At 36.9% G+C, this 132505-nt stretch overlaps 3 protein-coding genes across 4 annotated transcripts; 1 reads left to right on the forward strand and 2 right to left on the reverse strand.

Moving 5' to 3' along the window:
* Positions 1–25995: 25995 nt before the first annotated feature.
* LOC149079081 (uncharacterized) lies at positions 25996–40201 on the reverse strand. Its single transcript, XM_089241366.1, has 3 exons — positions 40023–40201; positions 28925–30815; positions 25996–26354 (listed from the first exon to the last, which is right to left on the reverse strand). Exon 2 carries the CDS (start codon positions 30751–30753, stop codon positions 28945–28947), a length of 1809 nt encoding a protein of 602 aa, XP_089097492.1. The 5' UTR covers positions 30754–30815; positions 40023–40201; the 3' UTR covers positions 25996–26354; positions 28925–28944.
* A 6916-nt stretch (positions 40202–47117) lies between these two features.
* LOC149079082 (uncharacterized) lies at positions 47118–110560 on the reverse strand. 2 transcript variants are annotated; one of them, XM_089241369.1, is made up of 4 exons: positions 110469–110554; positions 97483–97588; positions 53143–54808; positions 47118–53109 (listed from the first exon to the last, which is right to left on the reverse strand). In XM_089241369.1, the coding sequence occupies exons 3-4, from the start codon at positions 54806–54808 to the stop codon at positions 50072–50074; spliced, it is 4704 nt and encodes a 1567-aa protein (XP_089097495.1). In that variant the 5' UTR covers positions 97483–97588; positions 110469–110554; the 3' UTR covers positions 47118–50071. The 2 variants fall into 2 exon arrangements, with proteins under 2 accessions (XP_089097495.1, XP_089097494.1); XM_089241368.1 differs by having other exon boundaries at positions 47118–54808; positions 110469–110560.
* On the forward strand, positions 63475–68745 carry LOC149079083 (uncharacterized). The gene is made up of 2 exons (XM_089240485.1): positions 63475–63868; positions 64832–68745. The coding sequence occupies exons 1-2, from the start codon at positions 63475–63477 to the stop codon at positions 68743–68745; spliced, it is 4308 nt and encodes a 1435-aa protein (XP_089096611.1).
* Positions 110561–132505: the final 21945 nt, after the last annotated feature.

A 132505-nucleotide genomic window follows, 5' to 3' on the forward strand; every position in this document is an offset into this window, starting at 1 on the left:
TATGGCGACTATTAGGTCGTGTCTAACACTAGTTTCGTTAGGGGCCTCGTCGTCGTCACTACGTGCGTTCATATCATATTCAAGTAATGAAATATAAGCATTAGCTACCTTGTCCCATGCCGCACGATGGCTGGCAAAAGAAATCCCATGCAAAAAACACAGTTTCGACATACTCTTACTTCCCATTTTCAAGCGCACTGACTGCCCAACAAAAATGAAATCGGCATAATCAGAAGACTCACCCCTCACAGCAACCCACGGCGACGAATATTTTCCGACGACGAGGCTGAAGTGAAGTAAAAGTCAACCACACCAGTCCTTGAGCTGCGAAAACGTGAAGAACAATACCTTTTGAAGAACCGCGGCTCACATCACATCACTTAGCCAACCATATAAGCCCGAAACTCCCGGAAGTACGTATAATCGGCTATATACATTTTTCTTATTATAATTTTTTACAGCTCATATCTTATATTCCTTTTTTTAACAAGTGTCTTACACGTTATCTCAAGAAATTCATAAGTAGTTTAAATATTCTTAAAAAGTAGAAAAAAAAACAAGTAGTTTTTGAATGTTGTTTGCGAAAAAGTTATTTTTACGAGGGAGGATTTTTTTCGTACAGTAAAAAAGTTTAGTTCAGACAATTGCCGATAGAGGACGCTGCATTGCATCAAATCACTGAATTCCTTCGCAGAAATTTTCTTTAACCTGTTTTGTGTCTGAAAAATTCGTAAAGTTTCAGCCCATGACAAAGCCGCTTGAAAGGTCTTGAACTCTTAATGCAGCTTTGGCCCGTGACGAGGCTGAGGTGAAATAACTTCACTAATATTGCTTAGTGAAGTTATTATATATCAGTAATCAATATCATGTCACCAATATCAACATCACAGTGAAAACCTTATAAAAGTGTCAGTAGCAGGAAAATTCTGAAATGAGCTGTTAATCGTACACCCTACATTTTATGACTCCGATTTGCATATTTCCAGTAATTTTTTTTTTTGTGCGACGCTCTCTATCAACAAGCAATTCAACTAATTTCCCCCCCCCGTACCATAAAATATCCCCCTTCGTGAAAATAACCTTTTCGCTAACCATGCATTGAAAAATATACAGATTCCTTCAATTTTTTATGGAATTTTTAAACTATTTACTAATTTGTGGGACACAAATTAAAGTGTCAATACTCCATAAACGTTAAGATATCCAGTATATGGAGAATTTATATCCGGCAAAAATGAACGGAAAATGCACAATATCCAGGCGAAAATGATTTTCTCTCCGGAACATGACTTTTCCTCATTTTTCGTGCCTCGCCGTTTCTTCAAAAATTCCGATAAGCAGATTATCGATGCATCGATGTAATTTTTGTTTTTCCGTGGCTAAAGTAAAATTTCGAGCGGAAAAGAACGAAACACAGAAAGCACGTGAAACGGAAAGCATCAATACTTGTTATGAATAAAGTGAAGTGTCACTTGCAGGGATCCACACACAGAACACACCGCGCTCCATCTCCCAATTTTTACTTCTTTTGGAGTTCCCTTCACTTCCACCCTCCATTATAATCATAGTGGGGATTTATTCTGAAACTTCCAAGTGAGTTAATTAACTGAAGGCACAGTACTAATTATCCGGATTTCTGCATTTCCTACCACCGCCGGTAGCCTTCGAGAAACATGATCAGATATTCTCACTCGATAATTCCGAAATTACTTTCCTCTCTCCCTCTTTCTCTCGAATATGAAGCTTTTACTTGCCCTCCTTCAAGAAAACTTGTTCGAGAGAAACTTTTGGCCCTGATCTTTTAGGGCCGAGTATTAGTCGTGTTATAATACGACGACGACGATGAGACGTTGCACCGCACACAGATGCTCTCTTATAATATCTATATAATACTTTCTTTGTTACTTCTTGAAAAGAGTTCGGTTTAGTGAGGAGAGATATTTTTGCTTCTTTTTTTTAATCTTCTGGATGTATACAAACGCATTCCTGCATTCTATACTTCGAATGGTGAGGAATACGATATCGTGGAAGGTGGTAAATATTTCAAAAGCATGTTTATATCGGCTATTCCTCTAATCTCATCAGTGCGTTCTCCGATCGAAATTCCCGTTGGTTAACTGGATCGTTCTCTGAAGAGTTTTCGGTGTTGTGCGACCGATCTCTCTCAGGTTAAAAAGGGCGGAGAAAATCTCATTCTTTCCAATTGATAGCGATAAACTTCTTTTTGAAGTGGATATGGTGGAAAGACTCCTTCCTGGTAAAGTAAACCGGAGTGACTGACTTGGACACAGGTTTTGGAAATTTTTGGTATTATGTCCCTTATGAATTAGCATTTTTTTACTAAAAGTTGCACCACTAGAGACAGAGAGAAGTTTTTTTCATTTAGTTTTTGTACAATATAATTGTTTTGTAATTTATTATAATGGCGAAAATGAATGCCAAGTCATACCGCAGTCGTATTGAGACCTATGATTTTATATATTTCGAGAGGAAAACTTCAGCATTCAAAATGAAAATATAATCACCTAATTTACAGAAATGCTGAAAAATACCTTAATGAAAGAAATATGATTTATATATAGAATTATTCACAAAAATAATTTCGATGAAAATTTGTAATTAATGAAAAAATAATTTCAGAATTACTGAAAGATAGAGTAATTTTAGAATTATTGAGAATAATTTCGGAATTGTATAAGAAGTAATAATTAATGAAAAAAATCGGAATGGGTGAAAGCAATTATTCAAAAAAAATAAAAATTCAAATTTAATGGAAGAAATAATTTCAGAGTAAATAAAAATGTTAAATAATTTGGAGAACCCAGTTTAAAAACAGGGAATACCACTGTATGACTTGGTGGCCCGAGGACTTCGTGGAAAGTTTTAATTTGGTCCGCATTGTCCGAAGGGTTGAAGCCCCCACCCCCCAGGCCAGAGATACCGATTTTAAGCGCATAGATTAAAAAGAATTCCACAGAAGTAATAAATCGAGCGCCAATCATTACACTGAAGAATTTAGACAATATCACGTTATCACGGCCGCTGTTTGATGGCAATTTCAGTTTTATCTCCAGGAGAAATTATCGGTAAGACGGCACAGGTTGGAATCGAATCACGATATAGCATAATTAAAAAAGAAAAAGAAAAAAATACAAGCTTAAAAACTAATTAACTTCATTAATGTGTCATCAGTTTCAGAATCGCATCATCATCATCATCTTTTTATCGCATCGAGAAGACGACAGAGTCATCGACGAAGCCCCTGAGAGAAGATTATATTCTAAATCAATCATCGTTTGTTAAGAAGAAAAGTAAAAAGACTCGAGGCTATATTCACGGAAACTTCAATTATCGAGGTTAAAGAATCGACTATCATTTTGTGTTCACGTGATACTTCAAGACAAACAAATTTTTGCAGTAGAACCTAAGCTCACAAATGACTTTTTCGTTTATCGCATGTTAACATTGAATTATATCACTATGGCGCCAAAAAAAGGGGGAAAATTTTCTAAAGTAACCCTGGAAATGAGGGGGGATATTTTCCCCCACTTACTCACATAATACAGTACCATTAGGGGGGAAAGGACGATATTTTTTCCCTTACAATTGATGTGTTTGGAAGGAAGAAATCAGCTTGTTTCTCTTCATAATGTGAGCAAAGTTGCCATGTTTTGGTGACTTATGAAGTTGAGTAATGCACGTATCCCCCCGATAAGGCGATTGCGACCCTGGGATACTTTAGGAAACAAAATTTGTCTTGACTTGCACTATCTCTTTGATTTTGGCGGTAGATTACAGGACACCCCGTAACTTTCAAGAGTAACTTCACTCCTCTCCAAAACTTCAAGTGATAGTTTTATAAAAATAGAGGGGTATTTTTTTTTTTATGAAAAACAGAAACACAGCTCTATTAAAAAAAATTCCTAAAATTTAATGGAGTATTATTATGACTCCTCAGCGAAATTTGTAGGAGTGAAATTGAATTTTGATGCGTAAATCACGCATCTAGATCCGTATTGGCGAATACTGGGCGGTATCTAATCAGAGTACTATTACTAAAAAAACACCAACTAATTCAAACTAGTTTTTTACAGCGTTCCTTTTAAAGTTCTTTATTCATAATGTGGTATTTATTATGATTTTTCCGCAGATAGGAGGCACTGTTTGGATTGAGATGCTTAAAAATGATTGATATACGCATATGTATTGGGTTACCAGACGTCCTCATTTATTAGGACATGCCCTAATTTTTCATGTCCTTTCAAGTGTCCGAATACGTTTTTGAAATTTCTCCCTATCGTCCTCGTTTTAAATTTCCCAGAATCATTTTTATCTTTGTTTTCTAAGAAAAATAAATTGCACTACACGAAACACCTCTTTATCAGTGTGTTAATGTGTGTGTGTATTTTTTTTTTTTTTTTGCACAAACACATATTTCGATGCTTTGACCAATCAAATCATATTTCCACATTTTCGAAATTCGCAGGGAATGAGGGAGTCCAAGCTGCTTCCAAGAGAGCAGCACAAATACCATCCCGTACACGCAGGGCCGCAACTGCCGCCGGGAGCAGGCAGGTCTGGTGCCCCGGGAGCTGAATTTACCCTTTAACTGATACTTCTACATGGCAAGAGACGCCAAAATGCCAGTTTGCCCCGGGTGACAAAGTATCTAGTTGCAGCCCTGCATGCTTATTGTTTCGGTTGCAAACAATTGTTGAGCGACTTTGGTGTATTGATGGTTGCGCCGTCTGTTGCATTCATATTCAAGGCATTCAATGCGTGGTTCGCACGCATTTCTAAGGTCTGCATTTCTGTCCCTGTGCGGTCGTATAGGTATCGTGATGGATTCTATTGCCGTAGGTGGTGTAGGTCCACTGAAATTGGTTTTCTGTTGTTCCTAGTGTGGCCAGACGTCCCGGTTTCCAGTGAGAGTCTCGGTTTTTTTCTCCGATAATCGGAGATTCAATAAAATCAAATAATGTTTAGAAAGAAAAAATGGAGTGGGTGGTGGAAACATGGAGATGAGGTTAGGGAAGTATGCTTTTCAGTACCAGTAACTTCTGCACAAAAGAGGAACACGGGTGCTGGAATTGATTTTGTGACAAACTCAAAAACAAACATAGTGACCGATATTATAACGCGCAGAACAAAAGTAAAACGTTTATTTTTCCACACCACATGTTCATTTCCATGCTGCGCATCGGTCCGGTTTTTTTTTAATTATAACAGATAGTTTTGTTTTTATTCAACAGGTGACAGCAGTGGGTTTTAATTGAAAGCGGTTTCTCGTATTTATTTTATAGCAATGTGTAAATACGAAATATTATCAATCAGGATGTCAAGAGATTTTCTCCCTATATAAATAGCCGGTTCGAAAGTAATTTTTCTCATTTATGCCGGTTTGCGAAAAGTTTTACTTAATTTCAGCCATCTGCCACGACAAAAAGGTTGAAGAACACTGAACTAAACGGTACAAGGCCCAACGAGTAATTTTAAGTATTAGCTTGCAATTCGATACTACAATGCCCTCTAAAAAACTTTTGAACATGTCTCTGTTTTTATCAGTGAATTTGTATTACGTACCGGGAATTACTATCAGGATTTTTCACGGTTTGTCAGTCGCATCCCTGATGATCACCCTGATACTTCCTAATTTCGATACGCGATTACGAGCTGATCTCCCTAGTTAAGAAGTCTCACCACAGACAGCAACAGATCTTCAACAGCACAAATATTCAATCCGTACAATTCACTCACAGTTTGAAACATAGATGGCGGCACTAAAATACTTTCCGGATCTGGTAATCCTATATACAGAGTGTTCCATAACTCCTAGTTCGGCCTTTATTTCATCAACCGTTCGTCGTAGAGATACGGTTCTAGTTTAAGATATGCTGAAAATGTGTTCAGGAATAACTCTGTACCAGTTTTAAGAGTGAAAATACTGTATAAGGACGGGGAACCATGTAAAAATTCAGATTTTTTTTTTATTTTATGGTGCACTGCATTTTCATTCTTGAAACTGGTACAGAGTGATTCCTGAACACATTTTCAGCATTTTTTTCAAATTAGAACCATATCTCTACGACCATCGGTTGATGAAATAAAGGCCGAATTTGGACTTACAGGACACCCTGTGAAAATAGTATCCACAATACATTGTCATACGATATATACAGACATTGAAAAATGAAAACGACGACCAGTATGGTGGACAGAATGTGTAGTCTCAGCAATAATTAATAACATTGCTAATACAGTGATCTCCCAAGGGAAAAAAAGACGCATAAGTGAGAGAGGCGTATAAGTGAATAGCATCATTATTTTATATCTTTGACAGGGAGTGCAGAAATCTCATCTTATGACTGAGAGAAACGTATATATACATATAAGTGAGAGATCACTACACTTCCGTTTTCATCGCGCTTGTACTGGACATAAGCAGCATCTCTCACAATTGCCCAGCAGTAGTCAGCCAACATCGAAGTTGACGACCAATTTTTTCTTGGTAACGTTGTTCTATGACCCTCATCACTTATTCACCGTAGTAGAGACCTACACTTTTTAATTCTTAATGGGGGGGAGGGGATATCTCGAAAACAAGAGCCTGTAAAGCTTTTTCATGGTGATGTTCGTGTTCGGCAGGTCAAAATCATCCCGAATTCTATATTTTGTTGTCAGGCACCATTTATGTGTGTTGAGTTTTTTGCGTGGTGCAGCGTAATCTGTGCGTGAAATATTGATATATTTGCACTCCCTGTATACAGTATATGCCTACCATTTATTTTTCATCTGTTATACAGTCGAATCCCGTTTCAACGAATACCGTTATAGCGAAAAAATCCCGTTTTAACGAACACTTTTCTAATCTCCCATATAAGTTTACATACCAACGATGCAAAAACCTGGAATTCCTTAATAATGAAATTTCGCTATAACGAAGTGATTTCTCCGATCTCTTGGAGTTCGTTGTAAATGGATTAGACTGTATTATGCCAATACATTTTTCTTACAGATTTTTATGCACCGCTGAGAAAATTACTCAAATTATAAAAATCTTGACGGTGTATAAGTTAAAGATCACTGTATTTCAATAATGAGCATCTTGCACTGCAAACAATATCTCACAGTACGCAATACTACATAGATCATCTCATATTCGACTTAGTATGCACACCCACATATTGTTTATAACGGCAAGTGAACGCGCGCATTTAGTATGCGCGAGGCGGAGTTTTAAACAAACTTTTTTCCCCGAGAGCTACAAATTTCAAAATGTTATACTCTATACACACGCATAACATAGGGCTGGGGGGGGGGAGGAATGTGCAAACTCATCTCGCACGATTGGGAAACATCTCTGCTGCTTCGGGCACACATCTTCACATCAGAGAGTTTTGCAGCAGAGTAAGTACGTAAGTATGTGCGTACGCTTTATAGCAAGAGGAGGGGAAAAAGAAAATTATCGAAAAAATACGTTTGGTTCATGAATTTTTATGAAGCATGAGGGAGAAAATTTTCCGAAAAATTCTGAATGTTTAACAAGTTGCTGCCATTTTTTTCCCCTTCCTCTTGTTGTTTGTTTTGCTGGTCTTGTACTTAGTTGTTTGTTTATGCAACCGAGTGACGTTCTGGAGGGAAATACTCTCTGATGTTTCTGTTTCGCCCTTAAGAAAAAAGGTTTTTCTTTTATGTTTATGTATAAAATTGGAACCTTTAGGGTAGAAAGAAAAGAAATCTACTGTGATAGAAGCAGAAATAGAGCTTGAAGGATTTCTGGCATGAGCAATATCTATCGGATTTAACGTCATAATATCTCGACAAGAGTATGCTGCTGCTTTTTAAAAAAATATCCGTGAGATTGTTGATTCCATTCCGTTGGTACGGCAATGTTTACCGATTTTTCCCCTCAGCCACAAGGAAAATGCACATGTTCTGTAAGTCATAATTCGCCCTTTATCTCATCAACCGTTCGTCGTAGAGGTATGGTTCTACTGCTCAAAATGTGTTCAGTAATCAACCTGTACCAGTTTTGAGAGTAAGAATGCACTGTGTCGTAAACTAAAAGAATAAAATTTTTTATACGGGGGGGGGGGGGTCCCTCGTTCTCCAAATTCCAATTAGAAAGTTGTTGTCCTGTATCTCCTGATGCCAACAACATAAAAAATCCCACGTCTTTAAGTGCAATATTCACTAAGATATTTTGGAATTCGAAAATCGGAGAAAAATTGGAAAGAAACAGTGTAAATGAGGAAAAGAAGTGTCGTACATTAGTTTACGCTGTTCTTTCTCAACTATTCTCCAATTTTTCAATTAAAATATCTCAGCGAACATTGCACTTTGAAACAAAAAAAATTTTTTTTTTGTTCACCTCAGAAGAGACAGGGCAACAACTTTCTGATCGGAAGTTGGAGGATATGGGGGACCATATAAGAATTATTTCATGGCACACTATATTTTCGCTCTTGAAACTGGTACAGAGTGATTTCTAAACACATTTTGAGCATTTTTTTTAAGCTAGAGCCATACCTCCACGATGAACGGTTTTTGAGATAAAGGCCAAATTATGACTTTGAAGGAACTTGTGTGAATTAGTACAAAGATAATTAATATATAGTGTGAGCTGTGAATTCTCCTTACACTACGGTAGCCAATTAGTGGATGGTGGGAGCCAATTTAGTGACCTCTAAATGTTCTGCGGATCTTTTAAGTGATCCGTAATTATGCCGCGGAACACTTAAGCAATCTGGGAATGTGCCGCGGGTAATTCGAGTGATGTAGAACTGTACTGGAGGCTGCTTAAGTGCTCTAAAACTGCGTAACACATCACTCTAAGGATCTCTAAATGTGCCACGGACCATTTAAGTGTTCCCGAATTGCGTTGCTGGTCACTTAAATGCTCTGGAATTGTGACACGGGTCACTTATGCGCACTTTATAAATGTGCCGCTTAGTTCATCTTTACAAAATTAGGTTTGAGGTGGTGAGCCACATCAGATACACCCCAAGGGACATGGGGTTTAGCATATATGGCTTAGAGGGTGTGTTGCAATCAATTTCTTAAAGAGAAATTTTGAGTTGTTACCCTTCAAATAGCATTGAAATTAACATAAATTGATTACAATAACATAATATGTAAAGGTATTTCCTTACGAGAAATTTTAATTAAAAAAAATACTTTTTGCGTCAAAAAAATAAATTTTTGATCGTATAGGGGCACGATTCCCCTACCGCGTACGGCACTGATCCCAATACGCGTTAGGAAGGGGGGGGGCAGAGTTGACGAAATTTTTCTGACAGGTGGGGGGGGCGGGGGGTTAGAAATTGCCAAAATTCTGCTGACGTAATACTTGAACGGCCCCTAAGCAGAAAAATGCGGTAAATTTCTTCTTTCACCAAAATTATTTTATATGTTGTTCCCTCCTGAAACTTAAAAATCTCTGGCTAAAAAAATTAATTGACGAATCCATCTTATTCGATTTTCATGTAATTCTGCGTATGATGTCCAGGGTGGAGATCGAGAGGTGGTCTCGTCATCATCTATAAAGCGTTTAATAATATGGTCTCCAGAAAACACTGTTTCCTTTCTTCTCGTAACTTAAAATATTCACAAGCTGACACTTTGGCACCCGTCACTCTCATTACTCTCGTCGGTTCCATACCTTTATCTCATTCGGCCTGAAGTTGGCGGAATGCCCAGTTGGTCTCTCTCTATCGAATAATCCTCAGTCACAAAACTCGGTTTAATTATAGTCCTGATAAAAATCTGGTCATTTACGCTCACGCTGATCATTTGTCTTGATGATCCCTGTGTGTGTGTGAGCGAGAATTTTTTCGCCTGGTTTTCATAAATTTCTGCTATAAATGATTACTGTGTGCGGTTATTTTCTCGCCGCTTGCCATAGGCTCTTGCAATAATTTTCATCACACGCACGCACACAATACGACCCGTATTTTAATATTTCAATTCTTATCCCCCGCATTATACAGAAAATTTAATGAAGTTTCCTCCAGAGAAACGATTTTTTTCCCCTTGCCGATTCAATTAATTTCTTCTCTTTTCCTCGTTTTGAAAATTATGAACTGCCCTTAAGGGGTAAAGCGATGAAATGGTTGTGCCGAGATTCAGTTCAGAGAATAGAAATGATGAAGAAAGCGCATTAGTCCTTTAATTAAATTTCTGTATTTTCTGCTCTCTTTTTTCTCCCCACTTCTCTAAAATTCGTTCTTAAATATGCAATATACAAACAAAACTTGGTTACGTCTTATTCGGAAAAATTCACTATCGGTACGTCCGGGGTACCCAAACCCCGGCCCACGAAGGGGTTCCATACTACTCCCGAAAGTTGATCCGGTAGAAAAGTCTCAACATGCACAACGAGATAAATAAATACAGGATGGGCAAAAAGTCCGTAGAAAATTTAAAAATTCATAAAAACCGGAAAAATAACCGAAATAAAAAACGGTTTGCAGGGTTAGCATTGCTAGGCCACGGGAATTTCTTTACAGTAGGGAATTTCTTTACAGTATAGTAGGGAATTTCTTTTAGTATGCTGAAATTTGAACGATAGATTGAAAATTGTAGGTAAGTATAGAGAACTTACACACACACACACAGAAAAGCAATTTTATATGTATAGATTTCGTTCAATACCTTTGCTAGGACCATTTTAGTTAGGTACCCTTACACATACTTCAAGTCTTAACTTGAAAAAAAAACCATCAAAACCATTAAAAAGGTAAAAATGAAGCGAAAAAGGTGAAAACTGAAGTGACAAATTTTACAGTTTCACAGCACTAAATGTGCCATTCGAGAAATCGAATAAAACACGAAAATGTGTGACCCCGTGGACCCCCTACAAATACAGTACTACTGCTAGTTCTACTAAACCACACATGGCAATTCGTCCATATTTCTCTGCGTTACTACCAAGGCCTAATCCAGGATTTTTGCGCCCGGAGCAAACATTATTTTCCCGCCTCCCACAACTTTAAAATTCAATAATTTTATAACGTTCTTTTTCTTACAATGTTTTTGTTTTCATCTAAAATTTCTGCCCTTTAAATTTTGTCGACTGGGGCAGTTGCCCCCTCCGCCCCACCCCCCCCCCAGTCCCGGCTTGGGTACTACTAACGAATTCATACATGTCGGAATGTGTGTCCGTGCTATGAACCTAATGGGGTTTGTTACTGTGTAATACTTGTTGCAGTGCTGCCATCTGCCATCAATTTTTCTAACTACACTCACGTCCATAAATTAAGGATAATGCCAGCTCCGGCAAATAAAGGTTCAGAAACAAAACAAACGTTACTTATTCATAAAGAACATTTATTGAACAAAAGATAAAGAACAAAAACGATGGTGTATGTATGATACCATTCATAAAAACTACGATTTTTGCTCCCTGGAGCAATTGTAAAAAATATCTCCTTTACAAAAACTTGCTATTACATGGTTGGTATGATGGTTAATACATTGTATGTCTCCCATGCGATGAAATACAGTCCGTACAACGCCTAGGCATGCTGAGTATCAAATTATCGATCTGACCTTGGGGAAGATCACTCCACTCAGCAAGCAATGCTCTCCGAAGTTCCGGTACACATGTAGGAGGTGGTTGACGGGATGCAACTCGTTGGCCAAGCATGTCCCACACATGCTCTATCGGATTCAAGTCATCAAGTCAGGTGAGAATGCTGGCCATTCCATACGGGTTATATCCTCAGATTCAAGGCATCGTTTACGATGTTTGCTCGGTGAGGACGGGCGTTGTCATCCATAAACACAAATTCTGCGCCCATGGCACCCCTAAACAAACGTACATGTTGTTCCAGAATGATGTCCCGATAAATTTTGGCTTTCAGGGTTCCGGTTTGAACATGCAGATCTGCTCTGGAACCCAGTATAATTCCACCCCAAACGAGTAATGTTGCACCACCGTAACGGTGTCGTTCAATGATGTTTTCTTAGTGGTAACGGGTACCTGGCGTTCTCCATATGAAAGTCCGACGTGAATCAGACTGCAAGCTAAACCTGGACTCGTCGGAAAACATCACACAAGCCCACTGTGACGATGTTCACATTGCATGTTCTCTACTCCAGGCTAATCGCTGCCGACAGTGAGTTGCCGTGAGCGGAACACATCTGACAGGCCTGCGAGCATATAGACCACCAATATCTCCCAAACGTCTGTACACGGTTTGCCTTGAAACTGTGGTACCCGTGGCTGCAGATAGCTGACGAGACAGGTCGGATGCTGTGCTCCGTCTGCTTCTTTTGGCAGTTACTGCCAAATACCGGTCTTCATTCGGCGTTGTAACTCGGGGGCGACCTGTACTGTAACGTCTACTGACATTTCCGTTATCTTGGAATCGTTGCCAAAGCCTAGAGATGACACTTTGGGCAATTCCAAGTTCCTCGGATACTTCCATCTGAGTACGCCCACATTCCAGGCGGCCGATAATTCTACCACGTAAAAAATCATCCACATGCGTCCTCTGTGTCATAACTATTTGCATATCATTCTTGTAGATGTGTGTGATAATTCTACAGGTGAAATTTTTACTTTAGATTTCGATTTATGTGTGAATTGTCTGTATTATCCTTAATTTATGGACATGAGTGTATTAGTGAATTTTAATGATTGAATATTTGTGTCGTTGTAGGCCTGTTGCTCTCTATGGAGGAAGGAGGATCGAGAGAGGATACTTTTTAACTGGAAGATCGGCTCGCATTCACGCCTTGAAGTTTGGAACACCCCCCCCCCCCCCAAATACTGGAGGACCTCTCTCCAGAGGTCCAAGGACCACCAGTTGAAAAACGCTGTTCTAGAGGAGTAATGTTCCTCAACCTGTGAATGTGAATGTTCAAGTGCAAACTCATTGCTACTCATTGCTTCGAAAATTTTAGCTCTACCATTGGTTGAAAGCCAAAAAATACAAAAGAAAAAAAGAGTGAGAAATTAAAAAATTCGGGATTACTCGAAATTCGTAATTCTCTCTCTTCAAATGTTTCGAAAAAATAAGACAAAAATTTTCCTTTGTCCATGCTCTTATGCAAAAGCTACTCTTTACAGGAAAAGCATGCTTGTTTGGAAAAAATGATTTAAACGCAAAACCAAAGTTCAAAAAAATTTCAAGAAAATGAAAGAAGCAATGATTGGCCCATAATACCGTCAATGTATTCAATTATGTGAGATTTTAATTCAAATTTTGTATCTTTATTAAGAGACATATTATTTTAATATATTCATTTGATCTGAATTTAATGCTCAAATTACTTAAAAATGCGTTTCGTGTATGTCTTATTTTTCTTAAAAACGCATTACTCTTCAAGTAGGTACGGATGCAACGAAGTTCGAGTATAACGGAGATTTTCGCTGGTTTTTTTTTCCGACTGCGTTATAAACGGGTCAGACTTTACTTTCATTGCGTATCTCATTCGCGTACGTGTTTTTGTTCCTCGATAAACACATCCATCCCATAACATCATAAATTACTCGGGAAAAAAGAAGAAAATAATCCAATTAATTGTGTTTCCCCTTTCTCTTGTTTTAGATTAAATTCCTTTTTATTTTTGGCAACTGTTAAAACTGATAGTTCTCTGATTACACAGAATTTCACTTCTATTTGTTTCTCCTTCTCATTCTTTTTGCTCTCTCCTCGCTATTTTGCTTGATCCTTCCCTTCAATATTTTATCCATTGTCTTCATTTTTTTTTCGCTTCGTGATACTTGAACCACCACCAGTCTTATCCTATTTTTAGTCCTTTTACTTTACCTTTCTTCCTTTTTTTTTTTAAGCTGAAAAACGGATTGCGAATGATGAACCGAGAAACCTAATGATCCAATGAAACCCGAAAGGTTTTATCCATTTATTTCTGATCGCGATCGATGATGTGAGGGCAATGAAAACGTTGAGAAGAAAAAAGAAAATAGTTTGATCGGTAGTATTCAAGGATAACCTGCAGATTGATGATGGGAACCATCCTCTGGATAAAGGGAAGAGGAAGAAAGACTCTTTATACTCTGAAGTAACGAAACGTTTTTCTCAATGATTTCACCTGAAAGGCTGCTGGTCCGTATTTTCTTATAATGAAATCTATTCCTTACAATTATATGGGAGGTTTTTTCCAAAGTAAGGATCATTTGTGGCGATATATTTCCTGAACACGCGCGTTCAGTGTTTTTTTGCGCATGCGAAGCGTCTTCCAGCATGTTCTGCACAAGTAAAGAAGGTATTTTGAATCGTGTCGGTAGTGTGTCTTGTGATGGAAATGTGTTGTTTGATTTATTAAGCAGTGTATGTCTTAAGGTAAATGTGAAAAATCTCGTTATTATACATAATCGCAGAGTATTTTGATAAGTTCGATAAATTTCTCTAAATTTATCATTTTTACCGGTGATTAGGCATAGTATCTAAGCATCATTAGTAAATTTGATAAATTGATGAATTTCCCTTAATTAATCACTTTTGCTGACGATTATGCGTAATACCCAAGCGTCGCCTCGTTGCTAAATATAATAAATCGTACTATATGATATACAGTACCATACATGATAATTCAAATATGTATTGCATCATTATATCGGGGTACGTTCGTAAAATCTGTAATCATTATATCGGGCTCCGACTATATTTATCGCACATACTAGGCTCATTCGAATTTTTTTTTCATATTTATTTAATTCACCAATTACACTAGGATATTACACATGATGACAGATAAATGCAATAAATTTCAGGCATTTATCAAATTTACCTCTTCCTAACCAGATCATGGGTCGGCCGCTCTGTCTCAATGATTTATCAAATTTACCAACCACACTTAGTTATTATGCATAATTGCCAATAAAAGTAATAAATTTATCACACTTACCAAGACGATTGATACCTACGCATTTATCACAGTTATCACATTTACAGCAGCGTATACCTGTACACTAATTGTGGAATTAGATCCGTTATTTGCTTATTGATAGGGAGAAATATTACACCGAAAAAGATTTATTGCCAAATCTGTGACATGTCCGGTCTGAATGCTATAAATGATAGCAAGTTCGTAACTGGGTAAGACTGTTTTAGGAAGCCGGGGAGAACGTATATGATTAATCACAAGCCAGTCAGGCATCTGTAATTGTAGGTGCGGCAGGGCTAGTTGGAAAATAAATAACAAGGAAAGGATCCCAACGTGGCATCTTCAAAAAAGTTTTGAAAAAATTACCACTGATTCTACTCATTTAAATAGGCACAAAAATATATTTTTTTTTTAAATCTGGCGCAATTATTACAGTTCACTCAATTTTTTTTTCAAATATTAGTATTTTGAACGCCGATGTAGGCCAAGAATGAATTTAAAAATCCCTCAACTCTAATACATGATAAATTTAAGGGGCTCTAGATCAAGTATAATACAGACAAAAAAGGTAAAATGGAAATAACTAGTTCACACAGAACAGAGAAGCTGGAAGAAAGAAAGGAAAAGAAAGTGAATGAGAAGTTCTCTGTTGATATCACCAAGAAGCGCAAGAGGCGATGAGTATCCGACCATTCATTTTAATAATTTTTTACGGCTTCAATTATTTCATTCTACCGCTAATTTTTTTTTATGTGTTTCTAGATAAGATGAACGCACTTAAATATTTTCTCACAATTTTTCGAGGGCGACACCTTTGAACCCTTCCCTTGTAAGTTGGCAACACTAGTCTGTTGATGTCGGACGGAACACATCGCGCATGCGCAAAAACCCTGAATGCTTACATCTCAAAAAATATAATCCAGAGAGAGAGCCCTTACTTACAAAATTCGCATCGTTTCACGGTACACATAAATAGTTTTAAAATAAATAATAACGCGAGACACACAGACATAAAAAATAAACTTAAATAGAATAATACACATAATAACGTTCAGTCAAGTTGAATGCACACCATGTTTGAGACGATCACGCAACACGCTTTATAATGAAAGCCTCTTCCTTATTATATTAAAATATAATATTTACTTTTTAAGAACGCTCTCACGCACTACAATCCGGTATTCCCGGGGTAACAAAAAAAAGTACCCTGAGCCTAAAGAAAGCGGGACAAATAAAACAAGAACTAATATTTTTCCTCGGGCAAGGAAGAAGAAATAAGAAGCATGGAATATTAAAATCTCTCGAGCGAAAGTCTATCTTGTTCTGTTAAATTAAAATTTGAATTTATTTCTATCTTTTTTCAATGTTCTTCTTCAATGTGAAATTCATACACCGAAAATTCCATTAATCAAAGAAACAGACCTGAAAAAAGGAAGAAGAGACGGTACAAAGCAATGTCTCGCAAACTCTGAAATTACTGCGCTTTGTCCTGTGAAAATTCAATTTTTTTTAAAAAGAAATCGAGTCTGGGAGGGTTTAAAATATTTATATGTTTTTTTTTAAATAGAAGTAGTTTGAATATAACGTTTTTACTTTCGGTTTAGAAAGCGAAACGTTTTTGAATAAAGTAAGATTAGTCGCGCCATATTTCTACGTAATTCCCATTTTACTTTCCTTTTCTTAATTCTGTGTTGTTTTTCCTTTCTTTTTGTGATTTCTTGAATGAAAAGATTCAAAGTCCTATTTAAGTAAAAACGTGTTGCGTGATATTTACTGAATTAAGAGCGAGAAAATATTGCTGCTTCCATTGATTCTACAAACAAATAGTTTATTTTAATTTAGAAAATAAATTAAAACCTTGTAATCGTCGGTAATCGTGAGAAAACTACTGCAGTTATTTCACGGTAATTTTAATTGAATTTTAATTTCATTTTATTAATAAAAGGGAGGCATATTCATTTATAAGGGAGCCATATTTATAAGAGGGAGGTATAGTTATTTACATAAGACGGCCATATAACATTACCATTATGAATGAGGAGTTTATTTTCAAAAGAGAACGTTTCCCCCTTTTTTCCAAAATGCGCTTTTCAATAGTTTTTCAATCTTTGTGATGAGCTCTGTCGGATTATGCAACAGGGTTTATCCCAATGAAAAATAATATTTTTGGTAAAAATTTTGCAATGTAAAGTTAGTCGTTTCTACCAAAAGGGAAACATATCCATCACGTTCATTAACTTTGGTATTTTTTAGTGGAACCTCTTTTAAATGCTCACCCATGGGAGTGTCCGTTAATAGATGGTAAAATGCATCGAGTCCCGTCGACGTAATTCAAAACAGTATCCGTTTGTGGAGCTGTCTGTTATGGAAGGTCCCACGGTAGAATGATAGTGTTTCCTAGTGTATATATTGTTTATAATTTTTGTTAATTGCATTTTTAATTGGGTTGATGTATTTTTGAAATACGTGACATCCGTATTTTTATGGGCATCTTTTTCTCAGCCACTCGTTGAGCATTTTGCCTGTTGTGGCGTCGTATTTGTATTCCTATGTTAATGACGAGAGGGCAGTAAGGGTACCTTTCTTTGGTAGGTAAAACCTTCTGGAATCAGCAGATGACGTTGAAATTTCCAATTTTTCAGATTTGACCAGCTCCAGTTTTATTAAGGGTAACATTTCCATTACTTTTCTTTCGAAACGGAACATTTCCGAAACTCAAATGTAGATAACTCCCTTGAATTTTGATCAAGAAACATAGTAGTATTCAAATATTTTTATACCATTCCTATATGTTACCTGTTGGGCTATTTTCTACTTTTGTAAAGCAAACGTATTCAAGAGGAATGAATTTTTTTACTTCTACTGTAAGTTTAGCAAAAGTGGAAATGTTCTCTTTTGAAAATAAGCTCTTCAAATTAAAATAATCCAGTTCGATTCTTCAAGGTAAAAAGAAAGAAACATTTTCCTTTTTGAAGAATTTTTCGACGTTATATGGAAAGCTTCATAATTTTTAACTCGCTATAATCGAGTACTTCTTTTTCATCTTTAACAATCACTCGAAGAAGAATCGTTATATCGATATTCTTGTTATAAGCAGTACTCGTTATAAAAGAATTTTACTGTAATTTTAAACGCGAATCATAAAAAGTTTTGATGGAAGCTACTGCAATTTAGCATCAAAGGAAGACTCAGCTGAGGTTCAAGTACTCATTTCCTTGAAGTTCAAAGTTTAATATTATAATTTGAGGTTGGGGAAAAAATAATTATTATTGTAAATCAAATTATATCTTTGCAGGCTTCACGAGAAATCTGAAATTCAGCTTTCAAACTTACGACGCCATCTAGCAGCACATTTTCAAAACAAAGTACCTGCAGTCATATTAACCATTAAATGACAAGTTTTCGTTTTTTTTTTTTTTTTTTGGAGCTGATAATTTTTTCTTTTTTTTTTGATGATACGTATTGGAGGCCGGAAAAATAATTTTAAAAGAGTCTGTTTCAAATTATGCTGTTGATACAGGGCCTTATTGAAGAAGTGCAAAGCCTCAAAAATCGCTCGTAAAATGAATGTATTGAAATAATGTCACTTTCCCTTCTTTTGTGATTCAAAACAGTGATAAGAAAAAAAATTATGATTGCAAACTCCAAGGTGAAAAAAAGAAATGTACAAACACACAAAACATTTAAACACAGATTAGCGAAATCACAGCCACATGTTATGCTCTGCAACAAACAAAGAACTGTTGTTAATTGGGGCATCTACCAGCAAACTCAAAATTATAAAGTGAAAAGAATGATCCCCACCTTATGTGCAAAGACGATTTTTATCTTCAAACTGGCTGCAGTAATGAACGTTTAAAAAATCCTTTGCAATTATGCAAAGGTAAGCATTTAAGGGTTTTAAACCAGAATATAATTATTATGAATATATCAATTTCAAATTATAATTTGCATCCGGGTTCAAGTTAAGAACACAAATCGATTTAAGCAGGGATCCACGAACCCTTTGGGGAGGTTTCAGGTAGTCCGTGAGCTGGGATGAGAAATCAATCAACTATTTGTTTTTATATCATTGTGAGCTAAAGATTATTCTGTAACGGGACACGCGGCCATCATCTTATTGGCAAAGGGGATCTCTGGCCTTCGTCTTATTACAAAGGGTGCTTTGGTCATTAAAGTTTAACAGCCTCCTTGATTTGATGGGCTTTCATCCAGGTGTTGGTCACCTCGAACGAAAATTCACCGACATAAGTTTGACGTGAGTGAATAAATGCGTTAATGAATGATCGAGTGAGCAAGTGAACGAGTGAGTGAATGAATAATCGAGTGAATGAGCTATTAAGTCAGTGAATGAACGCGTGAATAAATGATCGAGTGAGTAAATGAATGAGTGAAACCGGCCTGTCACTATAGAGCTATCTCGCTCTCACTCACTCATTCACCAGGTCACTCAGTCAATCATCAAGTACCTCATTCTATCACTCACCCCCTGGGTCGCTCCCTCCGTCACTCACTCACTAGGTCACTCATTCTACCACCAACTTACTAGGTTGCTCACTCTGTTATATACTCAATCACCTGATTGCTCACTCTGTCACTCACTTATTAACTAAGTCACTCACTCACTAACATTGTTCACGTATCGAAACTTAAACGGGCCATATACAATGATAGATGGTTTTTTTTTCTTATATATATAAAAATCATTCGTAAATAGCTCATCTGACTGTGTAAAAAGCATTTGACGAAAATCTTCGAAATTTATGCGTCACTCAACAACTTATTCGAATGCATGCATTCTGGGAAGGATTTCGGGGAGGCGGAGGGAAAGAATTCGTAAGCTGTAATGAGAAGACAATGCATATATATACAGCGATACGTCGGCTTACGAATTTTTCGGCTAAGAAGATTTTCGTTGATATAATGCGCGTACTGACATAAAACTGCGGCGTCGTTAGCTGAATTTTCGCGCCAGTCATCTTCGTAATTACCCTCACTTGAGTCCGATTAACTCCCGTCCAACTCGGAATCACTTTCCAGATGTCCCCACCCACACTTCTGTTTCTGAAAGTTTTTGAATCATTTCATGTAAAATGAAGGATTCAGCTAAGAGAAAATGCATTGAGAAAAGAAAAAGGAGTCTATGTTTTCAGAGCGCGCTTTCTTTCAGTGCAACACTCTGAGCATCAAACTAAACAGTCTTTCTTTCTTTCTTTCAAACCGAGCACAACTCAGGTCTATCACCATCTATGGGCGATTTACCACCTAGTGAGTTGTGCCGGAAGTGTAACTGCATGTGTATCTAAGTCTGAGCCCATATGTGGTGTTGTGTTTGATTTTTCAGTGCTGCCATCTACATTGCAGAAGTTTAGTGAGTGATGTGTTATGATTGAATTACGTTTGTACTGTTTGTAGGTCTGTTGCTCTCTGTGGCGAGACTTTTTAAAGGGGAGATCGAACCCAGGACCTCGCAACGTGAGTCCGTCACTATGACCACTCGACCACCACAGCGGCGACTGAACAGTCTGGACATTCTAGGAGCTTATCTTTTCTACCTGCATATATCAGACAGAAATGAGCTAACCAAATCACAAATGTATGGGGCTCCTACGAACTCGACTGGGCTGTGTCAACACCATCTTTTGGTAGACTAAAGCTGGTTTTGGGTTGGTACATTAGTGTAAAATAAAAAGATCTCTCATCTTCCTGTATAGATTCTTAATTATCAAAATTAGAAGCTATTCATTTTAGCCTTCAGACAGTTTCTGTCTTTCTGTATAGAAAAAAACTTATCTTTAAATTCTGGCCAGAACCTGGAACGGATGAAACGGTTTTCCATAGAAACTTATGGGAAATATCGCGTTTCAGCCAACGAACGTCCCGGAACGAATCATCTTCATTAGCGAAGCTATCACTGTATAGAATAGTGCTCAGCAAAGGGTTCTGTGGAATGGAAAATATCAGGAGCCATCGCCCGGCCCCCCCCCCCCCCCCCCCATAGATACTCCGAACACCTTTCGTTAGAGAAAGGTGACTTCTCCATTCTAAGAAATGATTGATATGCGTATCATCACGTATATTCACGAGCAAATTTCTTCAGTCTTCAACTCCGAGAATAGCTTAAGATGCTCCTTCTAGTAAATAATCTCTCATTAATCATAACCATTTGTGTAATTTCTATTGGTGTTTAAAGAAAGAAAGGCAAGGTCACAAATGGTAGCGTATAAGTGTTGTATAGTAATGGGCTCAGCATTCTTTGAACATATAAGGCGAGATTTCGCAAGCCACACTCGCTTTCCCTCACTCTCTCTCTCTGCCCGTGCATGCATTTATGTTTTACACGACGAATTCCCGAACTAGAATGAAAGCGCAGTGGCGTACCCGAGGGACATCCGGAAATCTCCCGCATTGTGAACGGCTAATGATCGTCCGACTCTAATACGATGTAAGGGTCATTTATCAAACGTGAACAAGCTTTGAGCTTGGCCGTTGTCCTTCTTCCGACAGCCCTCTCTCTGTTATGTGTGTGTGAGCAGATATCCTACCCCTGCTAGTACCTCAATTATTCACTTACTCCGGAACGGAGCATATTAATAACATTCGCTCGCCTTCCCGTGTTTAGACGCTCCGAATGATTTATTAGATCCGTAATTTCTACTTTCCTCCAGTAAAAGCTGTTCCACTTCAAAATCTGAAATCTCCGACATCGAGCATTCCACTTGACAGGAATCACAATCCGCTCTGCTAACGCCAATTCAAATCAGCATGAACCTGCAAAGTCTAGGTTTTACGTTTGGAATTATTAAACCTTTTGACTATAGATATGTGTGTGTGTGTTGTGACCCTCTTGGATCTAAGAATTTTTATTTTAGCCCATGAATATATCTTGGTCAATAATACAAGTGATGTGTCAAGGCTAATCTATATAAAAGACGATTTTTGTACATGAACTCGCTTACAATCTGACCCGATAGCAACTGGGAGCAGGACGCAAAAAAAAATTGTATATCCCTCAAGCGGGAAAACCATAAATCTGCCTACAGAGCGAAAATAGGTACCTTTTAGAAAAGGTAAGGCTTTAAAAAATACAATAAGAATTAACAAAGTGAAATGTATATATATGCATATATCGGGTACACAGTCGGCCCCCCGTATTCGCGGTTTATTTTTCATTTATTGGATTTTTTTTTCATTTTTTGCAACACTCAAAAATCGCCATTCAAGTGTTTTTTTGTTTTTTTTGGATGGCTCGCTAATGACATTACTGTCATCACTAGAGCCGTAGCAGCTCCCAAGACAGAAACAGTCACCTCGAGTTGGATTAACCTTTGGCCACAATGTGCGCTAAAGGGCACAACCATTTCTACAGCGCCAACTGAAGAGACTATAAAGGAGATTGTCACGTTAGCGAAACAGGTGGGTGGAGATGGGTTCAATAATATGGACATATAGCAGTCGAACAAATAATTAATAGTGGTTCAAAGCGTATTGGCTGAGGAGGAATTAATGCAGTTGACTGATCCTGAAACTGAAGCGGTACCAGATGAAGAAGATCAAGATAAAGAAGTAAAAGACAAGTTGACTATGAGTAACAGCGGAAAGGCTTCGCACGTTCAAATCAGCAATAGATTGTTTTCATGGCCCTCTATGGTACGCTCTTCACATGTAGAAAAATTGGTAGAGGAAGTCTTGCCATCATATTCCAACATACTTGATGATATAAAGAAGAAGAAACGGCAAACAGAAATCACACAATGTTCTTTCAGAAAAAATCACTACACCCTCTTTTAAATTCCCTTATACCTCTGCGTTACCCTGCTCTTCTCATGCTATTCAATAAACGAGATATACAAAAAAACTTATAGTTTCGGTTATTCGCGGATTTCCGTATTCGCGGTCACCGCTGGAACGTAACCCCCGCGAATACGGGGGGCCGACTGTATGTTCTTTGCCGCCCCCCCCCCCCCAGAAAAAAGTTGAAATGACGGGCGTTTCACATCCTCTAGTTCGCTGTTTTCGTCCCTCGCTCAACGGATCATTCTTTTGGTCATTCACATACTTGCACACCGTTTGGTCACTCAGATGCTTTCACATTCCCTAGGTTAGTCCTCCAACTGGTATGTATCTTTTCAAACAACAGTTACCTCGTTAAAATTCTAAATAAAAAACGAGAAAGTCTTCTTTGAAAGCACTTTGGTATTTTTAAGGGTCCCCGTGGCGTTTGATCACCAGTTGGAAACCCGTGCTTTACAGGGGAGAGGGCTAAGCGAGTTTTGCCCAGGACGACAAATTTGAGGAATGAGTGGTCAAGAAAATTAGACTAGAATAAAGGAACAGCAGCAAAACCAATTATCTGCTCCAGCAGGGCGTAGCCAGAAATTTCGTTCGGGGGGGGGGGGACCAAAGTGACAGAACAATGGATTTGGCCATCTTTTTCCCTTTTTTGGGTCATTTTCTCACATTTCGGGGGAGTTTTTTTTTCCCCTCGCTACGCCCTTGTGCTCCAGGGTGCATTGTGAATCACTCCTAATAGCGAGAATCTCAGCATCCGTACTCGTTAACATCCCCCCCCCCCAAAAAAAAAACCAGAACATTCAATATGTTGCTGCATAAATAATCTCAGGAAGAATTTCAGGGGGAAAAATATAAAAAGAAATTTTTTCTACGTAGAAAACACTCTTGTGGGAATTTTTAGTAGTACAGTGGCAGGGCCGTCATTTCAACTTTTTCCAGGGGGGCAAAGAACACGTGTACTCAATGTATGTATATACCATTTTTAGTGTATTCTCAAAAGCCAGGCCCCCCCCCCCCCCCAAATGACGGGCTTGTACAGTGGAACCGTCACTCGGTTATATACCTTTACATTTATACGACGCTTGACTTATTTCCCAATTGGTTCCTATGCATTTTGATATTAAAATAACTTCATTTATTCGACGCAAAACCTCAATCACACGACGTTTTCACCTCGGCTCGAATTCAATCTTTCGAGAGAGAAAAAAAACGTAATTTATATCCATCAAATGCTACATTTTTTTTATGCAATGAAAACGCGTTGCTACAACAGTTCTCGCATGTTGTCACCGCACAAGCAATAAATTTTAGGGCGATTGCTGATGTATACCAACATAGCCAATGAGCTGGCTGATGGCCATTCAGCGTTGACACTTAAGTGATTTACGAAAGTTTTTAACAGCTGGATGATGCGAGGATGCATTTAGGAAAGGAAAATTCACCTGCCCTAGCGGGGAATCGAACCCACGTCTTCTCACTTGCCGTGTGAGCGTATTAGACTACAAAGGCAACGAACATCTCAATCTTTCTTTAGAGCTCGTGTGCACTAAACGAAACTGTACATAATTCAGGCTAAAGATCACAAAATTGCTGTCACTGCCACCAGATGGCAACTTATCCAAGGATGACGGATAAGTTGCCATATCAGCTGGCTGATGCGAAGATATATGTAGGAAAGAGAAGCACGCAAGGGCAGGTGCATTTTCCTCCTTTCCTAAATATATTTTCACATCAGTCAGCTGTTAAAAACAGTGGCATCATCCTCGGACTTGAGTGTTTTGTTTATTGCTTGTTTCTGTGAATGTGCAGACACGGTCAGCCCCTTAGAAATGGGTTTAAATTTATTTTTTGATGCCCATGTCCTTTCAGAATTTTTTCAGCATTATCTCGAGAGCGTAAGAAAGTCCCTTGTAAGCATTTGGAGGGCACAGGTCCGCTGTAAGGTACATACACAGTAAATTCTTTTGATCATTTCCTGTATAATTTTCTTTCGTTGTGGTGCTTTGCTTGGTGTTAAATCGCAGTTCGTAATGTGGAGAAAAAAACGTTTTTTTTTTAAAAAAATTCGACAAGAATTTTAAATTAGTTACGAAAGCTGGTCTTGCGAAACAGAGAATATCCGTGTCACCTTTGAAAACGATTACAAAGCCAAATTGCCAAAAAATGCGTCTAAGATGAGAAATTTTCCCTTTTGTTGCAATTTTTTACCCATTGTCGTGTCCTAAAACCAATGTTCTGCTAAATTCTATTTCTTTAGGAGATTTGAAATGTGATTTAATTTTTTTCCCTCAAGTATGATTGAAATAATATATTTTCATAACAGAATTAGAAATGCAATCTGCCTGCTGTCTGCGAAGAGGCTAGAAAGTACGAAAAACTTGAATTGCTCAAGAATCTAACATTGCTGTTCACCAACACCCAAACATTTCAGCATATAAAATGTCGTGCAACACATGCAAGAATGTTCACCTCAGATCGTTTTGTCAGTTCGACTTTTCAAATATTTAATCATAGAACAAGAAAACACTATTTTTCCAGTCAACGGGCCAGAAACTTGTATATGAAAAATCGGCTGTATGACCTGTAACTGGCTGTCCCAACTTTTTTTTTTATAGAAAAATATATATGTATCCCGTTTTTTCCCCCTATTTTCAACAATGCTAAGTTGAATTTTCAAAATAAAGAATGAAGATTATTTTTTTATGACTTATAAACCGTGATGTTCAGGACTATCATGATTAGTTATAATCAATAATATTCACATATTTGGCAAAAATATATGGGGGTTTTTTTTGGCGAATTACATTTTAACTTCCCGCGATTGGCAATTTTTCACCAATGTTTAAAGATAATTGGTAACTTTACTAGCCTTTGACAATTTTTTCAGCTGTACCTGGCAAATTCACTGGCCCTTGACGATTTTTTCGACAGAAAATGAAGGCTACTTGTATTTGATGATTTTTTCGGTTGTAAATGACAACTTTATTGCATTTGACAATTTTTTTTGACGACATAAAATATTTTTATGAATACAATATGATCAGCCTAGATATTTATCATGCTGTATCGATTCTTTGTCCTAAAGCAGAATATGCCAAAAACTGTGATATACGCCACAAAACAATCACAGGAAGAACTTCAGAAGAAACTCTTCTGCATAGAAAACACTAAAGGAATCTCTACCGCAGCATATTTTCAGTCAGCTGAGAGATCGTTGCACAACCATGCAAAATATTTTGCTCTTCGGGGCTTTTCTACAGGAACAACTTCTGCGTGCAGGATGTTGTGCACCCCAGGCATACAATGGAAAAGAAACCCAAAGCTAAATGATAACGATTGAGAAGATCAAATGGAATGAGTTTATTTACACATAAAACATTGTGAACATCCATATTTTTGGTGAGGGGAAAAAAAACACAAATAAAATCAATAAATTCAAAAAGACGGATGCAATCACAAAACACGACAGGATAAAAGATAAAAAATTCACGATCTCAACAAACTTTCTTCCATCTTACTTCTATGAGGGAACGTATCACGGATAATATGACAAAATCACCATTCACTACAACGTCCATCACAACAACCATGGTCACAAGCAGTTGAAAACAAATATTTGAAAGAAAAAAAAATTTATAACGAAAACAAATCTCTTCGGCTTTGCTGGAATTTAAAACATCCAGTATTTATTTTTTTAGAGAAACCTGCAAATAAATGGAAAAAAAAGTCTATCATTACACATTCATAAAAAATAATGAATTCATTAAATTCATTAGAATTCATTAAATTCATTAAATTCATTAGAATTCATTAAATTCATTAGAATTCATTAAATTCATTAGAATTCATTAAATTATGAATTCATTAAATTCATTAGTAAATAACTGAAATAAATATCTTCCAAAAAACGAGTATAAAAAGTGAATAAAGAATTCTTGAGTTGTGGTCAGTTAATATCTGTAATGAACAGAAAACGAGACATCTCTCTCATAGGTGTGCACATTTACTTATTTAAATAAATAAAGAGTAATTAAAATAACTTATATGAATGCTACTTGAAATCTTGAAAAAATAAGGTTTAATATAAATCAACACAATAATTTTAATGTTGTCATCATTAATATAATATTCCCAAAGCAGAATGTGCCGAAATCTGCGATGTACGTCGCAGAACAATTTGGAAGAATTTTAAGAAAAAGTGCAAAAAACACTATTACATGTAAGGGGATTTTTACAGCAGAACATTTCCAGTCAGCCGAGGGCTTGTCGCAGAACAGTACTAAACATTCTGTTTTGGGGTATAATATTTTGAAAAGGGAAATGACAAATCCTAGACACTGTCACTAAAACAAAATTAGTATCTGTGCCTCAATTTTTCTATGCACGGAGTCTGAAGACAACACTACTTTTTGGGATTTATGCCACCATGACTACCAACATGGAAAAAGATCACAGAATCCCAGAAAAGGGCAAAAAATATTTTTTTACCTTCTTTCGCAAAAAATAATTACGTTCTATACAAGGGCTGGGCAAATCCCATGTGCCAGATCATCGTGGCGACTAAAAAAAATTGGTATCTGCACCTAAAATTTTCTTTGTGCAGTTAGTGAACTGCAGGCTGAGAGCAGCGCAAAATGTTTGGAATTTATAGCAGCATATCTGCAAACATGAAAAAAGCATTATGCCCTGAAAAAGTCTAAAGAAACATTATTTTTGATCATTTTCTTTGGGTAAAAAAAAATTGGCACCTAAAAAAATTGTTCTGGCACCTTTTTTTGCTATTTGTGTATATAACCCTGTTCCACACCCAAATTTTTTTTTTCGGATTTGGTCAACTCTGTTAGAGAGAACCGTTTTGAGCTAGGCTGTGAAGCAAGGCAATTTAATTTTTATGAATAAAATATGATCTTAAATTCGCAATGTTGCTTTTTTTCTTTTTTGTAAACCTTTAATCATTATTTCGAAAATGGAATGCGCTCTGACATTAACTGACATGCACATTACATCAACCAGAACAGAAGAAAAAGGGAATTCTTCAAAACATTGCATTCCCACTCACATATAAATTAAAATTTCGATATGACATACATATCAAACATTCCCACTGTGGTCTATTCGCCAATGCATGATATGCTAAACACTCACATGCTGATTACAATGAATAGTGGATCTTTATTCAAAATTAATCAAGCCCACAGAGCAAGAAAAAAATATATATATGGCTTCAACACAAAAATAATTGACAATAACAATGCATGCCACGAAACTGAGCAGACCCAATTTCTCCATTTGCGAGATACATTTTTAGACATGCAACATACACTTTAGTAGTTTTTTTACACATTATTTCCAAATTTGATACTTGAATTATTTATTCAAAACATTATTATAGCAAGGTGCACAACTAGCTTCACTGAAGTTTGAATGTCATAAATTAGTGAGGAAGAAAATGACCTAGTTTAAATGATATTGGTCAAGATCATTTAAAAATCTTCTCCATTTCAAATAAAACATGATGAGTGTTCGATCATTATTGTTAAATTATTTGAAATATTCTCAAAGTCAGATGCAGGATCACACGATGAGGGAAAAAACTCTACAACTCTTTGTAAAAAGACACTGCTACAAAATTTTCCTTGCCCATTTTCAAACAATAAAAGCTCATTTTACTGATCAATCATCGATAAAATTTGCCTCAGAAACTTTCGCTCCTCAGTACTACGCTCGTACAGTGCGTAGTGTGTGATTCACTCCTCAGTGTACTTTTGCTCCACCAACTACGACAAGAAACAATATTATCTTTAAAATTCAACGTATCACCTGTGGTGTAGAAAAGTTCTTTAAATGCCTTGTATTAATGCAAAAACGCCAGTACCTTTGCTCTTTACACAATACACCTAATTTAATTATGCACTTTTAATTATAACACCTCTCTAACATACTCATAATGGGAGGGAAAAAGCCCTGAAATGATCTAATTTCACGGTCTCAAATTCAAAATCAACAAAACCAATCACCAAGTTGCTACATAATATCAATACTATTCATGAATCAGAGCAACATACAGTGCCCGAGAGTTGTAGATCATTCTTCAAATGTCCTAACTTCTAGAAATAAATATTCATGACTATCCATGACACAAACGCACCAAACACTCACAATTATTTTGAAACCAAGTATAAAAAGTTGATGCAATTATGGACATTAAAGAAAAGGGAAAATAGTCTGAACTTCCTTGCACTTAAAAAAAAAAAAAGCAAAAGAGGAAAATTACCGTATACACCATCCGTCGCCCTAAAAAAACCTGTTTGGTCCTCCAAACATGGGGTGGCCCATTGGCGGTGGCGCAGAAAATGGAAGAGGTGGTCCCCTAGGCCTCCCCAGCCACACATAGGGAGTTTCTGGTTGAGGGGGTGCTTCCCATCTTGGTATGAGAGGGCGCCATTGACCAGGGGCCTCAGGTGGCCTAACATCCTCGGGCGGAGAAATCCATGGTGAAGACCGCTCAAAGTTCCATCGTGGCTCATCCATACGAGGAGAGTTTCTGCCATCAGGGATACGAGACTTGTAATGCCGCTCATCAACCATTTCTAGCGGCTTCCACTGCCCTCTAGGATTTTCATTAGGGTGAGGACCCCTCGGCATTGCATGAGTTTCTGGGGCTGGAAAAGCTTCATGTCTTCTGTTACTTGGATGTTGACTTACAAGCTTGTTTCTTCCATGAATCTCTTCATCATGGAAGTCAGGGACGACTTCCAATTTTCTATCTTCCAAGTAACTGTCTTCCTCATGCTTCGCCTCTTCTAACGGCCTCTTGACAGCTCTGCGTTCTCTTATCTGCTTTTCCAAATCTTCTTTTTCTTTTTTTAATTTTTCATGCTCGATTCTTTGCTTCTCCCTTTCTAATTCCAATCGCTCATTCTCGAGACGCATCTCTTCAAGTTTCAGTTTTTCCCATTCACGATCAAAACCTCTACTATTGTTCCGTCTCTCAGGTGATCGACGATGGTGATAATCCCTGTGATGCCGTCTTCTATCTTCATACTTCAAGTCATGTTTGTCATAAAGGTAGCGCCTGTTTCTTCTATAATCCTCTTCTTCCAAAAGTCTTCTTCGTCTCTCTCTACTCCGACTTCTTGATCTTCTAAACCTCCTTTCCCTAGGATGGTAACGGGAGTGATATTTTTCTCTTGAATGAGACCTCTTCTCAATATGCTTTTCTTTACTCAGTTCTTTGTTATGTAGTTTTGAATCTTCTTTTTTGCCATTGCCAGATTCTTTTGACTCAATTTCTACTACAACAGCTATATCACCTTCTGAGATGGCAGTTCCACTTGTTTCTCCAACCACCAATTTTTCAGCATTTTTCTCAGCCTCACTAATTTCTCCTTTCTTCTGCGCTTCTGTTTCCACAGGTGCATTCTCATTAATCTCGTCAGAGGAACTCTTCTTTACAGTTTCAACAGAATTCTCCCCATGAATGACTTTTTTCTTCATCGAAGCTCCAAAATCGCACATTGTTTTCTCAACTGATAGAATCTTTCCGTGCAATTCGGCATGATTCAAACGTTCGACACAAGCTGTCGCTTCTTCACTAGAAGACATCATGACAAATCCATAAAAATGAGAATATGGGGTCTTAGAATTTGTTACTATTTTGGCACCTAACACTTTACCACATTTCGAGAATAGGGTTTTCAAATCTACTGCTCTGGTTTTTTCTGACAATCCTCTGACCCATAAGTTCTTGAGCGACTCTGTTACTTTTTCTACAGCTCCCTGATCCTTATCGCTATCCAAGACATTTTTAGGGCTCTCAAGTGTTGAATTAGGATTTTCAACAGATTGTAATGCGTTTTTTGCATCACAATTGACATCTGAAATTATGCTGTCAGAATCTGAGCCTGAAACTTTGTCTTTGGAATTTGTGCCTGGAACTTTGCCTCCAGAATCAGGCATTTCTTGTTTTGCAATTAATGATTCGGGTTCTTCTTGTTTTTCAGGTTCTTTGACTACACCAGTGTTTGACGAAAAATTGGTTTCTTTTACTTCAGACTGTATTTTTTCTTTACCCGTTTGTTTTTCACTGCTGCTAGCAGCCATGCTCCGTTTTCGCTTAATTTCAAAACTCTTGTTCCTATCTTCAATTAATATCAAGTTGTGTCCTGGACAATAAAGAAAAATCATATGATGATTAAGCATTAATTTGTATCTTTTTAAGATAAATAATAAAACAACTCAAGAATAAAGGCAAGTGAACCCCCTTTAAATCAAGCGAAACATCTTCATTCTGAAAACCAGTTATGACATGAACCAAATAATTCTCCATCCAACATTAAATGAATATCGTTCAAATCCCGTCAAACTTTCGGCAGAACAAGCTGGGCAGACTGCACATATAAAAGAACTCTATGAGCCCTCTTTCAACTTTCCTTCCGCACAATCATTCATACGAACCCGAATCCATTTCAATAAAAAAAATAAATTGAATAATTGAATAAGTATTTAAATTTTTTTAGTGTTATTTGGTCCTTGACCAGCAACTAATAAAAAAAAGCATGTTAATAATACTGAACTTATGATAACTAAAATTAGTTTGTTGCATTTAAGCGACATTAAAATATTTTGATACATACTAAGAAAATGATTTTTTATTATATTAGGATTCTGCCTCTTCTTCAGCTGATGACACCAGAGCCATTCGTCTCTGTATCATTCCATTTTTGTCATTGCACATTGCATGAGCTTGCAAACTAAATTTGGTAGGCAATTCTTTGCTGCTAGTCTCTGGTGTTTTTTTTCACACAACATAGGTTATGACTTGGTTCTTCCACATTTGATGTAACAAAATGTCATTATGCAATTCAAAGATTCAAACTTTTGTGATTTTCTTAACATTTTCTGGAGTTTCTTTTGGCTTCTATACTTTTCTTTTTTTTCAAGTATTTGTGTCTCCTATCAATTTTCATAATGTTGCAAAATCCCTCAATATTCCATTCAATTAACACATAATTTTCATAAACCAATTTCATACTTCACACATTTCTATTCTCTTAACATGGCAACACTAGAGAAAACTATTTTTAAAAAGCATTCATTAAAAAAGAAATTTATAACCATTTCGATTACTACATTTAATGCATCTATAGTTCACCCTTTACGAAAAAAAATACACAATCGGACCCACATATAACAAAGTCTGGAAAAAAAAACCCAGTAAAACTCATTATATTCACACTGGTTTGAAAAATTTCGTGTATAAGCAAGATAAAACATTTTATATGCATGATAGACATTTTTAAATAATCTGAGCATTCTTGGGTAGGAATAAATAGCCTCAATCGTTTATTCCTATGTAATGAGGTTTTCTATAGAGATGGGATGAATATTTGGCCCTTTTGCCGAACATTTGGTTCCGCCAAATAATCCCTTTCTGTAAGAGAGGCTATGTCGTGTGAATTTGTAGGATAAAGAAAACAAACTGAAAATAGAATCCTACAGCAATACGGTGGAGGTGAGCATAAATTACACAATTTAGTCAACTGAAGGATGTACCAAGACAAGAAATTTATTGAGCTATTGAAAGAGGCAAAAACATTTGAAGAGGAAAAATAAGAAGATAAGTAGTAAATTTTATGATGCATTACTAATTGACAGTAAATGATGGTTGACATTTTCTTGATTAGATGTTAAATTGTGACAAGTGTTGAAAAAAAGATTTTAAGCAATATTAAAATAAAATACAGCAGAATGTGGTTAATGCGAACTTGATTAATTTGAATTTTGGATGATTCTAACTTTTACAAACCCTCCTTGAGTTTTCTAGGCTATATAATTTAATGTTAAATTTCTTGTTTAATATAAATGTTATGGATAATTCAAAGTTGGAGGGGAAAAAAATATGATTTTTCTATCAGCAAATTTAGTTCGGAAAAATTCTAAAAATCACAGATTGTTTTATTTGGCCAAGTTGTTAAACAACAAATTTTTAAAACAAAAGCTTTGAATATTCTGTTTTTCTCTATTCTTTTTATGATAAATTAATGTCTGTTTTGATCTTGTTCAGTTGCAGCGCATCGAGAATGTGTACCACTTGATACCAGTTATGTTGTTCAACCTATGGATCAAGGTCCACCATTCTCAAAATCTGAATATTTTTATAGTCAAAGTACAAATTATAATACATTAATGGAAGTATATTTCATTGATTGCATAAGCATTACAAGCAAAGATTTGAAAACAGTATCATAACCAATTATCATGAATTGTTCCCGTAAATAAGGCTTTAAGCATGGTAAAGAAATTCTGCAGTGATGTTGATTAACAGTAGCTAAGATCAATTATTATAATTAAAATTTGGGACAGTTTCGTAACTGAGATAAAATTTTAATCATTTATAACTATTATTCTCCCCTCCCATGTGAATGTTGATGATTGAGTTGCAATTTGTAGCCTTTTTTAGGGTCCAGGCTAGATTAATTAGATATATCAAATTTTGGATAAATTGAACTTTTTTCCAGTGACTTTGGCCTTTGAATTAACGAAATTTGACTGTATATCATTGTTAAATTTGATTGCATCATGACAATAAAAATCTTTCAATCACTACGGTTTTTAATACTCATTTAAATAATAAATTGCATAATCAAAATTTGATATCACTCAAAATTACCAATAATTTCATTTTCAATTAAAAACACCAATTTTATTTATAATTTTGATTAATTTTAAGAAAATCATATTTAGCCAAAACATCAGCCAAATATTCGGTATTCGGCCAAATTACTATTTGTTCTATCCCTTGTTTTCTGCAAACAAAATATAATTTAACAGAGAAAAGTAAAAAAAAGGCAAAATAGGATTTTACGGTACCCAAAACAGTCCTACCAGAATGTCTTCCAAGTAAAGAAACAAGACATTATCAGTTGCAAAAAGATGAATTTACAGATGGATAAGACAATTTAAATAAGACTAAAAAGAAATTTGTGACCATTCCATGGTTGAAAATTTGTTATAGACATACTTTGCTGAAATCTGTGTTCGTTATAAGCAATCAAACTACCATAGATTAAGGAATACAAGATTCACGGGACACGGGGAAAACTTAACGCTATATGTAAAATTTTATAATATCCATGTTCGTTATAAGTGAGTCCAACTGTATTATCCCTTCATTTTTTGGGGGGGGATAACATGCTTGAGTTGGGGAGAGAAGAGCGACCTTCAAATTCAAAGTGGAAGGTCTGAGAAAAATTAATGCGTTTATACACGTATTTTATAAATATCATAACTATATAATATGTCATAGGCAATAGAATATAATATAAGATGTTATTCTACATTTTGTCTGGGCTACTTCTTTGACTTTACTATGAATCAAATGAACCTGTGGGGTCAGCTGGCATCACAATGAAAAATGTTGCAGCCGACAATGTACAGGTATGGGCAGCATAAAAAAAAGTGGCTTAGCGGAAATGAGTGATGCTTCAAAATGAATTGGACAACAATCTAACAAGACATTGTGGTGGTGTGATGCTGTATTGTCCAGTGGTGTGGTGTTGAACTTTGCGAGTTGAGTGCGTCCCGGAAGAGATGTTTGTGGACATAAGTGATAATGACATGCCGAAATTATTACTACGTGGTGGTTATGACGATGATGAAACTGAGTGAGTGACGCATGGTTTTTCTTCTTTCATTGAGTGTTTGCTCGTGTTGGTGTTTGCAGAGAAACCCTATGTGTAAGATCTAGTTTTTAGTTTGTTTTTCGGGGGTTAGGGATCATTCAAGTATTACGTCATCATCGATGGGGGGAGGGGGTTTCCGATTTGCTGACTTTTGATGATAAGGGGAGAGGGGGGTTTTGATAATGCTTACGTCATCAACCACCATTCATGAAAATATGAGTTAGGATTCAGAGGGGCAGAGCTGATGACAAAATTTTGCTGACAAGGGGGGTGGGGGTGGGGTCAGCGTTTTGCTGACTTATGCTGACAGGGGGGAGGGGGGGTCAAAATGGCTAAAAATTTGCTTACGTAATAATTGAACAGCCCCTTATCATTGTTTTGTTCTATTGTTGGTTCCACAATTCTGGGTAACTTGCATAATGGCGGGTACAGGTAAGAGAGGTGGTGTCGGAAATGAAATAGGGGATGACAAAGATATGAATGAATGAACACCAGAACTTTACCACTGGACTTATCCTTTGCTTAGATCTCTTCCAGTCGGCATCAAAGATATGTAAGAATTTGATGGAAATATGGGGGACAGAACCATTGTGTCTATTGAGGAGACAATGGAACAGATAGAGCGAGGGAACGTGATTCGGAAGTCCGAATACTGGAGCTAAAAATTAAGTTACAAAAAGAGCAAAATGTGGATCGGGAGATGGAAGTGGAGCTAGAAAAACTCAGAATGGAGCGATTGGGTAAAGAATCATTCATGGAAAATCCATCTGGCTCTGGCACTAACACAGCGGAGAGAAAAGTTGATATGGTGGGCCAAGGCTAATTAAGGAATCATCGAAAAGGTGTCCCAAGAGTCTGATTGAGGTAATAGGATTTTTTGAAACCTTGGAAAGAAATTTTTTGACATTTTGTGTGCCAGAAGAGTTAAAGAGCAAAGTGTTACTCTGTTTATTGGAAGCAGAATTAGTGAATCATGTTTACGGAAAATTGGATAGTGAAGAGGTAATAAATTTTAATTTGGTTAAAAAAAAGATTTTCGAAGAACTGAGAGTTTTTCCAGAAAACTTAAGACAGGACTTTAATTCTTTATGGAAGCTGAATCATGAACCTTTTCCTAGTTTGCCATGAAAATAAAATGATATTTGCGATATTACATAGAGAGTAGGCGTGAAGAAACTTTGTGGAAGACCTTAACACAGTTGTTAACTGCCAACAAGTTGAAGGATTGTCTACAACCAGAGGTTAGGTCACACATATTACAATAGGAAGGGCAGGAAGCCCATGAAATTGTGAAAAAAGCCGATATTTTCACTAATTCAATTTAATCCACAAATGTTATAGCGCAATTCCTAAACAACCATTTTCTAATAACAAAAATTTCAAATCTACATTCACTCCTAAAAATCAATTAGAAAAATGTTACTTTTGTAATTTCAAAGTGCATATTGCGAGCTTTTGTTCTAAGACAAAAATGAGTGCAAAAGGGGGTATGGCAGAGGAAGAGAGGATATTCAAGGGATGACTTGGCTGCTAGGGGTAGTGTTGACTTGAGAAAAATGGATCTCTCGCTCAAGGCTGAAGATATTCCTATGACGCTGAAGAATGTTGTAGTAGCGAATGCGGAAAGGGGAGGTAGAGCTCAGATTGGACACCATTGCTGACATCACTTGTATTTGTAAAGGATTGTTAGGGGAGGAAAAAGAACCAGTAAAAGGTTTTTTTCTGCTTACATGGTACCTTTGGAGACAGTATAAGGGTACCTTTGAAAGATCTAAAGTTGAGAATAGCTGAAAGAGAGCTACATTCAGGAAACAATGGAATAGAGACGACATGCGCTATTGCCCCAAAGCTAAATAGGGAGAGTATTCTGTCTCTGGGAAATATCAATGCATTGGCTATACGACACGTAGAAATTTTTCCATCATTTGAGGGGACATTGACGTCGGTCAAGTAACAACGCATTCAAAGAAAAGAGGTGGTGACCAATTTAGAGGAAGTTTTTTTTACCACCTACGGAGAAACTGCAGGAAGAAGAGATGCCAATGGGTGGATCTGATTGTAACAGGAACAAGATGGTTTAGGGCCGATAAACCTGCATGCAAATTCAAGAAATCGGAGAGAGAACATTTGAAAGAAGAACGGGAGACGATAGTTTAAAGGAAACTTTTCAGATGGCTGATAGAGAGAAAGGAGGTTTTATTGCTGTAGATGGTTATCTATACCAGTGTTTCTCAAAGCTTTCTGAACACAAGGACCAGTAAAATGTCTGAAATAATTCAACGAACCACTTGCATCCTGTATTAAGGGACATTTCTCTATTTTTAGTGGTTCTGAATTTCTTATTATACATTTGTCAAGTTTTTTCAATTATGTTTATTTGAATTTATAATGTTCACTAAAATCGTTAGTAAATACTGTATTCATAACATGATAATTTTGGGTATTAATACAAATATCCATCTCGAACTTTTTTTCCTCAAATTTTTCAGCATATTTTAAACTACAATAGGGGATTTTGCTGACTTATGGCAATGTTTTTAAAGACAATTGGCAACATCCCATATTTTACAGTAATTTGGTCATTTAAACGTTTTATTCGTAAAATTTTTGCTTGCTTTGATTTGTAGCTATCTTTTATTCCCCACCCTTCATCCCTTTTTCCAGTAATTAGCAAATTTGCTGTAAATAGCATTTTTGGGCTGCAAATTAGAGATATCCCGTATTTAGAATTGCAATTTCTTCTTTTTTTTAAACTTGAATTATCAAATCTGTCAGACCACCTATGGCATTGTCGAGGACCATAGGTTGAGAAACGCTGATCTATACCATCATGAATGTGTGCAGGATACTATAATTTGTCAACTGGTTTTGCCGATGAATCAAAGAAAGAGTTTTAGAGGTAGCGCATAAGGCTGTTTTTGTTGATCATTACAGATTCTGAAAAACCTTGGGAAGAACAAAACATTCTTTTTTTTGGCCTGGGATGAAGGCAGAAGTCGGGGATTACTGTGATCCCTCACTTGATCCGAATTTATGGAGTCTGTTAGCACACGCACACACATTTTCAGAGCTCATTTTTATTTATTAATTATATGTTGTATCGTATATAGTTATCGTTTTCCCCAATATGACATTTGGAATTTGTTCTCAGGATTACACATGGACTCTCTCAAGTGTTACACATTCTAATTATTTTTTTACATATAGTAGCCATTATAATTAAAATTTAATCACACAATGTGTTTTTATGAATCCAGAGATTGTTTTCGACCAAACCTAGAGTGGTTTTTCAATTTTTTTGCGCTGATTGATGTAGTAAAGAATGTTTTTTTCTTTTTTAATCTCAATCCCCCTAATGTTATTTTGTTGTCCATTTTCCATCTTTCATTTTTTCATCCCTTTCTTGGTGATGTGTTACAGATTTTTTTTCTTCGGCATGAAAGACCTCTAAAAGCATGATTAAGTTTCACTCTTGGCGAGCTCTCGTCATGCTTTTGGATGTCTTTTCACACCAAAGAAAAAGAAATCGCCAAAAGGAATTATACTATAGGTGCTCCGCTGAATCGAGCGGATTGTTTGATCTAGAATTATCAAGCTTTACACAAATATTTAATGCAGTAACATTGTTCAAGTTTTCCCTATTTTGTTGGAAACAAAAAATCTGACGGCTGCTATGTTAAACCGTACAAAGCAGGAAAAATGTCAAGCATGCCTCTCTAGCTTCATTGGTTTGAGCATGAACAATTACGGCCGCATACTTTATGAAAAAAACCTCCAACTGTAGAAAAACGCAACAAATTTTAGAACATTTCAAACACCTATTTAACCAGAGTAAGCTCAATACTCTCTGTAATATTAACACTCACTATGATATAGGGCAGAGGTCTTCAACCTTTTTCTAGAGCACAAAATCAAACACTATCATCGAGCACTCTGGGTGCTTCCGGGAGCACAGTGCTGCTTGTGAGCAATAGGTTGAAGATGCCGGATACAAGCAGCACCTCCTAGAGATAGGCCTCCCCAGTCTGCTTGTGACGTCAGTAAGTAGTCCATTTTCCCTCAGAATATTCAGGGGAAAAAATTCCCTGCTTGGGCCAGTATCGTTGTTGTGAGGAAAAGAAATTAGGCTCAGAATTAGTGATTTCTATGCCCCACATCCAATCACTACGCAGTATTTGTGAGCGCCGATGTGATGGTGGAGTGGTGATAGTGACGGACTTGCATCGCAAGGATCTGGGCTTGAAACCCCCCCCCCCCGTCATGAAGACCGTCATAATGGGGCTCTGAGTTGCCGTATTTTTTAACATCTTTTCAGTTTTCGCTGGGCGATACCAGATGGCGCTGGCTTCGACAAACAGGGTTTTTTTTGTTCACGTTTTTTCAAAACAGCCGTTGTTCCATTTCCAGCGCGTCTCTTGGATTATTATTCCTCCCTTCTGTAGCTCAAGTCATTTGGATTATTATCTGGTCAGGTTGTATCATACCGTTTTATCAATTCATTCTATTTATTACTTAATCATCTATTGCCATGCCTTCTGTCTTATCGGTTTATTAAAATGAACCTACAGAATTTTTCATGCCCGGATCTGTTTATTATTACAAAAATGGTCCAGATGTAATTTTTTTAAACTGATATTTTTTCTATATTTATGCTTGGTGATTTCTATTATGTTTTGCATGGCGATGATTTTTTTTTTTTTGGCGTCCGTAGTGTCTGATGGCCTTGGCAGCGAGTCGCCAAGGGCGTCAGACATGTTCGGCGCCAAAAATCGCCAAGTGGCGGACCAGCTGTTCCGTTGGTTTCCTGTAGTTCCCAACTTTGAGGCGCAAATGCGAGCTGATCTCTCCATTAAAAAGTCTCGCCACTGAGTACAACGATAAATCATTCAATCATTACGCTTCACTCATAGTTATAAAAACTGTTGGCAGATGGCAGCACTAAACATGAGCATTACACAGAAACAAACTTCACGCCAGCTTTCACTACACGTATACGCACATTCCAACATGTACCAATTCATTACAGGTTCCGCAGAGGAATATGGGCGAGGTGCATGTCTGGTGTAGTAGTGAGCCAATTTTGTGAGTTAATTCATTAATTAGTTTAAAAGTTTGCCAGTATTTGTGAGCCAATCAGGAAGATTCTACACAAAATAACAAATGAAATAGGATGTTATGTTTCAAAATGTGGCAATGCTAGGTAGTCGGAATGGCATTTATGGCAAACAGTGCAGAGGCCTTCCATCTCTAGGGGGGTGCTGATACAAGACCATCTTAAGTCATGTGGGGCTCCTGGACAAAGCAATGTTCTGGTCCCTCTACCTTACTGGAAGTATAACAGCCTACCAATTCACATAACTAGTTTAGTTATGTGATCCCTACCAACTGAGGGCATCCAAGTAGGCCCATCAGATAAGACAGCCCTGCAATCATGCGGCTTTCCCACTGGGTATAACTTTGAGCTGTACGCATCTCGCATTACAAAGGGTTTGGAAGGATATATTCCTCGGATAGAAGTAAAATAGGCAACTCATTATGATATTCGAGCCGAGATCTTATAATTGGATAAATATCACGGAGAGCATCCCGAATTTCGTCGCAGCACTTATGATACACACACCAACGCAATTCGCACTTGTTATGGTGGATGAAGGAAACAATTAACGGACATAGACGGTCAAACCTCACCTTTGAACTCAGATCACGTGCATCAACTCTTTCTCACATGTATCGGCAGCTTGACCTACCTCGTCGTAATTAATTAAAGCGTCTAATTCGTATCATAATCACGATTCGTCAAACAAAATTCAAGCATATTGTGCAAGCGCAGGGTCAGGCTTAACTCGCTTGTTGCCAAAATACGCTTGAAAACCTCACCAGCAGAGTTGCCTCAAAAAATTTGCCCAGTTGCCTAAAATATTCCACCGAAATATGGTCAGCTACGTGCTAATGAAATTTGAAGTAAAATTATCGCTTTTGCTGCCATCTATCAGGCAATTTGAAAACTTCAATAATGCGTCACAAACAGGAGAAAAGAAGGGCTCGTGCTGCTATCTATTACTGGAAGAGGAAACAAAAAACTCTTTAGTAGTATTATTTCTGAACCATATATGCAGCAAATTACTGGGGTGTAGCCAGAAATTTCGTTCGGGGGGGGCACTTTCATTTCGGGAAGGGAACCAAAGTGATGGAACAATAGATTTGGCCATCTTTTTTCTTTTTTTCGGTCATTATCTCACATTTTTATAGTGCCGGACTCGTGATGCGAGGATCCGGGTTCGAACCCCACAGTGGTGGTCGGCTGAAGTTGGTTTTCTGTGGTTCCCAACTTCAAGGCGCAAATGCGAGCCGATCTCCCCGTTAAAAAGTCTCGCCACAGAGAGCAACAGTCCTACAACGGTAAAATCATTCAACCATAACACTTCACTCATAGTTTGTAAAAAAAAACAAAAAAACAAAACTGGGGGCAGATGACAGCACTACACATAACAAGCATTACACAGAAACACACTTTACGTCAGGTTGCACTACACGTACACGCACATTCCCGCATGTACCGATTCGTTGGGGGGTTCCGCGGGGGGGGGGTGCATGTGTGGTGTAGCAGTAGTAGGTAGGGGCTCGGGGATCCATGATGTTCTTAAGTCAGCCACCTCGTTGGGCAATTTGCCTGTTGTGGCGTTGTATTTGTATTTGTATTTCGGAGGGGGGGGGGCAGACCGTCTTAAGAGCATCATGGGCCCCCGGGCCAAGTCATCTTTCTGAAGCCCTACCAGGCAAATTCTCGTAAATTTCAACCGGATCTAATTTTTGTGAGGCCCATTTCCTCTTGAGGCCCGGGTGGGCCCCATGCCTTAAGACGGCACTTGGGGGGGGACCAGATCCCCAAGTCCCCTTCCCCCGATACGCCCTTGGCAAATTATGAATATTTTTCCCGTCACAAGTCAAAGCCGTCCGAATTTTGACAACAACAAACATGGCGGCCCGCTTATGAATTCATAGTGAAGCCCGAATTGGATGTTCCTCACGATATTGTTGATAAAGAGGTCATTTTCGATGTACCCAGAAAAAGTGCCAGTTGAAGAAAAAACCGCACCAATGGTTGTCCACAGGGCCGCAACTGGGGAGGGGGAGGGGTGTGAGCCGACGGGGGCCCCAGGCGCTGGACCAGAGGGGGCACAAATTTCATTCTGAAACCTCTCTTTCAATATTACAAGGGGGGCGTCAAAAGGCGTGCTTGCCCCGGGTGACCAAGCATCTAGTTGCGGCACTGATTGTCCAGATAACCGATCCTGACAAATACAAAATCATCCATAAACATACATAATAACTGATGTAAATATGGTCGATCTTGACTCTAGTTTCACCCGAAAGTTGTACGACTATAACATACATGATTTCAAAGTGTGAAAAAATATATCTTAGATGAATTTACCGCCATCTAGTTTTAAAGATGAAAAAAAATGTTTTTGGAAAGATGTTTTGTTTTTCTTTTATAAATATGAGATGACAGAAAAACTGTGTACAGGGCGTCCATGATTAAAAGACCCTATTTTCAAGTAACTTACAGGTGAAACCAGTCATCACAAAGGTGTGAAATTTTGTGGTGGACTTCATGAAGTGTGATGGGAATTAGTTTCGGGGGGGGGGGTTAGTTGCACGTGCCATCACCACAGGGCGTTTCACTTTGCATACCTGTGGTAAACATGCAAATTTACCTGATGTCACGCAGCAGCGGTTATAAAACCTAGAAACATTCACGGAGATCCTGTTTCTCAATGTAATTGCTGCGTCACAATGACGATAAGTTTACGAGATCGCGCTTTCTTGGTCAAATTGATTTACCAAGTCAGCAATTCCGGGGTAACTGCTCTACGGAAATATCGGACTTGGAAGAGGATTCGAAAAGGTCCAATGAATGTAAAATCATTCGGAGTATGATAATGAAATTTGAGACCACAGGATTGTTGGCTGTTCGTCCTGGAAGAGGAGGAAAACCCGTTTCTATAGACGCATTACAAGAGGTTTCGCTTCAGGTGGAAGAGGACAGAGCTTCAAATTCTGGTGGTAGCACTCATGGAGGAATGAATAACAGGAGGTGACGCGACCAGCGCCTCCGTTGAGAAAGCATGGGGAATCTGGGTTGCCAGATGAAGCCAGTGATCGATCTATTAAAGGGACCAAGTAAGCCCAAACAAACCGTGGCTTCCCATGCTTTCCTATGAGAAACATCCCCGTTTTTAAAAATCATTTAAAAATTTACTATTCACTTTAGGAACTCGATTTTTTTCCATCAAATTCTGTGGATATATTTATACAATTGAACGAGAGCTTTTACAATTTTAGTTGTTCGAATATTAACTTCAACAACATGGAACCTTTTGCAAAAATAACCAAAATTTACCCATATCTTGTGCCCTAAAATTCCTTCTCGGCATTTTAATTTAAAAAAAATTATGCCAAAGCATGTAATACCTCAGTGCTGAGAGTGACACAATGTTTAAAGACACTTGAACAAGTGGTGTTTGAAAAAAATCTGACTTTTTTTTTGCGAAAAACATTATATATGCAAAACATTAGCATATATAATGCCTTTCAGCTGTTTATATTAAAATATTGTAGAAATACTTCCAGTCTAGGTAGAACAACAACAACAATTTTAGATTTCAAATTCAATACGAAACTGTTTTTTTTTTCAAGTTTTCGTACACGTGCCACTTTAAAAGCAAAGTAATAGGTACAAAATGAAGGGGGGGGGGGGATACAGCCCAAGTGATTATTTTCCTAAATACTAAAGGCCAGAAAGATGATTTACCGCGGCTCGTAAAAAAAGTTTTTTTTATTTTTAATATTTTTTTTCTCAATACTACATCTACTGTACATAGCGGAAGGTTCGGATGGGCGGCATATATTTCAATCATACGTATTCAAGAATATGAGAGTGGAACGGAAGAAAGGTGGCGAAATTTGTACAGTCTACAGGCAGCAAAACCATAAATACACAGTGGTGGAGGACGCTCGAGCACTTCCAGTACTTTGAGGCACGGGGGTGGCAAAATGCTGTTTGTCCCGGGTGGCAAAAATCCTAGCTACGACCCTGTCAGAAAGTGCTCGAGCATCTCAGAATTGATTCAGAAATCAAAATTCCTCATGTAAAGCTTAAGACGAGCGCCCACGGGCCTCAAACACTTTCGAAATGTCCCGGATCTATGATAATGATGAACGAAACAAAAAGGCAAGATAAACAGTTAAAAGAAAAAATTATGAAAATTGCATTTTATTGGAGCTTCATACTATTTTAATTCATCATATTTCCATAGACATTAATGTGATGCATCAAATTTTTAAAATAAATTGAAGGCACTGAACTAAAAACCTATGACGAGTTGAGAGTTAAAAATGATCTTCCCCTTTCAAAAATAAATTAAAAATATAAAAACCCCTTATACAAGGATAAAATTTTATCTTTCCCCATTATTGGATCATGTAGATTACCTGAAGAGGCATTAAACAGTCATGGTGCTTAAATTTATTTAGATATTAATATTTTAAGAGAATTCGATCCGGCAAAACACATGTTAAGTATAGGGAAAAGAGCGGTTTGTTTGGGCTTACTTGTCAGTCCATAGGGTTGCCACAACGGCTTCAATTTTCCTGCCTGATGTCACCTCCTGTTATTCTTTCCTCCATGGGTAGGAGGCACTAGTGTCAGCACGCCTGGCACTAGTGTCAGGCGTGTAGCACAGGTGTTGGATAGGCCACGTTCAACTGACCATAAGATCATGCGGAATATCCTCCTATATTATCCCTACAAACTTTCACTTGTGCGGCGGTTGCTTCCACATGATTATGAGGCTAGACTCCGGTTCTCAATGCAGTTTCTCGCTCGCGTTGACGCCGATTTAGATGGCACCAAACGAAAACAAAAAGATTTCTCGAGTATTCAAGAACTGAGCGAAAAAACTATTGCTGCAGGGCCGAAAAGTTTACTGCGGTACTGCCCTTAACTTTAAACAACAAAAATGGAAGAGTGACGAAGGGGTCATTCAAATATTACGTCAGCATCCATGCGAGAGGGGGGGAGGGAAGTGGAAGGATTCGCGGGTCTGCTGACTTTTGATGACAGGGGAGTTTAATAATGCTAACGTCATCACTCAGCCTTTATAAGAATTCGACGCTAATTTGTGCACCTGAACTAACATTCCCTTTATTGATAAGTCGCCTACATACCAGTTTAGTGACATCTAAATGCTTGCCGGATCCTTCAAGTGTTCTGGGACTGTGTCGCGGATCACTTAAGTGATGTGTGAATGTGCAATGGGCCTACTTGAGTGATCTGAAATTGTGACAGGGCCGCTTAAATGCTCGGGAATTGTACCACGGGTCACTTAACCCCAGTAGCGCAACGATATCGTTAGGATATCGTACTGATACCGGTTCGACGTCGGAATGTCGAATGAATACCGAATGTCGGAAAGAAGTCAGAAATTTTTACGTGTCCGATATCGAACGATATAGTGAAAATGTATTCACTCAATAAACTCCGAACCTGGCCATGGTTTAAGCATCTGTGGTTTAGAGGGAGGGATTGCAATGAATTTCTCAAAAAGAAATTTTGAGCTCTCAACTTTCAAATAGCACTGAAATTAACAGAAATCGATAATGACCTATATATATATAAAATTGATTTTTTGTGCATATGTTTTTATATAAATATACAATTTTAGATCGATCGTCGCCAAATTTTGCATATATACCAAACGCATGGGTGGAGATACGGGGGAGGGGGCGTGGGGCCAGGTGGAGTCCGACTGATCTTATATATGTATATATGAGTTGACATCATCATCATTGTGCCCCCCCCCCCAGACTTCCAAGTCTATCTCCTCCTATGACCAAACGGGACACGACTTGAACGCCCAAAATGGCGAAAAACCATCGGGCAACAATGGATTTTGAACTTCATTAATCACTTTCGGAATGTTTACTATGTATGATTACGGTCAATGGCTATTAGTCAATGATGAAAAATGGGGAGGGGGGGGGGTGGAAAGTTTGACCTGGTGACCGCCAAACAATCTAGCCTAGGGCCCTGTTGCAGGATATGGGAGGGTCATGAATTTAAGTGATATTTTCGCATAATTTTTCCGTATTTATCATTCTATATATAGACGATTGGTGATTATGCAGTTTCCGGATTATGGATAACCACCGATTTAACACATAATATAACATATATTATATTCAACATATAATATAGCATATTTATGTATTGACATCATTGTGCACCCCCTCCCCTCCTTTCAAGTTTATCTCCGTATATGCTTCGGCCATCTTAACGCCAGCACTCACCCTCAGAGTACGTATATTGAAGTCTTTATACATCCTCTAAGGAACCCCCCGGACACGGCCACAGGTGACCTCATGGTAATTAAATTTTGTGCGATGATTTGGAAGACTATGTCGATTGGTAGGTATACCTAGGGTGACCATACGTCTTGTATTTAAAAGTGTGGGGGGAGGAACACACAACTTTTTTTCATAGAGTTACAATAAACCTTCGTGATGAGTTAATGAGGTTGACGGAAGCAGTCAGCTGGACTGAATTTATTCCATTGAGCGTCTGGACGCAATATTACGGCCCTGATCGTAAAGGAGCCATTCAAGTATTACGTAAGCAAATTTTTAGTCATTTTTGACCCCCCCCCTCTTTGTCAGCAAAATTTCGTCATCACTGCCTCCTACCTCCATATTGGTGGGATCAGAAACGTACGCGGGAGGGGGGGGGCATAGAGGGCTCGTGCGCAACCCCTCCAGAAGAAAAAAAAAATTTTACTGCGAAAAATATTTAAAACAAAATTAAATTTTAAAAAGAAAATACCTTAATATGTTATTATAATCGATTTCTGCTAATTTCAATGCTATTTGAAGGCTAATAACTCAAAATGTCTCTTTAAGAAATTCATCGCGGCCCACCATTTAACCCAAGGACCAAATGTGGCTCTGAATGTTATCTGATGGGGCTTGCCCCCAACCCAAACCTAATTTTGTAAATATGAACTAAGCGGCACGTTTACAAATCGCTTTAATGATCCGTGGCCCAATTCCAAAGCATTTAAATGCCCCGTGGCACATTTCCAAATCACTTAAGTAGGCCTCAAAGATTACTTAAGTAACCCGCGACAGTGTTACAGAACACTTAAACGATCCGTAGCACATTTAGAGATTCCTTGAGTGACATGTGACACAGTTTTAGAGCACTTAAATGGCCCCCAGTGCGGTTCGACATCACTCAAGTTACCCGCGGAACATTCCCAGATTACTTAAGTGATCCGTGGCATGATTACGGATCACTTGAGTGATGCGTGGCACAGTTCCAAAGTACTTAAGCGACCCAGAAACATTTCCAGAGCACTTGAAGAATCCGTGAAACATTGAGATGATTAAAGTGGCTCGGTAGGGGACTTATCAATAGGTAGAATGTTAGTTCAGGTTGCCCAAAATAACTATCCAAAGGTTTTTTTCCCCGTTTTTGGCGCAACGATTAAGATGCCATTAAGAATATTTCATATCTTCATAAAGGGTGGTTGATGACGTAAGCGCATCATCCAAACTCCCTCCCCCCCCCCCACTTGTAATCAAAAGTCAGCAAATCGGAAACCCCCTCCCCCCATCGATGCTGACGTAATACTTGAATGACCCCCAAAGGAGTGAGAGCTCATGAGTGACAACACAATTGAGAGAAAACAGAATTAACTAAAAACGAATCAGTTTTCTTCAATTTTTTTTTTTATTAACAAGTGTGATTGATATTTGACACACATATTGTATAAAAATCCGAAACGAACTGTTTCCCTACAGAGTACAATACAGATCACGCATTTGGAAGGAAAAAACAGGAAGAACAAAATAGTCGAAACTTATCGTGACAGTATGAATTAACATTCGGAAAATTACACAGTGATAGTAATAATATTTGCACAATCAAAACTGGATTTTACTTCAATTACAGCATCGACATCTAAACAGTAAACGCCATTTACAATCTATGAATACTAAAAAAAAAAGAAAGCAAACTAAAGAAATCTCATTTTTCTATAAAAAATCTGTTTTTTTTTTACAACTTTTGACATTGGAAAAAGAAAAATGGGTAATATTTACAGAGAACTTCACTGAACAAAGTTGAACAGTGACAAGCACCAGCGAGAAACGCACCATTCGCGCAGTTTCAAATGCTTGTTTATCATCGAACATGACAATGTTTTCGTGACGTGAAAAATACAAATATGAGCGATAAAATACACAATGAAGCATAAATTCTCAATGAGGATGAAAAGTTATGAGCAGAAAAATAATAAATACATCGAGTTGGGAAAAACGCTATTCTCTCGTTTTATTTGTGTTTACCTTTTCCAGGATTAAAAGGAATGCGTTGCCTCAGATAAATACAGGGCGGCGGGTATGATTAAACTGATGGTCCATGGACTCTGGACATGATAGTCCATAAATGCCCGTTCCCTTAATGCAGTGGCTCTCAACCTTGTAGCCACGTGGTCTCCTCTTTAGGTCAAAAAGAGCCACGGGTGAAAATCAGATTAAAGGGGAGCCACGGCAGGTGGTGAAGGGGCCACAGAGAGGATGTGAAAAAATAAAGGTTTCAAGTGAAATATGTTGGGGTGGAGGGAAATGTACCTATACTTTCAGAACCCAGGAGAGGTCCATCTGACCGGGTAGATCCATGGAACAGGGACCCATCTGAACCCATGTGGCAAGGCATGAGGGTAGACGGTCCCTAGGTAAGACGAGGGAGGCCAATGCAAATATATTATCACCATTTGAATTTTTAGAAATTTTGTTCTCGTGGCCGAAGGAAATATGCCTCAAACAGGGAGAAACCATGGGCTAAAAAAGGTTCAGAACCACTGCCTTAATGGAACAATTGGTACAAGGTGGATGTAAACTAACTTTGCTGATATACGAGCTTTTAGCGAGCGGCCGTTAAAATCGAATACGAGTGAAATTAGAGATATAAGTGTTTCTCAAGAGAGTGCGCTCGACAATGAGCATAGAAAAAAAACGGCTTTCGCTATTACAACAAAATTTACAAAAATTCAAATGGCGACACTCACTTTTATGCATCGCAAAGTGCAAAACCATGTGAATGAAGTTGGAATGGCACCTGTACCACCATAGACACTGGACGCAGCCAAAGACAATCCCACCAGGGAGGGAAGGGGAGGTAAGTGCGTAACCGCTCGGCCAAAACCTCATACGGCAGAAATGTGACCCGTAGTGGCCGTTTCATATTTCCTTTTCTCCGTCTAGCGCCGGCGTTTATCGTGCTACGGATACCGTTCCGATGCCGTTAACGGTTTTTTTACGGCGCCGATTAATTTGCATGCATAAAAGTGAGATTCGCCATTTGAATTTTTCGAAATTTTGTTGTCATAACCGCACGAGCCAAAATTTTGTTTCTCTTTTCATTCTCAAGCACTTTCCGAGAAACACCTACAGCTCGAATTTTATCCGCATTCGCTGATTTTTGCCACCAACAGATCGAACATCACCAAAGTTATTTTATGGCCACTCTGAATGCATAGTACTGTGCATTCAAAGCATGAAAGAAGAAATTGACGATAGGGGACAAAATAGTTGAAATTAATCTCCACCAAAAAATTGAACATTTAGCTCTTCAAAGATACTCCATAAAATTCGCCTTGGGTAACCGTTATGATATGAATCTCTCCGCAGCCTATATATTCTCAGCTCTATTTTCATCGAAGTGGTGATATCCATAGATGTAAAGTCTACAGTTCGGATTGACAAATCTGAGGCGCCAGGTAGACATGGCGACTAAAAAATTGGTATCGGCCCCCAAAATTTTCTTTCTGGAGAGTTACCAAATTCCAGGCTGAGACCAGCACAAAATGTTTGGAATTTATAGCGCATATCTGCCAATATGAAAGAGGGGTCAATATGCCCTTAAAAAAAAGAGAAAAGAAGCATCATTTTGGACCATTTTTCTCAGGGTAAAATTTTTTTTGGCGAAATTCCCTAGAATTTGTAGCGATTCGTCCTGTCCACGGTCAGCCCTGCCCCAAAAAAACCCACTAAAAGTTTCTTGACATAATTTTTTTTTGAGCAGTGTAAATCAAACCGTAGCGAGGAAGAAAAGATAGAAATATAATGCTGAGGTGAGAGACAGAGAGAGAGAGAGAGAAAACGACGGTAAGACAATTCTTTGTTTCACGGGGTTTAGCAATGATGCGTCCCGAAGGAAGGGGGAGAAGAGAAAAAGAGAGCTCAAATGCATTTCTTCCATTTATCGTTAAAGGGTTGAAACGTCATTCAAATACTTGAATGTTAACTTCGCAATTTTGCTTGTTGGGTCGCATATGCTGTCCTTGTTTTACAGTGGAATGCTTGAAAATTAAAAGAAAAAGAGGAAAAAAAATGGGATACACACAAATATTCGGGGTTTTCTTCCTGAAATAATTATTCTATATGAACAACTTGACAGTCACCGCAAATCGATTTGTTCAGTGATTTATTGTCTTCGAACAGTTTTTACTCCTATTTGAGAGGGTCTGGATTATCTGCGACGAAAATGTAGATCAGTTCGTGGGTAGATTAGGATGAGCAAGCTTTTCGCCTGACGAAATAATGTACATTCAACGAATTATTTACAAGGAAAAAAAAAAGGAAATGAGATGATGTCTATATATGTATTTTTTCTTTCACACGACCGACAAGAACACTGGTCTATCGAATATGGGACGCCGGTTGAGTTCGTTGACAGCCCTGAGTGCCTCGCCACGATTGGGGAAGGCTATCCTCGCGTCTCCCGTGGCCTTGCCGTCGTTCGTGTACTTCCTCAACACGTTCTGGCTGGTGAGCGTGAAGTTGCCGAAAAACTGTAGAATGTCCTCGATCCCGGCACGGAAGTGCAGGTTGCTGACCGAGACCACGCAACCCGGGGCACCGAAATCGACCGGATCGACTGTCTGCTCCGGAGGCCGTCTCGATCGAGGTCTCTGCTGGAACATGGGACCGCCACCATTCATCGGTGGGGGACCACCTCCCATTCTGTTCATGTGGCCCCTTGGTGGTGGGCCTCTGGGACCGTCCGGACGAACCGGCCTCATGCCGGGGCCCATCCGCGGTCGCATTCCCGGTGGCCCCCCGCCCATCGGAGGATGACTTTGACGCGGCGAAAATCGATCCCGGGAACCGTTCGAATTTCCCGGGTCGGATATCAGGACTCTTCTGGAAGGTGGTTGAAGGGGCGGTCCGGCAGGAACCGCGGGAGGCAGGACGGTGTTCGGCCTCCCGCCGAGGCAGTTGCACATATCTTGGTAGGAGACGGGACGCACGCATATCTTGGCGCCGCGTATGGGTTTGCCGTTCTTGACCAGGCTCTTCTCGAGGAGGTTCCGTTCCTGGAACTCCACGAAAGCCTTTCCGGATGGAAGCTTGTCGGGACCCTTCATGACGTGTATCGCGAGCGGCACGACGTCCACTTCGGCGAAGAACGCCTCCAGGTCGTAGTTGGTGGCGTTTTTGGGAACCCCTTCGACGGCGGCGCAGAAGGTCGGCCCGTCGTTAACGGGTCTGTTTTCCGTGAGCGGGCCGATTTTCTGATCGGGCACGGAGGCCATGGTCGGCGTTTCCAGCAGGGCGGGCTTCTTCTTCTGCAACAACCTCTTCATCACTTCCCTACTCGATTTCAACACCGTGATGAGCCTGTGGTTAATTTTATTGCCGTTCATGTCCAACGCGGCCTGGAAGTCCGCCGGCGTGGCGAATTCGGCGTACGCCAGTCCCGAAGATCGACCGTCGGGCATTTTGTCCACGTGGATGTCCAAGATGTTCAGTCCGTGGAAGAAATCGGCGATGGCGTTTTCATTGCACGAATACGCCAAGCCCTTGATTTCGACGCAGAGGTCGTTGTCGGACGGTTCCCGATCCTGGCGGGGAACGGCACGACGGCTTTGTGGTGGTTGTGCAGCTGCGGGGGTCGGACCCGATGTCGTTTTTGCCTCGGTTGCAGGAACGATCTTCGTCGCTTCCTCCTTTTTTTCGGAAGGCGGCGCATTTTTTTCGGACTTCTGAGCTTGAGGTCGGGGACTGGGTTCGTTTTTCGGTTCTTCCGGCTTCTTATCCTTGATCGACGCTGGAGGAGGAGGAGCAGCAGTAGTAGCTGTTGTGGTTGGAGGAGGGGCAGCTTCAACTTTTTTGACGGGCGAGCTAGAAGTCACAGCGCACTTCTCGAACGCCGACAGGGAACAAGGTTTCACTTCGGGGAAGCAATTCCCGATGTCGCGTCCACTTCTACGCAAGCCTGCTTCGTAATCTCGATGGTCCTTGAACTTCACGAAGCCGGTGCCGGTGGTTCGACCGTCTCCGTCTCTCTCCAATCGCAAGTTGTGCGACGGAACGATCATCTCTCTGAACAGTTCACGCAGATCGTCCTCGTGAGCATTTTCAGGTAGACCGCGAACCTCGACCGTCAGCTGCTGAGGGGGCGGCGGCCTTCGATTCTGCGGTTCCTCCGCCGACGGATCTCGCCTCGGTTTGTCTTGGTGTCTTCCAGAGGAGGAGGAGGCGGGTGGGTTGTTTTCGCGTCTCGCTGGAAACGAAGGTCGATTCGGTGGTTCCGACTGTCTGATCGCTTCACGTCGTTGCTCTTTGTTTTGCGGAGGATTGTCCGTTCTGTTTGGAGTCTTGTACGGAGGTTCCGATTTCTGGCCGATGGGTTCTCGTTTCTGATGTTGGTCGGAGCGGTCGAATCGTCTTGTATCGTGTCCACGAGGGTGACCTCGAAAACTCTGATTCTGCGGCGCATCCGTAGGGATGTTTGATTGATTGGGTGGCTCAAACCTCCGTTTATCGACAGGATTTTCCGTGGCTGACGAACTGGCCGGGCGGTCGTCGATTTCTGGGCCACCTCTCGTTCTCCTGTTTGGAAATCTCTCTCGGTTTGCTGAACTTTCTCGTTCGGGACCCCATCTAGTGGATGGAAAGGAACGGGGTCTCGGACGGTTTTCTCCACCTTGATCAGCAGTGTTTCTAGGATTCCTGACAGGATGCCTGTCGGAGGAATCATCGTTATCGTTATCGTAACCACGTTTTCTCGCAGGAAACGGCCTCGGTTCGACAGCTCTCGAATCTGGCCTACCCATTCTCCGTTCATCCATTGAGGGCTCTCCCCCGACTCCTCTTCTGCTTCTACTCTGGTAAGCGTCGAAACCACCAGCAGATTCGTTGTCGTGTTTCTGCTGGTAATAAGGATCTCCCTGACCGGACGGGCTCGGCATGGAGTGGCGAGCATCTCTTTCTTGCGGCATCTCGATGTCCATTGGCTCTTCGCTGTAATCATCCATTTCTTCAGGCTTGGGAACGGACTGTTCCCGATAGCCGCCGCGACGACGACCTTCGTTCCAGGCAGGTGGCGCCGAAACAGGCGGCCAGTGTGCTTCCTCAGGTTCGTAAGAGTCATGAACAGGACGGCGGGGCACTTTTCTCGGTATTTCGCCCCCATCGTATCCCGCATCTTCCTTGTATTCGAAATCTGCATCTTCCGGGTAGGCTACCGCTCGATTGTACCTGTTATCATCCACCGGGGGCAAGTATGCACGACGTTCTTGCTGCCTGTCGATTCCACCGACGACAACGTCCTGCTCTGGTTGGAATCGGCTCTGCCTCACGTTGGATTGTTTTACCGTAACAGGGTAGCCTCTGGTCGGTTCAGTTTGTCCTGCAGTAACAGGATAGCCTCTCGGAGGTTCAGCTGCCGTAACAGGATAGCCTCTGGTCAGTTCGGGTTGTCCTGCAGTAACAGGATAGCCTCTCGGCGGTTCAGGTTGCCCTGGCTTAACAGGATAGCCTCTGGGAGGTTCAGGTTGTCCTGCCGTAACAGGATAGCCTCTGCGTGGTTCAGGTTGTCCTGCCGTAACAGGATAGCCTCTGCTCTGTTCAGTTTGTCCCGATGCAACAGGATAGCCTCTGCTAGGTTCAGGTTGTCCAGCCGCAACAGGATAGCCTCTGCTAGGTTCAGGTTGTCCCGCCGCAACAGCATAGCCTCTGCTCGGTTCAGGTTGTCCCGCCGCAACAGCATAGCCTCTGCTCGGTTCAGGTTGTCCCGCCACAATAGGATAGCCTCTGCTCGGTTCAGGTTGGCCCGCCGCAACAGGATAGCCTCTGTTCGATTCCGGTGGAGCGCGTCGAGGAGTGTCCAATCGATTACTGACAGATGTCGGCCTTCCTTCGTAATATCTCATTTCCTGATCTTCGGGTTCTGCCGGGCGGGGTTTCGAAGCACTAGGTTGGTATGCGGGCCTTTGATCGCGGGGAAGCAATTCGGGATCGCGAAAATACTGTTCGGTTTCGGGATTCCTCTGAGTACGCGGAACCATCATCCGCGTGTTTTGAACATCCCGCGGCACCGGCAAGTCAGATGCAGCGTTTTCGTAAATCCTGGGGTAGGCAGCTTCATCATCCGGAATCGCGTATTCGACCGGAGGGGGCTGCCTTCGACTTCTCGGAGGAGCAGAAACAAGACCGACATCCATGTCGGCGGCAGTGGGGATTGGCGGAGGCGGCGGTCTCTCGCGCGGGCTAGGAACATTGTCATACGCCGGGTAACGGCTCGAAGTTACGAAAGAACTGGGCAACCGGGGTTGCTCAACCACCATTTTGGCTTCGGTCTTCAGAGCTGCCGAATGCATGGCTGCTGGGAACAGGTATGGAGCTTCGGAGACACGCTGAGTTTGAACGCGGCCGTAATCTTGAGGAATCGACCCACCGTCAGCTTGTTTGGGACGGTAAGTTAAGCCGGGCGTCGAAGCTACGCGAGGATGCAATTCACTGCTTGGGTGCATTTCTAGACTCTTCGGTACTTCTCTGCCGCTCAAATACTTCCTTTCATGCATCAACTCGTCGGGAGCCGCGGCGCTTCTCGGAATTCCATAGTTGACGTCTCTGGGGATCGGAGAACCACTCGAACTCCGTATCTCTTGTTTCTGGTGATCGTACTGGCCGGTCGTGGGAGCGGGGCTCCTGCTCCTCGAGCGCTCGTACTCCTTCACGGACATCAGCTTCTTCTCCCTAGCGAGACGTCGTTCTTCTGTCGGCGGCCTGCGGTCGCTGTCGTTCATGGCCGCCACTTTCATGGCCACGGGTAAGTTCGGCGGAAGAACCTGACTGCTCTGGCTTCTTGCTTGCTCGATCACGCGAGCCATCTCCGTCCGGCTGCTCAGAAGCAGTTTCACTTTCATGTCCTTTATGGAACCGCCGGTTCTTTCCATCGCCAACCGCGCATCTTCGTCCGTGCTGAAGACGATGAACGCCTCGCCCAGCTCACCACCGACGATGTGCACTCCACCGACCGGTATGGATAGGCCGGCGAAAAAAGTGCGGATGTCGACAGAACTCGCCGACCACGGCAGATTCTGCAGCCGAATAATGATGGACATCTGCAAATGAGAGGAAAGAAACAAATATCGATAAACATAAAAAATATGATATACAAGCAATATTTTCCCATTCACGTTATAATCTACAGAAGCATCCACTTACACTATCTGGCCGAAAAACAAAAGCAGTAGCCAATTTCATTGCACCTACTGTGCATGTGCAAGCCTCAGAAAGATGTTATCTCAGGTGTTGATGATTTAAAAAACAAATTACATAAATAAATAAAATTAAGAGCCTGCCAGGTCGTCGGAAGTGTTGTAGAATTGTAGATACTCGTCTTGATCTTCACGAAGGAAATTTTGATTTCTGCATCAATTCAGTGGGTGCTCATACGGTTGCTACTAAATATGTGTTCATTACAACATTAGTAATGATTGGCAATATATCGACGATTCCCTCTTCAATTAAAATCAATTACACGAAATTTGTTGATAGGATTTGGAAAAAAGTAGGACAAGTGGGAGTCCTGGACAGGGCCGTTATTTCAACTTTTTTCCAGGGGGCAAAGAACATGTTCTCAATGTATGCATATATATATGTATATATATATACCATTTTTAGTGTATTTTCAAAAGCGAGGGGGGCAACGGCTTCCTCACCCCTCCAAATGACGGGCCTGGCCCTGGATATGACCAAAGGCTATTTTTTTCCTGTAATTAAAGAAATAATTATCTGCAGCTTTCGCAATTTTTTTCACGAACAAAACTGACAACAAATCGAAAAACTTGAAATTTTTTTATTAATATGAAAATATTCAAATTTACCATGCAAAAAAAGGGTTTCGTACTGATATGGGTGAAACTTGACGAAATACTGGTTAAAATAACTAAAAAAAAAATCTTTTTTTTTTTTCGATCTTGAACCATTTCGTGCAACTAACATGATAAGTAAACAAAGTGAATTAACAGAGAACTTGAGGGAAAAAAAGCAGTAAAATCATCACGTAAAACGAGCGCGGTCTTTCAAAGTAGATAAAAAGTATGGGTGATCTCTCTCACATGGATGAATAGCTTTCTGAGTGAGACTAATTATATGGTGTGAGGGGAAGAAATGTTCAGGCCGACTTTAAACTAGGAATGGGACGGATATTCTAGTACTACTCGGTATTCGGCCGAATATCTGTGTAAAGTACATCAAACTAATTTTAAGAAACTATATTAACTGGAATTTTTTCCCCATAAATTGAAAATTTACTGATCATGTTTTATTGTGTGGTGTATATATATTCCTTTCTGAGAGAGAGGTTATGTCATGTCAGGGTGCCTTTCTAGGATAAGGAAAATATGAGACTGATAATAGAATCTCACTGCAATGAAAGGTGGACTAAGTGAGCATGATATATACACAAGTTCACTAACTAAAGGATGTACATAGTAAAGATACGTCTTGAGCTGCTGAACGAGACAAAAGGGGGCAAAGAACATCTAAAGAGAAAAAACAAGAAAATTGGTCCTAAATTTTATGATGTATCACTAAAGGGAGTAGATAATTGTTGAGACATTCTTTTGATTAGATGTAACAAAATTGATTCAGTAAATATTAAAATACATTATATCATCGTTAAATTTGATTGTCAGTGTCATGGCAATAAAAATGTTCAATTAATAGTTTCTTGTTATTTAAATAAATTGCATAACTAAAATCCAAAATAATTTAAAATTGCAAATAATTTTATTTTCAATTAAAAACACCAATTTTGTTTTGCTCTTAATTACGATGAATTTTCAGAAAATTGATATTCGGCCAAAAAAATTAGCCGAATATTTGACTAAATGACTATTCGTCCCATCTCCTATTTTAAACTTACTGAAAAAGAAGCACAGTAGAGTTAAAACTTGTTACAAGTAGAGCAGTGTTTCTAAAAGTGTGCGTCAAGGCAAAGGTATGGTTAAATATCAAATTCTTCTGAGGTGAGCAGTGGATGACAAAAGTTTGAGAACCGCTGCAGTAGATTATCGAAACTTCAAGGTTTCCGATAATTTGAGATAGTGGAATTTTTCAAAATTCCTTCTGAAAATCTATTTTTCGCCTAGAACGATTTTTTTTAAATATTGTCGCAGTTTTCTCTTACGTTTTCTCTTTTTGCACCAGTAATTTAAGTTTGAAGAAGTGTTGACAGGGACTGAAAGGATCTTGATTTCAAGATTGGTGGGGGATTTCTGAGGACCCCACAGAAGATCAGAATTTTTCGCAGGCCCTCCTATACATTTACAATGTGGAAAAACAATAATACAATGGTGGGTGGTTATGAATAAACTCGCAGTACTCAGACGTATGTAGCGCCCATTGTGATGGAGGTATTTTGATGAAATGTTGTATATAAGATATAAGGACTAAATATGGGGAACAGAAAGATCCAATAAAAGTTAAATTTTTGACCACGAGGTAAGAAAGTGACATTTTTTTTTCATTGCAATTATATTTTTCCCATGGCCAGGGCCGAATTAAGACACTTGAAGGTCCTAAGCACTTGAATGGTTATGGTGCTCATTGCCCCGGCTCTTCAAGTATATTTTACTCGACATTGAATCTATAAATTAAAAAAAAAATGAAGTTTTATATTTCAGAAGTAACTAATCTAAGGCAGAATTATGATGTGAATATTTATAAGTAAGGGCATTGAAAGTTTGCCCCCCCCCCCGTTTTTTCTACTTGCAAAGCCTTTGATAATTTCTCCTGAATTTTTTTGGAACATCTTTGGAATTTTCCTTTTATATTTTCCAAAAAGACAGACACGCGTTAAATTTTTTTCTTCAAAATCTTTTGAAAAAATTAAAACAAAATTCTCATCTACTGCTTCTTAGGATTTCATAAATTGGTTTCAAAAGCAACCACTGAATCTTATAACATGTCCGATATTACTCACTTCATACACTGACATGAATAAAGCATTGGGAGTTGAAAGTTGCTGGTCGTACGTACACAAAAGTGGGAAGTTGCATTGCATTGTTTTTTTCAGAAATTATTGGGGCCTCAGTCCCCTTACAAAATTTATTTGGGGGTGGCTTAAATGGCCTCAGCCCCTAGGTTCCGGCGCCTATGCTCACAAGTACCTTTTCTTTCTGATACATTTTCGAGTTGTAATCTACATATGTATAAGCATTTCTTTCACTTCTACGGTAGATGGAACTAAGGCGTTTTTACACCTATATTCTAGGGGATCTAGATCAAACCACAAAAGGGTGGCTCTAGGCTGTGTAGCCTATGCGGACGCATGGAGTACCAAATCAGGAGTGAAAGAGAAAAATAATTACAAAAATTGCAATAACAATTAACAAAAAACAAAGTTTTTATGCAAAATTTCAAACTATGAGCTTAGTGGACTGAATGATTCGCAGTGAAAACTGTGATTTTTGACGCATCCTGCTGGGAAAACAGCAGCGAATTTTCGAGATTATACGCCAGAGGGGCGCCGAAACTGTTTATCACGGGTAATAATAATTAACGATAAAATAACGCTCTTAAATTCATCATCGCCTCTGAAACCATGCAGTGGATCCGCTTAATGACACAAAGATTTGCATATTTTTAAGTTCACCTCCTTATTCTGTAGAACTTGGATTACTTTTAGTGCTTGGGTCTCACCCGGATACAGCCCTAACAATTAGATTTGTTTACAATTTGCGACAAATTGGTGGGCAGGTAATTTCAGCTTGATTGGGGAAGGGAGGGGTCAGCTCAGAAAAATCAGTTTGTTCAAGGGCCTCCATGAGCTGTTAAGAAGGCCCAAGCTTAATTCATGGATATTGCACGAAATCTCATTCCAAAAGCTCAGCACCAACGTGGTTTCTAGTTTCCAATATTATTAGTTTTTGGGCATTTCTGCTATCATTTTGATAAGGTCTTCAACTATACAATCAATTGAAAATTCTAGGATTTTTGCTGGATGCTGAAAAAAAAATATGAATTTGGTGGTGCCACTTTTTTTCCTGATGCCCTAAGCACGTGCTTATTTTGCTTAATGGTTAATCCGGCCCTGCCCATGGTCCAAACAACCTATGTAGCTCCCGTTGTGAAGGACGTATTTCACTAAAATATGGTATATACGTTATTTGGACCATGGGAAAAAAGATAACTGCAATACAAAAGTCTCTTTTTTTTAATTAGTGGTAAAAAAAATGAACTTTTTTAAATTGAATCTTTTTATTCCCCCCATGGGTTCACATATCCTATTTCCTATATACCAAGTTTAATCAAAATACCTCCATCAGAATGGGCACTACATACGTCTAGTTTATTTATAACCACCCTATCAAGCCCCAAAGCCAGAGCCTTGTCATGGCAATTGTGTAATGAATGATAATATTGAATTAAGAGCGAACCAGATCGTAATAGCCCAATAAACCCTCCTCGTCTAACATGTCGTTTTATGTTTCTTTTAGAATAATTCGAGGTGGTCTCGGTCCCTTCAGACGGGGGCGATTGCTAACATCCACCCATGCCAATACAGTCAGCTTGTTCCTAAGTTGGGGAAAAACTGAAAATATTCGTCATACACGAACGTACATCGGTACCTTCTTGATAAGCGAGACGAAACTCACGGGAAAGCTTTCTAGTATGTGAAAATTTGGCGTTGGTTAATATTGGCGTTCATTATAGCAAGACAGGCAGTGTTACAATTTTTTTCGTGAAGGGGAGGCTATCTCCCCCCCCCCCCCAGAAATGTGCGCGTACGTCCATGCGAGTATCACAATACAATATCAATAGAATCTACAAGAGATGCCCATATGCACGAATGTTTGGACGCGATGTAATACATATTTTTGTTTGCCAACCAATTTTAACACGTCGGTCATTACAGTTTACTATTGTTTGAAATTAAACATATGAAAATTAGAAAAGAGTATTGAAAACAAAGTGGAATCAGAGCAATGATTTTTTTGTTGGGCTGAAGCAAAATACTTCGATGTCAAGAATGAAATACTGTATTTTATCATTTTTACCGATTCTGTGTGTGTGTAAAGATTGAAATTATTATGTCCCTATGGAGATTATCTCCATTTTTTATTTTTTCATAAGTTTGCAATTTGTTTTCTTTGTTACTCTGAAAGTGAACAAAATAATGAGTGTTCTACGGGGGAGCAAGTTTTTTCATTCCAAATCTCTCAAGTATGATAGCACCACCCCCCTCCCCATTTTTTTGTTGTTCGTGTTGTCCGTACCTAGAGAAGTTAGAGCCTACTGGCCTTTAATAGGTTTTGATAACGATAATAACAATTATTCATCCTCAACAGTTTCAAAGATGTATTTGCTTGAAATGTTATTAGTCGAAATTTGGTTTATATTGGGTTTAAAATAAAAATAAAACTTCACTTGAATAAAGTTTAAACGGATATATTGGGTAATTTAAATATACGAAATAGGCTGTTCCCCCCATCGATTTCTACGTAAAATTAATTTGTTTTCGTGTGACAAAATCAATTCCTTGGGGGGGGGGGGGAATCTGTAAACAAATCTCGAAGTAGAGTAAATTAAGAAATTAATGAAAATATGCGCGCGTTGACGGAAACATGGAAGTATAGGAAAATTGTTATGATAAGAGTCTACTAACTCAGCAATACAACAGGACATCTTTTCCCACAACTTCTTTTTATTACGATAACGAAATTTTTAACGAAACTCGCCATAACAAAAACAGTGAGATTAATTCGAAATTTATCATCTTTAGAAAGTAAATTTTGATACAAAAATTTCATTTCGTTTGTAAAGAAAAAAAATTTTCGACGTAATAAGATTTCTAAATACTGTAGTAGCCTATGATAAATTTCTAAGCAATTTTGTATAATTCTGAATTTATTCATTAAATTCCACCTTCATTTTGTTTTACAATATCGCGCAAGCGTACAACGGAATGGTTTTTGACACCTTCGGTACTATATGATTTTATCGATTAATCAAAGTATTCCACATGCCATTAGCATCCTGGAGCAGGGCCAGCAGGCTAGGATCTTTCACGGGCTCTTCTATAGTAAATTTGTCATGAAAAAAATGACGGTATTTGTCTTGGGCGCCAACGCTGGAGCAATGTCAGCCCCACCCTTGTGGGAGGGGGGAAACCATGATTAGCATTACAGTACATAGATAGATGTAGAATTGATGAAAATTCGGAATCACTGAAATAAATAATTTTAAAGTATTTGGAGCAAATAATTTAAAAATTTTTGCAACAAAGAATTTTAGAATTCGTGAAACAAATAACTTAGGAATCCATGAGAGAAATAATTTCGTGTTTTCTGATAGAAATTTTTTCACAATCAATAAAAGAATGATTGCATGATTATTGAAAGAAATGGTTTCAAGATATATTGAGAAGGAAAATAATTTCAGAATCATTTAGTGATTTCAGATTAAAATTAATCAATTTTTTTTTAGAATTAGTGTTAAAAAATATTTTCAGAATTAAAACTGACAATTAATAAAAGAAATAATTTCAGAATAAATAAAAGTCTTCAATTATTTTTGCTGGTCTTTTCACTATTTATGTTTTATGGTTGATATCATTCAAACTAGAGTGCAGTTAATTTTATCCCAAGAAAAAAATATAATGCTGAGGTAAAGGAAAAGAAAAACAAATTGGTTTTTCGTTTTCAGGGTTACAAATTGAGAGTTTCACAAAAGTAGGAGAAAGCTCGAATGCATTTCTTCCATGACGTACATCTCATCCATGTACGTCAAGGCAATCTATTATAATCAACTACAATTTCACCATAGAAAGATGAGAGTTCTGAAGGAATTGTGCTTTGTGTTCAGAAAAGGTGGAGTCGTAAAATGAATTTATACTTGTGTTGTGGATTTGCTGTCATATTTATGAGACCATCATGAAGGTGGTGACTCCACTTTTGACTATATCTGTGACTGCCTCAGGTTCGAGAGGAAAAAACTGGTATGAGAACTGTTATTAGCATCTAATTATATCTATGACACTTTCAAATAAATGCTAGGATGTGTGTTCAAAGGAATCTAAGTTTTTCCCCTTCTAAAAATGGTGATTTTGACATAATTTTGCGGTCACACGACTCTATAGCTAATGTAAAATATTCATGAAATTCAGAAATAAAAATCTTGCAAATAAATTTTGGCTATGTGGATTATTGTATTTCTTTCAAATTCATAAGTAAGTATGAAAGACGCTTGATTTCAATGATAAAAAACTTGAAGGATATCTGGTGTTCATGAAAACAAATTTCTTCATATTAATGAGTTGATAACGTTATTCATTGTTTGTTGTACAAAAGAGATAATATTTTTTTATTTATACCTTTGTAAAACAAATAGTCAAAATATGACAAAGACTGGGGGGGGGGGGGGACCACATTAGCTTCATCCATTTCAAGAAAAGCCATTACATAGTATATCAGTTCGAGAACTTCAAAAAAGGAATTTCTAATTTCTCATTTGGCTGGTCGTCTCTACTAGAAGCTACTATGGGTGATAACCAGTCGCATGAATGTGCAAGACTTGTATGGTGGTCTTACGCATACACACAACTCATTATCACTCATTGTAGCTTCCAGTTCAGCGGTTCTTAACCTTTTGACTCGCGGAACCCTTTGCAATAAAAAAAATTCTATGGGGAGCCCCGTAGGCCAAATTTTTAATTATTCATCAAAGTTACCAATTTATTTTTACTATTTAAAAACATTTTTAATTATTTTTTTTTAATTTACTGGTTTTTTTAATATTTTCTAGGCGGAGCTCCTGGAGAGTGCACAATGAGCCCCTGGGGCTCCGCAGAGCACCGGCTGAGAGCCGCTGCAGTAGATGATTGTTCTTAAGGCAAAACTTGACAAAATTTAAAATTAACAACAGAAAATGTTGCAGAAGTAATGTTGGATTTTAATTCTGTGCTGCATTTCTCTCTTGGGTCAAAGCCTTACAAAAGATTCTTTAACCAGCTGTGCATTTAATGAGCAACGCCATATTAGGTAGCAGCATATACTACGATTAATTGAGAGAGACAAAGCAAGCGCTATGCCAAAATAAACTTAATTATGTAGGAAGTTTTGCTGAGCCTAAAGAAAAATTAAGCATGGTAATGTGTGCACAATACTGCAAATATGTCATATACCTGTAGCTCTGCTTATCTCACAAGGAGGGAAATGGCTAAATCCACAGTTATTTTTGGGACAACCTGTCAGTTACTCTAGGAACTGTTTTACACTGGTTGTTGCGACTCCCACTGCTTCCCAACAGAGGGAGGCAGAGGTACCATATGTACGAGCTGTATTATTATTATTATTTCTTTTTCCTTTTTTTGTGTGAGTATATTTCAGTAGTACACTTCATGTAACTGAGGAGAAAAGAAGGGCAGAGCGTCTTCTGTCACTCTGATTTAAGAAAAGAAAAGAATAGAATAGTTTTGTTTTTCGACTAAGTGTTGTTTAATTCTTGCCCAGTGTATCACTTCATTCATAATGCGAGAGGGGTAAGTTTTAATTTTTATTTGGTAGAAACATGATTTCTAATTAAATTTTATATCGACCCGGACGGGTTCCGCTTTGTCGATCCCTAAACAAGTGGCGAGCCAGCCAGGATAAAGAATTTTTGATTTTAAGAGTTTTTAAATGAAATAATTTTAAATTTAGTTGAAAAACAATTTTTGGATTTTCCAAGTGAAATAAGTTTAGATTTTAATCGAAGGTATTTTATTTGAAGAATTTCCATCATGGAAAAGTTAGTTAGACAACGAAAGCCAATTAGAAGTTCATTCACAAAAACGGTAAACTCTCTTAAAGAGGAATTAGGTAATGAACCAGTGAATCAGAGTGAAATTATAGATAAATTTACCAAGCTTGAAGAGTTAAAAGAAAAATTAGAAAATCTAGACAGTTTGGTTCTAGATGCACTTCTAGACTTGAAAGATGTCAGTGATGATGATGTCTCAAAAGAATATGATACCACGGAAGAGTATAGAGATGTGTTTATTACCATCAAACGTTTGGTAAATGAGGCATTACAAAATGCCAGTCCAGATCAGGGCAGTAAGGCAGAATCTGTTATTAGTTCGAATAGACGTACTCAGTATAAATTGCCAGAAATTGAGCTTAAGAAGTTTGATGGCGAGTTAATCAATTATTTACCGTTTTGGGCTCAATTCAAACAAATTCATGATAATGATGAACTGAGCGAAATTGATAAATTTCATTATTTGTGCCAGGCTATGCAATCTGGAACCAAAGCCAAAGAATTTATCAATGCATATCCTGTCACAACGGAAAATTATGAAAAGGCAATTAATGCTTTAAAACAGAGGTTCGGTAAAACCGAATTATTGATTGAGGTCTATGTAAGAGAATTATTAAAATTGATAATTGATAATTCAGGCCATAACAAAAATAAGCTGCCCTTGGGAAAATTGGTAGATAGCATAGAAGCTCAGTTACGGGCCTTAGAATCTATGGGTGTTGATTTCGAAAGCAATGGAGCCTGGCTATATCCCTTAGTAGAAAGTTGTTTGTCAGAAGAAATTCTAAGGGCCTGGCAACGCTATTCGTATTCTTCCTCCCCCGCTTTAGAATATTCCACAGATGTGCACTCCATCCCCAATGAAGAATTTCCCCCTCAACGACAACCAAGTTCAAGGTTAACGAGACTCATGTCTTTTCTGCACCATGAAGTAGAAAATGAGGAAAGGGTGTTGTTGGCAAGAAAGGGATTCGAGGGAGGAAGGGATCAACGACCCCGAGAAAAACAGAAAAAGGGAGATTCTCCCCTTCCCACAGCAATAAACTTACATGCTGGGAATGTTAAGTTGAACTGTATTTTTTGTGATCGTCCCTCACATGAGAGTAAAGATTGTTTTGAGGCTATGTCTCTTTCACTGAATGCAAAATTAGAAAAAATTAAAGAAAAAAAATGCTGCATGAAATGCATTAAAAGAAATCACATTGCAAAATTTTGCCGTACCCTCGTCCGTTGTCATATTTGTAATAAAAATCATCTCACGTTACTATGTCCCGAAACACCTATGAAAAAGGCAAAAGATAAACGTACGATAGAGGATAATAAAAACCTTTCTTCAGATTCAAGCACTGTGCAAAGCACATCTGTTCAGGAGAAATGTACTTCATCTGTGGCATTAATGACATTAGAGCTTAAGGTTACGGGGAAGTTCTCAAAGCAAGTCCGTGTGCTTTTAGATTGTGGATCGCAAAAGTCGTATATTAAACGGTCCACAGCCGAAGAATTGGGCCTCGAATGCGTCACAGTGGAAACTATATCACATACCTTATTCGGGGGTTCAACAATCAGTGCTAAGCCCCATAAGAGATTCCGTGCAACTCTGGGGGCAACCGATAGATATTTAAAAACACAGTTAGAATTCGAATTTTTGAGTCAGGAAGTGATTTGCGGAAGCATCCCACGGTTAGCCCTTGACAGTAAGCTACTAGAAGAGCTCAAAATTAATAAAATATGGTTAACCGATGTAGGAACTAATTGCCCAGAAGTTGAGGTACTGATAGGCGCAGACATATATGGTAAGATTTTGACCGGACGAGTGAAACAGTTGCAAAGTGGTCTAACCGCCATCGAAACAAAGTGGGGATGGACAGTATGTGGGGAGAAGAATGATAACAAATGTCCAATTGACCGCTCCGCTAGCACTATGACAGTGACAAATCTATCAATAAGGGAGTTAAAAATTCCAGAATTATGGAGCTTGGAAACAATTGGCATTGGCGAAAACAGGAGTCATATGACTAAAGCAGAGGAGGAAGAGCACGCTCAAGAACAATTTTGTGGATCACTGGATAGGAAACAAGATGGTAGATACTGTGTAGGATTACCATGGTTGGACGGACGTCAAGGTATTCCTTCCAATCGACACATAGCCGAGAAAAGGTTGTATAGCGTTACTCACAAGCTGAAAAGAACCTCTACTTATGATGATTATGGAAGAGTATTTAATGAGTGGGAACAGGAAGGAGTAATAGAAAAGGTACCCGACAATGAGTTAGATCGAAAATGCCACTATTTGCCCCATCATCCTGTCATAAAACCAGATAGTTTGACCACTAAAATCCGACCTGTATTTGATGCTTCTTGTAAAAGCGGTAGGAATCCATCACTCAATGATTGCCTGGTAAAAGGACCAAATCTCATCGAGCAAATCCCTTCCATAATTTTGAGATTTCGGGAAAAGGCGATAGGGGTGATATCCGACATTCGACGCGCATTTTTACAAATTGAAATGAATCAGGAAGACCGAGATTTTTTGAGATTTTTATGGTGGGATGCAGAGAACAAAATACAAGTGTTCAGGCATAATCGAGTTGTATTTGGAGTAACAAGTAGTCCGTTTTTGTTGGGTGCGGTAATATTACACCATTTATCTCAGGCACCTGAAGACAGGAAGTATCTTGCTAAGAAGCTTACAAAATCATTTTATGTAGATAACTGCATTACTTCCGTTGACAATACCGAAGAATTGAAAGAATTCATAACAATATCCACTGAGATGTTAGCGGAAGCGAAAATGAAGTTGAGAATGTGGGAGTTTGGCCCTTCTGAGGAAGTGGACATTATGGAGCATGAGATCCCGGACGTCCAACACACAGATTTCAGTGCCTCAGTCAATATATTAGGATATCTATGGAATAGAACAGACGATAGTCTTACCATTCCCGTCAAATTAGACCCAGAAATTCAGAATCCAACGAAAAGAGAAATGTTATCTATTACGCAAAGCGTATTTGACCCGATTGGTTTTGTATGCCCAGTGATGTTACAAGCTAAATTGCTCATTCAGCAAGCATGGGTATTAAAAACGGATTGGGATGCTCCCTTACCTGATGATATAAGAGATAATTTTGTCCGCTGGTATAAACAACTGGGGTTATTGGCCGAGCTGAAATTTCAACGAAGAGTAGGATATGGAGATCATGAGAACTGGTCTATACACGTGTTTTGTGATGCCAGTCAAGCGGGGTATGCTACGGCTATTTTCCTGAGATGCGAAAATCAGAATAAGGTATCTGTGCAGTTGGTAGGTGCACGGTGTAGGCTAGCTCCACTAAAGAAAATTACGATACCCAGACTTGAACTTCTTGCATGCGTCATAGGAGCAAGATTAAATAATTTCATAGTAAATTCCTTAAATGTTTCCTCAATTAGCTCGTACTTTTGGACTGATTCTGCCACCTGCCTTGCATGGATCAAACGTAATGACCAGTGGGGCACATTTGTGGGCAACCGAGTGCGAGAAATAGGAAAATTGTCAAATCCGAACCAATGGCTGTATATCCCAGGTCATTTTAATCCAGCAGATCTTCCTTCTCGCGGTTGTAATGTAGCCCACCTGATAGAGAGCAGATGGTGGGAAGGACCGTTATGGTTGAAAGAAAATCGAGATACCTGGCCTAGTCTAGAAGTGCATACAGATGAGCGTCTAGTAACTGTAGAAAGAAAGAAATCTTTCTCTGTAAATTTAAGCGTTAATGATAATAATGAAAATATTAGTTGGTATAAAAAATTCTCTAACTTCTCTCGCATTGTGCGCATCTTTTGCTGGGTGAGAAGATTCATCTTGAGAGCACAAAAAAAAGTCATCCCGAAAGGAAATCTAGTGGATGCGTATGAGAAGGAGAACGCAGAAAATCTCCTCTGGTTGTCTGTGCAACGAGAATCATTTCCTGTCAAGGAAAATCGCTTCAAGGGTCTGACCGTTGTTGAAGACGAGAATGAACTATTGAGAATTAAAACCAAAATTATTGAGAGAGACGATGAATTTCCGTTTCTTTACCCGCTGCTCCTTCCTACGAAACACTATCTTGTGGACTCTTTGATTTGGCAATGCCATGTCAATAATAACCATGCAGGGATTCAAATCCTAGCGTCAATACTAAGAGAAAAGTATTGGATTATATCTTCAAAACGGGCAATTAGACGAGTGATTTCCAAATGTGTACCTTGCAAACGACACAAGGCCAAAGCAGGGACAAGTGTACCGATACAGCTTCCGTTCGACAGAGTGAGGGAGGCCAATGTCTTCGAAATAGTAGGCATAGATTTGTGTGGACCTCTCTATTTGAAATCTAAAACCAAAGCTTGGATCGTACTGTTCACCTGTGCTATCTATAGAGCCATACACTTGGAGTTAGTGTCCTCTTTAAGCACCGAAGCATTTATACAAAGTTTCCGCAGATTCGCGGCCAGAAGAGGCAGACCATCCATTGTGTACTCCGACAATGGAACTAATTTTGTGGGAACTAGCAATGCGCTAAAACTAATTGACTGGATTAAAGTTACCAACGATGAGCATTTGTCTCCAATCAAGTGGAAATTCATCCCTCCTACTGCAGCCTGGTGGGGAGGATGGTGGGAGAGACTGATAAGATCAGTCAAAGAACTCTTAGTGCGGGTCCTAGGCCGATCATCTCTGCATTTTGAAGAACTCTATACGATTATTTGTGACGTTGAGGCTACAGTGAACCGCAGACCTCTCACATTCGTATCAGAGAATTCTGACGACCTGGTGGCGCTTTCTCCAGCATCCTTTCTCCAAGAAATCCCAACATCAGGAGTTCCGGATCTTGACGTGATTGATCATAAGAGCTCCAACGCTAGGCTCAAGTACCGTCAGAAGCTCCGAGGTGAATTGAGAAGCCGTTTCCGAAAGGAGTACTTGGGTCAGCTGATTCAACGGTCAAGTGAACAAGGAAGAAACTTCCAAGTCGGCGATGTGGTCTTGGTGGGACTGGAAGACAAGAAAAGAGTGTTGTGGCCCATGGCCAGAATAACAGAAGTTCTTCCCAGCAGAGACGGTAGCACGCGCGTGGTAAGACTCCAAACGAGATCTGGAACTCTAGTTCGACCTGTACAAAGACTTTACCCGTTAGAATTGAGTGACTCACAAGATCCGGTAATTAAATGCAGCGAACAGAGAAGGTCTAGATTCGGCCGAGAGCTGAAAATACCGGACAGACTTATATTGTGACACTCAACAGTCGTGTGTTCAAACAAAATCAACAATATGTGTCGCACTACATAATATGTATTTATTTTATGAATGTCATGCATTTTTATACATGTTTCATATACTCAAATTTTGAAAATTTAACTTTTATTATGGGTTATTGTGCAGAGCATATGTATTTTTCAACTTTTGTAGTTGCATGTGTATATATATAGCTATTTTTTGATTCTATGCACAGTAATGTTTATTTCGGAGCAATATTTTGTATAATTGGAATTTTGTTTAGGCGCACTGCAATTCCAATGGTGGGAGGATGTTGCGACTCCCACTGCTTCCCAACAGAGGGAGGCAGAGGTACCATATGTACGAGCTGTATTATTATTATTATTTCTTTTTCCTTTTTTTGTGTGAGTATATTTCAGTAGTACACTTCATGTAACTGAGGAGAAAAGAAGGGCAGAGCGTCTTCTGTCACTCTGATTTAAGAAAAGAAAAGAATAGAATAGTTTTGTTTTTCGACTAAGTGTTGTTTAATTCTTGCCCAGTGTATCACTTCATTCATAATGCGAGAGGGGTAAGTTTTAATTTTTATTTGGTAGAAACATGATTTCTAATTAAATTTTATATCGACCCGGACGGGTTCCGCTTTGTCGATCCCTAAACACTGGTATTACTTAAATCCTTAAGATAAAAATAAAACAGGATATGCAGTCATATTTTGGATGACAAGATGACAATGCAAAAAAGTGAGATTTAAGGAAATAAAAATTATAGATGATTATTGTAATTATTATTCTAATCTACTTGAAAACCCTTCCCATTTCATACATTCGGCTCATAAGTTTCAAATTAAGTATGTAATGGCAAAGTATAATTCCTGGGAAATTATGTTGCCCCTGCAGTATTTTTTCTTCCTTAATCAGGATTATAAAACAATGATTCCCTTTTGCTGGATGCTTTCGAAATGAAATAGATTATAAATTGCTGTTGCTTATAAACTCCGTTAATTTTACACTTATTGATTAAAATTCATTTTTGGACACTTCTGCAATCCTTCTTTGTTATATGACATCATTTTTTTTGTAATATGTTGATATGTACATTGAAAAGCTTCATTCCAGAGAACATACATTTTGCTACTTCAGTAAGTTTAGGCTTCATCTCAAAACCTTTTCTGCGAGATTTCATGCTCTAGCAAACTAGGATGTTTCCATGTTCTTACATTGATCATCAAATATCATTGAAGTTGTGGTGGTTAAAATATTACGAATCTTTTAGATTCCCAATGCACGTCTGCAATTTCTCCAGCATTTGATGCTCATTAGACTCTTGTATATCACTGTTTCCCCATAGTGAAATTCTGTAGAAAAGCAGCTGCTGTTTTAAAACAATGTCTCATCTTCAAGAAAAAAATTACATGTTCATTCTCATATGGCTTATTATGTAAAACTCCATGATCAATTTAGCCAATAAGTTTCTAACTCTTCTTTGAAGTTCTTCAGTGAAAAGAGCTGTATATATCTGATGATGGCTAATATAATTATGAATGATATTCAGTCAAACATTGAAGAAATGACTAAAAATTTATGAAAGTCGAAACTCTTTGAAGTAGTGTTCTTACAGAAAAAATATAACCTTTCTGATTAAAAAGATTAGTGATAACGATAACGTTCCAAGGAGGGTACTAGAAAAGCAGTATGTCATTGAGAGATCAGCCATCAAGAAGGAAAAGAAAAGTTCCATCTCAATCGCCACCTCTCATACTAAATTTTGATTTTTCCTAAATTAATGCATTGATCATGACTTTTAATTTAACTGTCCTATGCATATTCATATTTCAGCAAATTTTAGCAGGCGTATTGAAAAAATTATTATGTTACCCCACCACACATTGTTTTCAAATCAAATAAATTTATTTTAACAATGAGAAAAAAAACCCCAATTAATTGATTATGAATTCTTCTGAATATTCAGAATGTGTTTTACTGATGAAATGTTCAATATAACTCATAAATACGTGACTTAATCGACCCTTTGAGGAGGGATAATATAATGTATGAAAATCTTATTCAATAGATTAGTAGATTCATCCCAATGAAAATTCCCTAATAGAGTAGTACAAAGTTTCTCCTCTCCTAAATTTATTAGTTTGCCAAAAGAAGAAAGAAAAGCAGTGAAAACATTTGATTTTTAGACTTTTCAATACAAATTTATTACAATATTCATTATTTCATTTTAGATGCATCCTGCCATTCACAAAAATATTATAAAATATGTGTGAAACCAAGCCTTTTTTCAACACATTAACTGATGATGGTCGCTTTTTGCCTACCAGTAAAGATCAAAACTGTTCACTTGTGGGCTCCAGGCCTGTAACAAGACTGGAGCAACCTGAGCACTGCCCAAGGTTCCACAGAAAATTTACACACCTATTTTTCATAATAATAACCCTTTAAGGTGGTCCCCAAGGAAAAGTCTGCCCTACAGCCCTGAGAAGGCATACCATGGTCTACTGTTTTTTTTTGCACATGATCAGGGGCGTAGCCAGAAATTTCGTTCGGGGGTGGGGGGGGACCAAAGTGACAGAACAATAGATTTGGCCATCTTTTTCCCTTTTTTCGGTCATTTTCTCACATTTCGGGAGGGGGGGGGGGGGTGCTACGCCCTTGCACATGATTATGAATCCCACCTCACTGTTGAATGCCTCCTTTCACTAAAGTAACTCACCAGTGTGAATGTTCGTCTGTTTGAAGCTAACTTATATTGAACAAGACAATCGTAAAAAATATCCCTGAGAAGCTTTGTAAAAAAAAAATCTCAAGATGAAATCAAATTTAGACTAAATGATTCATTAAATGAGAAAATTTTCTCAAAATTGTAACATCAATTGTCTCTATCAAACTTCACTACCGCATTCCCTTGTATAGACCTTGGCTAAGCAATATTGTATAAATAAATAAAATGAATCACGGTTCTGGTTTTTCAATGAACATTCCCCGTGATCACTGCTAACTTGATGAATGAGCTAAGTTACATAAATGAAAATGAAATTATTTTATAGAACGGAATACCATGAAGATATTTTCTTTTATTTTCAAATACAAATTAACCATTATGATGAAAACTATGGGGGACATTAATTGAAAATTAATTTTAAAAATAATTTGAAGAAACTCAATTTTAAGATTTAAAATATCAAGAAAATTGGAAGAAATGTAACCTGGTGCATTATAAGTACTTAGTTAATAATTAATTATGAAGTCAAAAAGTTACTACTTCCTTTAAAACTTGGGAAAATGAAAACTACTGTATGTCTCATTAGATTGTTTTTTAAATATTATGTCCAATAATTGAGATCAGTTAATGTTTAATGGCAGAATTAATCTCTATGTGATCAAAAATAAGTGACACTCGGGCACTTGTGACTGACAGATTTCAATGATGCTTGTGTGTGAAACTGATTCGAATTAAAATATGTGGTACTGAAATACAAATGATTCTATTTTGATAAATTGCAGGTGCACATGCTAAACTTATGAACAATCACATCTGGACTTGTCAACAGAAGCTTTAGTGTGCGTTACTAGCACTTTATTTTATTTTTTAGTAGCATTGGTGAAAACACGGCAGAAAAAATTTCCTTTGTTCTTTTTCTCAAAATGAAAAAAACATTGAAGGCTTTAACAAAAAAAAAATGTATTTAAAAAAGTTAAAAACAGCAAGACTGGACAAATCCTAGGCAACATTTTGCCATGGTGACTAAAGACTTGGTATTGGTGCCTACAATTTTGTTTGTGTAGTTACTAAATTGCAGGCTGAGAGCAGCACAAAATGTTTGGAATTTATAACAGTATACCTGCCAACATAAACATTTCACTATGCCCTGAAAAAGCAAAAAAGAAACATTATTTAGGACCTTTCTATTTGGGGTAAAAATTTTTTTGGTGTCTAGATTTTTTTGAGATTTGCTAGCCCTGAAATGCTGTAGACTCTGGACTATCCAGCTTAATGTAGTGGAAGAGCGGGCTGGATAACAGAAAAGTTGAGTTCAATCAACTTCCAAGCCCCCACCCCTTTTACCATGAAAAACATCCCTTTTTATACCAAAACCAGCTCTTATTCATATTTTTTGAGCTCCAAGTAAAGGCGAAAACTTAATAAATGTTTGTTACATACTTCTGAACTGTACCATTTTAAAAATTTACTACAGAAAAAAGAAGTTCAAGAATAAAAATATTGCACATATTTCAAGATAAGCTTTACATAATGTCTAACATAATTGCACGAAATATACAATGTACAGCAGTGTTTTGTTTCAATGGGCCCCTGTGGGCTTGTGGAATTATTTTCATTAACTATCGTTACATAAAAAGACACATTTAGTACAGCAGAGTTTCGAATATCCAAGCTCAGAAAGACTGAAGTTTTGGATTATCCGAAGCACTGTTTTCTTTCAAGAACCCAACTTCTTTATTTTCTTCTAGTGTTAAATGAAAAAGTTTTAGGTTTAGAACAAAAAAGAACAAATTATCAATGAATAGAAAGGAATCCAAATCTCAAGAACAGTTTGTTGTTTAAAAGTTCAGCATTCCTCCGAATACCTTATTAATCACTTTAAAAAACAAGGACATAATCAGTGCAAGACTTCAAACGCTGATTAAATTTAGAGCCAATTTAAAATTACTGCATTTTCTTCTTTATAGAGAACAATCTTGTTTTTTATTTACAAAACTTTGTTAAATTTACACAAATATTACGTATAGGTCCATGCATACCCATAATATGTACATCCCTCTGTTCAGTCTTTTTTTATATTCCCATTTAATAATTAAGCATTAGAATAATTTAACGTTTGCTAATTTCTTCATGTCTAGCAGCTAGACATTTCTTAAGCTTTTTGTCGGCCAATGCATGTTTCACTTTATATTTGACTGTATTTTTGTATTTTTTAACCAACTGTACAAAATAGAATAGGCAGGGCGGACATTTAAAACTGCACAGCAAAACATGATTTTCTAATACAAAAGCGACAGCGTATTTCTATAATTCAAAATACAGGCCATAGATAATCTGGCCTCTCCATATTTCCGACATGGGACTTTGAAGCCTATTTTCTAATTTACCACTGTACTCTTTATTGAACTGAATTAAAAGGTTGTTGTGTTTAGTTGTTGTAGGATTATCAGATGTCTTCATTCATAGCATCCACATAAGTTTTTGAAATTTTTCTTTTTGGTTGCATTTCTCAGGGTTCCGGATTTTTTGTGTTCTAGAAAAAAATTGCACTGCGAAACAAAAATCTGTTCACCAGTGTTTTTTCCTTCCACACATAATCACTCTTTGAAGAAACCCTGGCTGCACTTACCCTCTATCAAAAAGTGACTCTTCCCCCTCCCCTCGAAAAAACAAAACTATGCATATTGAAAACATCTATAGTAATGATTCCCAACCTTCTTTTCGCCATGTCCCACTTAAGCACCCCGTAAAATATTTCCCCCCCCCCTTCAAGAGAGACACACATGAAGGAGGGCGGAACAAAGACAACTGGAAATTGAAAAAATATATACATAAACAGTAAACTATTGTAAAAAACACTTTGAAATGTTTTTTCAGTTAAAAATGTCAAATTAGTTTAAACCACCCTGAAAGTAGTTTCTACTTCTACTCTTGTCCCCATCAGGGACACACACAATTGAACCTATTGATAACGGACACCCATGGGTTTTGTCCTAGATACCTAATTTTGTCCACTAACAAAGAGCGTCCGCTAATGGATAGCAAAATACTAGAGGAATGTCAATGTAAGTAAAAAAAATTGTGTTTATCATCAGATGTCCGCTAAAGAGTGTGTTTGTTGAGAGAGGTTTTACCGTAGCTTTATTATTTAAAAATGAATCTCCTATACACATGGAAGAAGCAAAAAATCTATTGACCTGGTCTAAAAGTAGGGGTTTTCAACTTTTGAGATGTGCGGGCCAAATAGGGAGCCGAAATGAATGAATGAACGCCAGAACTTTGCTACCGGACTTATCCCATTGCTGAGATCTCTTCCAGCCCATCTTCGTGGCAGTCTGGAACACCAAATAGGGAGCCATATATTATTGATTTCTTTTATTATGAGATCATTAAACATGAATTTTCATTAACCCCTCAACCGCTACCCAAACTTAAAAATCATAAAATAAAAAATGGTGTAAAAGTACTAAAAGTGCAAATAAAAGAAATTCTCCCATTTTCTTATTCTATTAAATAATTAATGCTTAATTGTATGCAGTAAAAAAATATGAGTATTTTTGTGAACATTTCTGGTCAAGAAATTGACCAGTTAAAGGGGGGGGGGGGGGCTAATCCGTGTGAGATTATTTTTTCGTTGGTTCTTAAATTTTTTCCTTCTGAAATATGAATTCTGTAATTCCCAGAAATTATTTTTCCATTAAATATGAATTTTCATATATCCCGATTGCACCCCCTAACGTTTGGAATCAGGGATCTAGAGGGTAAAAATTCAAGTCCCTTGACTGCAAATTGCTGATAAACTGTGGATCATATAGTCATACTTCCAATAAGAAAAATTATCCAAATAATGTGTATATAGAACTTGGATATGCCATTCATGTTGCAAGAGGTTGTATAGTCATTAAAATAATAAAAAAATTGACCTTTCATTTGGTCACCTGTCCTCAAAAACCCAATTACAAAGCTGCTGCCTTGTCTCTTCCGAGGCGCAAAAAAAAAAAAAAAAAAAAAAAAAATTACATTTTTAAGTAATTCACCGAGATATTTGAATTCTAAAATTGCTGAAAATGAAGGAAAGAACAGTATAAACTCATTCTGTTGCTCTTTCCAACAATTTTTTTTAAATCCAAATATTCCAGCAAATATTGCACTTGAAAACAGAATTTTTTTGTTGGGTTCACAAGAGAAACAGGGCAACCACTTTATTTTCTCTCCATTTTTTTAGGGCAAGGTGATCAAATAAAAAAGTTACTTTTTATTTTTATAACCATACAACCCTTTGTAACATGAATGATGTATCTGAGGTCTACGCAATATTTGGATACTATTTCTAATTGGAAGCATGCCTCTAAGATCCAACGGATTTAAGTAATCGGCCTATATATTTTAGTAAAAAACGTTTTGTTCTTTGTTGATATAGAGTTGCCATCTGTTGTGAAAATATTTAAGCAACATTGCCAAGAGTGCGCGCACATGTGTTCTCATTTCTAAGTTTCAGAGTCTGGTAACAAGAAATTGTTAAACATCAGAATTTCATTTGATTTTCATTCTTTATAAAATACTACAAACAGTATAATGCGGTGTTAAACATATATAAAGCTTATTTAACTATATATTTCTGGCACTCCTCAGGTCAGATCTGGAGGTTGCCTTTCAATTGCCAATCTGTACTCTTATCTGACGCTATAATTAAATTTTAGCAATAAGTACACTCAATTTCAAATTATTGTTACAAAATTCTACTCCAAGACACATCTGTTTACGTCAAAACGATTATTTTATTCACTTATTTAGTCAATATTTATTGCGATACTTTACACCTGAGTTTTACCAGCATGCCGGGAATGGGCTAGACCCCAACACTCAAAATCTAGTCTCCCTCAAATTTTATTGCTAATGCAAGGAATATAGTAACTAGGGCAAGAGTCAACACAAGGTCAGGTTAGTGATTTGGTCCTTTTGAAGTATTCAGTACCAACATCGAGAGAGACTAAGCTCACAAGTTTCCCCAGTCTCAGTGGTATCTGTTGACACACACAATATTGCATTCTGTTATACATAACCATAGCTAGTAAGTGAATACAGAGTTCACATTACTTACACATCTAAATTAAATCAAAGTGACATGATTGGATAGCTTATTACAGTGGACGTTCGATATAATGACCACCCATTTCGGCCCGTTGAAAATGGCTGTTATATTGGGAGAATCGTTACATATATGATAGTTGTTCTATGAAAACATTTGGGACTTATCCTACCAGTCGGTGTAATAAAACGGTCCCTATAATGAGCGCAGACTGCATTTGAACACGAATGCAGTAAGAGAAGTTATTTCTTCTGAAGGACATCACACGAGCACTGCTGGATCAAGAAATACAAAGTGGTCTAATAACAACGGTGGATGAATTTGTATGTATATATATAAAAAGAAGAGAGAAATTGTGAAGTTTTTCTTTTATGTGAAATCTCCTTTTGTTTGTCATGGCGAATGGTAAGCAGCACACAGATTGTGTAATATGGTAAAGCATACTGTAAAACTTTAGATTACAAGTAACTTTGCTTACTAGTGTTTTGTGAAATAAGCAAATTTTAACTTGACAAATGAAGGATGTCTTGCAATGCGAGTACTACCAAATCCTTCTAGGGAGAGGAAGGGATTATTGTTGTATCGAGAGGTAACAATTGTCATTGCATGGTATCAAATTAATGCAGTTATTACATCTTTTATAAATCGCCGCTATTAGTAACACCAGAAAATACACTTGTGAGTGCATTTATTATTGGGGATCAGAGTTTTATGACCTTAAGTCATTGCCAATAGGCAAAAATCCAGAATTTCAAGTTTTTTGTAACTGATCAGCAACAACGTTTCATCTTTAGGTCATAAAAATCAGAGCCCTACTTATTATTCATTGTAAAAAATTCTTATTGATTAATATAACTCAGAGATTTTTTGTTGCTCTTGCAGGAGGAATTGCAGCATTACACTTTTGGGTGCTACACAGAAAGTTACAATATAACAACTTGATTAACCTTTAGGGTGATCGGATGGTGCAAAATATTCATGCTATTAGATGCTCTCGGGAGAATGAAAACAGGTGAAATGAGTTTAAAAATACAATAAAGGCAATTTTGATTCAGCGGTTTCAAAATATTACTAGAGAGAGATGTATTATAGTAAAGAATATCGTCAAATTAAGAGGGATAAAGCATTAGACTAGGCAATTGTATTCAAGATTTAAATATATATATATTGTTAGAGATTTGTCATTATATAGGGTATCGTTGTAGAGAGGTTTTGCTGTATGTGTAAGAAGAGTCAAGGGAGTGTGGGAAAAGGGTCCTCAACTCCTAAAGTCAGACTAACTGCCCTAATGTGCTTGCATATGAATAGCAAGAAAATAATGTAGGTAATGGCATGGTAGAATGCCATATCTATCAATATAGCACCGTCAATATTTATTGATTTTATGAACTCTAATAGTCTTTATGGGATTGTAAAAACGAGCATAGACTGTACTAGTTTCAGAGCATGTGCAAAACACTTGTGTGACATGGGAATTTTTTTTGATTTATTCAACAGTTAGTTAAACAGTCAGTGGGATTAAATAACTGCAAATAGTATGTAAGCTTTTTCATGAGCAAGTTTTTTTTTTGTCATAGAGAAATTACCTTATTTATATCCATTCAATAGTATTCATATAAATGTCCTCAAAGGACTTCAGTTATGACAGCAGAAATGAGAGAACAGAAGAGAACGAGAGAAAAAAACCCTCCTACATTTAAAATTTCAGCACCTAAGTTGAATGAGCTTGTTAAGAGCTCATTATTTGCACACTCTAAGCAACTACAGTCAATGCTTGTATTTATGAACTCGTAAGGATTTAATAATTACAAAGGTTATTAACAGCTGGCTGATGCGAAGGTATATTTTGGAAAGAGAAAATTCAACTGTCCCTGCGGGGAATCAAACCCATGTCCTTTCACTTTCCGGTGAACGCCCTAGAACACTAGAATATTTCCTTGGAGCTCGTGTGCACTGAACGGGACAGTACATGGACGATCGGACGCAATTCAGGCCAAAGCTCACAATTGCTGACAATACCACAAGATGGCTACTTATCTAAGGATGTCACTCTCCGCTAGAGGACCCGTTCAGTGCAAGAAAAGATTGAGATATTCGTTGTATCTGTAGTTAGCACGTTCATTCAGAAAGTGAAAGGATATGGGTTCAGTTACCTGCAGGGGCAGTTGAATTTTCTCTTTCCAAAAAAAAAAACATATCTTCACATCAGCCAGCTGTTAATAACCTTTGTATAAATAGCGGAGAGTGACATCATCCTCAGACTTAATAATTAGTTTGTAAAATCAAAAGTTCCTAAATCGGAAAGACGATAAAAAAAAAAATAGGGAAAATGAAAAATGAGTTGGTCCAGCACCTCCAAATAGAAGGCCTCTGCACTGTTTGCCATAAACGTCATTCAGACAACCTAGCAAGTTTGCCACATTTGAAACACAGCATACTATTTCGTTTCTTTTTATTTCTGTATAGTAGAATCTTTCTTGATTGGCTCACAAATACAGCGTAGTGATTGGATGTGGGGAATAGAAATCGCCAATTTTGGCCCGATAATTCTTTTTCCTCACAACGATGATAATGGCACGAGCAGGGAAGTTTTTCCCCTGAACATTCGGAGGGAAAATGGACCACTTACTGTCGTCACAAGCAGACTGCAGAGGCCTTCTATCTCTAGAAGGTGCTGGTTGGTCACACTCATGATTTCCCAAAATATCACTTATTTTTTTTTTTTGCTTCATCCCAACATTACGATATATATAACATCCCACGAAATTGATGTAGAATAACATGTTGGGTGAATCTCGCTTCTCTGAAACATTTCCGTGATGGTGGTATGCCGCTGGAACCAGTTGTTGCAGAAACAATCTTTTACTGATCTTTGATTAGGGGTACTGAATGTAATTTTTTGTGGCAGTTTGTCTTTGTAAGAGGTGGCTCATTTAATTTTTTTTCAAATCTCATTTACTGTCACGCACAAACTTTTCTGTTTTGTTGACATTGTGAAGAGGAAAGTAGACAAACAGCAGTTAGCCGAAGTGGGGTTGACTCTGAAATGACCCTATCAATAAGCTAATGTATCATACCAATTCTCACAAAACTAGTTTATCTAGTGCTGTCTTAGTGCATAGGCCCCAAATGAGATCTCATTAGGTTAAGCACGTGAATTGGTGAGCAATCATTTCTGGTAAGATAGAAGTAAAAAATTTATTTGCCCAGGGGTCCATGATGCTCTTAAGATGGGCCCCCCAAGTTTATCCATTCATAATGTGCAGAGTTAATTATGTCAAAAGACCTAATTTTGACGTTATTGTCAAAGCATCTTTACCTCATGGTCACTACCACCAAAGATTGAATCCTCTTTCCCAGCACAGAACGTTTGCAAAATACCTGCATATTGGTGATGACAAATTTTCTATCTCCCTTTTTCCTATATTTTCTCTTTAGACATGAATGTTCAAATTAAGTTTAATAAAGGTTGCAACAAACTCGGAGATGGCTGGAAGAATACAATAAGAAGAAAAAAAATAGCAGAAAAACTAGTTGAAAAATAGAAAAGAATTTAACATTAGCTCTACAGCATGCTGTTCGGGAAAAAGGACCAGTTTGTGAAATTGAGCATCGATTGTAATCACTACACTATAATCAAAACTAATTAATTGAATTTTTTTGGGCCTCAGTGGCTATTGCTACTGGTTCTGTTATTACCTTCCTTCACATCATCAATCATTTTCACAATTCAAAGAAGTACACCCGAATCAGGCTTTCCATAATACACTGATCTCAATGACACAAACCATTCCACCCTGGAATGAATTTGGTTGTAAACTGGCCCTGTAAACCAATTTGGTTCAGATTCAATCAAATAGTGCAACGCATAAACATCGGTAAGTTTTGTTCCCATTTCTAAGTATTCAATGAATACCAAAATAATTAAAACCAAAAAATCAATGTAACAAAAAACCTAACAAAAATCACTCTTATTCTTTGGAGTCGATCAAATATTATGTAAGCAGAATTTTAGCCTTTTTTGATCTTGCAAAATTCAGTAAGCTGTGCCTAGACTTGCTTATGGCTTCCTGAATTTTGCCGATGGGAAAGGAGAGGGGTAAAAAATGCGTAACATAATGCATAACAAAAATGCGTACATATTTATTCAGCCTAGACGAACTGATTTGGTCAGCCTGACCAAGGCTGCTCCCCTAGAGTAGGACCCATGACCTTCAAGAGATAAATATTGAATTAAAGATATTTGAAATATTTCTGTAAAAAAATTAAAACTTAAGAAAACATGCCTTTATATACGCTGTTTTAATTAATTTCTATAAATCAACTGTTATTTGAAAGCTAGTAACTCACAGTTCCTCCTAGATTTACAATGAGCGCTCAGAAGGTAGGTTACGAGCAAGCCTCTGAAATTTCTTTTACCCAAATAGACATGGAGATTTCAACTGGCGAAGCATAACCTCCTCAGTCTTAAAAGTCGGTTTGCATTCTACTTTCATTTAATTTAACTGCAAAATTGCCTAGAATTAGTTTCTGCTGACAGATAAGTACAAATATGTCACATTTAGAGCTAATTTTGAGGTCTTGTGTGAGCATTTCATTGAGCTAAGTTGAATTTTTTTAAAGTGGTGTCTAGTACAGTGGTTCTTAAAATTTTTTTACCCTTCTGCCCCAAAGCAGAATGTGCCAAAATCTGCGACGTACGTCGCAGAACAATTTGGAAGAATTTTAAGAAAAGTGCAAAAAACACTGTTACCTAAATAGGGATTTTTACCGCAGAACATTTCCAGTTAGCTGAGGGCTTGTCGCAGAACAGTGCTAAATATTCCGCTTTGGGGCCCTTCTGCACCGCCTGGATGATGTGTTGCCTATTTGCTAAAAAATTTAGTTTTTTTTTATAACATTATTAATTAATTAATTTTTAAGCTATTTTAAATATTGTACTGAATTTCTTTTTGGATATGGTTGACACAAATTTTTTGGAATTTTTTTTAAAATTAATTAAAAAAATTAACTAAAATGATAATTTTCTAAGAATTTTCAAAATATGAGAAAAAGATTTAATGGATATTTTCTTCACTTAATTCCAGCCAAACAACAATATACGTATGTTGTCCAATTTTTTGACATTTTTCTGAGACATGTTCAAGACAGAATCACATTTAAGCATAACATGCTAATAATACAACGTACGCATGTAACCAAATCGCAAAATATTTGGGTATCAACTGTACTTTTCCTCAATTGAAATTAAAAACAAGAAACTGTCGGGATGAACAAATTTTTTTTACAGAATTGAAAAATTAATTTTTCTCATTTTCATGAATAATCAGTCTCACCACATATTTGTTCCCATCTCTTTTTCCCCCAAAAATGTTTTGCCACACCTCCAGTTAAGAACCACTGGTCTAGTATCTTGTACAGAAGACACCAGGACTGAGGAGAACACATAAGGCCCCTGACATGCATGCTCATCGTGTGTATACGTTTGCTAGGACCTAGCATAGGTTTGCTTGTTGTAGGCACACTTTGGATGTAAGCTTTTTATGTGTGCCACACCAACACCTTCTATAGCAGAAGCCTCAGCACAAAGCTCGCGACATCACTGAAGTCGTCCAATTCACCCAGTCATGGGATATACTGCAAAAAAGGTAAAGATTTTGCATACATCAGCCTGCTTTATCCAATGGCTGCAGGTGAAATGGACAACTTCAGTGATGTCAAAGCTTCGCGCAGAAGCTTTCTGTTATAGGTGTTGGCGCCGCTCAATACTTGATGAGTAAGAATACATAATTTTTGTATTTAAGAAATGAATGTGATAAACGTGAGAAAAAAAATGTGAGTTTTCTTATGAATGAATGTGAAATTTGATTTTCACCACTTTTCTGCAAATCTCGATAATTTAACTTTTTGAAGCCAAAATAGGTAGTGACTTTGCTGAGCACCTGAACTATAGATTTTTTCTAAGCCTGTAAACCTGCTGGAAAGACCTCCAAGTCCCTTGAAGTCACAAAGTGCATGTCTTTTAGGTTAATATGTTTGTATCTATACCAGGGTTGGCTGGTTTTAGACGAATGGCAGTTCTTGACAGTTCAAACTGCCGCATCAAAAACCTCAAATATTGCTTTTCAATATAAAAATTCCCATTGAAAATACACACATTGATTGCATGTAATGTTTAAAGTCACTATGTTATACAAGGATTGAATCCTTAATGTGATAATAAAACAGTTTTCTACTTCTCTACAGAATTGTTTTGGACAATATAATTTTTTTCATGTAAGATATACAATTTGAATAGAGCATAGGACAAACTGATTAATTAATTATAGCAGTAATATAGCTGCTATATTACAGCTAAAAACAGATAATTAGCTGAAGGAAAAACTATGGAACTATTTGATATTAAATTCAACATTCATTATTTGGCGATTTAACTCTGATTATTCGGCAACATTGGCGATTTAACGCTCGTTATTCGACAAAGTTTCTAAATTAGCAATCGTAATTCGGCGGACATGCTCTTTTTACTCCAGGAATGATTTTTTTTTTTTTTTCACGAAACATCGGGATTTGACGCAATGATGATCGACTACAATAATTTCTGCTGCTTCCAGTGGCGACATTTTTTTTTTTTGAAAACGGAAACTGACTCGCATTTGCGCTTTAAAGCTGCAAGACCATTGCAAACCATCTTCAGTTGCACGATCACGGATATTATTGGGGTTTCGCGATGGAAAGCCCGATAGTTTAAATAAGGCGATAGTTGAAGTACAGTGGAATAAAACACGCTCTTTTCGGAAAGAATCGTTTCGCGGCAAGCAGGAACAAAAATTTTTTGACTTCCTTTCCGAAATTCCGGGCATACTGAAGCGAAATTCGCTATTTGGCGCAGAAAAATACGAAAATACCCTATTGGAGCAGGATGGCGCAAAATGTTAATTTTGGCGAAGAGTTCCCAACCCTGCATTTGTATTATTCGGCATGATATCGGCGATTCCCTCAATTAAAATGAATTTTGATAGGACTCAGTAGAAAAAAAAAAAAGAATGAGTGGGAACCCTATATCATCGTATACGCAGATATTTGCATAAGATTATTTATGCAAATAAGTTTCTCATCATGTGATTGTGTTCAAAACATTCATTTAGGTTTTTGACAGTTGTGACATCACAAATCCAACCCTGATCTATACTCGTTTGGGGTTTAACGTTGAAAAAAAAATTTGTGACGTTTATTTACTTTGTTTTGCAAATGAATTCAGAACTTTTAATTTTGAAAATATTTTCTGCCAGCAATTTTTATTTACATTTTAGTTTTCCGGGGGAATAGAAAATTATTTTTCCATTTTTGCAAGTAAAAAAAAAAAAATTGTTTTTGCAAAATTTGTTTTTAATTGCGGAATTGACCTGCCTCTATGAGTAACCCAAATTCTTTTAAGGGTGGGAAAGGGGGAAGCTATGGTCCCTCTCATTGCACACAATTTTTGTGAAACAATTTTCCGATTTTATTCTTTCTTCACAAATATGAAAAAAAAATCTAATTTTTATCGTACAGTTGATATTCTATAAGCATTCAATGTTCATAAAACAAAATAATAAATTCAAAAGTTTTTCATAGCCTCATCAAGCTCCATTGTTAATAAGTGTGATAACAAAACTAGTTTGTATAGTAAATCCCCCCATCCCATATGAATCCAACCACATGGTAAAAAGCACGGAGAAATGGGTACTGAAAATATACTGAATCACATATGCGATTTAGTAGCATGTTCTTCAATGATCTTGATTTTATATAAATGTGCTAATAATTTGCTTTTTGGTAGCATGTGCACAACAGCGACAATACCGTCAAGTATTTGTATCATTGATTTGAGATTACGGCAATTAAAAAAAAATGCAATGCTGGTACTTAGTTAATATAGTCTCAACATTCATTTGGTCTGGTCATAGGTTTCCGTGACCCAGTGTCACAGAAATTAGCCGCGGACTACCGAACTACTTTTCAACTTTATTTTTTATCGTGGCGTCACGGTGTCTGTTCTCTTTAGTGCTTCTTCAGAACAAATGGAAGTCACTGGGTGCAATGTCCGGGCAGTATGGTGGACGTCTGAAACTGACATGAATATTTTCAGAAGTGCATTGGTGACATTTGCCAAGCGAGAGTGAACATGTCAACGTTCCCCTCCTCTTGAATAGCATTAATTGATGCTGGGAAGTATCGACACATAGGTCTAGCTGTAATTCTCATTGTTTTTTTATGCATTTTTTCCGATAGTTATTTGAATTTGCAATTATTACAAGTCGTAATACAGTTTTCATAATATAAATAGCAAAAAATTATATTTCTTCTCGCATATTTCTCAGGTTTAATGTTTTGTCCACAATTTTCTTTGAATTTTTATTATAATCTATGGTTTTATATATTCGACAATATTTTCGATGACAACTGACTATGTCCAGTATTTTGTGGATTACTATTTAAGATCCCAGTTTACTGTTTTTCTCAATGAAATATATAGTAAACACCGAATCATCAGACCATTTTGTTCCTGAAATACATTTTTGTTTACTCCGATTTCTAGCCGCTCTTTATTTCCACACCCTTCTGCAATTTTAACAGTAATTAACAAGTTGAATTTAAAGCAATAAATTGAAATTTTTGATGAAATTTAGTGATTTCCTGCATTCTCCTCGATATATGATGAACCTAAGTATAATTTTTTTTTTTTTTAAATTTGAACTCATATGGATTATCAATTACAATGATGGACAATTCTATGAAGTGTGCCTGTGGCGAGCAATGGCGATTTAGAGCTTTAACTGGGATTTTTTTTGTTAAATTTTTCCTTCAATTCTGATTTGAATGAAATTATTTCTAACTTTATGTTTACACAATAAATCATTCAAACCCCCTCCCCACTGTCATTAAAAGTAAGCAAATGTGACTCCTCCCCCATTGATGCTGGTAATACTAGAATGGCTTACAGAAAAATGAAAGATGTGTTTATTTTTAGCTTCATGATTGGTGATATGAATTAAGAATAATCTAGGCTATATTTAGAAATCAAAAAGATATGATAATTACAGAGTGTGAATTTGTGACCCAAGAAGTAAAACATGAAACTGCAGTATGATGTGATGGTTTGCTGATTTGCGCAACCTATCCTGAAACACAGCATATATTCAAATAAAATTTTTTTCTTTTGCTTGGATGTAATTTTATGTGTGATTATAAAAGCGACATGTCTTCAGTGAATCAAAATTAGTATGGTATTTCAAAACTTAGAAAGTGGAAAGCATCTTCCACAGCTCCAATGAAAATTACAAGTCCTAAAGCACAAGTTTTGAAAGTTTAGGGTTTCTCCATACTTAAACATACTAAATTTCATTACATTATTTCATTGAACTTATTTTTCTCCCCACTGAAATTTCTTGTTTCATTTCTTACACGAATGCGAGTAATTTCAGTTAGAAATGGACACTATTGACACAGGAATTAAATTGATGAAATCAAGCTGAGTGAGGTCTAACAATTATATTCCATTACAAGTTTTTTTTTTTTACCCCAAGATTAATGAAAACGAATGTCCTCCATATATGCAATATTTTACTTCCTTTTTTAAAGCAAAACGAACACAAATTTTTTTAATGGGTTTTGTAATTTTTCTATAAATTTTGTGAGATAATTTGGGACATAAAATTGATGGAAGCTACTATTTATTTTTTAACAATTTCTTTTCATCTTTATACACAGCAATATTTGAGCCGATAGTTCAATTTTAAATGGACATCAAAGGCTTTCAAAACCAGTTTGTGAAGTTTTTAGTGCTCTTTTGTCATCAGAACATTAAACAGATACACACAGAATATTACTTTTTGCTGTGGGGTTCTTTATTACCTCTATTTAAATTTGATCAAGATATTTAATCTCTTAAACAAAATTCAAAAGTGAAGTAACAGGTTGTCTAAAAATTCATTTTGAATTATTTTCAATGGCAGAATTTGTGAGATTTTCCCCAATTTTTATTTAATGCTTGCTATTTTGTGTTATAGCGAAATACATCAAGGCCCCGCTTCACCGATTTTAAAAAGTGTGTTATAGAGGTTCCACGGTATTTAGCAATCTAATGGTTGTTTCATTAAATTGCTTCATCAAAGCGAGCAACCACAGTTCCAAAAGTACAATCAGTTTTTAGAAGAAATGAGATAAAAACAAGTCAATTCGGTAGCATCGAATATTTCTACGAAGTCTACAAAATTAAACAGGCACAATATGTAATTAGCGAGAACTCGAGTTGGTTTCACCTCAAATAACTTGTAATCCGCTGGCTATAAAGAAAAATTTTTTACAAGAAAAATATTTGAATGACGTGCTGATTATAGATATGCCATTCATGTTACTAAGGACCATATATGTAGAGATACAAAATTGAATTTTTCATACGGTCCCATCCTCTAACTTCCAATTGAAAAGTTGTTCTCAGTCTCTCTCCCCCTGAGCCCAAAAAATCAATCCCTGTTACAATATTCGCCGAGATATCTGAATTCAAACATAGTTAATATTGAGGGAAAGAACAGCACTTGAAGCATAAAATGAGCCAGTCAATTCATTTATATATGTGGTTTTCTTTCTTTCATTTTCAGCATCGTTTTAATATCTCGGCAAATATTATACTTAGAATTTTTTTGTTGTTAGGTTCAGGAGACAGGGCACCAAATTCCTAATTGTAAGCTAGAAGGCAGAGGGATTATATAAAAAGTTAAATTTTGTATCTCAGTACATATAGAGCCCACAGTAAAATTTTTGACACATCTCTAAAATGAGCACGTTGTTCAAATATCTTTTCTAATTGGAAAAAAAATGTTTCTAAAGCCAAAGATTTAAGAAATATTTGAGGTTAAATCGATTCAAGTTTTTTTGTCACCCTGATCTTTTTTTAAATGTTACATCAATTACAGTCAAATTCCAACTTAACAAATAGAAAGAAATTTGAATTTTTTTTCATTAAATCAAGAAAATTGATTATGAAGAAAAACTCTTGAAGCAACAAATTTTAAAGGCTACTTACTTTAGAGGTTGCTGTTAAAACTTATTTCTGACAATTGAAAAAAAACAAAAAACAAAACAACTCAAGACTAAAGTCAGGATGCATAAAAAAATTACTGGAGAGAAGTTTGATGTGTCTAATTTTTTTTTTTAAATCAAATTCCGTTGAAATATTGACTTTTTGTGCTAATTGGAAAACGTTTTTTCTTCTGACCTGCCATTCTTTACTGGTCAAGACAGAGCACAAACTTGAAGCAACTATTTTCTACTGAAATCGAAATATGTCGACAGCCCAATGATTTTTGGTACTAGTGTTACATCGATTTTACTGGAAGCTTCCCACATACATTCTGGGAATGGCTTTATTGTCTCATTCACTCGAAAAGGAAGATTCCTTTTGTTTGTTTAGGCTGTAGGAATATTTCTGGGAAGTTAAATCTTTGCATTGTGGTGTTTAATGACGAGAAATAAGAGGGAAAAAAATTAGATAGTTCAAAAAGACTTTCATTATATCAAGGTTTCTTATTCATTAAATAGGTTTGACCCATTTTCATCAGAATTTTAGAAAAAAATTCTTTAAATCAAGGAATTTGTTGAATGTCAGAGTTTGTTAAATAGGTATCTTACTAATTATAATTACATGCAACGCCCATTTTTTGGTGTATTATCATCTTTCATCTCTCTGTCTTGAAGTTTGGCAGCAAAATAATGTTCCAATTTCACATTTATTACTCTTGTTCTTTTAAGCCTTTTTCCCAGAGAAAAAGGAAGATCAGGTAAATATTAACGTGAATGGATGGTGAAACATCTGCAATTTGTCCAGTTAGGAAATGTATTGTCAAAAATTAATGTTTTGATTTTATGGAAGCAGTTTCTAATACGCCAATTCCAGAAGATTATCATTTTTTCAAACCAAGGTCTAAATAAGATTATTTGTGGTGGATCAGCATTTGTAGCCATGGAACAAGTATTTGGGACAAATTATGTGTAGAAGACAATTTATGGTCTGAGCAAAAAATGAAACAAATTCTTGACATTTGTGATTTGAAAAAAGTTTATCAAGAATATCAAAGATTGAAAAAAAAATTAATTTAGCTGCCACGAAATAAACAATTGGTCAGATTTACAAATGCTTCCACCAAATAAATTAAGAGGGTCTCATACCTTTTAATATTTTAAAAAGTTCTGAAAAATTATAATCTAGTAGAAATAATTAAAAAATATTTAACCATTGATTCATTTTGAATTTTTCATATACATCCAATGATTTTTTTGTGAACATTTTCAAACATTAAGAAAATAAATACATTGTTTATACCAGGCACGATACCAATATAGATTGATTGAATAAAAATCAATTAAAAATGAGGCAAAAGGTTTAGATTTCATTGATCTTATTTTAAATCAAATTTTTAAAAATTAAAAAATTATATTTTATAAATATACCAAGGTATATAAGTTATAAGCCAATATTATGAATGGACCTTAGATATTTGCCTCATTTTATGGACTGAACAGTTTCTGTTGAATCAATTTTTATTCAAATTATATTGATTTCCTGCTATTTGTCCAAGGTATCAATGAATTTTGATGTTTGAAAATTTGCAAAAAAATATGTATTGGCGATAAAGTCAAACACTGTATAAGCACAGCATTACAATTAAAAACATGTATAAAAATTTTAAATAAAACAAAAGTTGAATAAAATTTTTTATGGTATTTCCACTAAAGCATAGTTGTTTTAGGACTTTTGAAAATGTCAATAGGTATCAGACCCCTTAAGGATTTGAATAGAACCATTTTTTACGATGTTAAGTTATTATTTGTACAAGATGGGGAAAGTAAATAGCAAAACTCCTTTGACCAAAGGTCAATTTTAAATTTTTGTTTAGCATCATGTGAAAAGTGTGATCAAAAGGTTTTCAGACCGACACAGTAAAATGTTTTTATGAATTTAAAATATTCTCTCTGGGAGTAAATACACTCATTTCGGTGTCCTGATACACTCAAAATACACTCATTTGTCCTATCACTTTTTGAATTTTACGTAAGTTGTTAAGCTAAAACCAACCCAAATTACATAAAAGTCTGGCGAATCAAAGTACAATACTAATATAAAGTATGATCATTTTATGATATTGACGTATTCAACTATTTATTTATTTCAGTAGTCACTCCAGTTCACAATTTATTCAAACCCATGGCAAACAAATCTGCAACATTTTACCGCATTTACATCATTGTTATAAAAATTGTACTTTTAGATAAATTTCAATTTTTTTTACCACCAGAGAATTTATCAAGTACATAATGGTTAGAATCATTTGAGCAATGTACTCAAGTATTTCTATAAATTGCCATCATTTCTCTCACAGATGTACATGAGTAAATTAGGTCCCAGTTACCTACTGTGATGGGAAAAGCGATCACGCTGATTTGTATAGCATTATACAAGTTTTATTAGGCTAAACCATAATTTGTAATCAGTGAATTTCTGAATATTAACTAGGAAAAGTGTATTTTTCAAATTAATAAAAAGATGTACTCATTCGAACATGATTTTGTTGGACAATATGAACTGATTGTGAAATGAGACAATAAGGTCATATAAAACATTGTGGTACTTTAATATCTGTATTTAATAAAAATACAGAGGAATAGGCTGAAATGTATTTGAATTCCGGAGCTTAAGTGCAACAATTCTGTGTAATTGTGATAGTTAGACATAAATTTTTCTCATTGATTAAATAGATAAAGGATCAGTTTAACTTTTATTGTGCATTTTGCAATTATAGTTAATCATGATTAAAAAAGCAGTTATGTAGAGTGTCAGTGAGAGTGGATTTCAGAAGTTTGCATGCTTTTTCCCCTACAAAGATGGATGAAGCAAATCCAGTTGCTTGGATTATTTTCTTCAAACCTTAACCAAATTGAGGCTCCCCCCCCCCCCAACTTTTCAAGATAATTGAACGCAATCTCAAATGCACAAGAATTATCTGATGCAAGTAAAAATTTGATAACAATATTTTTATAATTAGTCATCTTTCTCATTTATTTTTGGAATATTTTTCTGCTATTACAGTGTATTTATTTAACTTATAGTTTAATTGTTTTGAAGACTTTCAAGAACACCATAGTTTCAATTCTGGTAGTTTCCAGAATTTGTATCTGAATAACAAAAATATATTTTTAAATTTAAATTTCACGAAGTCAAAATTTCTATTGAATAATAGTTAAATAGAGAAAAATGTACAGGAGATAGTTTCCCTTGATTTGCAGCAGAAAAAAAAAGGGATTAGTACAGTGGTTCTTAACTTCTCCCTGTGCTGCACTCTCAGCAAACCAAACTTCAATTTATGATCTTGGCATATCATATGTATAGCAGAATCAGTGACTTGAATCATGAAATATCTTTCATCCAGCACCCTCAGTTAAGAACCATTGTATACTTCAAGATAAATTACCACTAAAAATATTGTGAATAAGCTTGAGTGACCTGGATATACTCGTTTCATTGATTACAATAGAGAAGATTTATGACATTTCCTGAAAAATTATTTGTGTGGTTTTGTTTTTGCCATTGTGCGCTTTGTAAAAGTATAACACAAATTTCCTTCAAAAATAATGTGCTCTATCTTTCACTTGACTGTGTGCATTAAATGTATTGCTTTTTTGATCCGAAGTTTATATAGAAAATATTTTGAATTCGGCCCAATTTCATAGAACAGATGTGGTTTTGATAGATACCCCAGTCCAATATTTTTAATTAAGTCAATCATCCCACATCTAGACACTGAAATCATCTTTGATACCACAATTCAATACTTTACTGAGTTTCATTGGTGGTACACATATTTTCAAATGGTAATTAGACTATGGGCAAGGGAAATTTTTCAAGCTCTGTTACAAGTTGCAATTCTGAATTTTTGATGGCCCTCAAAAAAAATTACACATTTTTTTTACAATCAAAAAGTTGAGAATCTTATTCTAATTTGCATCAGTTTCTTTTGTAATAGTTATAAAAAAAAATATATCACTTTCAAAAATCAATTTCAGCATAAAAAATAGTCTGAAATAATTCAGTTTCTTATTTGAAATTTAATCTCATATTCCCCATACACACACACCAGTATGATTTCATTAACACGCATGACAGAATTTTTGAAAAAATATGACCATATAAAAACCTCTTCAAATAAATTGAGTTTGTTCAACATTTTTAAATTTACAGAAATCAAAACATGCAATGGCTTATCTTAAAATTATGAACTAGTATTATATTATGAGAGAATACCATAACTCACCATTTCAACCCACCCATACTAATAATTTATACCCATTACTGTTATTTTGACATCAAAGCTGATTTAATGATGAGTGTCAAAAATAGAGTATATTTCAATAATTGGAAAACATTTTGAGCACTCACATATAGGCTACATTGATTCATAATCCAGTGATATATGTGATAATTTTGTCGATAAAAGATTTAGTTTCCTCAGAAGAATGTTAGAAAATTTCATAATTCAAACAAAGAGAGCTCTTTGTCTTGCAAAGAGCCTTCAAAATGCTCAATGGTAAAAATTCTTATTTATTACAAGGCAGCAATAGGTTGAAAAACAGAATACTTTCCTGAAATTTCTCCCCCAAGATTGTTCTGCAAAATACGTCTCAGTTTATGATATATTATGTTTTGGGACTCAATGCACATTAGAATCCATGAAGACCATTCTTAATATTGGTGAAGAGATGTGAATATAAACTCACATGATGATTAATGTATCCCATAGCATGACTGTGAAATGAAACTTTCCTATTTAAAATTTATAGAATGATTTTATCAATGGCAGTCAAGGATTTGTTCTCCAGACAAAATTTTTAACACTCCTAAGATGCTCAACGGAAATGATACTTTTGTTCTTCAACTGCTTGTTTGGTGTGACTTTTGCAGAACATGTTTTCTCCCACTATTCTTTTATCAGCTGATCAGCTCAGCTTTGTCAACCTTTAAAAAAACACACCACTTCCCTTTTGGACACAGACTGAATTACAAAGAACACTTCCCACTATGACACCCACAATGAAGGTTTATTTGGCTTGAAATTGGAGATGAAAAACTGTGTTGCTTGTGATATCCATGAGGCTCAAGGCAGCAATTGTTTGCCTTTATGTAGGGTAACTGCTTTAATTTATATTATGCTTCATAAGTAGCACAGCATATATGTGAGTTATTCGAGGATGCCAATTCAAAAACAATCATTCACTTTTTTAGTTTGGAGGTCTCCACAGATTGTTCCATGATGTGATTTGAATCATAAGAATATGTTTCCGCAACTTTGTTTGGAAGAAAAAATTATACATTCAGAGTTAAATTATATTTGATTAATTCATTGATCTGCTTTTTCAGTACCCAAAGAAATTACAGTGGAACCCCCATTTATATGACACACATTTTCCCTCTCAGTCCTAATTCATCCCATATATTTTAATGCTAGAATATCTCATTTATGTGAGGTATAAATGCAATTATTCGAAGTTTTCACTTCGAAACCCAAATCTTAAGACAATGGCATCATTTTGATTCACAGAATTCAAGTAATTTAGATACGATATAGATTGTAATGATAACAATTTAGATTGTAAAAATGTCATTGAAAGTTTTTCATGCATATAGTCAGTGCAAAAGCCATAAACCAAAAAATGATTGGTGACAGATATGAAAATAAACAATGCACCAATATGACAGTTTTAGGGTTCAGTCATATGAAATTTCACTTTTTTTTTTCTGAAAATTCAGCAGATGCAGAAACAAATTGAAATTGTTTGAAATGCATAATATTTTTCTACTTTCCACTGTATTTGTGGAGGGTAGAGAAATACATAAAAATCATATGACAGGGCCAGGCTTAACAGGGAAGGGGCCTTAGTCCCGGAGGATGGAAAAAAATCCTAGTTATAGTCCCAGGCAGGGTGCAGTTCTGCAAACAGGAAACATGTATAGTATAGGGTCTTTCCTAAAGAACTGGAGTTAACACGGCTTTGCTTAGAAATTAAAATAAACAGTACCTAAAAGTTTAAAATTATATATTTCAAAATATTGAAAAAATAATAGTACTAATGGTTTAAGTGACCGTAATGTTATGCCAAAAATATTTTTTCAAGCACTTAACATAATTTGAAAAACTCAATTTTGTATTTTTCCCAAATATTACATTATGATTTTTATGTAACAAAATTTAAAATTCAATTAAAACAATTGAATTATTGTAATATTTCTTTTGAAAGATACAGTCAAACTTGTTTGTAACTACACCTCAGCTATAACATCAATAATTGACGGTCCTGACGATTGCCATAGAGAATAATGTCAATGAGCCTTGCTCATAATGTTGATAAAACCCAACGACCTGATATAACTACACTTTTCCAAAGCTTTTCTTCCTTTTTAATTGCATTTTCCCATGTAATTAATAGATTTGGAACTTGCTAGTGTGACTCTGAATGGGTCATCTAACATGTCTTTAAATATATACATGATCTGCAGATCTGAATCCCTAAAACATCTGAGCTTGTGTAACGTGTTTCAGTATTTGTGACACGAACATCCATGACAGAGCTGAAAACCACCAACATGCTACCACTCTTGTTTGACATAAAGAGATGCATGAGCCATTAATGGTATGACCCGACTTCAAACAATATCCAAAATTTAACAAATAATTTTGAAGAAATTCCTTCTTTAATCCTTTAACCAAACAAATATTAAAAATGTCCAGGTTCACATTAGTTTAATTATGGCTGCCCTGAATGAATTACATAGGTACCAATTACCAAACACTGAAAATCTGTAGTTTGTCACATGAGGAAACACTTCACTGGCAAAAACATACCATGCAAACAAAAGGGGAAATAATTGATTTTTTTTTATTTGGGGAGGGGAAAATTGCAATGAGTGAGACAACTTTTCCCGGGAAATTCCAATGTCTCTCCCCAATTTTGACCATCCAGATGTTCATTTATAAAGATGTTTTAAACATTGAAGACTACTTGAATTTATATTTTCACTGAAATCAAACATATTTTGCCAACTTGTAAATTCTATTATGGTTATTATGACTCTGAATATTCATCTCAAATATTTGTAATGTCACAAACGTGTTGTCCATGGAGTGTTTTTAAATGCACTGTGATTTGTAGTAGCACTTCATGTCCGGCCGTTGGAATTTTTTTTTTGAGATTTTAGTAATAATTGGCAGCTTAGCTTACTTTTTGGCTACAATTGGTCATTTGCCAGATTTGAAATCCCAATTTCTTTCAATGTGGGATTTTTTCAAAAAGATGAAAAATTGGAAGAACCTGGTTTCTGAACAGATTTTAATAAGGCTAATAAATCGTAAGCATTAGCACCTATGGAATTATAACGCAAACTGGATAAAGATTTGATATTTTATATTCTGTAGAAAAATGCACGAGAAAAACCCTTTTTATAGTACTTATATGGTGGGCTTGACAAATCCCAAGCAACAGGTCACCATGGAAACTTAAAAAAATCAGCATCTTCATGCAACCATAAAAAGGGTGAGTCAATATGTGCTCTGGGAAAGTCAAAAGAAACATTTTGGTAATTTTTTTTTGGCTCCTGAAAAATTGTTCAGGCACCTAGAATTTCTTGAGATTTGTCAAGCCCTAACGATATGTAACGTTTTCCGTTAAAACTGAATGAAAGAATGAATTTTGAGTTCCTGTCAACTTCAATGAGTAATAACCATTACTAGAATGTCTCCCTATGTCTGAAGTGAGCAATGTCAAACAGCAGTGAAATATAAGTTTTTCAAGGTTTATCTGATTTTCTTACGTACAGTAAAAGTCTGTTATAACTTAGCATAGTCACAACCGCAAAGAAAAGTGTCGTTGAGTAAGTAAAACAGATTCCTAAGAATTCAAAACAGGGGGAAAAAAAGCTTGTGGATGCAGCCTTGCAAAGTACAGTGAAGATAATAGTAATAATCCCAGACCTTGAAATTTAATTCAACTTCATTTAATGGCAAGATAATACAATAGAGCAGCGTTTCTCAACCTGTGGTCCACAAAGATTTAACTAGTGGTCAGCGGTTGAATTTTGGAACACTAATTGAAATAACATTTTTCAATGAAAATGTTAAAAATTTTCTTGATTTAATGGTAAATTGTGATATAAGGAAAGTTTGTGAGCGCGACACTACAGCAGTTGACACACGAAAGGGTATCGCTTGGTGATAGACCATTGAATTCATTATTTAGAAGACACCAACGAATAAGGCAAATACACATTGTGTATTTGCCTTATTCGTTGGTGTCTTCTAAATATTCTTGGGCAAAGTGGATCAACTCTTCTACATTGAATTGATGACAGATGAGCGAGATCTTGCTAAAAGAAGAAAAACATCTTCAGTGTGACAGCGAAGAGGACGGACCCTCCTGGCAGTGAGCAATTAATGACATTCCTTCTCCCCCCCCCCAAACTTGTCACCTCGTGGTGAGCAATTAATGACATTCCTTCTCCCCCCCCCAAACTTGTCACCTCGCGCTAATTAAATAAATATGTAATTCTTAAAGTGTTGAATAAACGGATGGGTATGAATAAACAGGGCCAGTTGTCATAAAAACCCGGAGTTGTTGGAAACGTTGCTCGAATTTTTTAAAAAATGTGTTGGAATGGAACCTACTGCAATTTCAAGCGTCAACTTAGATCTCTCCCCCTTCTGTCAAGTGTTCATCTTTTTTACAATATTAAAAAAAAAAAAGAGCAGACGAATCATCGGGAGATCATTGTGCTCATTATAATATATATATATCTCCCATCTATTTATGACCCTACAAAGAAATGATGCTATGAGAGGAAGGGGGGGGGGGGTTGTTATATCACCAATTGTCTGGGTTAAATGGCCCAATGGAGAAAAGGAAATCAGAAGTGCGGGTATCCGACAGTAATGCTTTTCTTGGCAACCATGGATTACTACCGCTCAGATTCACTACCTGTTAACAGTTTTGGTGATACAAAAAACAGGACGCATATGGTTTCTGCTCATCCGACATTTTTTTTTTCTTCATTGAGTTGCGCTTATAGGCTAAATGTAAAAAAGCAATTTTGAATCACTAATTGGAAATATACGGTAAAAAGAACACAAAAATAAGAGAGAAAAGAAAATGCCTGCTTTTAGCCGTTACACATATATATGCTCATGTTCATATTAGAATAGCCTCACTACATGCAAAAACTACATTTCTTCCTATTACCCTGAAGAAATAAAAATAAACACATGGAATTGATTGAACCACGGTGGGGTGGTTCCAGTGAAACCGTTCATTTGGACTCTAATAACCTCCAGATTGTCTATCTTCTTTCATTCAATGTTCAGTATATTTTCAGAAGACACAGTAATTGGAAAAATCTCAATCTCTCAAACAATTCTTGAGGCGAGATGGAAAAACTGGCATTTTTGTGAAGTATTTTATATTTTAATTTTACAGCAAATACATACATTTTCAACTCACTATAACCAAATATCTTTCATATCGTTAACATTAGCTATTTCATAATCACTTGCAAATCACTCATTATAGGCCATACTCGTTATAGCAGACTTTTACTGTATTTCAAGACGCATTCCCCTTTTCCCTCAAGCCCCCCCCCTTTTCAATGATGAGGAAGGATTGATTTTCTTTTGAAAAGGATTTCCTCACCAGGATACACTGATAGAATAAAGAATATCTGATAAAAAAAAAATGTCGATCTAATTTACTTCCTAAATTTTTTCCTTACAATCTGTATAAAATAAATAGAACTTAAAACAAACCGTTGCAGTCAACGAACTATAAAAATTTGTCTGTGTTTTTGTTACAATTACCTTGTCTGTGTCCACCTAATTATAGGATAATGAAATCTCTTCTAAGCCCTCTGGGCTTTATTAAGTAGATTTTATGTCTCTCCTCAGTATTTTCAAATGCTGGTCACTACAGAAAATGGAAAAGAAAAAAACCAAAAAAACAATGAACATACATCAAATCATTGAACATGTGTCAGTCACTCAATACAGTTGACACTCGTTATAACGATCCCCCCTCCCACTATAGACCATTCCATTACAACAGCTAGATCAAGTCCCAAAAGTTTTCATATAACTATCCTATAGTTTCCATTCGATATAACGAGCGTCGACTATATTAATATTCAAAAAATCAACACTACAGAGAACTTACAATACTCTAAATTGTGATTCCGATCTCCAGAATAAAGAGGAATCATAAAATTGGTAAAAACACTACACCATGATTATGTCCAGACTTTCATAAGGTGCTATTTTTGTGAAACATTTCCTTATTTTTGTGAAAAGGGTCATTAACACTTGTCATGCGGTGCACTTTTTCAGCTGCAACTGTATAAGTTTTTTTATTCTTTTTTCCAGATGCAACATGGGTATGATATTGCAACCCTAAGACCAGAATCGCACCATAAAGTTTTTACAGAACTTTTACAAAACTTGTTTTTAAAGTTTCATAAAAACGTTCGTAATGTAATCCCAGCCAAACACACACCTTTACTGTTTGTTCCCCCCCCCCCCACTATTTTATATTTCTCACCAACTTTAATTAGAGACAAGAAAGAGAAGAAAAAAGATTTGAACACTATTTCTTTTCTTCCATTTTTGAAATGCGACAAAGGATTCTAAACTGAAGAGCCAAAAAAAAACTGGTACAGGCATGCGTATGCAAATAAAGATATATGGAACCAATCAGAGTACGGCGCTGCGGTCGGCAACGCCTACATAACACAAGTGTCTGGCATAGTTGTTAGATCGGTTACTGCTGCTACAATGGCAGGTTATCGAGATTTAAGTGAGTTTGAACGTGGTGTTATAGTCAGCGCACGAGAGATGGGACATAGCATCTCCGAGGTAGCGATGAAATTAGGATTTTCACGTACGACCATTCTACGACAATTAAATCTACGACATCACTGCGGCCGGAAAAAAATCATGCAAGAACGGGACCAACAGCGACTGATGAGAATCATTAAACGTGACAGACGTGCAACCCTTCCGCAAATTGTTGCAGATTTCAATGCCCATCAACAAGTGTCAGCGTGCGAACCATTCAACGAAACATCATAGATATGGGCTTTCGGAGTCGAAGGCCCACTCATGTACCCTTGACGACTGCACGACACAAAGCTTTACGCCTCGCCTGGGCCCGACAGCACCAACATTGGACTGTTGAGGACTGGAAACATGTTACCTGGTCTGACGAGTCTCGGTTCCAATTGCTTTGAGCTGATGGGACGTGTACGGGTATGGAGACAACCTCATGAATCCATGGATCCTACATGTCAACAGGGGACTGTTCAAGCTGGTGAAGGCTCTGTGATGGTATGGGGCGTGTGCAGTTGGCGTGATATGGGACCCCTGATACGTCTAGATACGACTCTGACAGGTGACAGGTACGTAAGCATCCTGTCTGATCACCTGCACCCATTCATGTCCATTCCGACGGACTTGGACAATTTTAGCAGGACAATGCGACACCCCACACGTCCAGAATTACTACAAAACACTCTTCTGCTGGCCATTTAAATCCCCAGACATGAACATTATTGAACATATCTGGGATGCCTTGTAACGTGCTGTTCAGAAGAGATCTCCACCCCCTCTTACTCCTACAGATTTATGGACAGCCCAGTAGGATTTATGGTGCCAATTACCTCCAGCACTAATTCAGACATTAGTCGAGTCCATGCCACAATAGTAGGCAGGTGTACCAGTTTTTTTTGGCTCTTCTGTGTATTTTTCATGTAGGAGTTTATGCTTATAACAGTTTAGCTGTAAAAAGCCTTTGTATGGATAAGCGGAGAGTGACATCATCTTCGGATAAGTCGCCATCTGGTGGCATTGTCAGCAATTGTAAGCTTTGGCCTGAGTTAGACCCAACCCTCTTGGAGAAGAAATAATAATTATTTTATTTATTATATACCCTTATTTCTTCTCTAAGGTCCAACCACCCACGTACGATCCCGTTTAGTGCACACGAGCTCCAAGGAAAGATTGAGATATTCGTTGCCTCTGTAGCCTAGTGTGTTCACGTGGGTTTGATTCCCCGCACGGGGGCAGTTGAATTTTCTCTCTTTTCAAGATATATCTTCGCATCAGCCAGCTGTTAAAAACCTTTGCGTTAAATAATAGTTTGATAGTCATTCTAGGGTGCCAATGTAAACCCGGCGTGCACCAGGGTGTTCATGGACACTAAGGGATCGAGGAAACCTTGCTTTTAGAGGGGCAGCGAAGCTGTTTTTGCACCGGGCCGCAAAATACTTAAGCCCGTCTCTGCCCCATGGGCAGAGGAACACTCTCATGACTTTAGACACTTCTGCTGGCCACCTAAATCCCCAGACATGAACATTATTGAACATATCTGGGATGCCTTGCAACGTGCTGTTCAGAAGAGATCTCCACCCCCTCTTACTCCTACGGATTTATGGTGTCAATTATCTCCAGCACTACTTCAGACATTAGTTGAGTCCACGCCACGTTGTGTTGCGTCACTTCTGAAGGCTCGCGGGGGGGGGGGGGGGGGGCGTACACGATATTAGGCAGGTGTACCAGTTTTTTGGCTCGGCTCTTCAGTGTACATTCTGTAACTTCCTGCAAAGTTGAAGAATGAGTTTTAAATTCAAGTTAGACAAGGTTTGACTGAGATCTGAGCCCCCAACTTATGATGCGTCAATTTTGTAAAAAAAATAATTTTATAGGAACTGAACACATCTAGTTCACTTCACATAACAGAAATGAAATGCTAAATTTATGGGTTCATTAATTTATTTTGTAAAGGGTTCGGAAAATGGACCAAAATATTTGCTGGGCAGACCCCAGCAGGGTTTAAGCTATGGTCAAATTTTTAGCAAAATGCGAAAGGAAATCTTAGAATGTGAAAGTAGTAGCCACTTTCGCAAAAATGCACACAGGAGGTATCAAACGAGTAGACATCCAACCATCAATCATTCGCATTGTAACATTTTGCTAAAGCCTTCCCCCAATTTTCGCTTTTTTGCTAAAATAATGTTTTATCTAGCTCTTATCCCTGCCGTACACAATTGTATTTTTCACCTCTGGGTCATTCCATTTCAAATCACCCGGCAAAATGCCAAAATGACACCCATAGTCTCCGATTTCAATGATTTTTTTTTTATTTGTTGCATTTACCATCCTTATTAACCGTATGAAATATTATGTGCATATCTCTAAAACTTTTGGAGAAAAAAAATGTTGAAATTTATCAAAAACTGATGCAGATGACATTTCCGAGGCTCAATTTTTAAGCGGCATTGTTTGAGAAAATAAATCATAACTTTTTCAATTTTCAATATATTCAAGTGAAATTTTCACTAAAGTGTTCACAAAAACATACAGAATATGAATAAAAATAATTCATACACTTACATTTGAAATTTATATGCAAAAAAATTATGTAAACTTTGTTTTTGTGGGATTTTTCGTTAGAAAAAATACAATTTTTCAAACGTATTTTTAGACCAGAGGCACAGCAGTTACCAAAACAACTTTTATTTTAAATTTCTCCTAAATATATGAAGTAAAATACTGGAGAAAAAAAATAATGGTTTTTTGACCGTTAATATGTTTATTCTGGCTCGCAACACAAAATTCATCGAAATAAGACTGGATCGTTCCGATTTCAAATCATTCAACTAGATACTGAAATGCAACCCATCATCCCAGATTCCAATTATTATTTTTTATTTATTGCTTCTACCATGCTTGTTGACCATGCAAAGTTTCATGTACATATCTCAAAAACATTTTCAGAAAAAAAATGTTTTCTAACCTCACGAATGACGTCTCTTAGGCTAACCCCATTCAAGCAATATTATTTGTGAAAATATATCATAACTTTGCAGATTTTCAATATATTCAAATGAAATAATTTCCACTAAAATGCTCACAAAAAAATTAGATTATGACTAGGAAAAAAAATTTAAACCTTTGCATTAAAAAATTAGATTGCAAAAAAATCGTTGAAATTTAATTTTTGATTCTTTTTAGAATAAAAACACAATGGCTCACCTTTGCTTTTTCATTTACAAAAGCTCTCCTGTTTTTCTCACGGCATATTCAGTGACATTGAACTCTTTTTTTTTTTTTCCTTGTTCCCATTTCTTAAAGCAGGGGCCAGAGTTAAAATTTGCCCCTGTTGTGATGGGTAAATTGAGTCTTATTTCTAATTAACTTTATCAAAATATTCATCTTTTCTTTCTGTTTAATATCTTCATTATGGTAAGTGTGCTTTGAGATTCATTTTCTGGTAATTCTTCAAAAACTTTACAAACATTTGATTTTAAAGTGTTGTAAGCAGATGCAACTTTTCTTTTGGCATTGTTTGACTTGCACTGTGGAGCTACCCTATGAAGTTTAATTGGTGACTCTTCTATGTTCTGTAGAGATGAATTTATTTCTTCAAGTGCTTCTTGTTTAATAATTGACATTTTTCCAAGTTACTTCTCTACATTACTATCACTGTTCATCTCTTCACAGTATTCAGTTTCTTCATTTAATTTATTGTTGTTTATATTCACTGTCTCTACAGGCATGGCATATTTTTCGCCCTGGAATTGATTTTGTACAACCGTTTATTTCATTTATACATGAAAAATACAAGTTTACTATCCTTAAACCTTTTGTTATTTTTTTTCTTATGACATTTTAAAGGATTAAAGCATGCTTCCGGATATATTTCATACTTTGAGAAAAAAGCTCTATAATGCTTAAACACACAGTAGATAAATGTTCAGAACTTGCTCCACTCCTCAATATTGATGTCCGATGGGTCCAATGATGTAATGGGTAACAGATTTTACACTTTTGCATAACACTTTTTATGACAGTCAGATCCAGTTTTTTTTCCAACACTATAAATTTCAAGTGTCTTTTCTGACATTTTCCTTTATTTCCAAAATGATATAAAATATTTAGCTCAAATGGAAATTGTGTTATCATAAGAAAAATTTGCTAACCCTGGAGTAGGCTACTTTAAGGAGCACATTCTCTGTCTTCAGCAAGATCATAATTGAGACTTGCATCATTGGATAGGGGGGGGGGGGCAGTTTAGTTCCAACACTTTTGTTTTAGTTTTCACAATGAAGCAGCAGCAGTGACTTTATCATCACCTGCTGGGATGATAAAGTCTTATAATTAAATAAGACACCAGCTGCCCTCTGAAGGACAAAGACCAGTGTGCCATAGTTCATATCTTCACAGAAGCTATTATTATTTTTTACAATCATCATCACAACAAGAAACATCACATCTTATACACCACCACCAGGCATTATATACATTAGGTTTTCAATTCTACTCTCTTCCATCTGCCTCAGCTACAACAATTAGGTTGTAGCTGATAATTTCATTCTTTGTGATTTAATGCCTCATATTCTGGCTTTTTATCAGCAATTTTAAATTATTTCTTGGGAAAAATATATAGAGGCTTGTGTTAAATATTATAATGTAGATTTTTTTCACACAAGTATAACCATTTCATATTTATCATATACATTAAATATATGTTTATTAAAATATATGCTGTAAAAATCAAAGTAATTTAAAAAAAATTTAACACTGTTGTGGTAAAATAACTTTATAATTAATCACGTTAAAAAACTTCAAAAATTAATCTATATATATGATTAATATTATCTGGATTTATCAAATACAAAATAATTCTTTATGCAAAAATATATCAGATTGCAAAAGTTTGTCTTTGTTGCATCATAAGAAATATTTATGGATCAATTAAAAGTGAAATTAATTATTTGGAATTTGAACACTTCTAAGATTCTGAACATGAAGGTTTAATTTGAAAAATTATTTTATTCCCCCAAAACCTTTTTTTTTCACCAACTCCCATTTGACACATTACATTAACATTTCTAATTATTTCATGAATTCATTTAATCCTAGAATTTTAAAATTTATTAATTGTTTTGAATTATTGCATTAACTACTCATGAAACTTAATTTAATGAATATTGTAATAAATGTATAAGCGTACATGAAAAATAAAATATAAATTTCTTTTTACTAAGCATGAATCATTATATTAATTCAAAATGTACAAATATAATTAATGTAGTCATATAAGTACAATTGTTTTGTTACTCAAATGTATTAACTGTCAAAATAATGTTTACTTTTCTAGTCTTCTTAATATATTAATAGGATTAAATTTATATAAAATTGAAAATTCATGCTGTGCATCCAAAAAAAAGTGTTTAAAAAATTGTGTTAAAAATAAAAAAAAAATAACAAAAAAATTAAATTTAAATGACTTTTTCCCTCTAAGGTTTACATTTTTTCTATTCATAATCTGCATTTTTTTGTGAGCATTTTAATGGAAATTTCATTTGCATATACTGAAAATCTGCAAAGTTATGATATATTTTCACAAATAATATTGCTTGAATGGGGTTAGCCTAAGAGACGTCATTCGTGAGGTTAGAAAACATTTTTTTTCTCAAAAAGTTTCAGAGATATGTACATGAAACTTTGCATGGTCAACAAGCATGGTAGAAGCAATAAATAAAAAATAATAATTGGAATCTGGGATGATGGGTTGCATTTTAGTATCTAGTTGAATGATTTGAAATCTGAACGACCCAGTCTTATTTTGATGAATTTTGTGTTGCGAGCCAGAATAAACATATTAACGGTCAAAAAACCATTATTTTTTTTCTCCAGCATTTTACTTCATATATTTATGAGAAATTTAAAATAAAATTTGTTTCGGTAACTGGTGTGCCTCTGGTCTAAAAATACGTTTGAAAAATTGCATTTTTTCTAACGAAAAATCCCACAAAAACAAAGTTTACATAATTTTTTTGCATGTAAATTTCAAATGTAAGTGTATGAATTATTTTTATTCATATTCTGTATGTTTTTGTGAACACTTTAGTGAAAATTTCACTTGAATATATTGAAAATTGAAAAAGTTATGATTTATTTTCTCAAACAATGCCGCTTAAAAATTGAGCCTCGGAAATGTCATCTGCATTAGTTTTTGATAAATTTCAACATTTTTTTTCTCAAAAAGTTTTAGAGATATGCAAATAATATTTCACACGGTTAATAAGGATGGTAAATGCAACAAATAAAAAAAAAATCATTGAAATCTGAGACTATGGGTGTCATGGCTGGGTGATTTGACATGGAATGACCCCTCTACTACATTATCAAAACAGAACAGTTACATTATAATCCTTTCTCCGCAATGTATTACAATTATTTTATTTTTATTTGATGAGGAAAATGTCAAAGTGACAAGTTGCCAAGAGTGAAAGTCTTACTTTGTTTTTCTTGCCAGAGATAAACATGGCTGTTAAAATGGGAAAATGACACTAAAAAACAAACCACAAAACATTCTTAAACTTAACGAAGATCAAAATTAAAAATATAACATCCTCGACTAGATACAGGATCCAGATAGAAAATGAGTATATACCTTATAAAATAAACAGGAAAAACAAGATTCAGGAGTAAAAACTCGAGGTTAAAATAAAAACCAGGAAAATATGAGTAATATCATAGAATAAAACATTTACCAGGTGTACAAGAATAAAATACGGATTTCAGAAAACAGATGGTGCACCAATGCAGTTTGTGCTATGAAGATTTGACACTGCGTCATTTTGTTGTGTCATCAACAAGTGTCAGATGCACACGAGTGATAAATTGGAAAAGTGTGTGCATAGTGTTGTATTAATGCGTTCAATATGACGAAAGTTATACTGAACAAAGAGCATTCGCAGACAGCATTAATTTTTTTGTTTTCATTTGAAGAAAACTGCTGCTGAATCATACCGATTACTTCGAGAAGCTTATGGTGAACATGCTCCTTTGCAAGATACGTGTGAATGATGGTTTCGGTTTTTCAAAAGTGGCGACTTTGATGTTGCAGACAAGGAACATGGAAAACCGCCAAAAAAAAAAAAATGTGGAATTGGAAGCATTGTTGGACGAAGATGATACTACACAGACACAAAAACAACTTGCAGAGCAATTAGGCGTTAGTCAACAAGCTGTTTCCAATCGCAATGCCCCATGACAATGTTCAATGTGCAATGCTCATCACATACAGCAAAAGCAATTCGCGGCACGTTAGAAGCACTCAGCTGGAAGTTCTACCTTATGCGGCTTACTCACCAGACTTGGCTCCTTCCGATTACCACTTGTTTGCATAGATGGGTCGCACACTTTCTCAGCAACGCTTTGGTTCGTACGAAGATGTGAAAAAATAGCTCGATGAATGGTTCGCAGCAAAATGGGAAGATTTTTACTGACGTGGTATTCACAAATTTCAGGAAAGATGGGGGAAATGTATAACAAGCAATAGAGCATACTTTGAATAAAGCACTTTTTATCATTCTTCTGAATTTAACGTGTTTTTTTGAAAAAAAATCTGCATTTCATACCTGTACACCTGGTAAATGATGCAAGGGCCAGGGCAAAAAATTTTGCTGATAAAAATGCTGCTGATTTTGAATTTGGCCGAAAATGGTCGCTGTGTTTAATAATGAAAACAATAGCGGGATTAAAATTCCAGGTATAACAGCTAGCATGCAAAAAATAAAAATGGAAATATGGAATATACAACCTAAGAGAACAAGATATTCAGAAAAGAAAAACTAGAGGTAACATACTAGAAAAACTATACAACACAGCAAGATGAACAAAACAAAGCATCCAACCTAAGCAGGGGTTATCACTTTTTCTACCTGCTGCGCCCATTTGCAATGCTTATCTGCGAGCTCTGACAGCTTCCCAGAGCTGTTGAACAAAGAATATTTTCAAAAACTTTTGTCCGGATCACCGCTCTGCGGTGCCCCCAAGACCCACAGTTTGATAACTCCTGCTTTAATGCATGGGCTCTCAAACCTTTTCCACACGCTGTGCTCCTTACCCTAACAAATGATTATTCCTGATTCCCAAGAGAAATTTAACAAGGAATCTCTTCGGAAAACCTTTGTTGGGCCGCCATTCTGCGGTGCCCCTAAGGCCGGTTCCACAGTCGCCACCGTTTTGCATAGTAAAATTCAGGCGTGTATATGCAGAATCAGTTTTTTTGAGGGTCACAAAGATTTCTTCCACTGAAATTTTAGGTCGCTAACAGGGGTTGACAAATCCCAATGCCAGATCGATAAAAAATTGACATCTGTACCTAATTTTATATTATAACCAAATTGAAGTCTTGGGCGACACAAAATTATCAGATATTATGTCAGTGTTTGCTAGCATGGAAAAGAATCCCTATAAAAGACTGAGTAACACCACTACCGGAAAAAAAAATGCTTGGTGCCATGACCAGAGTTGGGTTTTTGACAAAGTTCTCAACTAGCAGACAATGAAAATGTAAAAAACTTAGTTTTCAACTGATAAATTCATCTTTTTTTACAATAAACCTTTCGATTGAACATGTTTTTAGAAATGACTTTGATTTACAGGGACACCAGTGAATGATTGGGGGGGGGGGGGATACTAATTTTTTACCCACTTTCACTCAAAAAAAATAAAATACACCCCCCTCCCATTTGACCAATAATCTTGGTCCCAGGAACATGTCAGATGCAAAATCTCCTTTTTTGTTCTCTTGAATGCAGCTACTGGGGTGTTAAATACCACTCCATGCATCCCGATGTTACTTATACGAAAATGTGTCTTAATTTGTGTTACGAAGATGAGATCAAATACTTACAAAAGTTTTTAAAATGTTTTATCAGATGAAAAATCAATAAATGAGTCAGATTGTCATGCATCTCTCTTCTGAGAAAAACCTTGAAGATACCAAGGATGTTGTCGATGAAATGGACATTCCATATTCTATTGCTAAAATTTCAAATAGACGGCCTATGATAATATTCTATGCATTGCTGACCATCGCTGCAATCAATGCAAGGGTGCTATTTTTATCAATGAAAAAAAATGTCAAAAGAATTCAAGAAAAGAAGGCTCTCTTTCAACTAGAAATATCCTAGCACTTCAACTAATCAGATCCCAAATAGTAAAGTCTGCTGCACTCCAACTGAAAGGGAGATTCTGAACAATTTTTTTCAGCTTCAAAACCATTTGCAAAAAAGCTGAAGACTTCATGCAAAAGCTGTTTTTCATGTGGATGAGAAAAATAAAAACGAGCTGCTCAAAAAAAAAGTACAGCAAGAATACATTATGTCTTTGCGCGGAGTGTGTGGAATAATGTGTTTTCATATCAAATAAATGCTGGTATTTACTCATAATTTCTTCCATTTTGATTAAATGTAATTTTCAAGATACATAATTAAAATGTAAAAAAAAAACGTTTCAGAAGACTAGCGGGGTGTACAGCACCTACCTCCTTGCACGGTCCCATGTTCCTCCCTGTAGCGAGCATGCTCCTTTAGAATTTAATGGTGTTCATATTTTTTAAGAAAATATTTAAACCACTGTCCAAATAAAAATTATATTTTATTCTGCATAAATCAATATTTAAGAAAACAGATTTAAAAACAGTTCCTTTCTAGCTTGTTATTTCTGGTTGGCCATTTTCTTCCTTGTGCATTTTTTTCCTGTCAGCTATTTCCTTCGGCTTCTAGGTTGTAATTTTTTTACTGTTGATTACTGTCTGCACATTTTTAGGAACAGCTTTGGTGTAATCCGCAATTTCTCTCTGCGACCTTTTTCGATGCCAAGGCAGACACAGCAGCACTAGGTTGCCGCATGTTTCACGTTCTAGAATGTTTGATAGAACCATCTGTTCTCCAGGAGGGTTTTCAAACAGGTTTCTCTTTTTTGACAGTCTTTTAAAATTTGAAACAGCAGCTACGTTTCATTGTTTTTCGTGCCAGTTGCCATGAATTATTTCCTTCTTCTGTTGTCAGGTTAGGTTGTATCATTATTTTTTCATTACCATGCCCTCTGTCTTTACAGTTAAGAAATACCAGGATGTTAATTCGAAGGATTTTGAGCTACAATTTTCCAACAGTAAGCCAACCTTAAACCACAAGAAAATGGGTTACACCATTTTTTACATCTTACCTGTACCAGAAATCTGAGCATGTGTGAGGTAATCTGTGAAGGGTAGCAAAAACTTAGACCAAACTCTTTTGGGCAGCAGGGAGGACAAGCGCGCCCCCCCCCTCCAATTCACTATGCACACCATGATTCATGCTCCCCACGTTCTGGGAGCTAGTCTCTGCATGTACCTTATGGCCTGCTTACACATGTTCAGCAATTTAGTAATTAACTAAATTTTAAGTAGGCAAGGTCTAAAAAATGTTTCCACACGTTAAGTGGATTTAGCAACGCTGATTGGATGATTTTCATGAGGTCCACTGGCACATGCGTCTACTTCACGGAAAAATTCAATCCTGTTTATTGCCATATTCAGACAAAAGTATTTAAAATACACTCGCAGGTGAAAGGATTGGACATCAAAACGGATTAGATGTTAACCAATCCACGTTGATCTCTAATCCTTCAATCTGTGATGTGGTTAAACTCTGTTGGTGAATACAGCCGTTACAAATTACTTAACCACTTACCTGAAATGGCGTACACACGATCCTTATCATGTACATACATTTCAAAGTGTTCGATAACTTGAAATTTATTTAGAGCCAGTTTTTCCAGCATCGCTTGCAACATAGATCACCCAGGGCAACACGCCGTCCACTCACCAATAGGAAAAGCGGTTTGACTGTTTTCCTACAGAGTGCAACACACAGACGCTCTACATCCTGCATGATTGGCAGACTGCTTCTGGAGTCAAGTGTGTCATGCGCTGCACGTTTTTCACCCATCTTCTCTTCCATTGTACAAATATATGCGGATGTGCAGACGCCAGAAGAGATGACGCGTCATGCTAAGAAAACATGAATGCACAGCACGATTGAGCTTATGTTTCTGCCGGCGCAAAATGGTCCTATTCCGTTCTTTCTTTCTCATGCGGCACAGAACTTGCTCCTCTGAAAATCTGGCTTAATGCCAGGTTTTCTGTGCCGCATGCAACGTGAATGACCTAGCATGACACTGCGTCCACTGACCAATAAGCAAATCCATGTGACTGTTTTCCTACAGAGCGCAAAGCGGCTCACGACAGCGCTTTACGTCGGCCGTGATTGGCAAACTGCTTCTGGAGGAGTCATGCACAGCGCGTTTTACCGATGTTTCCCTTCCTTCCAAACCGGAGCCTGCATACGACAGAGTAGCTGATGCCAAGGCCATATACTATAATATAGCCGTCCTGATCTGATGCGCCACGCTTGGAAAACAAACGCGTAGCGTGATAATGTAATACGTTTTTGCCGGCGCGAAATAGTCTAATTCGGTTCACGCGGCGCGAAAAAACCTATTCCTAGGAAAACCCGGCTTAATTACTTAACGCACGTGAACGGGCCATTATTAAAGTTTCAAATTACTGAAAATTTATGGCATTAAATCGGGTGGGGGGGAGGGAAGCGTGCTCTCTCCCTCTATTGTTTTGAATTGACAAAATGTATATTCATACAATGAAAATTTGGAAATGCAAAACTTCATTGCGAACAATATTTCGGTAAATGCAACAAATTACAAAACGAGAAACCAAAACATCAATAACAAATCACGATATTTGTACTTGCTAATGACCTTTCCTTCCCGAAATGGCGCCCGCGGGAAGAATGGAAAATGGCTGACGACGCCCTAATTCCCGAAAAATAAACATAACCTGCGATTAAGAGACCAAAAAAAAAAACCATGCGCTAACAGCGGACGATCGCTTTTATTATTATTTTTCTAATAATCAAATAAAACAAAATAATTTTTACCGATTTCTTTATTAATTTCTTCATTGATGATTCGATGACCAAAAATGCGCAACATAATCTCTAGAGATCCAGCTTTTGCGTTTGTGGAGGATAAGAGCACCGAAGGCCCTTCCGCCTTCTGCTTGAAGGTCCAGTGACCATATTTTACCGAGTGTGATTGCAAACCGAAGAAATTATTTTCCCATCGGCAAAAAGAAATCTACATATCGTCAGGAATTTTGCTAATCATAATTAAAATTAAAAGTTAATCAAGGAAAAAGTTACTGGAAACTTGACTCTGGCACATTCTGACTTCTTATTTTTTTTAATGAAAATGATTCACCACTAGTACCACTGCTGACGGCTAGATGGCAGCAAAGAACACATGGTAAAATTTCATGATATATGAGTTGTATCAGTTCATAAGCGATCAATTTCGGCATAGCAATCCAAAATATTTGATGAATACGTTCAACTGTTTGGCATATATGTAAAATTTCAAGTTTTAAATTGTCAAGAAAAGTGCCACAATTGAATTAGTATTGGTGCTGCCATCCACCGACAGCAATAAGAAACTCAAGTGTTAGAATTCATCACCAGATGGGAGCATTACTACTGTATCAAAATGTTTTTTTGTTTTTTAACATAGTTTCGATTTTCAACTAACAGAGGGCACTGCAAGTCTGATCTCGATAAATATTATTTATTTATTAAGAAATATCGGAGAAACAGTGATGTGAACTCATTGGAAATTTCCTACATTCGCGGGAGAAATATGAAATGTTCGAGTTTGATAGGTTGTGTTTCGAAGATATAATAACTCCAAGAATGAACAACGAGCGTGCATCGACAAGTTTGTACTTTATGTTGGTGATATCCTCGTGAAATGACTTGACGAAACATAAAAGTTACAGGAGTTATCTTCAAACTCCTAATTTTCCCCCAGGAAAATTCTTTTGAAGTCTCTTTCCCACTATCCCGTTTCTTTAAAATTCTTCTTTTTCAAATTTCTTCTATACAAATTTTTTCATTTCAGCTGAAAAACTGAAGAATCACCCGTCAACTTGGTGATTATAAGTTGCTAATTATTGTAAAAATTGTTAAAAATTCCCAAATAAGAGGAAAGGAAGTGCAAAATCTCAATAGATTTAAATAAATTTTGCAAAAAAAGGTTAGAAAAAGCAAAAAATTAAAATATGTGGGATGAATATCTATATTTATAGTCATAATTATCATTTTCAATTTATAAGTAGGGAAAGTAATTTATATCCTTAAGATCCAAAAAGAATAAAAATTCAAGCTGGCTTCATCAAAAACACGGGAAACAATAATTGCAAAAAAAAAAAGTTGCGCAGGACACGAGTTTAATAAAAATTACTAATCCAAGTCAGTTTCGTGTGGAAAAAATAAATGAAAAAATAAGAATGAAAAGCCAAAGGCATTTTTATGAAGAATAAAGTCGAAAAGGTAAAAAAATATGGAAAAATACTGGAAAGTCTCTTTTTTTTTGAAATACGAGCCTTGCGGTTCCCCTATAGTGAGAAAAAAATATTTTGCTTGTATTGATCGATTGCTACATCAGAGTATTTAATAGTTCCTTGTAATACACGAAGGGAAATCTGTGTTCAGATGGCAAAATGTTACAAGTCACTTTTTCAAAATTTCACAATGGCAAATTTGTAAACAATATTTTGCCAAAATGTAATAGTGTGGTTTGTTGAGTTACTACAATTTGCCTCCGTTGTTTCCTCATGAACTGAAAGAGAAAGAATTTTGTCGAGCGAGATTCCGAAATGCGAATATCTCCATTTTTTGGGAAAAGTGACTTATGACATTTTCCATTTGAGCACAGAAATATCAAAGGTGTTTCAAACAAAAAAAAATCCACCGACTTTTTTGAACATCGATTTTTTATTTATAAGTTTGATGATATTTCATCGAGCCAAGTAGGGGTGAAGATGATGTCTTAAATACGGGAAAATATGGAACATTGCCAATTGTGCCGTAAGAAAACAACCGCATGTTCTGCAAATTATAAAATATCAAAAATTCGAGCAGGGCCGTCGCGTGCCTTTCTGGGGCTCCGGGGCAGACTTTTCTTACGACCCTCCACCCTTGAAAGGAGGTTATTGCTATGCAAAATAAGAGTTTGGTATATACTCGTATATAAACGGAGTTTTTTTTTTGTTGAAAAATTTGTTCCTCAAGTTGTGGGGAAAAAGGGAGTGTGTTCGCCTTATACACGGGTCAGTTTTTGAGGAGAAAATATCAACCTCCTACTTAAACAAATTGTATAGCTACATGGCATCCACACGCAGTGCCGTCTTAACGCGTGGGCCTACGGCCCGGGGGCCTCAAGAGAAGAGGGCCTTAGAAAAATGAGTAGTTGAATTTCTCGAGAATCGGGCCACCAATAGCCCGGGGGCCCCCATGATGCTCTTAAGACGGCCCTGTCCACGCGTCCGGCTAGCTTGAAGATTCGTGACGTTATTGGACTACTTCAGATGGCGTTACTACTTAATACAGTAATATTGTAGCTATAGAGACCTTACCAATCAGTAGAGTGATTTTTGTGTAGCCATGTTGAAACCGCACAGAATCGATGATGTTAAAGCCGAAGCAAAAAAAATCAAAAATGTCGTTCGCAATAACGTCGATTTCACAGCCGATATTATGACCCCACCGTCGCCATAGTGGTGGTCGGCTGAAGTTGGTTTCCTGTGGTTCCCAAATTCGAGGCGCAAATGCGAGCCGATCTCCCCATTGAAAAGTCTCGCCACAGAGAGCAACAGGCCTACAACGATTAATTATTCAATCATTACACTTCACTCATAGTAAGAAAAACTGGTGGCAGATGGCAGCACTACACATAACAAGCATTACACAGAAACAAACTTCACGTCAGGTTTCACTACACGTACAAACACATTCCCGCATGTACCAATTCGTTAGAGGTTCCGCAGAGGAATATGGACGAGGTACATGTGTGGTTTAGTAGTAGTAGTAGTAACCGATATTATGTGCCGCTGTCGAATGGTCATAGTGACGGACTCGCATCATGGGTTCAAACCCCACAGTGGCACCACTAGGCTGGGGCAGCCGAGTCATTGTCTCAGGGCCCCAAGCCATTTCCATTTAAATCTCCATCGCCACAGTGGCAGTCGGCTGGAGTTGGTTTCCTATGGTTCTCAACTTCGAGACGCGAATGCGAGCCGATCTCCCCTTTAAGCAAATAGCTTCTCGCCCCAGAGAGCAACAGCTACAACGCTACAAATGTTTAATTATCACACTTCACTCACACTTTGAGATATAGATAGCAGCACTAATTCACGCACAACACCATATATGCGCTCAGACTCTTAGGTACATACACTCTAAACTTCCGGCACAACTCAATCGGTAGTAAATTGTCCATGGCGATAAACTGGAGTTGAGCTCGGATTGAAAGAAAGAAAGCCGATATTATGTGAGCATCATCAAGCCTTTTAAAGATTTAAGGAATTCATGGACCGAATGGATGAGTTCCGAAGATAAACAAAAAAAGAACAAAAAAGCGGTGCCTTAACCCGACATTGGCCTGCCAGTGGGTTCACGAGGCGGGGATTCCGAGAAACATCATCAAATTGTCTAAAAAATGCATATGTAACGCAATGGATGGAGCTGAAGACGACATCCTCTCTGAAATGTGACGACGGCGATGACTGCATAGTTGAAGATTGTGCCCGAGTGCCCTGGTGGTAAGATGTTCGTCTACCATCGTGAAGATTGTTGTCAGGGTCCCGGGTTCGAACCCAATATCGATAAGATATTTTCCCTAACGAACTCGAGGTGACCACCGATAGACAGCGCCTTCGCTTCCAGCCCATCTCACTAATGGCAGTAAATAGCGATATGGCCGGAGTTGGTGTTTGGTGAAGTAGTAGTATTATATTTGACACGCAATTCACAGACAGCAGTCCAACGAAAATTGTTGTGGTGGTCGAATGGTGATAGTAAGGGACTCGGGTTCGAACCCCACCGGCGCCACAGTGGTGGTCGGCTGAAGTTAGTTTTCTGTTCTTCGCTGCGAGTCGATATCTCCGTTGAAAGTCCCGCGACAGAGAGCAACAGGCCTACAATAGCACAAATGCTCAATAACTATACTTCACTTCTGAGATACAGCCTAGTTTTTCATGCTGTATAGTGAAATAAAGGTTCGCTTCGTTTGATAAAAATCTATGGGGGAATTCTATGTGGTCAAACGTCAGTTTACCAAGAGAAGAAAAAAACTCAAACGTATGGATACTTTTGCATTAAATCTTCACCAAGAGGGGAAATTCTCAACAAAAATAAACATCTTCGATAATTCAATAATGGTTTGCAGTGCAAAACAATATTGAGCATTAATCCTAGGCCTTCATCTTTGTCCCGATCCGTCCAGATGACATGGGAATTTCGAGCGATTTTTCCGTGATCAAAATATGTTAGTCTTTATGTTCAAAAGGAAAAATAAAACTAAGCGAACCTGACGTCCTGATAATTAGCTGATAGAAAACGTCAGGAGTCGTTTCCTTACGGAGAGAGAAGACATTTGCTTTCCACTAAAGCCTTCCAAAAATGTCAGTAAAAGAAAAGCTTCTTCTCTTCGGGTTTTTTTTCTTTTAGTCTTTTTGTCCCGTGTATTCTCTATAACAAAAATAAGTTCCATTAACGTTCTTCATATGAATTGTATCTATTCGTTTCTGAGCTATTTTTGGGAATAAAAGGCTTTTGAGAACAAATTTTTTGGCGATATTGAGGGAAGACAATGCGGAACATATTATCAGAAATCATGAGAGAGAAGATTTCCAAGAGAAACATAAAACTTTTTCTTTTATACATCGTAATTCTTGTAAGATATTTCGTTTCTCTGTTCTTATCATCTAAGCCAGGGGTGCACAACTTCTACCCCCGTGTGACAAATGTGGGGACCCTTTGTTCACCGGGCAAAGGAAAGGGTTCCATTCGGACCACGAAAGGTTTTCCAGTACAAATGTATCAATTCACATTACACGCTAAATGCCTTGGCTCTCTCTCTCTCTCTCTCTCTCTCTGACTACATTTCCCTTATAGAACAAAATAAGACTTTTACTTCAAAACAAGTAAAGTTGCCCATTACAGTCCAAAAATTATTAAAGGCGGTTAAATTAAAGTTGACGACTAAGGCCAAAAAAATTTAAAATCGCAGCCAAAAAACAAATTGTCCAATTCGGGTAAAGTTGTCAATGTCAGCCAGAAAAGGAAAAAAAAAAAACTGCAAAGGCAAATAAAATTGCCCAGTTGATGCCAAAAAAAAATTGTCAGGGGAAAGTAAAAGTGTCATCTGCCGCTAAAATAACTGAAAATCGTCAATAGTGGGAAATACAAAGTTTTTGCAAGTTCGAATGGGTAAAAATGTAATGAAAAAGAAAAAGATATGGTGAGATATATTGCTTGTGTGTGTTAAGAAGCGGTAGAAGGACGATTGCCTTTCAGTTTCCTCCAATTCACACCTTGGTCATGTTTTCCGATGTATACTATAAAAAGCGAATGTTCGAATGAGGAAGCAGTGTTTGGCCATCAAATAGCCATCGAAGTACATGTTAACGGCACAGTTTTTTTCTAAGGTCACTCTACGGATTTAATGATTTCCATAGAAATCATTGAAACACCCACTCTACAGTCTGGACAAGTCTCTAAAAGGTAGATGGCAGTCATGGCTCTCACAAGGGTGGAGCTGACAGAGCTCTAGTCTTTCTTTCGTTCTTTCAAACGGAGCACAACTCAGGTCTTTCACCATCTATGGGCAATTTACTACCTAGTGAGTTGTGCCGGAAGTGTAACTATGTGTGTACCTGACAGTCTGAGTGCGTGTGTAGTGTTGTTTGATTTTTCAGTGCCGCCATCTATATTTCAGAAGTGTAATGATGTGTTATGATTGAATTACATTTGTACTGTTTGTAGGTGTGTTGCGGCGAGACTTTTTAAAGGGGGGAGATCCAGCATGGGAGCTAGAGGCAGTTCCCATATTTTGTTTTGTTTTTTACACAAATTCACTGCCAAAGAGCCCGTGAAAAGTCTGACCTGAAGACCCGCCAAAGATTCCAGCCTAAAGGATCTCCTGCAAGATGTGGGGGGAGGGGGACATGATGGCAGCACCTGAACACATAAATTTGAGTTTCACAAGGTCAAGTTTAGGTTCCTGTGTTGGGTTCCACAATAATTAATTTCGACACAGCCACCTCTTGGGGACAAAATGTTGGTAAATTGACTCTGTGACGACTAGGACTATGTATGGCTAGTGATGTTCAAACCTTTCACCCTGTTACATTCACCTGCTTGGCAGTCTTCTCTCCCAAAATGAAAAATAAAAAAAAATTTGAAAGAACGAACGCTAGTTTCGTACAATGAGGTGAAAAGTATTGTAAGGGATTTTCTACTCTCAGGCCAAAAACACATATGAACATATCAAGTTAAATTAAGGAGGACAGATGGCAGCACTAGAACAAGAAACGCGTAATAACATCGACATCGGGAATACATTTTTGGGTCATTCATTCAGAGCACACATTCCGGCACGTACCAATTTGTTAGATTTGCTAGAAATTCCGCAGAGGAATGTTTACGAAATGCATGTACGGTTAAGTAGTAGGCTGACAACAAAAGTAGTAAAAGTACGTATACTTTATCGTCAGGGACACTTGTCATCCTACCATTTGCTCAACCTGCAAAAAAAACAAAAACAATGCGAATAAGCATGCATTTGATTTTTCTTCAATTCTCGTGGTGATTTGAATTATAGAAGACTTCGGTGGACTTCTTTTTTGAATTCGGTAGTAAATATTTTATTCCCAATATTTTTAAAAGAAACTTTTCCCAGGCGGCAAAGAAATGCCACGGCCAAAAAAAAGAAAGAAAAAAGAAGGAGGTAGCGTTTCTTCGATCATTTATTTTTGCAAACGTCTTCTTCGACTCTCGATTCCCATTCCCAAGAAAATCTCCGTCTTTTCTCATATGTACGTACTTTTTTCCCGTCCGTCCATTTCTCTATGAACTCCTACATGGTAAGCGATGGAAACTAGTGGGAAAAGGAACAATGAGAGATGGATTAGGATAAGAGAAAAGAGTAGATGCAACAGTCATTTCAATCACAGGAATGTTGACATGTACGTATGTATACAATGTGTTATGAGTGTTGTTTTTTCACCCACCTATTTTCGTATCTTCTATTATGTATTCTGAAAGGATGTGGGCCAACTCGTTGTATAAAAGTCTTCAGGATTTTCTCGTAGCGGGAAAGAGAATGGAGCTGAAGATCATCTTCTTTTCGTTTTGAAAACCACAATCGTAACGTCTTTCAATATGCATGGGGTCATAATCAGTGATTATAAAATCCCGTGAGATCTTGTCGAGGGAAATACTTATTCATAGCTGTGATTGAGCATAGCATGTATGAATGGCATTGAAATTTCGTGGGGAAATTAATGATTGACAAGAGAAATAAAGAGTTTTTTCTGGAAAGAAAATTTAAAATGACAATTATTTACCTATACTACCCAATCAATCCATTACCCGCGAACCCCAAATGCGGCCCTCGGAATCATCTGATTTTGTAAAAACGAACCAACGAACCAAGCTGCTTAGCTTCAAATGTGCCACCTAGTCTAAGCGACACAATAACAGATCACTTAATTAAGAGACCTGTAGAATATTTAGAGATCACTTTTGAGAGACCTGGTGCGCTGATCCAGATCACCTAAGTGACCCGCGGCACATTCTCGCTTCAATCAAGTGGTTCTTAGCACATTTTCAGATTATTTAAGTGGTCCTCTGCACAGTTGCAAAGCACTTAAGTGACTCGAGACACATTTAAATATCACTCAAGTAGCCCGTGGCACATTTACATAACATTAGAGTTACCAGATTGGAAAACTAAGATAGGAGAACACTTACGTGCACATCCTTCGTAATGTCAGTTTTTCCAATTCTCACAACAGATGACGCCACTGAAGTGACAAAAAAAAAAAAACAAACAAACCGCGGGCACCAGAATAATTTATCCCAACTGAAACAGAACTGTTAAGTAAAATAGAAAAAAGAATGGCATCTGTCTCCCTTCGCGTATAATGAATCGTCTCTCACCATCTGATCAGTTTTATTACTCTGCAGCCTATGCCTGGAGCATGGTGAGGTTTTGTTTGGCTAAGAATCTTGTCCTTTGTCACATTAACTGGCATTTCTGAAAGCTTTTATAGCCTTGTTAATCTCTCCCTCCCTCCCTCCCCATTTCAGTACACGGATGCTGCGATGTTCTTCTTCTGGACTGTCATTTTCATATCATCCTGGAGTAAGCTGAGCCGTGCTTAGAATAGCATCTTCTCTGCTTAGAAACAACTTTGTGCTCTTCTTTTCTGGGAAATTTCGGTGGTGATTGGTCGAACCGTTGAGAAACGTGTGGGGGAAAAACACATTAAAACTTTCATTTCAGTGAAGCGATATATGTTTCAGAAAAAAATTCTCTCTCCCCGGGGAAAAAACAATTCTGGCGACCCCTGAAAAAGAAGGACGAAAAGGGGAATTTTTGGAAACGCAGGAGGACGCTTGAAATTGCATAAAAAAAAGAGGACATGTCCTCCTAAAGGAGTACGTCTGGTAACAGTACATATCACTAAAGTCACCCTCAGCAAATGTCCAAATGTTCAAAATGCCACACTTAAATATCATTTAAGTGGCCCGCGGAACATTTCTAGATCACTTAAGTCAGTGTTTCCCAAAGTGGGTAATACCGCCCCCTGGTGGGCGATGGAATGGCCCAGGGGGGCGAGAGAAGCTACGGATTTAACATAGGATCTTATGGGTTCACTTGAGTTGAGGGGGCGATGAGAGGAAAAAATTTCTGAAAAAGGGGGCGATGGAATGAAAAGTTTGGAAAACTTTGACTTAAGTGGTTCACAGCACGCTTCCACATATTAATTAAGTGACCCGAGGCACATTTCCAGACCACTTAAAATGATCCGCGGCATGTTTTCAAACTAATGAAGTGGCCCGCGCTCTCCAAAAGGTTGCGTACCCTTGCTTTATACAGTCGACGTCGTTATAGCGTACCCCCCCTCGTTCCATAAAAACAGACGTTATACCGAGTGGTTGTTATATCAAAAATAAAATAAGTGAGAAAAAAAATCGTTATATGAACTGGTATGTCTGGTATGTCGTTATTGTATTGTTTGCTTACAGTAAAAGTGTAGTATATTAAAAAATCGTTGAAATCGATAGATTACTATTCCCCCCCCCTCCCCCCCACTGATGTGTTGAATCTATCAACAAGATTATACTGTACTTCGATATCACAAAGCTAAAAATATTATTTACTAAAAATATTGCACAGGGTACCCCCTAAGTTCTAGCACAGCCTTTATCTCATCAACCATCCGTAGTAGAGGTATGATTCTAATTTAAAAAATGCTCAACAGGAAATTTGGGAAAGAACTGCTTTAAATGCGAGAGAAATGTGGTTTCACCCACATTTGTAACGCTGTTTAAAAATGCCCTCCTTTTTTCGAATATGTCAGTGAATATTGCACTTAGAAACATGGAATATTTTTTTTTGCATCAGGAGAAACAGGACAACAACTTTTCAATTGAAAGTTATAGCACAGGGAAAACGTATAAAAATTTAGATTTTTGTTTTTCGTTTTGTTACAGAGTGTATTTTCACTCTCAAAACTGGTACAGGGTAATTTTTGAACGCCTGTTGAGCATTTTTTAAATTGGAATCATACCTATACGACGGACAGTTGGGGAAATAAAGGCCGTGCTAGCACTTACAGGACATCCTGTATGTATACAATGCCGTTCACTTAAATTATTTCATTTTATTTCCTCATTTTTATCTAAAAAAGACTGCGTAAGAAAGTTTCTGTGATCCTTGACCACAAAAGTCTGGCTTTAAATTTTTTTTTCTTTGGTATATTTGTGTTGTTGTTTTTCCCTCACGGCGAACTCAACTCGAACAAAGAAAACCTGTAAAGAAACAAAAGACAGGAGACAAGAAGAAAGAAAAGGACAATCCGAGGACCAACACGAGAAAAATTTGAATTTTCGACACAGAGAGGATTTCAGCAAAACAAAAGTTTGTGTCGACCAAGTTGATCGATCGCGAGCGAGTTCCTTGACGTGTGATCGTTCATCTTATCCGAATAAAATCTGCCGAAACTCGAGCAAAACTTACGAATGAACCAAAAGACATTCTTTGTTTTTTTTTTCTGTACGAAGAGAGAGAGAGAGAGAGAGAGAGAGAGAGAGGAGAACACGACATCAAATTTAACTTAAGACTTTTTGGGGAAACAAAGACTTGACAAAAAAAAAAAAAGAAGTTGCTCTCAAGACGACATAAATTCTAAATGAATTACCTCAACTTGGTGGAGCGAACATTTTCGCAAAACACACAACTAGTGTGGAAATCATGTGGAGTGAACATCAAAAAGGCATTTTCCTACCAGAGAGCAAACTAGACTCACTTGTTTGTCACATGCCTATTTCGGAAGAGAAATACGTTTTGTGTTTAGTGTCTATGGTTATCACATTCAAAAGTCTAGAGACAAAAGTTTCAAGTAAATACCGTCCTTTAATTTAAAAACGAATGCATCAAAAAGTAATTAATGCTTTGATTGTTAATTTTGATTCATTTTTTGGTTGCTCACCACGGTTATTTTCTGTACACGAAGGCTAATTAGGCCGGGACCTACAATTCATCATTGCCGATTCCGATCGGCAATCATTTTTTTTTTCATACTCACCGAGAGGTTGTTGCGTTAACCCCTCTATGTGGGGGTTTTCTGCGGTAGCAATCTTTTTCTGCGGTCCTGTCACCTGTTCCTGTTGTATCCCTGTGAACTGCTTTGAAAAGAACAAAAATTAAAATGTTTCATGATATAACATACTATACTTCATTTATTATCTTAACCCTTTATTTGGCAGTGCTACTCTCAAAAGCAATATGGTTTTCTTATGCAGGGCGTCCATAATTAAAAGATCCTATTTTAAAGTAGCCTACAGGCGAAACCAGTCATCAGAAAATTGTGAAATTTTGTTGAGGACTTCACGAAGTGACAGAAATTTGTTTGGGGGGGGGGGGGATTAGTTTCACGTGTAGCCACTAGAGGGCGTTTTATTAAGAAATGACACATTTAGGTAAATGTTTACAATTTTAACAATTGTCAAACACTTTTACAATTGCTTCTGCAACAAAACATGTTCCACATGATGGCCATCATTTTCAGATACCATGTGAAATCGCTAGATGGCATGTTCCACAACTTACCGAAGTGTGTGTGTGGGGTGGGGCAGCTCGTGTGTTCAGCACGTGGCGTGAAATGCTGCCTTTAAGGTCAATCAATCAATCATGTATTGCTGTCCCGCCCCTAGAGGCATACAGCGGGTCCTGAAGCTCAACGTTTCGAGATCAATCCCTCTCAGCACAAAAAGTCCAATTACCTCACAACTTTCTCTCAAATAAAATTAGGTTATTTAAGCTAAATACTTTATCCATTTTGCCGTCCCCCGTTTTGTTTGGTTCTCCAACTCTACACGGAGGTATGATTGTCTCTCTTTCACTTTTCCAGTATGGGCAATCGTACACCTAATGTCTTCTTCTTGTACACCTTTTTCTACAAAATACACATGTGTAATCTTTCTAGTGCCTTCACCCTTGATAATAACCAAAGGCACCGTGTTCGGTCAGTATCTTGTTAACATAAAAGTTGCTTTTAATCCTGCCACAGCTTACCTTCGGGTATAATTGGTATGTAGCACGATCTTTAGTAGAGTTGTCTCATAGGTGTTGCCACTGGTCTTCCAAATGTCTTGAAAATTTCAAAAAGTAAAAGCAAATCGACAATATTTTTTTATCAACTGCAGAGAGATTGGTTTCAAAAATATCCATTCTTGAATAAGATTAAATATTAATTAATTTGTTCATACATCGCAGTTAGACAAGATGGTATATTTTTTACTCACATACTTAATCATTTACAACTTCCATAATGATATTATGAAGGAACATTATAACTCAAACTTAAAAACTTATACTCAAACGCATTTTTTTATTTTTTGTAATAATTATGATAATAACCGTATATCCATTCGTAAGAATATAAATAATAAATACCTTTATTTTTATCTACTCCTAATACACATTCTTCGAGAAAACATTAATTGACAATTAATATAAGCTTCGAATAATAATGTAAAATAATATATAAATAGAGGTAGTACAAAACAACATCTGTGAAAAAACATCCATTTCATTTCGACTTTTCTCCAAGGTTCTGACAATGATATGTCTAAAAAAGAAGAAGCATAAATACGATTGAAAATTATTTCTACTTATTCTCGTTAATTTAATTATATCATGCTTACAATATTTCAATAAAAAAATAACTGGGAGTTTCTTCCTACCATTTAAGAACTCATTTCGTTCATTATCTTATCTGTATTTATTCAGGACATGGATTAGCTATGTAATATAGATGAATAATTTTTGTTTTTTATTTAAGAAAAGAAAACGAGAAAAAAAAAAGTTATCAGCGCGAAATTTTCGGAAACCGAGATTTGTCGTAATAATGTTTCCACAATATATCAACAGAATTGATTAATCTAATTATAAGAACTGGAAGAGTTATTCTTTCTTATATGATAAGAAATACAAATAGGAATCGGATTCTACTATTCAAGAGAAGACGATCACATTTCCCCAAAGAGATCTCAATAAAAAAACCAGATAAGGGTTTTATAAATATTTTTGTGATTCGAGCTTGAGCTGTTGTTTTACATAAAAGATCGACTCCATAATTCCTTTTCCTATTCACTTATTTTTTCATCAATTCTGCAAAGATACTCTATTTATACTTAACTGAATAAGTTTTTCTTTCGCTTTTCTAGTGAATATTGCGTACATTTTCTTCCTATTTGTTCTCAAATAGCAGTTAATGCATTTAGGATGATCTTTTATTTTTTATATATCTCTCATCGTAAAATTATAAATATTATATATGCATAAATATTTTTTTTGGGTATGTAGATGCACCGTAGATTTAGTCCCTCATGTATATCGCAATATTTATCTTGATAGGGTTTTCTGTTTACGTTCTATCAATTCTGATTTTTATGTATCAAATATATTTTTGTTTGCACTGACGATTTTTCTTTTATATATCGTTTTATATTCATAGAAAGGAAGTAAATGTATTCAATTTAGGAGAAAATTATCCAGAAAGAAGTCAATTTTGATGCAGAACAGTTTTCAAAAGAGATAAGCTTTGTACATCTGAAATTAGAAAGAGAAATTTTGAAATTGTGATCATAAGAGGAGAAGAAATATATAGAAATACGTATAAATTTATGAAAGTCTTAATTTTTTTCCCCAAAAATATATCTTGTAGTAAAAGCGAAGGTTAGAGAAAATTTATTCGTTTTAAAACTTTCTAATTCCTCTTTTGCAAAATTATTTCTATCATATATACGGTATTTTATTTACGTATGATGATGTACCGTAGATTTTCTTCCTCATTTGTACTGAATTACTTATCTTGATAATATAATTTTATTTTACGTTCATACAATTAAGATTTGTATGTATTTTTATGAAATACATTACCGTTGTACCGACAATTTTTTATGTCGCATATTTAAATGAATAATTAAATTTGTTAATTTAGAAGAAAATACTTCAGAAAGAATGGAAAGAACTATCTAAAAAAAGTTTGTTTCCAACAACTGAATAATTATAATCAAATACTAGTAATTTGCAAAATGATAATTTATAAAAATTAAAATAATTTTGAAAACTATAAAAATTGAGAACTATTAAAATAATAACAATAATTTACGAAATACCTTACAAACATTATTTACAGCAATTAACAGAACGTTTTGTGCTTAAATTGTGTGAACGTATATGAATAAATAAAATCTTCTTTAAATTAGTTTTAAAAAACGTGATATTCTGACTACAACGTGTGAGTGTACGCTTTCACGAATAGATTGCGCCATCTTTGTTGAATGAAAACGTTTTTTACATAAAATATTTCTGAACTTTGTTTGTTTGAATTCCCTGGATACAGTAGAAATAATTTATGCGAATGATGACATTATATCGAGGTACGATCGTAAAATTTATTATTATATCGCTGTAAGATCGTAAAATTTATTATTATATCGGGGTCCGACGATATTCATCACACATACTCTAGGCTCATTCGGATTTTTTTTCATATTTATCGAATTCACCAATTAATTACGCTAGGGATAGCGGCTTTATCTACCTAATCACCGGCGATAAAGGCGATAGATTTCCGAGTACGTATCAAATATACCAACGACACTTGGGGTTATTATGCATATTCGCCGGTAAAAGTGATACATTTATTAAACTTATCAAGACGATTAGTAAATATGCGTAATAACCGGTTATAACGTATAAACAACCGTTTTGTTATATTTACCGTAACATATGTATGTTACGGTAACCGTGATAAATCCGGTCATTATGCATAATCACCGACCATTTTGGCAAGTTTGATAAATTTTTCAAATTTATTACATTTACCGGTGATTATAAATACACTGCTGGCCACCCAAATTGCAACACCAAGAAAGACAAGAGATATCGCAACAATATTTATTTTGTAGATAACATGTTGACCAAGCATCAAATGATTAAATTTATAGACTTCTGTGAAGTGTGGTTCCTGCCAAAATCAGTAGCCAGAGTAGCCGCCATTGTTGGAGATCACCGCTGCCACACGCCTCGGCATTGATTCAAAGAGACTTTGGATGTGTTCTTGGGGTACAGCAGACCAAGCAGCTTCCACGCGTTGCCAAAGTTGATCTGGTGTGGCAGCTGGGGATGCAATCTGGGTCAATCGTTGAGCAACCATGGACCACATGTTTTCTATCAGCGAAAGATCCGGAGAGCGAGCTGGCCAGGGAAGCAATTCAATCTGGCGACCGACGAAGAACCTTTGGACAATGCGTGCCACGTGTGGTCGCGCATTATCCTGTTGAAATATGGCTGTGGGCAAGCCCTGAAGGTAAGGAAGGACAACTGGCTCCAGCACCTCGGAGATGTAGCGCTGGCTTTTTAAAGTACCGGCAATGCGTACTAGAGGAGTGCGAGAGTGATATCCAATACCGCCCCATACCATAATACCCGGTGCAGGACCAGTGTGGCGGTGCATAACGCAGCTGTTCAGCATCCTCTCTCCACGGTGTCTCCAGACTCGAATCCGACCATCGTGGTGTTGCAGACAGAAGCGTGACTCGTCAGTAAAGACAATTTCATTCCATTGTGCCGTCCACATCCTTTTTTCATCGCACCATTGGCGGCGGAGATGTCTGTGGTTCTGCGTCAAGGGTAGACGAAACAATGGACGTCTTGCGGACAGACCACTCTGCTGTAAACGGCGTCGAATGGTACGCGCAGACACTGGATGATGCGGTACAGACTGAATGTGCTGTGCTATGATTCGTGATGTGGCTGAGCGATCCGCCACTGCCATACGTACAATACGCCTGTCATCACGTGAAGTGGTGCACTGAGGTGGATGCGATCGAACACGTCGGTCCGTCGTACCCTCCTGCATCCAACGATCACATATCCGCATTACAGTTGTTTGGTTTCGTCCAACACGACTACCGATTTCCCTGAAAGATAATCCACAATCTCGGTAGGCCACTATCCTTCCTCTGTCGAACTCGGATACTTGATCAAAAGATGATCGCTGTTTTCTACGAGGCATAATTGATCGTTTTTTTGAAAAAACCACAAGAAAAACACAATTGCCGTACTTCAAATCGTCGAAATCTCCAAGCCTTAAATAGCGCTTTGAAGTGGCGCCACAGGCGCGCGTGATGTGCGTCTGCGCTGAAATTCTAATCATTTGCATATCTCACCTCCGCTAATGCATGTTGTAAATTTCATATTATTTGCATGCTTCCTTCAGGGTGTTGCATTTACGGTGGCCAGCAGTGTAATTCCAAGCTCGTATTAGTGAATATGATAAATTGTCATTGAAAATTACTTGAATTTACCAGACATTTCACTCAAACTGCAGTCTAAAATGTTGGATTCGATCGGTGATGTTGACTATATTGAAAAATGTTGATAAATGTGAAGGAAGCTAAGATTATAAGACTAGTAATAATTTGTACGTTTTTATTCTTATAACACTTATTTTCATTCAATTTTTATCCCAAAATATTTAGAGTTCGCCCATCACGTACGGAAGAAACCGATAAGTGGTTGAATCTAAGTGATATTTCCGCATGATATCTTCCACATTCATAATACTTTACCAACTTCATTCGGGAATTATACATAAACACCCGTAAAATGTAGGAATAATTTATCAAACTTACCAAGACGATTTTTGTGAATATGCATAATATTCGACGATTATGAATAATTATTGATTCCCATCACATCTACTGTAACGTATACATTATAAAATAGTATTTCAATCCAAAATTTTTAAGACTTAAAAGGGAAGATCAAAGATTATTTTGACCAATCCAGTTTCATGAAATCTGATATTTCGCGGCCTCTTCCGTTATTTTGTGCCTCCTTTTTTCTTAGAATTAGTTACACGAAATTAGTTCAACTTTTCGTTTCATCTTTTTGTTTCTGAAGAGCCACATATTATGTAATAACAACTTTGCCAACTTTAATCACATGCTTTAATTCTTCGGGATTTATCCATTTGCACTTTCCTCATGTGATTTTAATCTCTCATTTTTTTTCGAAAAAAAGGAACTTGTTCTTCGGAAATCATCTCATGCAAGGCAATACGAAAGCTACTTATGGTTTCCCTACACATTTACCAATACGTACATTCGAACGTCGTGATAACGGACTAATGGGGCTGAAGGTTGTCCGTTATAATGAAAAAGTCAGGTTTGTAATAAATATTTCTTATAGGCGTGTAATGCTACAGAGTGTACATCAATGAAAGTGATAGTACTTTTAGGTGTAAAAAGTGTTTATTATATGCTAAATAAAAAAAACAGCCTTCAACATACGTTGGACTGAAAAAGATGTGCACGTATATTTTGGATTAATCTTAATTTTTTTGGCTGGCGATTTTTGTATGCGCCATGCAGCGCATCCACATTTACGCAAAACAAAACAGCGATCGATGTTCAATCGTTTGCTTGGAAATATGTTTCCGAAACGAGTTAATACTTTTCAGATACCGTAAAACAGGGTGAATAGGAACAGTGGGGTGAATACGAACGAAACTTTGTAAAAGCATAAACATAATGCACATTCCCTTATTATATAGAAATGTCCTCTCCACTTGTTAACACAAGATTAATTGAAAGACTGGCTATTTGTGGAGATGAAGATTACTAGGAAGAAAATTCATCACTGCCCCAACGGGGACTCGAACCCTAGTCTCTTGCTTGTCGGACGAGTGCTCTATCATAAGCTATGGAAGCAGATAGAATAATTCAACCTTGGAGCGTATATATATGTTGAAAGGCTCCGTACATGGACGGAGTTTGCTGCCGCCGTCCATGTATGGAACTTTCTCCCATAATCTTCATTTCCACAAATAACCAGTCTTTCAATGAATCTTGTATTCCCCTATTATATCCACAAAAGAATTTTCCGTTCCCACTTTATTTTTCAGTTGGCTAACATGATAATGGAAAATTCTTTTGTGAACATAATAGGGGTATAGATGTTTGTTTTTTTTACAAAGTTTCGTTCCTATTCATCTCGTTTTACTGTACTTGAAACGAGTTTTAAACTCGCCAGATAACAATTTTTACCATTTCTTTAGTTGCCCGTTATAAGCGAAATCAGTTATAGTAAAATTCTGATGTACTTTTAATGTTTTCAACCCTTACGATAATGTATTATTTTACCAGTTAGTCCTTTTAAAATCATTTATACAAATACAAATACAACGCCACAACAGGCAAAATGCCCAACAAGGTGGCTGATAAAAAGATGCCCATAAAACTATGGTTGTCATATATTTCAAAAATACAGCAACCCAAATAAAAATGCAATTTAAAAAAACTATAAACAATATATACACGTGATAAAATATTATACAATGCCCATAAAGAATATTATGGTTGTCTTATTCTAAGTATGGATAGTTTCTCGATTTACCCCAACATATTTATCGTATTTCTTTTTAAACGTGTCAATTGTGTTATAAATTTACTACGTCCGGGGGTAAGCTATTCTATTTATTAACCACCCTATTAGAGAAAAATTCCCTGCGACACCATAACCTTGCATTGTCCCTCACCAATGATACTGGTGTCCCCTTGTAAAAGCAGTCGATTGGCGGTGTGCATGGTCAATCCTATCCATCCCATTGAAAATTTTGAACACTTCGATCATATCTCCTCGACACCTGCGTTCATCCAATGTAAACATATTCAAAAAATGAAGTCTCTCTTCATAACTGAAGCCCTGTGTGCCAATAAGGACACGCGTAGCTCTTCTCTGCACCCCTTCAACCACAGAGTAAGAATAATATAGAGAGCGCGCGAGGGGTTACAATGTGAAGCAAAGATCCGGAGTCACGTGACTCCGGTCAAAAGGCTGGTCAGGGAATCTCGCTTTCAATGCTTTCCTTATTATTCGTATGACGATCCACACGCGCTGTCTTATTTTTGATTAGAATGACCAACACTTGCGCAGCTTTCGGATGTTCTGAACGGTTTAGGAAAGGGGGACCAGTATCCTTTCACAAGGGAATACTTTTTTGCTTATTCCCCTTCTTAAAAATTAAAAATTGGAATATTAAATTGACGATTCAATGGATTTCTGACTTAGTCTCAGTTTTTAACGATTCCATTTTGGATTTAACTCAATTAAAGTTCCAAGTTTTGGTAAAATTCAAATGTCATGAGCCATTATTAAATGTTTTAATAGAATTTTTGGCAATAAATGATTGAAGTAATGAGTTTTATTAACTTTTAACTGAAATATATGTCTCCACAAGATTTGGCGAGATTTGGCGAGCTAGTGAGTTTATTCGAGTTTCGCTCAACTTGAAGAAAATACGCTTTTCAGAATGAGGAATTTATGGCAAATATTTTATTTAAATGGAATGTAATGAAAACGCACCCTCTAGACAATGGCAGTTTTGCATAAAAATATATAACTACCTCTAAAAATAGTATTTTTACCTCTCTTCACTCCTGAGATGAAACTATTATAGAAAATAAATTTTTTTATTGATTAATTTGTGTTTGTTGTATGTGAAATTGCCCTCAAACAACAAAAATCAATTAATTAATTGATTAATTAATACTTAAATAAAATAAACTTTGTATTTCGGTTCAATTAATTAATTGATTAATTAATTTTCAGTCAATATCTTTATTAGGACCATCTGAGTTAAGATCTGAAGTCACTATGCGTACCTCAGATGTTAACTTGAAGAAAGAATCATTCTAAAAACTACTTAATGCCTAAAAAGATGAAGATTCACATATGTATACTTCTGGAGCGAAGAGGTTACACATATGTCACATGCAACATACATTTACGTACTCTAAATTATTACATATATACGCCACACGAAATTTCATTTCTTATAATTTAGAAAAGTACTAACGATGAGGTATTGCAATTTTCTTGAAAAATTCATTTTATTCCTGAAATATTATGTAAGTGTTTACATTTTTGTGTGATAAGGTTATAAAAGGTTTTTCAAGAATGACTTTTATTGTTTAAATATTTAATGACTGAATATGGTATGAGTGTGAATGTGTTACATTACATAACATAACATGATGTATTATAATTATATACTCAAGATAAATGTATGATTAGAGTAATTTTAATGTTCTTGGAAGATAATTTTTATGTTTTAATAACCCCTAGTTAAAATAAATGTTCGAAATTAAAAGTGACAAAGTGAATGAGAAGAGAATATTTAAAAATATAAATGAAATAGGCTGTATATATAAGAGGTAGGTTATAAGATTTAAAAACTCAAAAGTCTTAAATTATTAGGAATTATCCCTTTTGGAAAATAAAAAAAATTTCGTTTTTCAATATTTGTTTATATTATATATAATTGATTTTTTTTTTTCGAATCCCTCATTCCCTAAATATTTTACGAAAGAATGAATGAAATTCATTGAACAAATGAAGGAAAGTTTTCATCAACTCGATCGAGTCAAATTTCGTTACAACAACATCCTAGCATTAACACGAAATCACTATGTTCTGCGAAAACGAGCCAAATGTAATAGCGCAGAACCTGTTCTTTCCCCGACAATACAGCTCATCTTTTCTTCACGTTCGACAAGTTTTATGAATACCGTGCACGGTCTATTATATCTTTAGTCTATGCCTTCAACCAAGTCTATGTCCCTCTGTAGGTATGGTCTCCAAAATTATCGATGACTAATCTCACCACTACTGAATTCATTATAAATTCTAAACCTGGTGAAATTATGCTACAGTGGATAAAAATTATTATTGTCTATACTATAGTTTATACCTAAACTAATAATCTTCGAAAAATGCCATTTTTAATACATGTATTATATTTACGTTATGAAAACATGCAGCAATATGCAATGTGTTCGGGGAAATTGTATCGTAAAATAATGATCCAACTTCTCAGGATTTCCATTAAATCTCTCTCTCTCAAAAAAACTACGTCTATCGTATAATGATAATAAAATAATCAGGTAAATTTAAAAGATGAAAAATGAACTCAATTGATGTTTTTAACGGGATTATTAATTCCAAGTCCCTAAAATTCACTGTGGAAGGGAAATTTATAATAAATAATTTTTTGCATAAAATGTATTTTTTAATGGTTTTTCCGTCCTGAAAAATCACGTGAGTATTCACTTCAAAAAGTTCACGATTTCTGTATAATGGTATCTCGCGACCGGTAATATTCGAATTTTTCCGTCGGATGGAAGATAAACCTTGATAAATGAACATTAAGCGTTAGCAAACCGTTTAAAAACATTTCCGCTCAGAATAATTTTTCTCTCCTCCGCCCCCGAACGCCATTTTCGCTCGCGTCGGGAATCGAGCGTGGGTTCTTCCCATTCGCCGACGTCAATTTTCCCATTGTCCCAATAAATGAAGCAATAATGACCGAATGATAACGGTAAATTAATTATAACGTTTTGTGACAATTTTCCGCTGGCGCTTGCATTTCGGGGGCACATCTTCTCCCCTCCGGCTAACGCGATCGGCATTTACGGCGTTTCGGGTCCTGGCGATGGTTAAAACGCAGGAAGTGACATCCAATTAATACGTCACGAGCTCGAAATTCGCTTGTGAAACAATTCACCACCGCTACCACCGACGAAATAACTGTTTGCCTTTTCCCTCGAACTTCACAAATTCCTGACCACGCAAACTTAATTGATGTTTGCGCCCGTTTGTGGAAATAGAAAACACAGAATAACTCGAAAACTCGTTGTATATATATATATATATATGCACTTTAACTAGTTTAATTCATTTAAACTTTTGAATTCTCCGGCGGTGTTTAACGAAGCCTCTAATGATGCCGAGTATCGCGTGAAACTCGTGTCTTTCCCACACAGTTTGGATTCCGAAAGCCGTACGAGTGCTTACAAGCGTAAATGTTCGGCAATAGTTTTGCTTACGCGTAAAGTGCCGAATTTCAAACGACTGTAATGTAAATATAGTTTGTGTTATTATCAGAGCCCAGAAGTTTAGGCACTAAAAATGGACTAAATCGGTAGGCAAAAAAAAAAAAGCACTAAAAACGCCTGAATTGGCGTTGAAAAAAAAGGCATTAATAGTTACCGTAAACGCGGACTACTTTGACCCTGGGGTAGTATTATACTTTGTCTCAAAACGAAAAGAGATTGAAAAACAGGTGATTCCTTCAATTTCGCATAGTAGACGGTGATTCCACCAGGCCGTATCACTAGTTCGACAAGCCCACCTTCAGTAGCGTTTTAATATTCATCGCTAGGTTGCAGCAGTTTTGACTCTACAAGATTCATCGAAAGACTGGTTATTTGTGGAG

Source organism: Pholcus phalangioides, unplaced genomic scaffold, assembly GCF_987345545.1.
Source record: "Pholcus phalangioides strain wild (caught in Gottingen) unplaced genomic scaffold, Ppha-v1.0 ptg000013l_1, whole genome shotgun sequence".
NCBI lineage: Eukaryota > Metazoa > Arthropoda > Arachnida > Araneae > Pholcidae > Pholcus > Pholcus phalangioides.

Bases quoted from the DNA above. Each gene is read 5' to 3' on its own strand.
- LOC149079083 (XM_089240485.1), top strand. From the start codon at position 63,475: ATGGAAAAGTTAGTTAGACAACGAAAGCCAATTAGAAGTTCATTCACA. The intron at 63,869-64,831 runs GCGAGTTAATCA...ACCTTTCTTCAG, and splicing joins TGAGCTTAAGAAGTTTGATG to ATTCAAGCACTGTGCAAAGC.
- LOC149079081 (XM_089241366.1), bottom strand. From the start codon at position 30,753: ATGGCTGCTAGCAGCAGTGAAAAACAAACGGGTAAAGAAAAAATACAG.
- LOC149079082 (XM_089241368.1), bottom strand. From the start codon at position 54,808: ATGTCCATCATTATTCGGCTGCAGAATCTGCCGTGGTCGGCGAGTTCT.